This window comes from Rosa chinensis, chromosome 2 (genome assembly GCF_002994745.2).
Source record: "Rosa chinensis cultivar Old Blush chromosome 2, RchiOBHm-V2, whole genome shotgun sequence".
In the NCBI taxonomy this organism is placed as follows: domain Eukaryota; kingdom Viridiplantae; phylum Streptophyta; class Magnoliopsida; order Rosales; family Rosaceae; genus Rosa; species Rosa chinensis.
In genome coordinates, this window is record NC_037089.1 from 37773082 (window position 1) to 37917260 (window position 144179).

Consider the following 144179-nt stretch of genomic DNA (forward strand, 5'->3'; position numbering starts at 1 on the left):
TCTATAATCATTTGCAACAAACAATAGTTTCTCGCTTAATTGAAAATGTAACGATTTTGGATTGTCACAACTAGTTGTCGCCTAATGTTTTTTACTGATTGTCAAAAGTGACAAAATTACACAGTTGTTGCTTGTTCAATATGAGGCCCAATTAGTTCATCGATAAAATTATATGAGACAAACAAGAAATCTTGCATATAATTTTCTACAACCAATATATATCTGTCATGTATTAATATATGCAAGAAAAATGAAACCTCACAGTTATTTTTTGCAACAAAAAAAGTCTTTGCATATAAATTTTTGATCAAACATATAAGCCTCGCAAACGGAATATGCAATGTAAACGAAGTCTTGTATATTAGAAATTGTCACAAACAGAAAGTGTCACATTACTCACATATATCATTCTGTAACACACTTACGCGTCTCGCAAGATGTCATTTGCGAGGAACAAATTGTGTCGCATATTTTAAATGTGACAATCATTCAAGCCCCGCAGATGGAATATGCGATGTAAACGAAGCCTTGTATATTAAAAATAGTAACAAATACAAAGTCTTACATATAGTTTTTGGTAACACACTTGTGTGTCTTGCAATTTGTAATATGCGAGGAACCAATTGCGTCGCACATTAAAAAAGTGACAACTGTGTAATTTCGTCGCTTTTGACAATCAGTAAATATCATCGGCGAATGACAGGACAATTCGAATAAGAAGTAAACCAACCGAAATTTACGCTACTGTGATAGGACCTCATTGCGATGATAGGACATGCAATGATAGGACAATTCTTGAATACAAAAGCATGCAATGATAGGACAATGATAGGACAATTCTTGAATACAAAAGCATGTAATGATATGACATCAGCGTAAGTTCCGAGTAATGATATTTACTGATTGTCAAAAACGACGAAATTACACAGTTGTCACTTTTTTAAGACCATACTACAGCCAATCTGAATAAGAAGGACAATTATTGAATACAAAAGCATCCCTAAACCCTATATTGGACAATGATAGGATAATTCTTGAATACAAAACATGCAATGATAGGACAATTCTTGATAGGACAGTTCTTGAATACACGTATGCTAGTCTCCAGCGCACAACAGCAAAAAGGACAAAAGTACTCATTTAATTATACCTTCTTGGCTGAAGCTTCTCTAGTGCATGGGTAAAATATCTCTCACTAGCCTCCAAATGAAAGTCTTGACCTTGGGCAGTACTCTAGCTTGCCAAGTCTTCTTCCATAACTCTCTGTACTGATAGGAGTATTTTAATGCGACGTTTTACTTGTTTTTCCCTACATTTTCTGCGTTATTTCCTTAATAAAACCCTGTTTAGGAAAGTTTCCATTCTTTGATTGGGAAAGTTCCTATTTGTAGAAAGTTTCTATTTTTGTAGTTTCTATTTTTCATTTTTAGAAAGTTTCCCATTTTCAGTTTAGGAAAGTTGCCATTTTTCATTTTAGGAAAGTTTCTATTTTTTCTTACTAGTTTCTATTTTCAGGACCTCCGAGCTAGAAAGTGGAAATGAACTCATAAATGAAGAGAGGAGCTTGCGAACACCAAGGGGAGCAAAGATGAAGGACAATGAGCCACAGAAATGAGCAGAAATGAAGAAAAGAAGTTTTCCTGGTCCAACCTGGAAACCCTGCGGAAAGGAGGAAAGCCCACCTATGAAGTTTCCAACGTTACTATGAAAAAGAAATGGAAAAATAAAGTGTGTGACGTTGGAAGATGACATGGCATAGAAGTGACGCATGGAGGCCCAAAAACTCTCAAGACTTGTTGGATTTTCGGCTAATTGGATAAAAGCCCACAAGAGCCCATGGAACTAGGGTTTGTGACGCAAACCCTAGCCCTAAAGATGTTTTGCCGTGAATTTGCAAGAGAGAAACAAGGAAGAGGCGTCCAAAAATCAGAAATTAAAAGGAGATTTTCTAGGGAGATTTTCTAGGGCTATTTTTATGGAAAGAAAATACTTGGAGATAAACCCTAGAAACTTTGCCGTGAAAAAGGAAGAGATAAATAAGGGAGGACGTGAAAACCTTAGGGTTTTGGACGGCAAAGATACTCCCTAGAGAGTTTTAAGGAAAGAGAAAAAGGTGGAGACCAAGAAAAGCTCAAAAGAAGTCTAGATACATTCCTACATTCCCTAAAGAGTTTTGGCCGAAATTAAATGTCAAAAATCAGAAAATATCTCTATATTTCGGCAAGATTATTTAGGGAATTAATATTGGAATTTTGTGATTGGTTGCACCACCTCATAGGGCTTATGTGGCAAGAAATCATTGGAGAAAATTATGTGGAGGAAGCAAGAGATTGCCGTGAGCTTTTCTAGGGTTGTGGACGGATTGGAGACCTAGGGGCCGTCCTCTATATAATCTCCCATCTTCTCAACGTTTGAGAGTTCCTAGTTCCCACTTTTGCGTTTACACTTTGAGAAAAAAATCAGAAAACTCTCTCTAGTTTAGCCGTGTTCTTCTCCATCCTCTAGGGCAACCACGAAGTTCAAGCAAGGCCAAGGAAGAAGAGGACAAGCCGTGCACATCATCCATCACCATCCTTGAAGATTGCTTTCGAAACTCAAGAGACCATTCATCACTTCATTCATCTCATCTTCATCACGGTGTAATCCGATTCTCCTTGTAACCTTTGCTTTGTAATTTTCGTTGGTTATGCCTTAGTTGACACATATGTTTGAACAAGTATTGTTTTCTGAAATTTTATGATTAATTGTTAATTTTCAGATTCATATATTGCGATTTATGGTTGCTTTTGTGTGAGTGTTTGATTAAATTTGCATGATAGAAATCTTTTGTATGATAATCTTGAATGGTTCGAAACATTTAGGGTTTTTATGTGAATGTTGCTACGAATTTGAGAACATGAATCAACTTTTTGGTTTTGTGTTCTTGAATCAATAAGTAGTAAAGGTTTTGTACAAAAACCGAATTTAATCAAAGAAGATTGCAATTAGGTGAACTTTTTCATACTAAGTTGCACATTTGAGTTGATAGCCTTTCTAGGTGCTTATTGCGTTAAACATGTATGATTGACTAGCTTTCTAGGGCTTGAATGCATGTTTGATAGGATTAGTCTATGTGCTTTCACTTAGATTAATTTGCATTGAAAGTAAAATATGGGAAATTGTTTGCTTTGAACGTTTCACATGATCAACTCCTCGTGCATGACTATGATGAACAATGATGAACTTGAATCAATTTTAATCATGAGTTTCGACTTTGATCCTTGTTCTCACATCCCATTTGTGTTTTTATGTTTTTGCATTTTAATTGTTTTGTTAACTTAGATTTTATTTTCGAACAAGAAAACCAAAAACCAAAAATCCCCCCTTTTTCGTAAATATGTATATATTTTGTTATATCTTTGTGAATATTATACTTTGTTTTAATTTTAATTGTTTAATTTTTTGACAATGACAGGTGTACCCTCAATCCCCGGAATAGAACGATCCCTATTTACTTTATACTACTAATGACATTTCAGGGTTAAATTGGTCGCTTCCCAAAAGCGAAATCAATTTTTGGCGCCGTTGCCGGGTATTGAAAAATCATTTGTCATATTGTGAATATTTGTTTTGTTTATATGTGTGTTCGGAAAAAAAAAAATTACTTGTTAATTGTTTGTAATTCTCTTAATTGTTAGTTAATTAGTAGATTAACTACTTAGGTTGTTATTTTTATTGTTGAACACAAGTTTAATTGTAGGTTGTAAATTAAAGAAGGAATAGGTGAAGTCGTGTTTATTAATATTGGCCTAAACCCCTTATTGGTACCTAGTCCAGGTCCCTTAAGGTTGAGGGCGGCCTTTATTAACATTCATTGAACTGTCTTCACATTTAGGACCTTTTCATCCAAGTATAGCCTATGTGGGATGGTTTCTAGGAAGGGGACAACGCTCATGACAGGTTCTTGAATCCAGAAGTGCATGCAAATGGGCCTAAACCACAATGTGGGAGTAGCTCATGCCAAAATGGATTCTACCTCTCGTGGTCGCCCTCCCCTACCTGGCCATTTCAGTAGGTTGCCCAAAGGATATAGGAGGGACTTTGTGTCTAGACGACTATACTTGGGCCGCACGTCCTCTTGATTTACCGCTTGGAATTGAATTTGAAATCAATGATATATATAACAAATGAAAATATTGTGATTCACTAAGGTATATTGGATTAAACATAGTCTTGAGAAGGGTAGCTGTTTCAGTCCCATTGCACATCGAGACTCCCTGTTTCCGTACCTAAGTGTTGAAAATAATTGTAAAGAAAAGGAAATAATAAGAGCTATTTGAAATTAATTTCGTAAAAAGTGAAAAAAAAAAAAAAAAAAAAAAAAGAGAAAAGAAGAAAAAGAAAAAAAAAAATTGTGATGTTTGTTTGTTTGTTGTCTTGTTTGAAAGTTTTTGTAAAATGTGTATAATCTTGTTAAACAAAAAGAAAAGAAAAGAATTAATTATAAATGTCGTTAATTTCTTGATTGTTATAAGTGTGTAAAATCGTATGAGTAGATAAGGGCCCTTTTGTTAATATTGGCCTAAACCCTTCATTAGTGCCTTTCTGAGGTCTGATGAGGTTGAGGGCGGCTTTTATTAGCATTTGGAGAACTGTCTAACACATGAGTTCTTTCCAAGCTGAGTAAGGGGCATATAGGTGGTGTCTTAGGTTGAGACCCTGGGTGACGGGTTCAAATTGGATCTCAGAGATACTATAGACTGTGCGTAAACCACAATGTGGGAGTAGCCGATAGGGGCCTAAACCTCAATGAGGGAGTAGCCTCCGTAGTGTCACCAAAATGAGTCCTCCCTCTCACTTACCTCTTAATCTGGCCATCTAGCCTTCTGAAACAAAGGAAAGCGACTTATGTCTAGGCGACCATCCCTAGATCGTATCTCACCAATTGTGTGTTTTGTACATTCTATCCTTGTATAAACTTCTTACGTGGTTTATTTGTGAAAAGATTGTGGTTAGTTTGTAATTTATACTTCTCTTTATACTTGTATAAATCATAAATAGTAAAGTCGTGAATAGTAACTTGTGAATAGTGACTCGTAAATAGTAAAGTTGATGTATAAACCACTAATTTGTAATTAGTTTACTTTATACTTTACTAACTTCTTTAAATTCTGATGATGTTCAGGATTCCTATGAATGACCGAGCCTTTTGGACCCTCCAAAATAAAAGAAATTGAAGCAAGGCTCGCTCGTTTGAAGGGTCCTTCACTCCTTAATTTCACAAGTCCTTCTCCTTCAACATACAGAGAGTACATATTTAACGAGCAAGGGAAGAGGACCTACTGTTCTGAGGAGTCTACATCACCTACACCAAGTCCATCTCCGCCTTCACGTTCACCCTCACCTGTGGTTTCATCCAACTCTACACCACCATCCTCACCACCACCTGAAGAAGTCAAGGAAGAGAGAATGACATCTATTAGAGAACTTTCCACCGCAACTGTTGAAGGAGGACCCCCTACAGGCATAGTATACCCTGCCCCTGCAACTGGAAGACAAGCAGAGTTTGAGCTTAAGAGTGGATTGTTGCACAAGCTCCCTATTTTTCATGGCCTTAATATGGAGGATGCTAACAAGCATATCAGAGAATTTCAGTCTGTTTGTACAAACATGCAACCACAAGGAGCTGATGAAAACATTCTGAAGATGAAGGCATTTCCATTCTCCTTAGCTGACAGAGCCAAAGATTGGCTATATGAGATTCCTGCTGGACGTATTACATCATGGGAAACAATGAGGAAGGCCTTCTTGGAAAAATACTTCCCAGCTTCAAAGGTCATCACACTCAAGAAGAAGCTCAGTGGAATTGAGCAAGCCCATGATGAGTCCTATTCTGCTTACTATGAGAGGTTCAACTCCCTACTCGCACAATGCCCTCAACATCAGATGAAGGATGAGACCCTACTTACATGCTTCTACGAAGGACTCTTACCCTTGGAAAGGCAAATGCTTGATGCTGCAGCTGGAGGAGCTTTTGTGGATAAGTCACCTGCGGTTGGGAAGGAACTTATAGCAAATCGTGCCCTAAACTCCCAACAGTATGAGGGTGTGAGACAAACCACTCGTAGGGTAAATGAGGTGAGCACTAGTCCTGCCATTGCGGATCAATTGAGCAAACTCACCCTTCTTGTGAACAAGGTGGCGACTACTCAAGGCCATGGAGGACCCTCTGCTTGTGGGGTATGCTCTATGCAAGGACATCCTACGGAACAATGTCCTCAACTAAGTGAGAATGGTGGTTGGGAGTCTGTGAATGCCATAGGAGGCTATCAAGGGAACCAAGGGGGTCCCCAACGTCCAAGGTATGATCCATATTCGAATACCTATAACCCTGGATGGAGGGACCACCCCAACTTCAAGTGGACCAACAATGAAAATGGTCAGAACCCTCTTGGTGGTAGTTTCCAACGTCCTCAAGGACCTCCTTATCAAAGACCTTACATGCCTCCTCAACAAAACGTTGGGAATCCCTACTCTCACTATGATAAGACGATAGAGGCATTGACTAATTCCACTCAAGCATTGACTAATGCCACACAGACTTTGCTTCAAGGACAACAGACCCACACCAAGGACATTGCTGAGCTCAAGAAGCAAATGGGACAAGTGGTGGACTTCATGACCAAGTTTCATGAAACTGGTAAGCTTCCAAGCAACACAATTCCAAACCCAAATGGAGGCTTTGAAGGTCAAACCAACTGAGGACAAGAGGAAACCACGTCTAGGCTGAGAAGACGTTAAAACCAAGCGCTACTTGGGAGGCAACCCAAGCAAATCAGATTTGCTTTCTTTATCCTTATCTTTATTTTTCGTTTTTCATTTGTTTTAGTCGTTATTTTCGTAAATTTCATCCCTATATGCTTAAGTGTTTCATTGCATGCTTATTCTTGATTACATTGAGGACAATGCAATATTTAAGTGTGGGGGAAGGGATTTATATTTTGAGTCTTTTATTTTGAGTCATATATTGAAAAATACAAAAAAATTGAATATATTGAACAAAAATTAAAAAAAAATTTCGTTGCTTTTGTTTTTGTTTTGAGTCTTAGGATGCCCTTTCAACTGTCTAGGATGATTCTATATCTCTGAAATCATGACTAAAAGAGGATCACAAGATTGAGATGATATTTTAACATGGTATTCTTTGGTTAATTGAGATATATGAAAAATGTATGCATGTGTAGTGGATATGGATTTCGTACCTTGGTACAGAATATGAGCATGTTAAGATGAGTTTTGATTCATAAAAGCCCATGTGAGATATTTGAGCCCATGTCCCTTTTTCTTGGAGTGATAAATGAAACATATTCTTAATTTCTTGGCAATATTTTGATGATCTCATTATTCTTCATTTGATTGATTGCTTGCCATAGATTAAGTTTGATGGACTAGAGAATGCTAGAATTCACTCGGGTGCTTGTTGAGACGTTTATCAATACATGGCCCTGATTCTGGAAGGGATAGAGGCATCCTAGGAATTACCACCATTGCCATATTAAACTTGTGTCCCCAATTGTGCCCGTCGAGGGACTCCCCTAGATAAACCCTTTTGAGCCTACATTAAGCTTTTCATTCACCACCCTTAAAAACCCTTAACCATGAAGCTTAGTATAGTTACAACCCTACCCTTTGTTCTAAGAACTTAGTGGAGCTATCTTTTGAGATATACTACATGGGTTTGGTGCTAAGGATGAAGATTGAGAAGAGGTGAAAGTTCAAGTGTGAGGGTAGACTTGTCCATAGAAAAAAAAAAATATATGTGAAGCCGTGAAAAATGATAGAAAAATGAAAAAATGTGTACGGCTAAAAAGAAAGAAAAAAAAAATGTTTATGGATTTTAGTCCCCCATACCTAGTGATTTTGGAGTTTACTTTGAATTGAAGGCCCACTACAGAAAAATTTGGCCTTTGTCCATTCCACTAGAGTCAAGGGAAGTTTACAATGAAGATTGGGCCCAACATGAAGACATTAGGCCCCTTTTATGTTACTGATAGGAGCATTTTAATGTGATATTTTAATAGTTAATTCCTCACATTTTGCTTAGTTAATTCCTTAACTGAATCGATTTTTAATTCAATTTCTATTTTTAGGTACATTGGAGTAGATGAAGGTGAAATGAGCGTTAGGTCAATAATTACCTGGAAATGATGGAGAAAAATGGAAATGTACTAAAAGATCAATTTTACACATATTCCTACTCCGGCTAGGAGAAACCAAGCCAAGCAAGGAAGAATGAGCGGCCGCCTGACCAAATGAACTTCAAATGAGCTAAAACCTTCCAGATCCATTCTAGACACCCAAAGGATCATTTCTTATGAAGAGTGCCAGAGAAAAATATGAGTGGAAGGCCTTCAAACAATCAGCCCAATTTTCTACAGAAGCAAAACTGGAAAACTGGACCTGTAAGAGGTCCAGCAGCATTTCCGGCCCAACCACATGGATTGAAGCTCTGAAAATTTGTCAGGATGATCTACACTCATAGTGGAACATTTCATATGAAGAAGTCGAAGGCATATAATCAAGTCTTGTTGGAGAAATAATTGAAGGAATAAAGGGGAAGAAACTGACCTGAAAACAACTCAACACCACATATTCATGTTTCCCACCCACATGAAGAAAGCTAGATGCTTTTCTCCTTTTCCTTGGATATATTTTTTCTACAATCTCTTTAATAGATCATCATCACTTCCATGTTGCTGCACCTTCATGCTTTGCTTTCATTTCATCATTTCTCTTTCTTTTCCATATTTTACAAATCACTTTCATACTCCACTTTCATTATTTTTCTTCCACTCATCATTTCACTCTTCTTTTTCTTCCCTATATAAACACCTTCTCCTCTCATTCTAAAACACATTCCTTCATCCATTTCATCTTCTTGTCTCACCATTTCCTCTCCATTTTCCTTAGTCACCAATTCCTTCATCCATTTCATCTTCTTGTCTCACCATTTCCTCTCCATTTTCCTTAGTCACCAATTCCTTCATCCATTTCATCTTCTTTGTCTCTCCATTTCCTTTCCATTTTCATTTTCCATTCTCTAGTTCTTAGTTTTGCATTTTCAAGTAAAGAGAAGAAGAAGAAGCCGTGAGGACATGGCCTCCATCGTCCACCTTGAAGACTTGCTTCCAAGATTCAAGATTCCAACGTTCAAGCTCTCCATCTCCATCTCCCCTCACGGTGTAATTCATTCTTTTTCCTTGTAATGATCTTTTGTTTTCCTTGTTTGAATTCATATGAACTTGTTTCTAGTTAACAAATAATGTTAAGGGCAAAGTTTAAAGCCCGTTTATATGTTTTGAGATAAAGTTGTGATTTCTATATGTTGATTTTTATGTTGCTTATGTGGGTTTGTTTAATTAAATTTGCATGATAGAAAACTTTTGTATTTTAATCTTATGTGGTTGCAAACACTTAGGGTTTTGATATAATTGGTGCTAGGTTTAAGAACATGAAATCGACTTTTCGTTTTGTGTAAACTTGAATCAAAGTAGTAAAGGTTTTGTGCAAAGACCGAATTTAATTAAAGAGGATTGCAATTAGGTGGACTTTTCCATACTAAGTTGTACACTTGAGTTGATAGCCTTTCTCTATGTCTAATGCGTTGAACATGTCATGATTGACTAGCTTTCTAGGGCTTGATTGCATGTTTGATAGGATTAATCTAGGTGCTTTCGCTTAGGTTAATTAGCATTGAAAAGTAAAATATGGGAAATCATTTGCTTTCGAATGTTTCACATGATCAACTCCTCTCTCATGACATTTAAAATCAACTATAGGAATTGTAATTGGATTTCTTACATATGGATGTGGTTTTGATCTTTGTTCCTTGCGATCCACCCTTGTATATATGTTTTTACATTTTCTTTATTTTATTTATCTTAATTTTCAATTCTATAATTCCTAAACCCCCCCCCCCCCTTTATTTGTGTTTACTTGTATATATTTATTCTTTATTTTATTTTTGTAAATAATACTTTATTTTTAATTCTTTATTTGTTTTTACAATTGTATATATTTTTATTCTTTATTTTATTTTTGTAAATAACACTTTTCTTTATTTGTTTCACAATTACAAGTGTACCCTCAATCCCCGGAATAGAACGATCCCTATTTGCTTATACTACTAACGATATTTCAGGGTTAAATTATGCGCTTGCTTCAAGCTCATCAATTTTTGGCGCCGTTGCCGGGGATTGAAAAATCACTTGTTAAATTGTATCATTTATTGTATATATTTGTTGTATATAAATTGTTTGAAACTTAGTTTAAATTTTTATTTATATTATTGAACACGAATTTTAATTGTAGGTTGTAAATTGAGAGGAATAGGTGAAGTCTCTTTTGTTAATATTGGCCTAATCCCCTTATTGGTACCTAGCTCAGGTCCCTTAAGGTTGAGGGCGGCCTTTATTAACACTTGTTGAACTGTCTTCACACTTATGAACTTTCTCATCTTAGTAAGAAAGCCTATGTGAAATGGTGTCTAGGAAGGGGACAACGTTCATGACGGGTTTTTGAATCCAGAAGTGCTTGCAAATGGGCATAAACCACAATGTGGGAGTAGCTCATGCCAAAATGGATTTTTCCTCTCGTGTTCGTCCTCCCCCACCTGGCCATTTCAGTAAGGTTGCCCAAACGATTTGAAAGGGAGTTTGTGTCTAGGCGACTATACTTGGGCCGCACGTCCACTTGATTTACCACTTGGAATTTGATTCGATATCAATAATGTATATAATAAAAGAAATACTTGTGAATACTCTATACGTGTAAATTATTTTGTTGTTTCACACTTTAAAAAAATACTTTTCACATTTTATACTCACTTGTATACTTAACTTGTGTCTTATGTACAATATACTTGTTAATTATACTTGTAGTTTGTAATTAATAGTTATACTTATTTTTATTTTGTATTTCTTTGTTAATTATAGTTACTAACTTTATTTAATGTAGGTACCGTCTGGCTGCAAGACGTAAAATACAAGCGCTACTTGGGAGGCAACCCAATTCAGAATATAATCAGATTTGCTTTCTTTTTCCCTATTTCTTTTTATTTTTCAATTTTTCTCTATTGTTTTTATTTTAAGATTTGTTTTCGTAAATGTCTTCTATCTATGCTTACTTATTTCATTGCATGCTTTTAATTGATTACATTGAAGATAATGCAATATTTAAGTGTGGGGGAAGAGATTTATATAATTGTCTTTCATTTTGAGTCCTATATATATTTTTGTCTTTCATTTTGAGTCCTATATATATTTTTGTCTTTTATTTTTGAGTCCTATATATTAAAAAAATAAAAAAACTGCATTTATTCTGTCTTATTAAATTCAGCTATTTACAAAAAAAAAAAAAATTTAAAAAAAATATATATATAATAATAATAATAATAATAATAATACTAAGCCATGTCTGCATCTCTGTAGGAGTTGAGACTGAGCTCAAGGGAAATGTGAGAGCCACCGCCATAACCGCCACCTCCCTCGGAAGTAGTCTTCATGTTGCCCAAGATGTCCTCACCATGCATGGGGAATAGTGGAAGGGTTTCAATCTCCTGGTGATCTCCTCCTCGTTGTTCCATGAAAGATTGTCCTCCTGTTGTGCCAAAGGAGGCAGTACTGGTATTAGTGTTGAAGGGTGAGGAGGAATATGGGTCAACACCATAGCCGACACGTGACCCAAAGTTTAGATCAATGGATCTACCATCATCAGTAGAACTAGTGGATCCAAAATTGAGATCGAGAGATCCACCAACCGGAACGTTCCGAAATTCCTTCAACTTCTGCCTCTCACGAGCCTTGAGGTTCTGGAACCAAAAGAAGACGTTTTTGTCCTCGATCTGCCCATACTGTTTCAGATGGAGGCAGATCTCTTGAATCTGCTCTGGAGTTGGGTACTTAAAACCCTTATCATAGTAAAGGCCCTTGAGGATTCTTAGTTGAGGTGGTGTGGGAGCCCACCGGTTATTAGTCCCGGCTGCTTGGTTGTTTCCTCCATCCTCGATTTGTTGCTGGGTCTGTTGCTCCATTAATTGCAGAGTTTGTGGTTCCATGTTGATGAAGAAAAGATTTGAGTTTCGAAAGAAAGGCTGAAGGGTTGAGAGAGAAAGACTGGAACTCGGAAGAATTTTCTTTTGGAGTGAGCAGTCGCTCAGAATGCACATATTTATAGAACGAGTGAGCAGATCTCCACCGTTGGATCGACGATCTCTGAGATTAAATCTACGCGTTGGATTAAAGTCACCCGAAAACACGGAAAAGCTGTTGGCTCGTGAAGGACACGTGGGGGAACCAAACTGATCTCGAGGAGCTGTGACAGATAAGCTACAGCCGAAAGCAGGTTTAATTGCCGTGAATCAAGGAAAAGAAAGGACGCGTGGGGGAATCAAACAAATCTCGAGGATCCGTGACAGACAAGCTATAGCCGAAAGCATGCCATAAATCCAGGAAAAGAAAGGAATATTTACACGTGGGGGAGTTTCTTGGGCCGTGAACTGTCATAACTCTTCTCCTTCCCGGAGAAGCTTTGTTAAAACCGTGTGCCTGTTGAGATTTCTACCCTATTTTGTGCTTTACATATACATCCTTTTTTGTCTCCTCCAGATTTTACTAAGGTTTGTCTAAGCGTGCAGTTTCAAATTCCTTCTACTTCCTCATGGCTCGAACCAAGGTTACTCCTCGCAGGGGCGTCAATCAACGCCGTGTTCTCTCTTTGGAGGAAGAAGGTCGTCAAGCAGCCACTAGAGCTGGGCTTACTCGTCCATGGGACCATCGTCCTATTCGTGAGCGTACCCGCAGTCCCCCTCCTCTACCTCGTCGCTCTCCCAGACTGCATCCCGGAGAGTCTTCTTCCTCACCAGCTGCTCGTGCTCCTCGGCCTATGGCCACCCTGGAAAGCTTGTCGGATTCGATTGATGATTTGCGCTCCTCTCTCCGCGATGGTATTATGGTGACAGATTGGAGAGTCAATTGCATGATCGATTACATCTCTGAGATGAACTGCTCTTTGATCTGCTGTCACACTGCAATAAACAAGCTTGCTCAGGAAGTCAATAACTTGCAAAGTTATCCTCCTGGGTTTCCTCGCAAGGACGCTACTGCATCACAACATGAGGACCCGCCTCCGAAGGCTGAAACCAGCAAGAGGGCTGCCACTCGCCCGCATACCGCTCCTCCAAAGGAGTAAATGGAGGTACAAGTCTAGGCTGAAAGACTTTAAACATTAAGCGCTGCATGGGAGGCAACCCATTTCAACTGTAGCTGTGGAGGAGACATCAAACGCAGATTTGCTTTCTTGAACTCTTCCTTCTATTTTATTTTCTTGAATTTAAAGTTGTTTTAGGTTTTGTTGTGTTAACTTTCTCTTCTATGCTTGATTTATGCTTTGCATGCTTTATATTTGTTATACATTGAGGACAATGCATGAATTAAGTATGGGGGACGGATTATTGCTTTATTGTGTTTTTATTAGTTAGTAAAAAAAAAAAAAATTTATAACAAAAGAAAATGTTGTGATACACTAAGGTATATTGGATTAAACATAGTCTTGAAAAAGGGTAGCTGTTTCAGTCCCATTGCACATCGAGACTCCCTGTTCCCGTACCTAAGTGTTGAAATTAAATTAAATTGTAAAAAAAAAAAATGTTGGTTTTAGAGTGTTTTTGTGTGTTTGAGTCTTAGGATGCTCCTAACGTCTAGGATGAACATGTCTCCGAATTCATGGCTGAAGGTTTTCACAATCAAAATAGGACTTAATTGAATTCTGTGGTTAATCGACATTGTGATGCTTGTATGAAGATTTGAGATAGGATTGTAACTTGGTTCATTAAGCATGCTAGGATTAAGTCTGATTCATTTGACCCAAGTGAGCTGTTGAGCTAAAATACTTTCTTTTTGAGTGCTTACTGATAATTTCAGAATTTCATGGCCGTATTTGCAAAACCTCATCTTTCTTTGAAAATCCAATGATCATGTGCCATAGATTTTAATGGACTAGAGAGTACTAGAACTCGGCTGTTGTGACTGTCAAAACTTGTATGCCATAATATGCACTGATCCTGGATTGGATAGAAGGCATTAGGGTAACCACCATAGCCAAACAAGCATGTGTCCCCAATTGTGCCCGTCGTGGGACTCCTTAGAATGAACCCCTTTGAGCCTACGTTGAAAACCTTTATTTCATCACCCTCACTACCCTACCATGAGCTTAGTACAGGATATCTCTACCCTTGTCTTAAGGACTTAGTAGAGCATGACATAGTATGTAGGGGTGACGATGAAAGACAAGTGTGGGGTGTGGGAAATCCAAGAAAAAAAAAATGAAGAGAAAAAAAAAAAATTGCCTTGAAAAAAAAAAAAAAAAAGAAAGAAAGAAATTCGGCAAAAGAGAAGAAAAATTGATAAGAAAACTCTTGGGAAATTGTTGAAGTGTGGTTTTGGACTTTCAAATTTGTAGAAGGCTCAAAGTTGAAAATTATGCCTTTGTCCATTCCCATGTTGGTTAGAGTGAAGGTTTGGCCCAAAACAATGATATTTGGTCTACAAAAATAATGACATAAGGTGGTCCTTATATGCTCTGCTAGGTCCTTATGATTTTTTTGTATCCTTAATCTTCATTTCGAAAACCCTAGCTTAGCCCCATTATAACCTGTGTTAAGTGCTGACTTGATCCTTGAGATGGGCAGTCTTTGGTTAGTGGAGTCAGTTACGCAGTCGAGCTTATGGTTTAGGTCCATTTGTGCACTTAGTCATTTCATGAGGTCTTTAAAAATTCTTCACAAAATGTGTTTATTGATGAAATATGCAAGCTGTTTGTTGCCTTACAATTTGTTCTCTTGCATATACTTGAGTGTGAAGCTTTTAAGCATAGCCATTTCTGAGAGAAAAATCGAGAGTATGCCCTGTAAGTTTGGATTGGACTTGTTCGAAACATGCTATCATTCACTGTATAACTTAAGTTCTCCATATCTTGCTTAGTCATATGAATGTCACAGGTTTATTAACCTTGGAATTATCTTTGTGATTTTGATTAAGTGTTTAACGTGAAAGCCATGAGTTTGGAGTCTCTGAGACAACAGTTAGGAGCAATAGAGTCATTTACTTGCTTTTTGTCAAGTCTTTGTTCTGTTTTGGATTTTTTTTGTTTTGTTTTGCTAAGGGACTAGCAAAAGCTAAGTGTGGGGGAATTTGATAGGAGCATTTTAATGTGATATTTTAATAGTTAATTCCTCACATTTTGCTTAGTTAATTCCTTAACTGAATCGATTTTTAATTCAATTTCTATTTTTAGGTACATTGGAGTAGATGAAGGTGAAATGAGCGTTAGGTCAATAATTACCTGGAAATGATGGAGAAAAATGGAAATGTACTAAAAGATCAATTTTACACATATTCCTACTCCGGCTAGGAGAAACCAAGCCAAGCAAGGAAGAATGAGCGGCCGCCTGACCAAATGAACTTCAAATGAGCTAAAACCTTCCAGATCCATTCTAGACACCCAAAGGATCATTTCTTATGAAGAGTGCCAGAGAAAAATATGAGTGGAAGGCCTTCAAACAATCAGCCCAATTTTCTACAGAAGCAAAACTGGAAAACTGGACCTGTAAGAGGTCCAGCAGCATTTCCGGCCCAACCACATGGATTGAAGCTCTGAAAATTTGTCAGGATGATCTACACTCATAGTGGAACATTTCATATGAAGAAGTCGAAGGCATATAATCAAGTCTTGTTGGAGAAATAATTGAAGGAATAAAGGGGAAGAAACTGACCTGAAAACAACTCAACACCACATATTCATGTTTCCCACCCACATGAAGAAAGCTAGATGCTTTTCTCCTTTTCCTTGGATATATTTTTTCTACAATCTCTTTAATAGATCATCATCACTTCCATGTTGCTGCACCTTCATGCTTTGCTTTCATTTCATCATTTCTCTTTCTTTTCCATATTTTACAAATCACTTTCATACTCCACTTTCATTATTTTTCTTCCACTCATCATTTCACTCTTCTTTTTCTTCCCTATATAAACACCTTCTCCTCTCATTCTAAAACACATTCCTTCATCCATTTCATCTTCTTGTCTCACCATTTCCTCTCCATTTTCCTTAGTCACCAATTCCTTCATCCATTTCATCTTCTTGTCTCACCATTTCCTCTCCATTTTCCTTAGTCACCAATTCCTTCATCCATTTCATCTTCTTTGTCTCTCCATTTCCTTTCCATTTTCATTTTCCATTCTCTAGTTCTTAGTTTTGCATTTTCAAGTAAAGAGAAGAAGAAGAAGCCGTGAGGACATGGCCTCCATCGTCCACCTTGAAGACTTGCTTCCAAGATTCAAGATTCCAACGTTCAAGCTCTCCATCTCCATCTCCCCTCACGGTGTAATTCATTCTTTTTCCTTGTAATGATCTTTTGTTTTCCTTGTTTGAATTCATATGAACTTGTTTCTAGTTAACAAATAATGTTAAGGGCAAAGTTTAAAGCCCGTTTATATGTTTTGAGATAAAGTTGTGATTTCTATATGTTGATTTTTATGTTGCTTATGTGGGTTTGTTTAATTAAATTTGCATGATAGAAAACTTTTGTATTTTAATCTTATGTGGTTGCAAACACTTAGGGTTTTGATATAATTGGTGCTAGGTTTAAGAACATGAAATCGACTTTTCGTTTTGTGTAAACTTGAATCAAAGTAGTAAAGGTTTTGTGCAAAGACCGAATTTAATTAAAGAGGATTGCAATTAGGTGGACTTTTCCATACTAAGTTGTACACTTGAGTTGATAGCCTTTCTCTATGTCTAATGCGTTGAACATGTCATGATTGACTAGCTTTCTAGGGCTTGATTGCATGTTTGATAGGATTAATCTAGGTGCTTTCGCTTAGGTTAATTAGCATTGAAAAGTAAAATATGGGAAATCATTTGCTTTCGAATGTTTCACATGATCAACTCCTCTCTCATGACATTTAAAATCAACTATAGGAATTGTAATTGGATTTCTTACATATGGATGTGGTTTTGATCTTTGTTCCTTGCGATCCACCCTTGTATATATGTTTTTACATTTTCTTTATTTTATTTATCTTAATTTTCAATTCTATAATTCCTAAACCCCCCCCCTTTATTTGTGTTTACTTGTATATATTTATTCTTTATTTTATTTTTGTAAATAATACTTTATTTTTAATTCTTTATTTGTTTTTACAATTGTATATATTTTTATTCTTTATTTTATTTTTGTAAATAACACTTTTCTTTATTTGTTTCACAATTACAAGTGTACCCTCAATCCCCGGAATAGAACGATCCCTATTTGCTTATACTACTAACGATATTTCAGGGTTAAATTATGCGCTTGCTTCAAGCTCATCAGTTACCTCTAGGGAAAGTGACGTTTTTGCAATGCCTTGGTGGATTCCTTGATGTCTCTACATCTATATGTGCTCTACTAGGTTTTTAGGACACTTTGATAACTCCTTATCCTTCATTTCTTAAAACCTTGAGCCTTGGCCCCATTACAACCTTTAAGAAGACCTTCTTGATCCTTAAGATGGGACAGCCCTTGATGTGGAGATGAGTTACAAGAGTTGAACCTATGGCTTGGGTCCATCTGTGCAAGTAATTGGTATCCTTCATGAGATCTTTAAAGAAAATTATACATGTGCTTTCGTTTCTTACATTATGTGATATACTTGTTATCTTTCACATATACTTGAGTGTATAAGCTTTTAAGCATTGCCATGATCTGAGAGAAGAAAGAGTGGATATACCTTTGTGAGGATTGAATCAAACTTGTTTGAAACATGCTTAACAGAAACCATCACCATTGTTACAACCAAGTCCTACTTGTGTATGTGTAAATTATATGTTTCAATTAACTCTCGAATGCTTAAACATTGAATCTTGGTTGAGTGGTAATCTTGGTGTTGTGAAAGTAAGAGATTGCTGAGACAAATAGTTGAAGGGCAATAGAGTCATTGTTTTTGTAGAGTATTTAATTTCTGTTGAGTCTTAGTGTGATTTTGCTAAGGGACTAGCAAAAGCTAAGTGTGGGGGAATTTGATAGGAGCATTTTAATGCGACGTTTTACTTGTTTTTCCCTACATTTTCTGCGTTATTTCCTTAATAAAACCCTGTTTAGGAAAGTTTCCATTCTTTGATTGGGAAAGTTCCTATTTGTAGAAAGTTTCTATTTTTGTAGTTTCTATTTTTCATTTTTAGAAAGTTTCCCATTTTCAGTTTAGGAAAGTTGCCATTTTTCATTTTAGGAAAGTTTCTATTTTTTCTTACTAGTTTCTATTTTCAGGACCTCCGAGCTAGAAAGTGGAAATGAACTCATAAATGAAGAGAGGAGCTTGCGAACACCAAGGGGAGCAAAGATGAAGGACAATGAGCCACAGAAATGAGCAGAAATGAAGAAAAGAAGTTTTCCTGGTCCAACCTGGAAACCCTGCGGAAAGGAGGAAAGCCCACCTATGAAGTTTCCAACGTTACTATGAAAAAGAAATGGAAAAATAAAGTGTGTGACGTTGGAAGATGACATGGCATAAAAGTGACGCATGGAGGCCCAAAAACTCTCAAGACTTGTTGGATTTTGGGCTAATTGGATAAAAGCCCACAAGAGCCCATGGAACTAGGGTTTGTGACGCAAACCCTAGCCCTAAAGATGTTTTGCCGTGAATTTGCAAGAGAGAAATAAGGAAGAGGCGTCCAAAAATCAGAAATTAAAAGGAGATTTTCTAGGGAGATTTTCTAGGGCTATTTTTATGGAAAGAAAATACTTGGAGATAAACCCTAGAAGCTTTGCCGTGAAAAAGGAAGAGATAAATAAGGGAGGACGTGAAAACCTTAGGGTTTTGGACGGCAAAGATACTCCCTAGAGAGTTTTAAGGAAAGAGAAAAAGGTGGAGACCAAGAAAATCTCAAAAGAAGTCTAGATACATTCCTACATTCCCTAAAGAGTTTTGGCCGAAATTAAATGTCAAAAATCAGAAAATATCTCTATATTTCGGCAAGATTATTTAGGGAATTAATATTGGAATTTTGTGATTGGTTGCACCACCTCATAGGGCTTATGTGGCAAGAAATCATTGGAGAAAATTATGTGGAGGAAGCAAGAGATTGCCGTGAGCTTTTCTAGGGTTGTGGACGGATTGGAGACCTAGGGGCCGTCCTCTATATAATCTCCCATCTTCTCAACGTTTGAGAGTTCCTAGTTCCCACTTTTGCGTTTACACTTTGAGAAAAAAATCAGAAAACTCTCTCTAGTTTAGCCGTGTTCTTCTCCATCCTCTAGGGCAACCACGAAGTTCAAGCAAGGCCAAGGAAGAAGAGGACAAGCCGTGCACATCATCCATCACCATCCTTGAAGATTGCTTTCGAAACTCAAGAGACCATTCATCACTTCATTCATCTCATCTTCATCACGGTGTAATCCGATTCTCCTTGTAACCTTTGCTTTGTAATTTTCGTTGGTTATGCCTTAGTTGACACATATGTTTGAACAAGTATTGTTTTCTGAAATTTTATGATTAATTGTTAATTTTCAGATTCATATATTGCGATTTATGGTTGCTTTTGTGTGAGTGTTTGATTAAATTTGCATGATAGAAATCTTTTGTATGATAATCTTGAATGGTTCGAAACATTTAGGGTTTTTATGTGAATGTTGCTACGAATTTGAGAACATGAATCAACTTTTTGGTTTTGTGTTCTTGAATCAATAAGTAGTAAAGGTTTTGTACAAAAACCGAATTTAATCAAAGAAGATTGCAATTAGGTGAACTTTTTCATACTAAGTTGCACATTTGAGTTGATAGCCTTTCTAGGTGCTTATTGCGTTAAACATGTATGATTGACTAGCTTTCTAGGGCTTGAATGCATGTTTGATAGGATTAGTCTATGTGCTTTCACTTAGATTAATTTGCATTGAAAGTAAAATATGGGAAATTGTTTGCTTTGAACGTTTCACATGATCAACTCCTCGTGCATGACTATGATGAACAATGATGAACTTGAATCAATTTTAATCATGAGTTTCGACTTTGATCCTTGTTCTCACATCCCATTTGTGTTTTTATGTTTTTGCATTTTAATTGTTTTGTTAACTTAGATTTTATTTTCGAACAAGAAAACCAAAAACCAAAAATCCCCCCTTTTTCGTAAATATGTATATATTTTGTTATATCTTTGTGAATATTATACTTTGTTTTAATTTTAATTGTTTAATTGTTTGACAATGACAGGTGTACCCTCAATCCCCAGAATAGAACGATCCCTATTTACTTTATACTACTAATGACATTTCAGGGTTAAATTGGTCGCTTCCCAAAAGCGAAATCAATTTTTGCCTCCACCTAGTGTATGTGACATAGAAGCATGGGCTTGCAGGTGACCGTAATTCTAGCCACATGGTACCCAAATTTAGTTTTCTCCTCTTAGGCTGCGTTGGGTTTGCGGAAATGAAAGGAAAAGAAATCAATTCCTTGCTCTTTCCATAGGCATGAGAAATTGTAATTCCGAACAATTTTCCTTTCCAGTGTTTGGAAAGACTAGGAATGTAGTCAAAATATACATTTTAGTTTCCATTCCAGGGGTAGTGCAAAAATCATACAAACAACAAGTACAGTTGATTATATTGGTGGGGCCGCGCGGGGCGGGGGGGGGGGGGGGGGGGGGGGGGGTGGGGAACCAGTTTCCACCTCTTTTTTCTTTCCTTTTGGAATCATTTTCCCTTCCTTAGCCATCCCAAACACAGGAATTCTGCTTATGCTTGCTTTTGGTTATAGGGAACAACTAGCTTAAATGTGAGTGTCCTAAATATTTTATGATCTGGTATACCTTAGATAGTTTAGTTCAAATTTAGGTTTTTGATTGTATAGAAGTATCAAGTATGTTTTCTGAACCATTCTCAATATTTAACAGATACGAAAACGACACAACAAGTGAAATATATATATCAATCCACCAACACTGATTCAACTAAGTCGGTAGCTTGTGGCCTTGTTTGATAATTAGTGTGTCGCTTATATAATTAGGACCCAGCAACCCTAAAGAATGTGTCGCTTATATAATTAGGACCCAGCAACCCTAAAGAATATGCAGCTTGTGTGAGTTTCGTATATGATCTCCAAACTCAAGAAGCAAAGAGAAAAGTAGATAGATTTTATTTTAATCTAGAAATTTGAGCTGGAGACTAGGAATATTGACTCCTGATAGGAAAATCATGAAAATAAAAAAAGTCAGAAGCCGTCTGGTTTTCCATCAAGATACTTGGACCCAAAAACTAAAACCAATCAATGAATGAAATCTAAGCTTGTGTGTGCCGGTGAATGAAAATCGAGTTGCATTATTCATGAAGTACATCCACCTTAACTACCTCTCTTTAAGCTTGATTTTTTTTTTTGGTGTAAAGGGGCCCAAAGGCCCAGCAACAAAAACAAAGAAAAGCTAACCAGCCAAGGCTCTTTAAGCTTGATTTTTATTTCATAAAATTTGAATTAAAATACATGGAATAAAACCTTGTAACATGTTCTTCAAGTTCGTGTAAAGATTATTCAAAAAATGTTAACTTAGATAGGTGCCATAAGCAGTCCAACTTTGTTAGTTTTTAAATCTTGGTTAAAAGTTTAAAACCAACTGAGAGAGAGGACACGTGAGGCGCGTGTGCTTTTAAAATATTTGTTTTACAAGTCCCACATCGAGAAACAGTGAAGGGATGAGCCTGTTCATATAGGCTGATCTCGCAACAGAGCGTGTCCCTTCGGGGACATCCGATAAAATTGGAACGATACAGAGAAGATTAGCATGGCCCCTGCGCAAGGATGACACGCATAAATCGAGAAATGGTCCAAATTTTTTTGGGAATTTTTTGCATGTTTTTGATTCCAGGTAGTCTAGCTTTGCTTTCTGGGTCTTTGTTTTTCTTCCTTTCTGTTTGAGTTCTGGGATTTGTTGAACAATCATTGACTCAAATCATCCGGTATTTATGAACGCACATGAAAAATTGAGACATTGTCCACCACCTGTTTGATGAAATGCCTCCGAGACATTCCTTCATTGATTCCAAGTTCACCAGCTGTTTGATGGAGTATTCCTTACATCTAGTTTAGTTCTTGGGCTTGAAGAACAAAACTCAGATAACGCATCTTTGTTTCTGCCTTAACTACATCGACTTTGTTATTAGTTTATGATGGTTGATATTTTTTGACATTCTGGAATTTGTTTCTGCCCTTTTCTAGTGCTTATTACAATTTGCCAAGTTTTAGCTTATGATTGTAAGTCTGTTTTTTTGCTTTTGTCTAGTGGGGTAGCACGAATGCTTCAAAGCATGTTGACCCTGAACTCTTGTTTTCTTTGCTCATCCTTTTTAGTATTCATGTTCATTAAAATGTAAGGAGAAGTAGCTGAAGTTCACTTAGTCGACTGTTCAATCTTTTTCGATTTCTGGACACCAATATGAAGCTATTCATTCAAAAAACCGTAGATTAGGAACATTGTTGAATCCTGATTTTGATGTGCTCCATGTTTTTCTCTGTCATTTGAAAATTTTCTACAAAGAAACTTCAATTATCAGTTTCATCAAAGCTGCAAGTTAAGAACAATAGGAGATTTCATTATACCTTTTAAAAAATTTCCACAGTATCTTTGTCCCCTGCTTCCTTCCAGGCAGTCATCTTGTTGCATTTATCTTCTTTGTATTCATCATTCTAAATCAAGCTCACTCATACCTGTAAGCAGTCCTATATACTTGATTTTGAAGAAGGTAAGCCATGTAATATAAATCATAAGTGTAAGCAATCAGGATAACAGCTTGAAATCTCTTTCTGCAGGTATATTTTAGCGAGAAAGGATACTAACAGATTAATTTTGGATGACTGGATGTCAAAATGGCGTGAAGTAAGTCATGGTTTAAAACCATAGAATGTTACTTTATATGTTGTAAAAGTATGCTTTCATTTAGCATATGCTGGCAATGGTTGAATACAAAATAAGATAATGCAGTTGTTAAGGATTGGACTGTATTATATATTCCCAGGATATGATGCTGGGAGAAATAAGTTTACATAGGATTGGAGACAAAATTTTACTATCTTTGAGTTCCAATGGAATTGAAATATTCGGATGAATTGTTTTTATGAATTCATATGGAGTCGCTATTTGTCTGCTTCAGGAATTTTGTGTCTTTCAGCTCCATAGCAGCTTCAGAGTAAAAGGCTTCCCTTCAGGCAAGAGGTGAATCGATTCAGTTGACGACCAATCATAGCCTCTTCTTCATCTTGACTCAGCAGCATGTGTTCCAAAATTCTGATGCCTTTTGAATATGAAATTGGATCAAATATTCATTACATCATTCAGTCACACACTAAAGCTGGAAGTGAGATCAAGGAAGGTGTCCTCACTGCAAGGAATTGTGATGCCGCCCATGGGATGATCGTATCCAAATTCTTCTTCAGCTTGACTCAGCAAATCCATAAATGAAGGTTGGTTCAAGTATGATATTGGAATCACAAATCGCTTCTTCTGGCTCTCTCCAACATAGACTGCAAAATAGCCTTTCGGGATTTCTAAGGTCTTTGAAGCTGTCTGGTTTCCATTAGAAAGTGATCGAATTAGGCTTCTCTTGGTGTTTGAAATTCTAGGGAGCCGGAAACCCATAGTTTCTATATTCTTGAGAGGAAGAACAATGAAAAATCTTGTAAGGATGAGGAAACAAGAGTAAGCTTTGATGTTTATGAAGGAGAAGACTTGGTTCCTGATCGATTAATTTGTGTGTGTATATATAGATGATGAAAGGGTGTGTGGAAGATCATCTGCTACACAAAATGAGTGGTTAAGTTGGCACACTGATGAGAGACACCAACTTGTTTCAAATCAAGAAATCACATGGGATTGTCTTGTCCTTCACATAACTCATCCCCCAGCAGATACATATGCAACTGTCGTTCTGCTACTTCCTTCAGACTTGTAGTTCTACTCTAAGCTGGTGTGTAGGGTTTCTTTGCAGACAAGAATTGGTGGATGACCAAGCCAACCTAACATGTGGTTTTGCAGCTTCATGTATGATATCTCTGATCTCCACTTCCAACAAGCTGAGGAATTATTTCATTTTGTTTAGTCAAGCAACAAAAGTCAGTTGATGGTCAACCATGACGAGAAAACATCCCAAGTATTGATTTACAATGAGTTTCAAGCTATTTACTCAACTCTTTTTACCTGCCATTAAGAAATTTGGACAATTACAGGTACATATCCAGATATGCACACACAAATATAGAATATATATTATACATATACATAGATATATATATATATATATATTATTAATGTTGTTTCCTTGTTTGAACTGGAAATTCTCTAAATGTTGATTACTTAGGTTTCAAGAATGCAACTCAGATGACTTCCCTTATTTTTAGATGTTTATCTGTACTTTTTATACATTTTGTTACCAACCAAGTTCATAACCAACTTTCCCCAACCAGTCCTTCTGAGCTGCTCGTATTGTTTACATAGTATTCATCTTTGTAAACTGAGCCTAGTCTATGTGTGTTTCTTTGGGAGAATGTGAACTCCTTTTACTTATATCATAAACTTTGAAGATGTTAATAATCTCAACAAAAAGGAAAGACTGGGCTTCCCAGCCATGTATTAAACTCCAAAATTCCAGAAAAGACTTCAAATTAGTCAAGTAATACTGAAATTCAACTTATTATGTCTGTCTAGAAATTACTGTAGTTTTTTTTCTTTTCTTCTTTCCAACTGAGATGTGAAATTCTAGTAAAGTAGCTCAGCCAATCATTTCTGAGCTGCTAGCCTGGTATCTAAAAATTTACCAATACTCTTATCTATTACATTGCAATATATCAATGTGGATACTTGCACTTCATTAACGGAAAGAGCTTTATATGCACTTCTTTATTTATTTCCAGGTTTGGTTTTCTCTCTTTCGTTACCCTTGATCAAAACAGAAAGCTATTGTATTCTTACTTTTCTTTTCTTATTTTCTCATCTCCTACAATATTTCCCTTTACTATATTGACAGTTTCTGGCTGTATCTGCAGATATTTTAATGGTAATGTTAATATTGATGTGTCTAATCGAAGACACCATCTTCTATTAGGATGCCATTATGAAAAATCAGTTGAGCCATTATATCATCAAGTATTATTTCCTTCTCAACTTATGCTGTGATTTGGTAATTATATCGCTAGAAGAAGATAATGATATAATGAAAAATTAGACACGAAAGTTTATCAGGAATTGATTTATATTCTTTTTCATTCCCATATTTTCTAGGGAACAAGTTTTATATAGGAGTAAAAAGATGGAACTTGACTGTCATTGAGTTCAGAATTTGGAGTCTCATGAACTTTTAACTAATTTCTTAGAGAGTATATACAATGTTCACATTTGCCTGCTTCATAAGATGCGATTTGGTTCTTCAAAATTTGGAAATCTTTCTTCAGCAGCTTTAAGAATACATCAGGCCGGTTTCCCCTCCACACGAGTGATTTGATTCAGTGGATGATCAAATTATCAACCGAAGCCTCTTCTTCATCTTGACTCAGCAGCGAGTTTCAAAATGAGGATGTTTTGGATCCAAGATCCGCTTCATCAGTGTTTACTTACACACTTAAGCGGGAAGTGAGATTCATGAAGGTGTCTTCACTGCAAGGAATTGTGATACCACCCATTGGATGATGGTATCCAAATTCTTCTTCAGCTTGACTCAGCAAATCCTGAAACAAAGGTTGGTTCAAATATGATACTGGAACCACAAATCGTTTCTTCTGGCTCTCTCCAACATAGACCACAAAGTAGCCTTTTGGGATATTTGATGTCTTTGTGCTAGCAATTCGAGGCAATCGGAAACCCATGGTATCTGTATACTGAAGTGATCACAGAAGGAAGAAATGAATTCAAAGAACTTGAGAAACAGAGAAAGCTTAATTTGATGCTTGCAAGGAGAGGAGTTGACGAGTTTGCTTATGAACCTGATCATGTGTGTATATATAGAGAATGGTATGTGGAAAATCATCTGCTACATGAAATTAGTGGTTAAGAGGCATTGATATGGGCTCCAGGTAGGAACACTAGGTTGTGCGAAACCACATGGGTTTGTCTTCCTACTCAAATCACATATAAATGGTACCAACCTACATAGTTGGATATAACCATTGTTCCCTACCTCCTTTAGATATATAGCAGACAAGAAGAGGGCTACCACAGATTTCAATTGATCTACCAATCTATTTTGAAAGATAAGCCTGGGCTATGATAAGAGGTTGCAGTCATTAGCTACATTCATGAAGCATGTAAGTAGTGAAGAAGGTACATTAAATTAGTGCTCGAATGAGGGTCACTAGCTTGTGAGAAATCACGATATCACATGGGTTTGTCTTGCCATTCTCGTAAGGTAGCATCCTCCCATCAATTTCACATAACTATGCTACAGAAGAAACTCTGTCCAATATTGTAAAAACATGCCTTCCCAACACCCCATACAGAAAATACAAGAAAGCGACTAGCGGAAGTGAAATTTCTATCCATGAAAAGAGGCAGCAGGCTTTAGACATACAGTTCTGTCCAACATTGATGATTAATGCTGCTCACAAGCCATAACTAGAATTGGTGGTGCTGAATTATAGTCTTGCTATATATCTTGAATGGGAGCATGATGCCGGCCTAGCATTACGTTCTTTGTTTCTTGTACAATCTCCGATCTCTCTTGTTTCAACAACCTGAGGAAGTATTGGTTTTGTTTTGTCAGTCTAGAAAGTTCATTTTGATGGTCAAGCATGAGGAGAAAATCAGACAGGCCGGTACTGATTAGAATAATTCAGAATCAGAATTGGAGATAAGGAACATTGATTCTATAATGATTAGAATGAACTCCATCTATTAGAAAAGAATCCCCCAATAACTAATGAAAGCGAATGTTCAAATAAGTATTGCTTGCTTATCGTTTAGTTATCTGGATTTGCTGTTACCACTACCTGCTCATCTGTTGTCCTTTGACGTACCCTGGGAACTGAAGGGGAGTAAAAATTAATGGTGAATATGATTAGTCAAAAAAAGAAATTAGTTCATTCAAAATGCTTTGGGCTTGTTATCACCAAGCTTGAGCAAAAAGTTGGACCTAAGAGGAGGAATATGTATACAAAGACGAGGAATGTGAAGAATGTGTTTAAGGACAAGCAAAATTTAACTGAGAGAGAGAGAGAGAGAGAACAGAGATTCAAGTGTGTCTTTCATTTCATTCAAAGGAGGTATTTATAGGGATACATTTGAAGTAAATAATGATACAACTTGATGGCATCTTCATTTGTAGCCTCAATTTGTGGCATCTCCATTTGCAGCTCCACATTGTGGTTGTGATGATGATGATTGCCACACTTGTTCCCCATTGGCATAAAGCTTGACTCACAAGTCACTATACCTAGAATACCTATCTTATACATGACATAGACATTTTATACTATGAACAATACAACATGTTTCATATATACTACAACACTCCCCCTTGGATATTTCATGTTGATAGTATTTGTCTAAGCCGTGCGCTTCGAAATTGCCTCGTTAAAAACCTTGCCAAGTAATAAAACCCTGTGGGAAAAAACAACCTTGGTCGAAGGAGAAAAAGAGTGCAACGCGCATTGAGTGTGGAGTATGATTCTAGATACTCCCCCTGATTTAGACTCCCCCTGAAGATCATGAGAGTTCGGATAATCTTCTTAATCCGATACTCTTCACATGTTTCTCGAAAGGGGTTTTTGGTAACGACTTAGTAAATAAGTCCGCTACATTATCCTCTGATCGGATTTGATTTACTTCAATGTTTAGAAGTGTTTGCTGTTGCTGATTGTAGAAGAATTTCGGTGATATATGTTTAGTATTGTCACCCTTGATAAAACCTAATTTCATTTGCTCAATACAAGCTGCATTATCTTCGTAAATGCATGTAGGTTTATCTGTGGTAAACTTCAAACCACAAGTTCCTCGAATGTGTCTATTTATAGACCTTAGCCATATGCATTCACGCACAGCTTCATGTAGAGCAATAATCTCTGCATGATTTGAGGAAGTAGCGACAAGTGTCTGTTTTGTAGATCTCCAAGATATCGCCGTGCTTCCCATGGTAAAGACATAACCTGTTTGGGAGCGACCTTTATGAGGGTCAGAGAGATACCCTGCATCAGCAAAGCCCATCAAAACATTATTTTCATTTTGATGGAGGGGAGGAGGAGAACGTCGGTCACCATGGATGGTGTTGCCGTCGTCTGTATTACGGAAGGTGGCTTTTTGCCTCATAGGGTCTGATCCCAATCTTCCGTCTTTTATTTTCTCTCTGTAGGGATAAAACAAGCCCATATCAATCGTACCTTTTAAGTATCGAAAGATTGTCTTTATGCCAATCCAATGGCGGCGTGTTGGCGCAGAACTATGTCAAGCTAACAAGTTCACTGCGAATGAGATATCTGGTCTTGTGCATTGTGCTAAATACAATAATGCGCCTATCGCACTTAGATAGGGTACTTCAGCCTCTAATAATTCTTCGTCCTCATCCCTTGGACGAAACGGATCTTTTGTGGGCTCAAGACTTCGGCCGATCATGGGAGTACTTACAGGCTTTGCTTTATCTTCATTAAAGCGCCTTAGTAATTTTTGAGTATATGCTGACTGATGGATCATAATCCCATCACTACGGTGCTCGAGTTCTATTCCGAGGCAAAACCGTGGTTTCCCAAGATCTTTCATCTCAAACTCGGATTCCAAATATTTAGCAGTTTCCTTTAACTCATCTAGAGTTCCAATTAGGTTCATGTCATCGACATAAACTGCTACAATTGCAAATCCGGAACTTGTTCTTTTAATGAACACGCAAGGGCATATTTCATTGTTAATATATCCCTTTCCAATCAAGTAGTCACTTAGACGGTTATACCACATCCGTCCGGATTGTTTCAATCCATATAGTGAGCGTCTTAATTTTATTGAAAACGCGCTCCGTGGTTTAGAGCCACTTGATTTTGGTAATTGAAGTCCATCAGGAACCTTCATATATATCTCTGAATCTAGATCCCCATAGAGATATGCTGTAATCACATCCATAAGCTGCATGTCAAGTTTTTCGGAAACTACCAAACTGACAAGGTAGCGGAACGTTATAATGTCCATTACGGGAGAGTATGTCTCCTCGTAGTCGATTCCAGGGCGTTGTGAGAAACCTTGTGCCACAAGGCGGGCTTTATATCTCATCACCTCATTTTTCTCATTACGTTTTCTAACAAAGACCCATTTATGGCCAACAGGCTTTATATTTGGTGGTGTCAGCATTATAGATCCAAATACCTGTCTCTTTGTTAGTGAATCCAATTCAGCCTGGATCGCATTTTTCCATTTAGGCCAATCCGCTCTTCGTTGACATTCTTCAACAGAGCGAGGTTCGATATCATCATATTCTATGATTCCTTTTGCAACATGATATGCAAACGCATCATCAATTGCCATAGAATTTCTATCCATCATCTCATGTACACTATTGTAATTTATGGAGATTTCTCTATTCTCTGGAGTTGGTTCTGACATTGGAGCGTCCCCCAATGGTGTCTCTTGGACATAACCATAATCCGGAATATTCTCGTGGGATGGATTATTCATATCTATGATTAATGGATTATTTTGTGCCAAACTCGCCTTCTTTCTTGGGCGAGAATCCATCGAACCTATAGGTCTCCCGCGCTTCCTGGCAGGAGCCGTGGGCCTAGCCAATGTGTCACCCATAGAGGGAACGTTGGCGCCATTCTCATGTATTTTTGAGATGGCATTATGTCTTTTAGGGACATCAATCCTTGCAGGTACATTTGCAGCAGGTATGTGTGATCTCGTCACTTTAGCGATATCAGAAAACGCATCAGGCATCGATTCTGCTACGTTCTGAAGATCGAGAATTCTCTGCACTTCTTTTTCAGATTGTGCAGTTCGGGGATCAAGATGAGACAAAGTGGGGACAAACCACGACAATTCCTGTCCTTTTTGTTGAACATTAGTTATGTTCATGTCTCCCCCTAAAGACGGGAAGACTGTCTCATCAAAGTGACAATCCGCAAATCTAGCGGTAAATAGATCACCTGTCAAGGGTTCTATGTAGCGGATTATGGTTGGAGAGTCATAGCCAACATAAAGGCCTAATCGTCTTTGAGGACCCATTTTAGTGCGCTGTGGTGGCGCAATTGGCACATAGACTGCACACCCAAATATGCGTAAATGTGAGACATTAGGCTCATACCCAGTCACCATCTGGGATGCAGAAAAAGGTTGGGTGGCAGTGGGTCTTAGACGAATAAGCACAGCTGCATGTAATATTGCATAGCCCCAAGCAGAAATAGGGAGATTGGTGCGCATAACCAATGCCCTAGCAACCATTTGAAGTCTTTTAATGGCAGCTTCTGCGAGACCATTTTGGGTATGTACATGAGGGACAGGGTGTTCAACCTCGATCCCAATGGACATGCAATAATCATCAAAAGTTTTTGATGTAAACTCCCCAGCATTGTCAAGACGAATTGACTTAATAGGATGATCAGGGTGGTGAGCCCTTAACTTAATGATTTGTGCTAGGAGTTTAGCAAATGCAGCATTTCTTGTGGATAAGAGCACGACATGTGACCAACGTGTCGATGCATCAACCAACACCATAAAATATCTAAATGGTCCGCAAGTTGGATGGATAGGTCCACAGATATCACCTTGTATTCTTTGCAAGAATGGTATATTTTCTTTAATGTCTTTTGCATAGGATGGTCTCGATCCTACTTTTGCTAAAGAGCAAGCTTTGCAAAATGAATGATATGCTTTAGAAGTAATTCTTTGAACCTCTTTTTGGTTCGTATTCCTCTTTGTTTTAAAGAATGGATGTCCGTGTGAAGTTTTTAATATACGGATCATCATATCACGACCTGGGTGTCCCAAACGGTCGTGCCAAAGCCTGTATGTGTCGGAATCCCATAAATTTTCATTCATGACATGGTTGGATTCAATGACTCTAATAGTGGTTGCGTACAATCCACTAGAGCGACACATGAGTTTCTCTAATACTCGTGTATTTCCGTAGTTATTAGAGGTGATGTAAAGGAACTCTTGTCCATTCTCACAATGTGTTTTCACATGAAGATCATTGGCTCTTATATCTTTAAAACTTAATAGGGTTCTTCCAGCCCTTGGAGCATATAAAGCTTCGGCGACATTAATATTTGTGCCATTCGGCAATAGAAATTGAGCTGGTCCACGACCATGAATCAATTGAGATGGTCCTGCCATCGTGGTCACTGAAGATTGACTAGGCGTCATCCATAAGAATAATTGCCTATGTCGTAATATAGTATGTGTGGTGCCACTATCTAGAAGGCATTCCAATTCTCCCGGAGACATACTGAAAAAATAAAGTTCGGAATATTAACACATGTCAATGACATTGATAATGCGATACTTTATTAATAGGGAAAATAGTCAATGATTACATCAAAGTTTCCAAAGTTTATTCCAATATAAAATCAAACTTTATACAAATTGTAATTGCTCAATCCGTTTGGTAATTTCAATAAAATATGACCAGGTAAGTATAGAGATGTTGGTGGAGCGAGGCTCGCTTAAGTACCATGATCTCAATTACTTGCCTAGACATCATACTTTATTGAGTACGCCACATAAGAAAGAGTCAATACAATTGTTATTTGACTAAGGCACATTTGCCGTTTTATTGGAAAATAGAAAAGACTATTTTAATCAAAGTCTGCGGCATCCTCGTGCTCTTCATTTTCAGCTTTGAAGTCTTTTATGGTGAGAATTACATCTTCACCATCATCTTCTTCAGCAAGGTGAGCTTCTTGCTCCCTCATTTCTCTGTACGCCTTGTAGCGTGCAGCTAGTTGTGTACTTGCTTGGCATTGCTTAAACCAATGCTCGATTGATCCACACCTATGACACACGTCATTGTGGTTGACTTTCTTTATTTGAGGTGCACGTTGTGGATATTCCCTAGGCGGGTTGTTGCTGCTACTACCACGGCGTATTATGCGACCTCCACGGCCCATGGTGTTGTTATATTCTCCTCTCCCACGTGTGGATTTGCCACCACGTGTGCCCGCTCCAAAGTTACGGTTTCCTTCTTTATTGGGGCGGTTGTATGGACCCATGCGTCCGTCATGTCCCTTGTTAGGGTATACATGCCCCTTATTAGTAGGGTACCGCCCCTTGCGCCCTTTCTTGGGTGCATTATAATTCGCCTCACGAACGCTTTTGGTTCCTACGGGCCTTGAATTATAATTCTTTACAAGGATATTGTCGTGCTTCTCATCTACCGACAAAATATTGATAAGCTCATTGAACTTCGTAAGTCGTCCAGCATTATATTCGGTGCGATATTGCTTTGATAGTATAATTGCTGCGACGGGGAAGGTGGAGAGAGTCTTCTCAATTAGCTCTTCTTCTGTGAGAGGTTTTTCACAGAACTTCAGCATGGCACTTAGCCGAAGAGCTTCTGAATTGTATTCAGCAACAGACTTGAAGTCGGAGAAGCGTAAATTGTTCCATTGAACCTTCAAGTCAGGGAGGAGGGAGTCTTGGATATTATCAAAGCGCCCTTCTAGCGCTACCCATAGGTCCCTTGCATCTTTGATGGACATATACTCCAATCTGAGTGCTTTGTCCATATGGCGTCGCATCAAGATAATTGCTTGTGCATGTTTTATGGGTGTTCGTTGGAACACAAGGCCCGCGTTTGGTGCCTGGATTATGGGCAATATCCCTTTTGATGTGAGATGGTTCTCAACGTCGGTTTTCCAACTATGGTAATCCGAACCAGTTGAGTCAAGGATTTGAAAATCGAGTCTAGGTTCATTCGACATCCTTGAAATATAAGAAGAAAAAGATGTATTAGTTTCGGAGTTTAAAACTTCCACGAAATAATAAGATTTCCGAGCTATGCTACCAAGAAATCAATTTCCAAGAATATTTGGATTAGACCGAAACAATGATGTTTAATAGGGTCATAAATCGATGCTTGCGGACGCTCTTAGTCCGAATATTATGAACACTCTTAGTTCATTGACTACGAACGCTCTTAGTTCGTTTAGCGTGAATTTCTATAATTCCGCTTTTTAATTGTAAGTTCCCAAAAAGAAAAAGGAGGAGAAAAATAAATAAAAACTCAAAAGCGGGAACTTTTAGTAAAGAATACCTTGAAATAGTGTTGTCGGAAATGACCGAAAAAGTTGCCCAAAAGTCGCCGGAAAAAGCGCCGGAAAAGTGTCCGAAAAGTTGCCGGAAAAGTGTTGGAAAGTCGCCGGAAAAGTGTCGGAAAGTCGCCGGAAAAGTCGCCGGAAAAGTGTCCGGAAAGTTGCCGGAATGGCAGGTGGCTCGGCAGCTTCTCGGCAGCTGCTGTGCAGGGTCTCGGCAGCTGCTGCGCAGCGTCTCGGCAGCTGCTGCGCAGGGACTCGGCAGGAGGTGCTGCTTGCTTTTTGACGGAATAGTTCAGGTCCCAAAACAACTCCGATGAGGCTGAAATTTGGAGGTCAGATAGAAGAGACAGAGATGAACAACTTTGATGAAGGAAGGATTTTGATCTGAGATCACTATCAAGATGTTTCGGGGCGTGCAAGCAGGCTGATCTGCACAGGAACCAGCATGCTGAACAACTCCCACTTCAAATGATGTACAGGTCTCAAAAACACTCCAATAAGGCTGAAATTTGGAGGTCCAATAGAAAAGACAGAGACGAACAACTTTGATGAAGGAAGGATTTTGATCTGAGGTCCCGATCAAGATGTTTCGGGGTGTGCAAACGGACTGATCTGCACAGGAACGAGGGCAGGGGCAGCGCACGGTATGGCTAGCAAGGGCTAGGAGCTCGTGCTGATAACGTGTTTAAGGACAAGCAAAATTTAACTGAGAGAGAGAGAGAGAGAGAGAACAGAGATTCAAGTGTGTCTTTCATTTCATTCAAAGGAGGTATTTATAGGGATACATTTGAAGTAAATAATGATACAACTTGATGGCATCTTCATTTGTAGCCTCAATTTGTGGCATCTCCATTTGCAGCTCCACATTGTGGTTGTGATGATGATGATTGCCACACTTGTTCCCCATTGGCATAAAGCTTGACTCACAAGTCACTATACCTAGAATACCTATCTTATACATGACATAGACATTTTATACTATGAACAATACAACATGTTTCATATATACTACAACAGAATGGACATATTACGTCCAATCAGCAGTCCAGCTTACATGGTTCCGAATACGTCACAAGGTCTGCCATGCACGTAGGCGACTTAGGTTTGAGTGCTTGAATTGAGTGTTGGACTTCGATCATTCGAGATAAAGTGGATATAAATTAATTGTGAGCTCAGAGCACTTGTTGTTTGATGAGTTATTATAATTATTTGAACTTATGGAGTATTCTTTACATTTAGTTTAGTTCTTGTTTCGAATAACGAAAATCAGACAATCCATCTTTGCTTGTGCGTCTGAAGACTCCATAAGGAGTCTTCTTTTTGGACCAGTAATTCAACTTATGAGTTATCCATATTACACAAAAGTTGTCTTCAATACTGCTGTGGCAATCATGCTAACAGCTTAAAATCTCTGATTCTGGAGATATATTTTAGCGAGAAAGGATTTTAACTGGATGTCAAAATGGTGTGAGGTAAGTCATGGTTAGAACTATAGACAGTTGGTTTATTTGTTGTAAAACTATGCTTCGATTTAGTATATGCTGGCAATGGTTTAATACAAAATAAGACAAGACAGTTGATGAGGATTGGACTGTATTATATATTCCCAGGATGTGATCCTCGGAAAAGTTTTAAATGGGACTAAGACTAAATTTCACTATCTTTGCACTCAAAAATGGAGTTGTGATATTCGGACGAATTGTTTTTGCGAATTCATATGGAGTCGCCATTGGTCTGCTTCATAAATTTTGTTTCTTTCAGCTCTGTAGCAGCTTCAGAGTTAGAAATCCTTCCCTTCAGTAAAGAGGTGAATCAATTCAGTTTCGTCTTGTCTCTTCTTCATCTTGACTCAGCAGCATGTTCTGAAACTCTGATGCCTTTTGAATTTGAAGTTGGATCCCATTTTCATTTCATCATTCAGTCACACACTTAAGCGGGAAGTGAGATCAAGGAAGGTGTCTTCACTGCAGGGGATTGTGATACCGCCCATGGGATGATCATATCCAAATTCTTCTTCAGCTTGACTCAGCAAAACCATAAATGAAGGTTGGTTCAAGTATGATATTGGAATCAAAAATCGCTTCTTCTGGCTCTCTCCCTTCTGTCTCTCTCCAACATAGACCGCAAAGTAGCCTTTTGGGATATCTAAGGTCTTTGAAGCTGTCTTGTTCGCATTAGATGAAGATCGGGCAAGACTTCTCTTGGAGCTAACAATTACAGGCAGCCGGAAACCCATGGCTTCTATATTCCCAAGTGAATAAACAATAAAAAGAGTTGAAAGGATCTGGGAAAGATAGGAAGCTTTGATGTTTAATGAAGGAGAAGAGTTGAGTTACTGATCCTGAAGTCATATGTCTATATATAGATGATGAAAGGGTGTGTGGAAGATCTCTGCTATATGAAATGAGTGGTTAGTATTGGCACCAATGAGGGACACTAGCTTGTTTCAAATCAAGAAATCACATGGGTTTGTCCTGCCGTTCATGTAACTCATCCCCAGCATATGCATAAGCTTGCTGTTCCTTTTTAAAAACATCTTTCCCTACCTCCTTGAGTTGACAGACAATACAGGTGCCACCAGAAGTGAGGTATCTGTCTAATAAAACATATTAGATAAAGACTCATAAGAGCCTTGATTCAGACTTGCACTTCTACCCAGCACTGGTGAATAATGTTTCTTTACAGACAAGAATTGTTGGCTCACAAGCGAGCCTAGCATGTGGTTTAGCTGGTTCATGCTGAGGAAGTTTCTCATTTTGTGTAGTCAATCAAGAAAAGTCAATTGATGGTCGACCATGACAAGAAAACAGCACAGGTAATGATTTAGATATTTGAAGAGCAGTTCAAGCTATTCACTGTAATACCAGTGATGAGAAATTATGCATTCATGAATCATGGAATTTGTAGTGTCATTGCCCTGCTAGTACTTAATTTTCAAGGGAAGATTATAACTCTTTTCATGCACTCCAGAATTCAGTTTTCTATCCTTTTTACAGCAAGAAATCTTTCTATTGCATTTATCTACTATTTCTCATCGCCAATCCCCCCCCCCCCCCCCCCCGGCCCGCAGATCTTTGAGGTAGTTGTCTACAGTTTCAGTTGACCTGCCACTCTTTACACCTGAGAAACAAGATACCATTGTCTACTGTTTGTTTTCTCTCGCTCTTTTCTTCATGGAAGTGGCATCTGAGTTTTTTTTGTTTTTCAGTTTCTATATTTTTTGATATTATGCTCTTATTGAAATGGTTTTGAAACCGGTTTACTCACACAAATGAAAAATATATGCAACAATTTTGGCTCTGTTATTTTGCGGATGGTTTTGGATCCAAGATCCACTTCCTAACAGCTAAACCACAGAGATAATAGGAATAAATAGGAGTAGATAAAATGCAATTGAAAGATTTCTTGCTGTAAAATGCAACAAGTGAAAAATATATGCAACAATTTTGGCTCTGTCATTTGATCCTCTACCTTCTATTTATTCCTATTATCTCTGTGGTTCAGCTGTTCCTTAATGCCTTATTCACTGCCTCTATCTTTCATGTTGCAGATTCATCATGATTATACATGGATGTTCCTTGAAAATATAATTACTCAAGTGATTGTTGTCCTTGATGAAAATATTCTTTGCAAACTATGAATTTATGGAGTGCTGCACCTCCGACTTTGGTCAAGTACTTTAGAAAGTTTACAGACTTGCTATTGTTATTCTTGCGTTTCCCCTTAGCAAGAAATCATTTTTATTTACTTATTTATTTATTTATTATTATTTATTAGAAAGTCCTCTTTACTTGTTTACAGTTTAAATGATAGAGCTGGTCTTAGCTGAGTTAGGAATGGCAAGGTGTAGTGAGAAACTTCAATGAAATCATCAGTTCTATTTGCCAGAAGTATAGCCATGTCATATTACCATATAAGTAGGTAAACTAGGTATCCATTTAACCATCACAGTCACATGTTTGGTTTTTGATGCTGCAGAGGTAATCAGGCCAGAAGGGGCTAGAAAATAATGAAATAAATAAATAAATAAAGGAAGTTGATGAGGATTTGAAATGTATTCCCTAACTTTTCTTGATAGCAATAAAGAAGTTTACAAGGAATTGAAACACAGAATTTTAACTGTGAAGACAAAATTGGATCCTTGATATAGAGAGCTCAGATGATGTCGCCACTTGTCCGCTTCACAAATTTTGTATCTTCCTGCTCAGCTCAATGGCAACTTCAGCATTGCTGAAGTTTTCCTTGAACAGGTGTGAGTCCATTCAGTTGGATGATCAAGCATAGACTCGTCTTTATCTTGATTCAGCAGCGAGTTTCGAAATGAGAAGGTTTTGGATCCAAGATCCACTTCCTTAGTCTTCCTTCACACACTTAAGCGGGAAGTGAGATCAAGGAAGGTGTCTTGACTACAAGGAATTGTGATACCGCCCATTGGATGATGGTATCCAAATTCTTCTTCAGCTTGACTCAGCAAATCCTGAAACAAAGGTTGGTTCAAATATGATAATGGAACCACAAATCGTTTCTTCTGGTTCTTTCCAACATAGACTGCAAAGCAGCCTTTGGGGATAGCTGATGTCTTTGTGCTAGCGATTCGTGGCAATTGGAAACCCATGGTTTCTAGATAAATGATTAAAAAAGGAAGAAAAGAATTCAAAGGACTTGGGAAGCAGAGAAAGCTTAATTTGATGCTTGCAAGGAGAGGAGTTGATTTTGCTAATAAACCCGATCATGTGTGTATATATAGATGAAAAAATGGTATGTGGAAAACTATCAGCTACATGAAATGATTGGTGAAGAGGAACTGAGATGGGATCCAAGTAGGAACACTAGCTTGTGAGAAACCACATGGGTTTGTCTTCCTACTCAAAAGCACATGTAAATAGTACCAACCTGTATACTTGGACACAAACAATGTTCCCTACATCCTTTATTTGATATATAGCAGACAAGAAGAGGACTACAACAGGTTTCAATCCATCTTAAAAACAATGTTGGAAGATGAGGCTGTGCTATGATAAGAGGCTGCAATCACCTGTTACATGCTATGATAAAGTTGATATGAATCACTTGTGAGCACCAGCTGTTTGATGAAATGACCCTCAGAGTTATTCTAATGTTATGCTCTCCGTAGGCCTTAAATTCATTTCTCTCTCCTCAGCTAAGCTGCTTGAAAGATGTGTCAATTCAGTGAATGATCAATCATCTCCTCCTGACTCAGCAGTCCTCCTTACATGGTTCCGAATATGTCACAAGGTATACCAAGTACTTAAAAATGAGTATTCACAATGTAAAAAATTTTGGTCTTGAATGCTGCAGTAGCAATCAGGCTAACAACTTAAAATCTCTTTATGCAGATAAATTTTTCTGGGAAAGGATCGGCGTTATTAATTTTTGATGTCTGGACATCAAAAATGGTACTAGGCAGCTCATGGTTTAGTAAATAATGGCAAATGGTCTACTGGAAAATAAGAAAAGAAAGTTGATGAACCCTCTTGGTAAGGCTCTATGATGTCTGTGATTGGCTTCTAAATATCCCTAATGTGGCAACTGTTCCGTTCTTTTCTTAACTTCATAAAATTTAGTTGCTTGTATGGAAAATTGCCTTCTTATACCTTACTTTTTGTTTTGGATTAGCAAGTGTAGTTCTTTGGTACCCTGTAATGTATGGATACTTTTATGTGGAAATTGAAACAGCAACAGTTTGAATTGGTGTTGACTTTGATTCCAAGCAGTATCATGATAAGATGCTAACTGTTCTATATTTAGTTATTTACATTGTTTTTCTTGATATTTACATAATAAAGTGTTTTCCCCACCTTTAGCTAGGAAGTCAATTAGCTACTTTGCTGCTCTTGCCGTCCAGTTTTGAGTTGTTGGGGGTAGTATAAACAATGAACTATAACTGGAGAAGTTGAAGGAAAATAAAGGACAGTGTTTATCGATACATATATCCCTTTAATCCTACAAACTGTTTTCACAATTACTGGACAAGCTGAAGGAAAATAAAGGACAGCATTTATCGATACAAATAAAGTAGCCATTTACTCGAACAAACTGTTCCTTTCTTTCTCATTGTTTTAAAGACTCACGACTCAGTCACATCACTAGAGTGTGCTACATTATGAACATGCCACTCAGTTTGTGGTAGAAATAGGTGTCGCCTGAGTACATTATAGTGCAATTGTATACCATAGTTGGTCTGTCACGCAGATAAATGTCTCACTATCCTATTATTGCAACTGGCGAATGATGAATTTTGGTTTCACAAGGGCAGTATACAACCTTAGAAAGGATTCAGATTTGTTTTTCTCTTTTGGTTTACATATAACCTTTTTTTGTCATCTCTGGTAATAATATCCTGACACCTTATGCTGTCAAACTCTAATGGGATACAATTAGTGGTTCACTCATTTGGAAGAGGCCATTACTTCATGTAGCATTGCAAACGCAATGCTTAGGTTAGTGTTCTTCAGATTCCAGATGATCTTAGCAATCTCAAATAATTTTTATCATGTGTTGTATACCGAATATTGAAGTAGTTGGACCATGCAATTCTTACACTAGAATTGGAAATTAGATGCCTGCAATCCTGCATCATAGCATTCTCATCTTCTACAGGAAAACTTAATTAATTGGCTATAGTGGATGCCTTGTCAACCAGAATTACAGATGTTTAGGTGCTTCACTATTGCCTTCTAGTACAATTGACATCTAATTTTTTTTTTATTGAAAATTTACTTACCATCCATACTTGGTCAAGAATGAGAATGAAAAAGAACTTGAAGAAAGTAGAGCGAGCAAACCTTGCTGAAAAACAACTATGATCGAAAGCAATTATTATTCAAAACTTACTAGGTGTCAAGGTGTTAAGCTTTGAATAATGTATGTTAAAAATGTCATCTTGAGATTGGTTAACATCTGCTAACTTCTTGCGGTGACATCAAGAGCAACAAAACAGTTCCTCTAATCTTTGAATCATACTTGTGGAAATGCAAGTTTGTAATCATCAACATCAGTTATTATTTTATTTTTTGGTTCAATAGGGGAAAAAATCCCAGAACAAAGAGGAAAAAGAAAAAAGTAACCAGGGTGGTTATTGCTAATCCCCCTTGCCAGGCCTGGCAACACCTAAATTGTTATCCAGAATAGTTTCAATCACCAGAGTCAGAGGGGTACTACAAGTACATACACCCACAGCGTCACACACACTTTCCTGAGCGAGAAAATCAGCCACCACATTTCCCTCTCTATGAATGTGCCTGAGCAGCAGTATAGCAAACTGTTCCATCGACTGCTTACAGTTAAGGAGCAAGGTACCTAGAGGATGCAGCTTGACACCTTCATTTTGCAAAATGTAATCAATTTTGCAGAGTCAGACTCCACCTCAAGATGTTGGATTGTACGTTGGATATGCAGACTTAGAGCAAGTTGCAAACCATGGTAAAGGCCCCAAGCTTCAGCCTGTATAACTTCCCTAGCTAGTACCAACATTGGCCATAAAACCATTAGTCCACTCTCCTGTTTCATCTCTAATGATGCCTCCTGCACCAATTAAACCAGCAAGACTTACAGCCATCAACATTCAGCTTAAACCTTTCCCACCCCAGGCTTACTCCAACATTTCAATTTAATCGGCAAACTCTTTTGCGCTACAGGTTTACAATTTTAGTTTCACCATTCAGTTGCTTAATTCATAATGACTTCAGAAAATATTATGAGGAACATGAAAAGTAGGGTCAAAGATCCTCTTGCACCTTCATGTCCAAATATACCAGCGGCACAAGACAAAGAAAGTATTCCACTGCATATTTCTAAAAAGCACCTATGTTGCTTCAAATTAGCAATAATCCACTCCTTCTAACCCAGGGAAAAGTATTCTGCATTGTAATAGGGATGGTAACAGCATGCCAGACTTGTTGAGCATTTCTACAATAACAGCAGCGTCCTATCTTTTCCATGTGCTAAAGACAAAGACTACAGTTAGGAGAGTTTGCAATATGTATCCTTAACCTGTGAGCATTAAAACAATAATCCAAAGAAATGTCTTCAGTTTAGGAGCTGGTATTGCAAAGGACCGTATTTCCTGCCATCTAAAGTCACAATGATTTTGGCCTTGATATAATTACCAGAAGATGTACTTCCCCGTATGAGTTTGTCATTAGAATGATCCAAGGAATCAGTTGTGCATGTAATATGACTTATAACCTGGCGATCGAGGAAGATAATTTCTTAAAAGATCAACATTCCATTAATCCATTTACCGTACCATTTTGCTGAAAATCCTGAACAGAAGCACTGTCATTACTCATTAACATATATTCGCATCTATAGCAAATTGTCTCAGAGCTGCAAGGTCAGAACATTTATCATTCCAAAAATTTACTAGAGCACCATTCCAAATTCTCTGTTGCGAACCCTGTCTTAACAGTTCAGCCCCAAACACCACCCCAGAGGCCTAGACCATGTACTGGAGCACTTTTTTTTCTTTTTTCTTTTTTAATTAGAAGATAATAAAGAAGTTTAAAGTAATTGGAGATGCTTTGAATGTGATTAATCCATTGGATTATGAAGGTTAGGATCTTAGTGCAGTCAGGGTTGAAGTTAGAAAGTTGGAGGGAGACTAGTGGTAGTGTCTTGGAAGCATGTTCGGAAGAAAAAGAACCAGATTAATGCTCATGCCTTAGTTAGGAGAGCTTTAAGCTTAGTCAATCGATGTATTGCCAAGAGCTTGGTCCATCTTGGCTAATTATGTGATGTAAACTTTGATGCAAGAGCTTGAAGGGGCAGCGCTCTTATTATGAGTGTTATTACCTCAAAGCTAGTATTAATGAAGTCCATATTTAATCAAAAAAATAGTTATAATATAAAGAAGTATCATATATGAACATATCTCTATATATAAAAGTATAAATTCTGCCCCATAAACCTTGATCATTCTGCATTAATCTCCAGCTTCTGTTGGCAAGCATGGGTTGGTTCATACTTGCCGTTTGTTAACCCCTATACCCCCCATACTTCTAGGCCTACAGACAGCCTCCCAGCTAATAAGGTGGAGATCGACTCAACATCAGTTCTCTTGACGATATATGAAGATTAAATTATTCATTTCTAACATTCCTCAAGTTGATTTTTTATTTTATTTTATTTTTTTTTTAGAAAAGGAAATTTCATTGAACTAGCGATAGAAATCGCTGAAGATAAAATTATTCATTTCTAACATTCCTCAAGTTGGTAGTCATTGCCATATGTCTTTTATTTCTGTCCAAAACTCAATATAATTCTAACCAGAACAATATAAATATAAGAGAGCTCATGAACTTCTTTTGCTTGAATTCCCAAAAGAAACGTACAGCATGCAACAAGAAGAAAATTGTTAGGCACAACTTGATTCCATCATAACTCAGAAACTACAATAGTCAAAGCTATTGTACTCAGAACTTTAACAGATAACAAAAGACTGATAATAAATCTTGGTTTTAAAATGTTTCCGCTACTGAATACTTCTGCACTCCACAAAATACTGTGAGACTGAAAATCGTATAGTCCTATATATATTTTCTGTGGGATTATATATTACATGTGCCCCTTAGTGCCTTCGCCCTTGATTTCAAAGTCCTTTCCATCCAAAATCATCAGAACTTCACAATTCTCCACAATGAGTTTAACAGTCCGTTAGAGAGATCTTGTAAGGTATAATATTGGTAGGAATGTTCATGAGCTTAATCCAAGGTTCATCGATCCCATATTTATTCATTACCCATATCGTTATTGGCATAGATTTGATTGTACTGACAATTTTGATAGTTCCAATTCCGACTAACTAATCATTACTCAAGTACAAAATATGGCATAATTTCTCAAATTTTTCCTCTGCCAAATCAAAAGAAACGATTCTAGTTGAGATGTACCATTGGCTATCAAATCAAGAAAAGAAAGAAACGTGCAGCAAGAGTTCGCATGCACGGAAAGAAAAATAGAAACCGTCTATGATTTGGAAATCCAATTGGTCCACGTAATATATGAAGGAAACCCTACTTTCAAGGAGGTTCCTTAGCCTCCAAGTCATCAGTTTCTATAAATTGGACCATCTGAATTATGAAACCTTCTCATATTTTCTAAGTAGATCTGAAGCCCTAGTCATTGCTTTCTATAAATTGATCCATCGAAACCCTAGCTACTCGCATCTTCTTTGAAGCAAAACTCATCTAAAGCCCTAGCCATAACTTTCTATAAACAAACTCATCAATACCCTAATCCAGAAACAATTCTATCCATCAAAACCTAGCTATTCATCTTCTTTCCATAAACAATTCTTTCCAAAAGCAAGAAAAGCAAGAAAAACATGCAGCAAGAGTTTCTAATGGAGGAGAGCAGAGGCAATCAACTTCCTGGCCAGAGGTTCTGCCCCATGGACGATGAACTAGTTCTCTTTTACCTCAAGCCGATGTGGAGCGGACAGAACGTGCCCGGCAGAAACCGCGTGGTGTTCGACTGCGACCTCTACGGTCAGCAAGAACCTTGGGAGATATGGGAGACCTTCAAGGCCAGAAGACCACACGACTTGAGGCTCAATAAGGACATTTACTTCTTCACCCAACACAAGAAGATAAGTTCCACAGACAAGCGCGTACGCCGGAATGTTGGAAGTGGCACCTGGAAGGGGGACGACTCCGGCAAGCCAGTACGATATGTTGATTCTGGTTGTATTGTTGGCTTGAAGAAAAGATATACTTACAAGAATGAAGACTCGGTGCACAACGGCTGTTGGATCTTGTACGAGTTCTACCTTGATCGATCACTCAGAGACAAGAAACAAAAGGTGAAAGACTGTGTTCTTTGTCGACTACGAAAGAATGGTGAACCCAAAACCAAGATTGAAAAGAAGAGAAAGCAACGTGAAGAGGAACAGTTTCTTGAAAACAATTATGCCTGTGATGATGGAGAAAACTCGAATAGGGAGCAAGAAGTGTTGCTTGAGCCGCAAGCGAAGCGACAACGAACCGTGCCATCCATTGATAATGCACCACCAACAATGCCATCAGAAGATGATGCTGCATTTGCAGCTGAACTAGAAGAGTCATTGGAATGCTCTGAAGATGATAATGCACCCTCATCAGAAGCTGAAGCAGTTGGCCTTCAAGGTGAGGAGAATGGTGGACTCCAAAAATTAGCATCCGAGGGGCAATCATCAGGGCCTTCATTTGTAGACTATTATGGAATATTTAATCCGCTGCCGGAGGAAGATTTTCTCTGGGAGGAAATGGTAGAAGAAATGGGTATGGTAGAGAAGGAAGAACCGGTTCTTAATGGTGTAAGTAGTAATATAGATGTGGCTGAAGATAACGCGGTAAACAGCACCCTTCTTTATGCTCCCACATCATCCATGTCAATGGCCTCTGATGGTTGCACTGATATGCCATATTTGTCGGAAAATTGTTGCATTGATCCATCTGGAAGCAATAATGTTTGTGGTGGATCGATTGGCTTCCAGGATGATGCGTACTGGCTTGAGTCTTTGGTAGAGGTCCCAACTGATGAGCAACAGAAGACAGCTGATTGTTCAGATTGGTTGGAGTCAGTGATCAATTTTAGTCCTGAGGAGAACAACTTCCTTTGGAGTGAAATGCAATGGTGTTCGTAGCTGGTATTGGCATGAAAAGCTCGCTGTACGTTAAGATTAATTGACAACAATGTCAGTCAATTTTGTTTTAATTTTTTGTGTATATCAACGTGTGGTACTCTTTTCTTTGTCCGGCATTTTGTCCCAATTGGGTTTTACCTGGAAAAGGTTTTAACGAGGCCACATATATTTTATGTTCTCTCACTTTTGTAAGAAAGTCTTAAATTAATAAAATCTTCAGACTTTCATGAAATATGAATAAAGAGTCTACATTTCATATTCAACTAAATGGATAAAACCTTGATTAGACTCCAAATCGTATTACTTGCAATTGGTTAAATTTGTGAACGGTGCAATATTATTTTCGAGGAAATGTTTTGTTCGATCCCTTGATGTGACCGCAAGAAGTTAGCAGATGGCATGGTAACTAATCTCAAGATTTATGCAGCCTTAAAAAGATTATTCAAAACTTACATCACCTTGTATTTGTATTAGACTACTTTTGATGAAGGACTACCAACTTCTAACCCCTCAACTATTAAAGGAAACAAAAAAAAGAATCTAATACACGCGTATGTCACTGTAACCTTGCTGCACTGAACCTTTTGAATACTTTTGTTTTGGGTAAAAGGAAGATAGATAATCTGATATGTTTTGTCATTTAATAACTGTAATGTATTCATTGATCGGCCCCAAAAGTAAACTGTAATGCACAAATGATTGACTTTAGTGCATGTATGTTTGTACTTCTGGCACATAATCCCTCTTGTTTACATCTCAGGTGAGTATGTCAAGAAAACTAGTACTTCTCCTCATTCTGGTTATTGTACCTTGTTGCTTGTAAAGAACTGATAGAAGTTATTAAACTTCCACAAACGATATCTTTATTTATTCCTTAATTGATTGGGTGCCAACATTTTCCTATATAAGTATCGTAAAACAACTTCGTAATTTTTCAGAGTTGATTTTTACTTCTTAATTAGTGAGTGTTTGACACTGTTGAGGTTAAAATACCCACCTAGCTATATTAGTCCAGAGGGTATATCTTTCATGCTAGCTTGGATGTTTTATTAACAGGTGCAGTAGACGAAGCAACTCATGTTACCTATCTAGCTAGAAAGAGTTTGACTTTTGAAGCATATTCTACTGAAAAAAGAAATCAATTCATTATTTATATATGTTTCCAGACAAGATGTAAAAATACTTATTTATATACGTACTGTAAAATAACCATATACATGCTCACAACATATGCACACAATCATAAAAGGGATTAAGGCTTACCTTCAGCAATCACTGGCATGGATTCCATCTTATGCAGCAAACACGAACACTGAATATGGTCTTCTGTTACTTACCAACTTGCTTCTCAATGGACAGAACAATATGCAAAACGTCGGTAGTAATCAGGGACCAATTCATCTGTATATATAGGAGACTTAACCCTCAAGAAGCTTCCCATTAAAGCTATCCATATCGGTTTAGGTTTCCTAGTTAGATTCCTAATGTAACACTTCATTGTAGTCTTTCTTGCAGACTAAGAATATGATTACTTACCTTAATGAATAGATACACTGCTTCATTAAGTTACAAGTATTGATTTACTGTTTGTATCCATGTTAAACTAGGATTGATATTAAGCTAATCATCAATTACTTTATGATGATATGTGTTATGTCCATATTTGATCTTACAATCTCCCCCTTGGACTCACACATATCATGCTCGATGATTTGCACCAGAAAACATCAAAACCTACTTAACTTACTGAAGTGCGCGCCAGATAACAAACTCAAATCGAAAATCCATTCCAACATGGTCAGATCACAGTTACTTATGCAGAGCAAGAAACAGTATACATTTTAACAAAAATGCAGAGTTTCAAAACCACAAACATAAGCTCCTGCAATCCACATATGTCAAACCAGAAGTGATACAATATATGTTAATGTGTATCAACAAGTAAACATATATTAGGTCCTACTTTATGTTTCTAAAACCAGAAACTCAAGCAATTTTTCTGAACACTGATGGCTTAAAATTATTGCTTGAACCTCAACATCATGCTATACATGATTTAAGCCATCTGATAGCAAGTATGATATTCAAAACAAGATGATAATTTCCAAAACAAAACAATAAAGCTGCAGCAAAATCATAACTGGAAATACCTCAAAATTTTATTGATAATCAAAACTGTCATTACAAATAAGTTGTGATAAACAAAAGTAAAAAATATCACAACTGAAAATACAAGAACTCAAGAACCTTAAAATTTTAAATTGCTCCAATAGGACTAACTCTCTACTGTACCTAAGCATCTAGATTAGCTAAAACTCCAATGCTTGTTGTATGCTTCTGGAATGCTGCTACTGACAAGGCCTTGGTGAAGGGATCTGCTAGCTGTGAATTTGTGTCAATACTCAAAACAACTATTTCACCATGCTTTACTCTTTCTCTAACACTGTAATACTTTAGATCAATGTGTTTAGAATTATTTGACCTTTTACTGTTTTTGCTAAAGAAAACTGCAGCCTCATTGTCACAATAAATTACAAGTGTTCCAGCTACAATGTGACTCAATACTTTGGTCTGCATGAGAAAATTTCGAATCCAAAGTCCTTCACACACAGTTTCATATACTGCAATAAATTCAGCTTGCATAGTAGAAGTTGAAACAAGTGTTTGTTTCATGGTTTTCCAAGCAATAGCACCTCCTGCAAGCATGAACACATATCCACAAGTCGACTTCTTGGAGTCTGGATAATTCCCTGCAAAATCTGAGTCTGAAAATCCAATGAGTTTCAGATCCTCCACTTGCCTATAAACTAGCATGTGGCTTTTAGTTCTCTGCAGGTATCTCAACACTTTCTTCCCAGCTACCCAATGTTCATGGCCTGGATTAGATTGGAATCTTGACAAAATCCCTACTGCAAAAGACAAGTCTGGCCTAGTGCAGACTTGTGCATACATGAGACTTCCTACAAGTCTGGCATAAGGCTTTGACTCCATATTTTCCTTTTCAACATCACTATTGGGACTTTGCTTCTTGGTTAACTTATCTCCTTTGGACATGGGAACTTCTCCAGCTGCACACTTCTCCATACCAAACCTCTTTAAAACTTTGGTAATATAATTGTGTTGAGACAAACCAAGTAGTCTCTGTGCCCTATCTCTTTTAATCTCAATACCTAGTACATAGGATGCTTCTCCTAAGTCTTTCATGTCAAAATTCATTGACAGAAAACTCTTAGTATCTTTAAGCAATTTAATGTTACTGCTAGCCAAAAGAATATCATCCACATAGAGTACCAGAAAAATAAAATTGTTCCCAACTGTCTTCAAATAAACACACTCATCAACAAGATTTTCTGTAAATCCAAAAGTAGAAATCACAGAATCAAATTTCTTGTACCACTGTCTAGAAGCTTGTTTAAGGCCATAAATTGATTTTCTTAACTTACACACTAAGTTTTCACTTCCAGCTCGCACAAAACCTTCTGGCTGCCTCATATAAATCACTTCATCTAGTTCACCATTCAAGAAAGCTGTTTTAACATCCATCTGGTGCAGCTCCATATCAAAATGAGCCACTAAAGCCATGATTATCCTAAACGAGTCTTTTGTAGAAACTGGAGAAAAAGTCTCAGTAAAGTCAATGCCCTCCTTCTGTGTAAAACCCTTGGCAACTAATCTTGCTTTATGTCTCTCTACATTGCCATTTGCATCTCTTTTGGTTTTGAAAACCCATTTACAACCTATAGGCTTCTGGTTTGGGTCAGGTTCAACTAATTCCCAAACTGCATTTTGGCTCATGGAATCAATTTCTGCTTCCATTGCTAGCTGCCATTGATGAGATTCACTACTTTCAATGGCCTGATTAAATGTAGTTGGATCATTGTCCTCTGCACAGTCCATTTCAATTTCTGCTTCTTGTAGATAAACAATGTAGTCACTCTCTTCCCCCCATAAGTTGGTTTTCTTGGTCTCTGTGATCTTCTAGGTTGAGCTACTGGAGGATTTTGAGGTTCAGTTACTTGACCAGTTACGTGGTCAGTGACATGGGCAGTGACTTGGGCAGTGACTCGATCAGGTACAGTTACATGGTCAGTGACTCGGTCAGTGACATGGTCAGAGACTTGACCAGGTACAGTTACTTGGGCAGTTACTCGGTCAGTGACATGGTCAGAGACTTGACCAGGTACAGTCACTTGGGTAGTTACATGGTCAGTGACTCGGTCAGTGACATGGTCAGAGACTCGGTCAGTGACATGGTCAGAGACTCGGTCAGTGACATGGTCAGAGACATGGGCAGTGACTTGGGCAGTGACTTGATCAGGTACAGTTACATGGTCAGTGACTCGGTCAGTTACGTGACCAGTGACATGATCAGTTACATCTTGTTCTAAAGGCAATGCTACACTTAAATTCTCATCCGACACAATTTCCTCAAAATCTGAGGTTAAATCCTCAAGGTTTGTATTGTGAACTTTTTCACTTAGAAACTTTACTTGATGTGTTTCAAAAATTCTAGGTGAATGATGAGCAGAATATAATTTATAGCCTTTAGATTTATCTGGATAACCTATAAAATAGCAACTAACAGTTTTGGGGTCAAGTTTATTCAAGCTTGGATTATAAATCCTAGCTTCTGCACGACATCCCCAAACATGACAGTGATGAAGACTAGGTTTCCTGCCACACCAAAGCTCAAAAGCAGTATTTTCTATGGCTTTGCTAGGTGTTCTGTTGCAAATATAATTTGCAGTTTTTAAAGCCTCACCCCACAGAAATTTAGGCAAGCCAGTTGTACACATCATGCATCTAACCATGTTCAAAAGAGTCCTATTCTTTCTCTCTGCAACACCATTCTGTTGTGGATTATAGGGTGTTGTGTATTGAGCTTTAATTCCATTGTCTTGCAAAAACAAGGCAAATGGACCCTTTTGTTGGCCGGATTCAGTGTACTTTCCATAGAACTCTCCCCCTCTATCTGACCTTACTGTTTTGATTTTCTTTTCTAGTTGATTTTCTACCTCAGACTTAAAGATTTGAAAGGCTTTCAATGCTTGTGCCTTTTCTGAAAGTAGATAAATATAACTGTATCTAGAAAAGTCATCAATGAATGTGATAAAATACACATTCCCACAGATAGTTTGATGCCTAAATGGTCCACATATATCAGTGTGTATGAGTTCTAATAAATTTTGGCTTCTATATGCAGTTTTCTTTCTTGTGTTGGTTATTTTTCCCTTAAAACATTCCACACAATCTGTTAGATCAGAAAAATCAAGTTCATTTAGGATTTTGTTTTTCACCAATATTTTCAGTCTCTCTTTTGAAACATGGCCGAGTCTTCTATGCCATAAAAATGCAGACTTTTCATTTAGTTTGGTTCTTTTAACACCTGTTAAAGTGCTAGTACTGTTTGTGTTATCTTCAACAAGTAAAATTTCTTGTTGAGCCATTGAACAACTTAACTGTAAATAATCATTCGAGATAACACCAGAACCAATTTGAACAGAATTTTTAGAAATAAGAATTCCATTACTATCAATAATAAGTCTACAACCAGATTTTACTAAAAGAGAAACTGAAACCAAATTCCTTCTCATGGAAGGTACATAAAAAACATTATCCAAAACTAACAATTTTCCTAATCCTAGATCGAGCTTTAAGGTTCCAATAGCCTTGACTGCCACTTTCATGCCATTGCCTACACACAGGTTCACTTCATCACTTTTTGGGATTCTGCTCCTTATGAATCCCTGCAAAGAATTAGTAATATGAATAGGTGAGCCTGAATCTATCCACCAAGACTGTGGTTCAATATTTATAAGATTAATTTCTAAAGAAAAAACTGTATTAGAAAAAATCTTACCCTTTTTGGCTAACCAATTTTTATAGCCAGTGCAGTCCTTTTTCATGTGTCCTACTCTTTTGCAAAAGTAGCACTTGAACCTAAATGGCCTGTTTTCCTTGGCCACTGCAGCTGTTGAACTCTTAGTTATGGCTTTGGTAGGCTTGAGCTTATTCTGGGGCTTTTTCTTCTTAGGCTTCTCTATGAGATTTATGGCTGTAGCAGGTTCTTTTTCTTCCTTGATCCTAGCTTCCTCATCAACACAGATGGATATAAGTTCATCTAAAGTCCAGTTTCCCTTTTGAGAGTTGTAACTGGTCCTAAGATGACTAAAACTGTTAGGCAAAGAATGAAGTGCATAATGCACTACCTGCTCATCCCTAACCCCCATCAAGAGCTCCCTGAGTCTGCCATTTATATTGATCATCTTCATAATATGTTCTCTAACTCCCCCTGAACCCATGTACTTCAAATCATGAAACTCCTTGGTTAGTCTAGCTGCTTCTGCCTTTTCACTTTCTTTAAACTTAGCACCAATGAGTTCCAGAAAATCAGATGCTAGCTCAGGCTCTTCTATACTTCCCCTGACAGTCTTGGACATAGAGGTACGAATGAGATTCTTAGCCATTCTATTGGATCTATGCCACTTCTTGTAAAGGTCTGTTTCTTTCTTGGTGCTCTTTTCATTCAACTCTATAGGCTTATCCTCAGTAAAGCAATAGTCTATATTCTCATGCATTCCCATATAGTTCTCTACAGAATCTAGCCAAGCTCTATAGTTGGTTCCAGTTAACATCAAGACACTGTTCAAGTTCATGTAGGAGTTACCTAAGGAGCAAAACAAAAAATTCATGTGAGTTCTTAATTTGTAAAGAAAATAATATTAAGTTTTCAGCGTTTTATTTAGCTTTAAGCAACCAAAACAAGAACATACAGAAAACCTAAACAATCCATACTTGCATTCATATCAGTCCATAACCAAAAACAATGTTAAGCAACACTTTTGAGCAGAAGCATAACATCCTGGAGTTCTTTATCAATATACCATATTCAATGAAAATAAGTTATCCAAAGAAATTTATCCACATCTTTAGACAGAAGAAAAATTTCTAAGTATCCGTATTTATTTTCATCAAGCATGCATATTGCTGTTTTGTATTCTAAAACTATACTTGACCACTTCTTTGGAAGATAAAACTGAAGCATAGTTTTAAAACACAAAACACAATTTCAGTTTTGTCACACGATCAGGTACTTGATTAGTTACCTGACCAGTTACATGGTCAGTGACCTGGCCAGTTACATGGTCAGTGACCTGGCCAGTTACATGGTCAGTGACCTGGCCAGTTACATGGTCAGTGACCTGACCAGTTACATGGTCAGTTACCTGATCATTGTTTTCTGCCAACATCAATGAAGAATGCTTTGTGCATCATAATCACTTATGCCAACAGAAAACCACAAAACCCATGAGCTTTTAACTTTATATTCTACCCAGATTCATCCTTGTAAGAAAATTAAGCTCTCGTATCTGTCAATTTTAATAATGTGTAAACAAAATCTGGGAGATTTTTGTTCTTCATGCAATTTTACACAATCACAGATACAATACAATATCATCAATCAATTCAACATGCATATTCAAGCATAACCAAAATTGATTTGATTCCAAGAAACCACAGAACAATCAAGAAATTGTAAATTTCATCCGGTCACCATCTACTCTAACCTAACGCACGCCGGGAATGCTACTAGGGTTCTTGAGCACAATCAAAAACACAATTATCATGCTATGAATCGAAATCAATTTCACAGAAAAACCTGTTTTTGCTTTTTCCCCAATTTGCTGCTAAAAATCACAGCGGAAGCGTGAACTTGATATTTAACCAGATGCAGCAATTGACTTAAGTAACTTACCTTGATCAGTTACATGACCAGTTACATGGTCAGTTACCTGATCAGTGACTTGGTCCGTAAAGCAAAAACCCTTTTTTTTTTTTTTTTTTTTTTTTTTGTGTTTGTTTTGCAAAACCCTAAAACGATCTTGATACTTGTGAGCCTATGCTCTGATACCAATTGTAAAATAACCATATACATGCTCACAACATATGCACACAATCATAAAAGGGATTAAGGCTTACCTTCAGCAATCACTGGCATGGATTCCATCTTATGCAGCAAACACGAACACTGAATATGGTCTTCTGTTACTTACCAACTTGCTTCTCAATGGACAGAACAATATGCAAAACGTCGGTAGTAATCAGGGACCAATTCATCTGTATATATAGGAGACTTAACCCTCAAGAAGCTTCCCATTAAAGCTATCCATATCGGTTTAGGTTTCCTAGTTAGATTCCTAATGTAACACTTCATTGTAGTCTTTCTTGCAGACTAAGAATATGATTACTTACCTTAATGAATAGATACACTGCTTCATTAAGTTACAAGTATTGATTTACTGTTTGTATCCATGTTAAACTAGGATTGATATTAAGCTAATCATCAATTACTTTATGATGATATGTGTTATGTCCATATTTGATCTTACACGTACAATTTGCATTCACTTTCATGAGGCTTTCCAGGGAAGGCTAATTGTGTGTTTTGACTTGGACTTTAGAGTTTCTAATATACAAAGAGGCAGTTAGTCAAGTGAAATTATCCCAGCAATTGGTCACCTTTTGTATTCATTTGGAAACAAGTTGTCAAGTGAATCCAAATATTGTAAGTACAAATATGTGTTGATCAACTTGTTCCGAGTCATCATTTATTTAGGTGATGAGATGAGAGAGATCACTTTCATCTTACATCTTTTGTGTTGATCAAATTAACCCTTAAATTAATTTCATTACGTCAGATTTAGATATTACATGTTGTCTGAAGCATCGCAGTCATGCTATTCTTTATAGGCAATTGCAGAGAGGAAATGATCTGGTGGATGAGTTGATCACCAAGGGAAAGACCGTGAACCTTACAAGCTCCACAAAACTGGACTTATGAAAATTGTTTAATTTTGTGGGAAGATTCCTTCACATCATCTAACTGCATGGAGCAATGATTCGGAAATTTCTACAATCTCACTGCTTTGCATGCATAAGGACATGAAAAGTCAATTGCTGTTACTTCTTCCACTTAATTGGTTACATACACAGAAAGGTATAGACTTTTTCAATTCGCCTATATAATCAGACTTTTTGAACTCAAAAGTATCAGTTGAAGGAGAAAGGGAAATCAAAGAGAGTAAAGATACAAAATATAATGGCGGAGAGTGCAGTAAAGTTTCTACTTGACAAGCTTGCACCTCTTTTCGAAAATGAGTTGCAACTTTTGAGGGGGGTTAGGGAAGAAATTTTGCATCTAAGAGGAGAACTGGAGCGCATGACGGCTTTCCTGAGGGTTGCTGATGCATATGAAGAGAGTGATGCGGAGCTCAAAGTATGGGTTAAACAACTAAGAGACATTGCTCACGAAAGTGAAGATGTTCTTGATGAATTTACCCTTCTGCAAGCACATGATCATGGGGAGGGATTATATGGTTCAATCCATAAGCTTTCTTGCTGCATCAAGAATACAAAAGCTCGATATCGAATTGCTTCGGAGTTACGAGCCATAAACTCCAGGATCAAAAAAATCTCTGAGGTTCATAAGCGACTCCGCCACAAATTCAATATGGCTGAACAAGGCTCAAGCTCCAAAAGTGCAGGTTACCTGTTGGAGGACCATCGAGGTGATGCTTTACTTCTAGAGAAAACTGATATAGTGGGCATAGACGAGCCTATTAAGCAGATGGTTGGGAGGCTGTTCAATGGTGGTTGTGGACGTGAGGTAGTTTCTGCGGCAGGAATGGGAGGAATGGGGAAAACTACCCTGGCGAAGCAAGTCTATGATGCAGCAGAAGTGAAGAAACATTTCAAATTACGTGCTTGGATCACTTTTACTCAGTCTTTCAGGCTAGCGGAACTTCTCAAAGACATCGTTCAACAGCTCCACCAAGCAATCCGAAGTCCAGTTCCACAAGAAATCAATAGCATGAATACCAACCAGCTGAAAACAATAATTAAAGACTTCCTACAGAAGAGGAGGTATCTCATTGTCTTGGATGATGTGTGGCACTTATATGGATGGGATGCCTTGAAGTATGCACTGCCTAATTATATTTACGGCAGCAGAGTGATACTAACTACTCGAAATGCATATATAGCCTCCACAACAAGCACGGAATCTGGAGGTGAAGTCTATACTTTGAAGCCCTTACCCTTAGTGGAGTCATGGGAACTCCTGTGCAAGAAGACATTCCAAGGGAATTCCTGCCCTCCTCATTTAGAGAAAATCTGTAACTATGTTCTGAGAAAGTGTGAGGGGCTACCCCTTGCTATTGTGGCAATTAGTGGAGTTCTGGCTGCTAAGGATAAGCGCAGAATTGATGAGTGGGAAATGGTTGGCCACAGTCTCGGGGCTGAAATTGAGGGTAATGACAAACTGCAGGACTTGAAGAAAGTACTTTCACTCAGTTTCAATGATTTACCATACAATCTAAAATCGTGCTTCTTGTACCTGAGCATCTTTCCAGAGGACCATCTAATTAAGCATATGAGGCTTATTCGATTATGGATGGCAGAGGGCTTCATTGAAGAAAAACAAGGAAAGACATTGGAAGAGGTTGCAGAGGATTACCTCAATGAACTATTGAATAGGAGCATGATTCAAGCAGCAGAGACAACAGCTGATGGAAGGGTCACAAAATTTCGTATCCATGATCTCTTCCGCGAAATTATCACCTCCAAGACAAGAAGTCAGAACTTTGCCACAATAGCCAAAGAGCAGAATGTAACATTGCCAGAAAAAATCCGTCGCCTGTCAATACATAACACACTGCAATATGTTCAGACAAACAGGTGTGCTTCTCAACTACGTTCTCTTTTTATGTTCACAGTTGCTGAGAAGCCATCACTACAAAGACTATTCCCAGCCGGCTTTGCGCTGCTTAATGTGTTAGATTTGCAAAGTACACCTTTAAATGTTTTCCCAGTTGAACTTGTGAATCTTTACTTTTTAAAGTATCAGAGCTTGAGAGATACCAGGGTAAAAACCATTCCAAGATTTATAGTGTTAGAGAGACTAAATCTTCTCCTGAAATCAAGTCATCTAATTCTTCTCCATTGATTTGTTCATAGGCTGTTTTGATACTGAGCTATAATTGCTTATCAGTTTTTATTCTAGCTGTAAATATAGTTTATTGCCTGCATTGTAACAGCAGCTTGCTACTGCTATATATGTGTACAATTGTAAACATCAACTTAATGAAAATCACTTTCTACATGGTATCAGTAGTTTAGGTTCTTACGTGATCCTTCTCCTTTGTCATCTCGATCCTATGGCTGCCCTCACCCCTTCCTCTGCTCCCTCTCCCAACACCTCCAACTTCATCAAACTCACCGAAACCAACTATTTGGTTTGGCTTTTTCAACTCAAACCGTTCCTCAATGGCAATAATCTCTGGGGCTATATTGATGGCTCCAAATCTGCACCTGCACCCACCATCATGTCCACTCCCTCTGACACTCAACAAGCCACTCCAATTCCCAACCCTGAATATAAAAAATGGTTTCAACAGGATCAGCTGATTGTCAGTATCCTCACTACAACGTTAACTGAAAATATTGCCCAACTCACCATTGGTTTCGAAACTGCCAAAGACATATGGGATTGTCTTGCTCGCCATTTCTCTCAGCGCTCTGTGGCTAGCGCTGCCAATCTTAAATTGCAGCTACTTGATCTTCACAAAGGAACCCAATCCGTTGATGATTATCTTCGCCATGCCAAATCTATTGCTGATTCCTTGTCCTCCATCAACAAACCTGTTCCGGATGAAGACTTGGTACTTGCAACCCTCCATGGCCTTGGTCCTGACTATCTCATGCTTCGTACTGCTCTCACGCAGAAATCTCCTCTCCCTGACTTTACAGAGCTGCGTGCCCGGATTCTTTCCTTTGATGCTTCTCAATCTCGCCCCTCTGATTCCACTCCGGTCACTGCTCTCTATCATCAAAGCCAAGTTTCTTCCCGTCGTGACAATCGCTCCCACACTGGCAGAAATTTTCCCAGAAACGGTCGCTCCAACAGTGGGAGCTCCTACCGTGGTCGTCCATCTCAGATTGCGGCTTCCTTTCCTGCGCAACAGATGCCCGTGCCCTCTCTAGGGCCATTTACATCTCCTGCTTGGGCTGTGCGCCCCTCTCCACCTAATGGGCTTCTCGGCCCAGCTCCAACGTGGTGTCCCAATGGCCATACCAACCAACATGGGCTGCATCAATGTCCCCATCGATTTCCTGGGCCATCTACTACTGCACCTTTTGCAGGAGCCCATTTTGCTACTGATCCCAATTGGTATCCGGATACGGGTGCTACTCACCACATGACCGCTATGCCTCTCAATCACTCTCAACCATATGGTGGCCCTCATAATGTGTATATGGGTAATGGGGATTCGATGCCCATTTCTCATACTGGTACCCTTCCTTTTTCCTTAGGATCTTCTCAATTCTCTTTATCTGACGTCTTCCTTATTCCCTCCATTGGTAAAAATCTGTTGTCAGTTGCTCGTTTCACAAAAGACAATCGTGTATTTTTCCTTTTCGCTCCTGATTTTTATCAAATCTATTGCTTACTTACTGGTCGTCTCTTGTTTCAGGGCCCCTGTAAAGATGGTCTCTATCCATTAGATCTGTCCAGTGTGTCTCCTACTCCCTATGCTCTTACATCCACTCACTCCACCATCTGGCACAACCGTTTGGGCCACCCTTCGTCGAATGTTTTCGCCCGTATAGGGTCTTCTATTGGTTCTAAATTATCTTTTCGGTCATTTTGTAAAGATTGTGCGTTAAGCAAATCTCATCAGTTTCCTTTTCAATCTAATAATGCAACTGCAACTACTCTATTTCACATAATTCATAGTGATGTTTGGTCTTCTTCTACTTCTTCTGTCAGTGGTTTTAAGTATTATGTACTCTTTACTGATGAATTTTCTCGGTATACTTGGATTTATCCCGTGCGTCGCAAAAATGAGGTTCTTACTCATTTTCAAACCTTTGTTGCTATGATCCAAAATCTGTTCCACCATTCCATCAAATTTCTACAAAGCGATAATGGTACCGAATATGTCAGTTATGCTTTCTCTAACTATTGTAACTCCTTGGGAATCCAACAAAGGTTTTCTTGTCCTCATACTCCACAACAAAATGGCCTTGCCGAGCGTAAACACCTCCACATTGCCACCATGGCTCGTGCTCTTCTTCTTACTTCGGGTACTCCACATAATCTTTGGGTTGAGGCTGTCTTAACATCGGTTTATCTTATTAATCTTCTTCCTACACCTGTCCTTGATTGGGATACACCTCATCGTCGTCTCTATGGTACTCCGCCTTCTTATTCTTCTCTTTGGGTCTTTGGTTATTCATGTTTCCCTCATCTTGGTCCTTATGTCGTAGTCTTGAGTGTGTTTTCTTAGGCTACAGCCCTAAACATAAAGGCTATCGGTGTCTGGATCCGACATCTGATCGTGTCTACGTCTCTAGGCATGTTTTATTTGATGAAACCAGTTTTCCTTACAGAAAATTGCAGGACCCATCAGTTCAAGTGTCAAAGGCTTTGGAGTTAACTCAATTAATCGGCCCTGTTCTCATCCACGATGCCCACTTGCCCAGCGGCCCAAACGCTCGGCCAACCTCGTCTGTTCAACGTCAATCCTCGACTTCACTTGCGTCAGACTTGGTCGCGCCCCCTCCATCTAATCCTCCGTTATCTCCACCGGTAATCACATATCACCGCCGACCCAGGCCTCCCTCCGCTGTTCCTGCTCCGTCGCTGCCTCCCTCCGCTGTTCCTGCTGCTCATGGCATCACCGGTCCTCCCATCAACACCACCACTACATCGTCGGCCACTGTTGCTCCTGATCGGCTTCCCACCGACGGCCCTGCTCTCCGGTCCAGTTCTCCCCCTCCGGCTACCAATCCTCCTCCGAGACACCAAATGGTCACGCGCCTCCAAGATGGTACTCAAAAACCCAGAATCCCAAGTGATGGCACAGTGCGGTATCCCATTCCTCGAGCTCTCCTCACCATGGTTGACTCAGTTGAACCTACTTGTTACTCTCAAGCTTCAAAGAAGGCTGAATGGCATGCTGCTATGGTTGACGAAATCAATGCTTTGATGAAGAACAACACTTGGTCTTTGGTTCCCTCTTCTCTCACACAGAACATTGTTGGCTGCAAATGGGTTTTCAAAGTCAAGCGGAAGCCGGATGGCTCCGTCGAACGCTTCAAAGCTCGTCTTGTGGCCAAAGGTTTTCACCAATAGCAAGGTATTGATTTCCATGAAACCTTCAGTCCTGTTATCAAACCTGCTACAATACGTACTGTTATTAGTCTTGCTGTGTCTCGTGGTTGGTCTCTTCGTCAATTAGATGTCAAGAATGCTTTTCTCCATGGTTTTCTTACGGAGGATGTCTACATGACTCAACCTCCTGGTTTCATTGATCAGTCTCACCCCACTCATGTCTGTAAACTCAACAAATCCCTCTATGGCCTTAAGCAGGCTCCTTGGGCGTGGTTTCAGAGAATGACATCTTTTCTGTTGTCTATTGGGTTTACCCAAAGTTTGGCAGACTCATCCTTATTCATTTTTGCTCATGGTCCGCACACTATTTATTTTTTGTTGTATGTGGATGACATTGTGGTCACGAGTAGCCATGATCGCCTTCTTCAAAGCTTCATTGATGCTCTTTCCCGTGGTTTTGACATTAAAGATTTAGGGCCACTCCACTACTTTCTTGGTCTGCAGGTTCACACCTCCTCTCATGGCCTTCACCTTAATCAAGTCAAATATGCTCATGATCTCCTTTCTAAACATGATATGTTGCTTACCAAGCCCATGAGTACCCCTATGTCTGCCAAGGATTCTCTCACTGCCACTGATGGTGCGTTACTTGATAATCCCACTGAATTCCGGACACTCGTCGGTGCTTTACAATACCTCACGATTACACGTCCGGATATTGCTTTTGCGGTCAACTCGGTTTCTCAGTTTATGAGTCAACCTCGTCTTCCTCATCTTGTTGCAGTGAAGCGCATTCTTCGCTATGTCAAAGGCACACTTGGTCATGGTTTATCCTTTGCTCCTCAACATCAGCCAGTGCACCTCTTCGCCTACTCTGATGCGGATTGGGCGGGCTGTCCCGACTCCCGCCGGTCCACGTCAGGTTATCTTGTGTATCTTGGTTCGAATTTGATCACTTGGTGCTCCAAGAAGCAGCCCACGATTGCCCGCTCGAGTGCCGAGTCGGAATATCGTTCCCTTGCTCATGCCTGTGCTGAAACTACTTGGTAGGGTTATCTGCTCTATGAACTTGGCGCTCGCATTCAGTTTCCCATCTTATTGCATTGTGATAATCTTAGTGCTACCTACATGGCGTCCAATCCTGTATTCCATGCTCGAACTAAGCATATCGAGCTTGATTATCATTATGTCCGTGAAAAAGTTGCTCTTGGTAGTCATCGGGTCTGCTTCATTCCCTCTGTTGATCAGCCAGCTGATCTACTCACTAAACCACTTCACAAGTCACGTCATCTTCTCCTTTCAAGCAAACTTGTTCATCCGGAGCCGCCAAGTTTGAGGGGGGGTGTTAGAGAGACTAAATCTTCTCCTGAAATCAAGTCATCTAATTCTTCTCCATTGATTTGTTCATAGGCTGTTTTGATACTGAGCTATAATTGCTTATCAGTTTTTATTCTAGCTGTAAATATAGTTTATTGCCTGCATTGTAACAGCAGCTTACTACTGCTATATATGTGTACAATTGTAAACATCAACTTAATGAAAATCACTTTCTACATATAGGGAAGCTTCAGAACCTGGAAACTTTGGATCTTAAGCATTCTTAAGTTACTGAACTCCCGGTTGAAATTCTTAAACTCCAACATCTGCCCTATCTCTTGGTATATCGTTATGAGTTTGTTCCTTACAAAGATTTTCACTCAACATATGGTTTTAAGGTCCTTGCAAAAATAAGAGCTTTGAAATCCCTTCAAAAGCTATGTTTCATTGAGGTGAACCAAGGTGGCAGCGCATTATTGAGAGAGCTGGGGAAACTAGTTCAGTTGAGAAGGTTAGGCATTGTTAAGATGAGGAAAAAAGATGGCAAGGCTCTTTCTTCATCCATTGAAAAGTTGTCCAAACTTTATGCATTGTCCATAACTTCAGTGGAAGAAGACGAGATCATTGATTTGCAGCACCTGCGTTCTCCTCCTCTATTGCTTCAGCATTTGTACTTGCGAGGCAGACTGGAAGCATTACCTCACTGGATACCTTCTCTCCATAGCCTGGTCAAGTTGTATTTGAAATGGAGCAGGTTAAGGGATGATCCACTTGGATTCCTTCAGTATTTGCCCAATCTAGTACATCTTGAGTTGTGTCAGGTTTTTGAAGGAGACACACTATGTTTTGGAGCCGGCGGATTTAAGAAGCTCAAGCATTTATGCCTCGATAAATCTAATGAACTTCGATGCATAGAGATGGAGGTGGGAACAATGCCTTGTATTGAAAATCTAATCATCCGGCGCTGTAAATCACTGGAGAAAGTCCCATCAGGCATTGAACATCTCATCAAACTAAAGTTGCTTAAGTTTTTTGATATGCCAGAAAAACTAATCAAGACTCTACTTCCACATGAGCATGGCAATGATTATTGGAAAGTTGCGCATGTCCCAGAAGTTTATGTCACCTACTTGAGAGAGTTTGGGTGGGAAGTATTCTCATTAGAGGGCTTGAGTGAGACACAAATCTCTTCTCAACCCAGTTCTGTCATGAAGAGCATTGGAACCGGTTGGAAGTAATAATTCAGCTTGACCTGAAAGTCATGATGTTAGTAATTATGTTTAATAGTGCAAGTAGTAATGTAATGTTTTATGAAAAGACCCTTGTAATTAATTTGACAGATCGAGCTAGTTTGTACATTTTATACCCTGTAATTATTAGTGATGAAGGTTATTCATGTATGAAGCAGTGTTGGCAATTTGTTCTCGTCAGATAAAGCCAATGCCTTGTGCTCTCTGACTTGCACATTTCAAGTTTCTAGAGGTAAGAAGAGATATGAGGTTATACTCGAGAGGAGAGACTTCACTGTTACTTTTTTATTGGAAATAATACATAGCAAATTAATTAGTCGTGAGTGCGCTTTTAAGACTTATATTATCAACCATTATATTTGGTTTTACTTTAGTTAATAATCGACTCTTGTCTGTATCTCCCAAGCCCTAGCAGCCAGAGAGGGATCTACGCATCGATCGAGTTGTCATCCGACGGCGGACAACGGAAGCACGGGCTCTACCTCGTTGTTGTTGTGTTGCTGTCATACAGGTGTTATTTTCTTTTTCTCTGGTCTTTAGGATCGATTGGCTTAGAGGAACAGCGGTGGTCGACATCGATATCTGGTTCAAAGCTCCTAAGAGGCAGGAGCGGTCATGGGTATCAATGCAAGATACGGTGACTGGCGGCGTGGACTAAGTCAGGTTCTGTGTTAGCGTGAGTCGTGGCTTAATGTTAGGAATGTTGAAGGATGTCGACATAGTGTGCCTCTACAAACTAGGGTTTGAGATTGTAATAGGAAAGTATTATAGGTATTCAATTGTATTCGGATTCTCTTACCTTTTGTATACCTTGTAACTCCCTATATAAGGGCTCCTATTATCAATAATAAACACACAATTCTATTCTCCTACAACACGTTATCAGCACGAGTTCTAACCCTAGCCGGAAAAAAAAGAAAAAACCCTAAAAACCCTAAACATCAAAATCTGCCGCAACCTCCCTACCACAGCTTTCCTGCCGAGCCTGCAACCCTCCCCTGCAGCCTCCTGCTGCATCTTCCTGCAACCTGCTGCACACCACGCTGCTGCTCCATGCACACCTGCGCATCAGTCCACGCACCAGCCCGCACGCACCTGCTAGCCCACCAGCCCCTGCTGCCGAACCTTGCTACTGCCGCACCTTTTTCCGCGCAGCCCATCAGCCTCGCAGACCTGCAGCCCAGTAGCCCAGCAGCCGTAGCCAGCTTGCCTAGCCACACTGCTAGCTGCAGCCCCTGCAGCGGAAAAAAAAAACTCAGAAAATAGAGGGAAGAAGAAGAAGACGCAAAGAAAGAAAGAAGAAGAAGACCGAAGGAAAAGGAAGAAAAAAGAAAGAAAAAAAGAGGAAGAAAAGAAAAGGGGACCCGGCTGGCCCAAGAAAAAAAAGGGGAGTATGGGTTCATATAACCGCCCTAATCAGGAAAGAAACCGCAAGTTTGGAGAGGATACACGTGGTGGCAATGCCACAAGTGGGAGAGGGGGTCGTGGCAACCCTATCCGTGGTAATGGATCCATAGCTCGTGGTGGTGGCGCCATGGGTCGTGGTGGAGGCGCCAATCCTCCTAGGGAACGCCCACAACTTGCACCTCAATTGAAGGGAGGCAACCACAATGATATGTGTCATCGATGTGGATCTAGTGAGCATTGGTTCAAGCAATGGAAGGCAAGCGAGCAACTAGCTTTAAGATACAGGGCATACAAGGACCTGAGGGAGCAAGAAGTATACCTTGCAAAAGAAGAAGAAGAAAATGGTGGAGACGTTAATCTCACCATGGAGGACTTCAAAGCTGAAGATGAAGTGCACAAGGATGCTGCAGACTTTGATTAGAAATAGTCCTCTTTATTTTTCAAGAATCATGTAATAGTCAATAAATGACAATTGTATTAGCTCTTTCTTATGTGGCGTACCCAATAAAATATGATGTCTAGGAAAGTCATTGAGATAATTGGTACTTAAGCGAGCCTCGCTCCACCAACCTCTCTCTCCACTTTCCTGGTCCTATTTGATTGGAGTTGTCAAACGAATAGAGTGAATACAATGTGTCTCAGTTTGATTTTCTTTATTTTGGATTAGACCTTTTTGGACCATTTGATGTAATCATTGGTTACATTTATTAATAAAGTATTGTATTATTCAATGTCATGGACATGTTTTTAATTTCGAACTTTATTATTTCTCAGTATGTTTCCTGGAGAGTTGGAATGCCTTGTTGATAGTGGCACCACACATACTATATTGCGACATAGGCAAACTATTTCTATGCATGACGCCTAGTCGATCTTTTGTGACTACGATGGCTGGACCATCACAATTGATTCATGGTCGAGGACCAGCTCAATTTATGTTGCCAAATGGCACAAGTATTAATGTCACCGAAGCTCTATATGCTCCTAGGGCTGGAAAGACCCTATTAAGTTTTAAAGATATAAGAGCCAATGGTTTTCTTGTGGAAACACATTGTGAGAATGGACCAGAGTTCCTTTGCATCACCTCTAATGACTACGGACATAAATGAGTATTGGAGAAACTTATGTGTCGCTCTAGTGGGTTGTATGCAACCACTATTCGAGTCATTGAATCCAACCATATCATGAGAGATGACTTATGGGATTCTGACACATATAGGCTTTGGCACGATCGTCTGGGACACTCAGGTCGTGATATGATGATCTGTATACTAAAGACTTCACATGGACATCCATTTTTCAAAACGAAAAGAAGTCAAAACAAAGATTCGGTCCAAGGTAGGGCCAGAACCGCCTACCCCCTGCGGCCCAACATTGGTATTGACACTACTAATGTCTCCTTGGTTCCTTTCTCTACTTCTAAAGTCAATTGTGACTTCGTGGCTCAACCGGATTCTTCCATGGTTGCAAAGCCTGCTCTTTAGCAAAATTAGGATCGAGACCATCCTATGCAAAGGACACTAAACAAAATATTCCATTCTTGCAACGAATCTAAGGTGATATTTGTGGACCTATCCAACCAACTTGCGGACCATTTAGATATTTTATGGTGTTGGTTGATGCATCGACACGTTGGTCACATGTCATGCTTTTGTCCACCAAAAATGCTGCATTTACTAAACTCCTAGCACAAATCATTAAGTTAAGGGCTCATGTTGGAGACATCATTGAGTATGAAAGTGTGTGCAAATTTGTGTATGATGTTCCTTACTTCCAAGTGTAGAAGGTCAAGTTTTAGTAAGGGAAAGTGTAGAGTATCGTACCCAAGGGATTGAGGGAAACTCCACCCTAGCTAGATTACCGCAAGAAAGCCTAGAAAAATTATGCAATCTACCTTTTTACAAAGTCACAACCTTAGCCCTTTGGAAGCTAAAGATCATGAGGATGGTATTAACAATTATGGTAGTGAACGGCTTGATTGATTTTAATTTTTATGCGAACAAATTAAAAGTACACAAAAATAAAGTATGCAAATAAAAATAAAGATTTTGATATAAGAGAGAAATAGAGGCTTAGGCATCACACCTAGCCTTACTCATGCACACAATGTGACCCAAATTTAATGTAACAACATGTTTTGATAAATTCCCCCTTAGTGCTTTGATGAAGCTACCAAGAAACCAACTAGTCATGCAATTTAACAATCTCTTCCAAAGCAAAGCTAAATTACACAACCTTTATACCATTCAAATCTTCCGGATTATAAATGGCCTATGGTGCCATGAGCCTAAATTCTTCCGGAACCTAAACTCACAACATCATGCTTTAATTTCAAGGTAAGAAATTCAAGCAACTTAGTTCTTCCCTTACGAATAAGCTAAGCCACCACCTATTTAGCTACATAAGCTCACGGAATCAAGAGTTTATCAAGTTCATGTTTCCGATTCATTAACTTCCTAAAGCATGCTTCTAGGTGATAAATCTATGAACATACTTAGGACACATTAAAGTATAGTAGCCAAAAGATTCAAAACATGCATAAACATCAAAGAGCATAAAGATTACATTGTTTTGTGCACAAGTTTGGCTAAGGCTATGCCCTAGCCCCAAATTAAACTACTCACAACTCATATTTACACAACTACAAGCCATGAACATCATAAATAACAAATAAAAGAGAGCAAAGAGTGGAGAACAAGTCATATACCCACGGGTTTGACTCTTTTTGGAGCCAAACCAAAAGCACAAGATGGCTCCCTTGTCTCCTAGATGCTATATGAGAAGAGAAATGCTTCAAAGTATAGGGATTTCGGTTTCTAGAACCCAAATCACTATACAAATCCACAAAATCTCAAGAACAAAGTAAGAACAAGGCTTGAATGTGTGAGAAACAAGAGAAGTGATTGATCAAAGTGTGTAGAAACTTCGGTTTTGGTGAAACCCAAGTGGCTACACACCTCTCTCTTACACAAAATCAAAGAACTATGAACTAGCTATGAAAAGCTAGAGAGAAACTATGTTAGAACTAGAGAAAAGAGAGATTTTGATGTTGCAAAGTGATGGAGTAAAAGGGTGAACGGTTTTGGGGAGAGAGAATGGGCTATTTAAAGGCCAAGGCAATTCAAATCAAGGGTGGAGATCAAAAGGAATCAATGGTGAGATGTGATTGACAAATGTGTAAGCACAAAATGTGGATCTAGTTTTTGACTCCACATAGAAATGACCTAGAAAGCCCATAGATATTTTGGTGGAGAAGAAAAATTAAGGGTAGAAGGGTAATTGTGTGAGGGAACAAGGTAATAAATAGGAGACAAAGGTGTAAGGTGTAAGAATGAGATCATTTGTCATCTTGCAAATTTTGAATTTCAAAATAACCTAGACCTAAAGTCTTTCCACCCAAAGTCTCTAACCCTAGTCAGCTCTTCCTTGTCCTCCACAACTGTTCTTGGTCGGCCAACTTGGCCGGAAATGTCCGGAATCCGTCGTTGACCACCGTTGACCCATTTTTTCTCCGTTTGTGCACTTTCGTCTCCTTTCTTCCTTCAATTGAATCTCCACCGAGAGTTCGGAATTGGCCTTTGACTTCTTCATACAAAATGTTCCTCCATGAGTGTAGATCATCCAGGTAAAATTTCAGAGCTTAGTTCGCCGTGGTTTGGCCGGAAATGCTGCCGGAATCCGTACAGGTCCGGTTTTGCAGTTTTTGTCTTTTAGTCAGAAAATTGTGCCGATCTTTTGAAGGCTTTCCACTCCGAACTAGATCTTGAACTCTTCATAAGAAATGATTCTTAGGATGTCTAGAATGGATCTGGAAAGTTTCAACTCATTTGAAGTTCATTTGGTCAGTCTGTCACTTCTCCTTCTTTGCCTAGCTCGGTTTCTCCTAGCCGAAGTAGGAAAATGTGGTAAAGTTGACTTTTTAGTGCATTTCCAAGCTTCTCCATCATTTCCTAGCATGACAAGGAAAACATAATAAATATATATAAATAAACACAAAGGTTAAGCAAAAGTGCAAGATTAGGAGAATAATTAGTAGGTAATTATGGACCTAACAGCTCACCACCCTGATCATCTCATTAAGTCAATTCGTCTTGACAATGCTGGAGAGTTTACATCAAAAACTTTTGATGAATATTGCATGTCCATTGGGATTGAGGTTGAACACCCTGTTCCTCACATTCACACCCAAAATGGTCTCGCAGAAGCCACCATTAAAAGACTTCAAATGGTTGCTAGAGCATTGGTTATGCGCACCAATCTCCCTATTTCTGCTTGGGGCTATGCCATGTTGCATGCAGCTGTGCTTATTCGTCTGAGGCCTACTGCCACTCAACCCTTTTCTGCATCCCAGATGGTTACTGGGTATGAGCCTAATGTCTCACACTTACGCATATTTGAGTGTGCAGTTTATGTGCCAATTGAGCCGCCACAGCGCACCAAAATGGGTCCTCAAAGACGATTGGGCATTTATGTTGGATATGACTCTCCAACCATTATCCGCTATTTGGAACCCTTGACAGGCGATCAATTTACAGCAAGATTTGCGGATTGTCACTTTGATGAGACAGTCTTCCCGTCATTAGGGGGAGATAAGAACAATAATGTTCAACAGGAACGACGGGAATTGTCGTGGTCTGTCCCCACTTTGTCTCATCTTGATCCCCGAACCGCATAGTCCAAAATTGAAGTGCAAAGAATTCTCGATCTTCAGAACGTAGCAGACTCTATGCCTGACGCGTTTTCTGATATCGCTAAAGTGACAAGATCACATATACCTGCTGCAAACGTGCCTGCAAGGATTGATGTCCCTAAAAATAGTGGACATGGCGCCACCTCTAAGGGTATTGAGCATGGCACTGCCACCACTAATGGTGATGGCACTGTGGCTCAGGCCGGGCTCCCAGCAAGGAAACGTGGGAGGTCCAAAGGTTCGATAGATTCTCGCCCGAGAAAGAAAGTGAGTTTGGCACAAAGAGATCTATTAATCATCGACATAAATAACCCGTCTCATGAAGATATTCCTGATTATGGTTATGTCCAAGAGACATCATTAGGGGATGCTCCAATGTCAGAACCAATTCCAGAGAATAGAGAGATCTCCATGAATTACACTAGTGTACATGAGACGTTGAGTCGAGACTCTATTATCCTTGATGACGTGTTTGCATATTCTATCGCTCAAGGAATTATAGAATATGATGATATCGAACCTCGCTCCGTTGAAGAATGTCAACGAAGAGCAGACTGGCCTAAATGGAAAAATGCTATCCAGGTTGAATTGGATTCACTAACAAAGAGACAGGTATTTGGGCCTATAACACTGACACCCCCAAGTATAAAGCCTGTTGGCCATAAATGGGTCTTTGTTAGAAAGCGTAATGAGAAAAATGAGGTTGTTAGATACAAAGCCCGCCTTGTGGCGCAAGGTTTCTCACAACGCCGTGGAATCGACTACGAGGAGACATACTCTCCCGTAATGGACGTTATAACGTTCCGCTACCTTGTCAGTTTGGTAGTTTCCGAAAAACTTAACATGCAGCTTATGGATGTGGTTACAGCATATCTCTATGGGGATCTAGATTCAGAGATATATATGAAGGTTCCAGATGGACTTCAATTACCCAAATCAAGTGGCTTTAAACCACGGAGCGCATTTTCAATAAGATTGAGACGCTCACTATATGGGTTGAAACAATTCGGACAGATGTGGTATAACCTTCTAAGTGACTACTTAATTGGGAAGGGATATGTCAATGATGAAATATGCCCATGCGTGTTTATAAAGAGGAAAAGTTTCGGATTTGCAATTATAGCAGTTTATGTCGATGACATGAACCTAATTGGAACTCAGATGAGTTAAAGGAAACTTCTAAGTACTTGAAATCTGAATTTGAGATGAAAGATCTTGGGAAGACACTGTTTTGTCTCGGATTGGAAATCGAGCACCGTAGTGATGGGATTATAATCCACCAGTCAGCGTATACTCAAAAATTATTAAGGCGCTTTAATGAAGATAAAGCAAAGCCTGTGAGTACTCCTTTGATCGGTCGTAGTCTTGAGCCTGAAAAAGATTCGTTTTGTCCAAGGGATGAGGACGAAAACTTATTAGAGGCTGAAGTGTCCTATCTAAGTGCAATAGGCACATTGTTGTACTTAGCTCAATGCACAAGACCGGACATCTCATTCGCAGTGAACTTGTTAGCTCGACATAGTTTTGCGCCAACACGCCGCCATTAGATTGGCATAAAGACAATCTTTAGATACCTGAGAGGTACGATTGATATGGGCTTGTTTTATCCCTACAGAGAGAAGAGAAATAACTGAAGTGTGAGATCGGACTCCACAAGGCAAAACGCCACCTTCCGTGCTCCTTCTCCCCTCCATCAAAATAACAACGATGTCTTGATGGGTTTTGCTGATGTAGGGTATCTCTCTGACCCTCACAAAGGTCGCTCCCAAACGGGTTATGTCTTTACCACGGGAAGCACTGCGATATCTTGGAGGTCTACAAAGCAGACCCTTGTTGCTACTTCCTCAAATCATGCAGAGATTATTGCTCTACATGAAGCCGTGCGAGAATGCATATGGCTAAGGTCTGTAGTTAGACACATACGAGGAACTTGTGGTTTGAAGTCTACCACAGATGAACCTACATGCATTTATGAAGATAATGCAGCTTGTATTGAGCAAATGAAATTAGGTTTCATCAAGGGCGATAACACCAAGCATATATCGCCAAAGTTCTTTTACAATCAGCAACAACAGGCACTTCTAAATATTGAAGTGAGCCAGATCTGATCAGAAGATAATGTAATAGACTTATTTACTAAGTCGTTACATAAATCCACCTTCGAGAAACATGTGAAGAGCATCGGATTGAGAAAGTTATCCGAACTCCCATGATTGTAGCAATCAGGGGGAGATATTGACATCAGGGGGAGGCATGATGTCTACATGTTCGATCTTGAATAGTGAAGGACGTGTTGTACTCTTTTTCTCCTTCAACCAGGGTTATTTTTGTCCCACAAGGTTTTTGTTACTTGGCAAGGTTTTTAACGAGGCAACAATCAAATCGTCACCACCAAGTTTGAACGGCACAAGGGGGAGTGTTGAAGGATGTCGACATAGTGTGCCTCTACAAACTAGGATTTAAGATTGTAATAGGAAAGTATTATAGGTATTCAATTGTATTCGGATTCTCTTACCTTTTGTATACATTGTAACTCTCTATATAAAGGCTCCTATTATCAATAATATACACACAATTCTATTCTCCTACAACAAGGAATATAATATATTGTAATTGTAACGCCCCAAACTGCACCTCATCAGCTTGAGCATGTCACAGTGCCGCGTGTCTCTAAGACATAAACTGAATGTTCAGTTTACATCCTAAAAACCCGCAATGCATTTTAGTTAAATCACTTTTCGTAAATCACGTAGCGGAAACGTCGAAATACTTTTTGAGGTGAAAACTTTGATAAATTTTAAATACACATCCCTAATCACTTAATACACATCCCTATTATTTTATATTTCAAATTGGATTTTGTAGGTCGGTTAAATGACCAAAACAGACATCTATGCATTAGAAAGAAAGAAAAAAATAGTCATATTTTACTTATATAGAATAATTTATGTATAAAACAACAAGTTTCTATACATAACCTCCTAATTTAGTACAAGAATAAAGTTAGAAACTATCTAATTTAATTTTTTCTTAAATAAATTGTAATTAAATGAGGTTAGAACATCTTTAGTAGACTCTTTATTTTAGCTCTTTAGCTATTTTGGAGAGCATGCATGTTTAGCTTTTTATCTATTTTAACAGCTGCACCAGACTCCTAAGTGGCTCTCTATTATAACTTTTAGCTATCTCGCTCATAAATATAGAGAGCGAGATGAGACTCTCTATAATTTAAAACATTCCTTTTAAGTTATTTTATGTAATTTATAAATACATTTAAACTCTTTAATTATCATTTAAAAAATAATATAAATTCAAAATTAGCTAAAATAGAGAGCATTGATACAGACGTATTTCTAAAGTTGCTAGCCAAAATGACTTTCTAGCTATTTTAGCTAAAATTTAACTAAAAAATGGCACCTTCCATAAACAATCCATGAAACAACAAATTGTACGTTGAAACCGTCGGCATTATACCCTTGTTCACCATCTCATCTCTATAACCGAAAGCCTTGTCCAGGTCACCCTTATTGCAATAACCATCAATCAGGGTGTTATAAGTAACAGCACTCGGAAGCAGCCCAATTTCCAGCATTTTATCAAAAAGACCAGACGCTTCATCAAGCCTTCTCTCCTTACACATCCCACTAATAAGCAATCCATACGTGTAAGAATCCCGCTGAACTCCTCTCCCTTTCATAGCACCAAAAATCATCTGAGCCCCTCCAACTCTGCCTCTCAAACAAAACCCATGAATGATAGTATTATAAGTAACAACAGTAGGCTGGCTTAATCCCCAAAATCTCATAAACCCAAGAAACTCCTTTGCCTTGTTCAACTTGCCTTCTTTGCACAACACATTAATCATGATGTTAAAAGTACAAACACTGGACTTGATCTTCAACCCAAACATGTCAGCATACAAAACCCAAGCCCTCTCGGTTCGATTCAATTTCGAAAACAAACTCAACAATTCATTACAAGGCTCAGTCTTAGGCATAATATTTCCACTCGTCATCAAGTTAAAGCACTCAAAAGCCTCATCGGCACTCTTCAATTCACAGCAAGAACTTACCAGCAAGTCCAAAACGACACCGCTTTGCCCAATCGGGCACGAGCCAGCGAGTCGAAAACGTCTCAGATAGGAGCAATGCCGCTGCCGAGGCATTGGGTTTGGATTTCGAGGAGGGTAAAGTCGATGTGGGATGTGAATTGATGGACAAGGTGAGGGATTTGGTGGAGATTGAAGTGAGAAGTTTGGATGGAGTTGAGGAGAGAGTGGTGGGTGACGGGTGGAGAGTCAGAGTCTGGTTCGATGAGTGAAGAAATAGATTGGGTTGTGAGGAAAATGGGTGTGAGATTTTGGGGTTTAAGGGTCTGAGGGTTTTGGAGTTTGTAAGATTTTGTGAACGGGAGAGTAGAGTAATGAGGATTTGATTGAGGAGATGTGTACGGAAGGGGGTTTATGCATAGAGGTGATTTTTTTATTTTTTTTTATATTTAGAATACAAAAGTAAGACATCATTTAATTTTAATTTATGATGTGAATACAGCATTGTCTATCGATCTTTCAAACATTTAGAATTAAAACTAAATTTGAGAAAAAAAGTTACAAGAAGAAATTGTGATCGCCGATTTTTCATATCATTCGTTGCCAAGTCTTTTTTTGCATTACATTGGAAGAAAATCGAATCTCCACTCTAACGAACTCCTATTCTAGCTTAATTCTAAGCTAATGAAGTACAAATGTCCCAACCAGTTTCACCACCAACCAACAATGTGAGTTAAGTTCAGACAATCATGGAACATGTTAGCTTTACTTTATTGATGACAGTTTCAAGAGATGAATTATTCATATTCAAGAGATGAATTGAAGTCAAATATCTATACTATGTTCACCCATTAGCTTAGCCTTCTTATACTTCAGGGTCATCACTACTCTTTCCACCAGTGTTCTCCTCCAGGATTTCTATTGACTGCTAATCCACAATGATGAAAAAGTTCAGCAATTCCATTTTACATTGAGATCTAAAAACATTTGCAGAAAGTCACTAAAGTGACATCTTTTTTATATTAGCATCATTACATGTATTCAGTAAAAAATATGTCACACAATAATGTTAAGCTCAATAATGATTATAAGATTGCCCTCAATGTATCTCAAATCAATTCATTTTCATGTTGAATACAAAATTTCTCACTCCCTACTTGCACGCCTAATATTGAGTTAAAATCTAACAAAACTTTGGACGAATCCTTCCACCACTTGGCCACCTCCATACAAGGCCATCTGCAATACACAAAGCATTCACAGAATCAGCAGTGTGCTTGTAGGTATACCAAAATTTGAACTTGCAGGAAATCTAATGAGTAGTGCACCAATGACCTAATTTATAAGTTTCCCCCGAGAAATAATGACTTCCAGTTTAGTCCCATTCTACATCAGCTTAAATTTTCCCATCAAACTCGATGCTGCAGCACAACTTAAAAGGGAAAAGAAGAAAGAAATGACTATTTGTAGTGCTGAAAATGCTTTAACAAATTATAATAATTTTTACCCAAACAACATTCTAAATCATTTTAGTTCTGATGAAGGACTTGGGGAAATGAAATACTGTTATAAAAGAATTCCCTTCCCAGAATGCAAATCAACTATACTATCTAGCAAACCATCACATATATCGGTTAAAATTTATATCAAGTCCTACTGGCATCTCTAAATTATAACTACTAAAGCAATTAATGCTAGAAGAAAGACTGCACAAAAGCATTACTTAAGTGTGTAATAATTAAGACAAAACACTGATAGTATGACAGAGGTTAGACACATACAATGACAGAAAACAATTTCCATAAACAGGATCAAAGCACAGCTTGGAGGAGTCGGAGCTCATTTTCTGCTGTTTCAACAACACATCTTAGTGATAGTGAAGTTGCCATTCAAATATCCACAATTAATTCCACCCACAATTTCATATCTCAGATTTTGCAAAGTCTGGAGGAGGATGGGCTTGAAATACTGAATGCTTCTTCCTTTGAGTCCTCTAGCAGGAGGGTCTTCTATAATTTACATCTCCAGGTACTCTAGTTTTTGTTTTTCTACTCTCATTTATTTGCTTATACAAACTATTAAGTAATCCAGCGTTTACATTTTTCATATTTACATTGTCTTCATGTAGATATGTTCTAGAGGTTGGAATGTGAGAATTTAAGTAAGAAGCTCATGTCCTTCAGGACACATACCACATTGGTGCTTCGTCTATTCACATTGAAGTGAAAAAAGCACTTATGCAGAGAGAAGTTCATCCTCTACAATACCAACCATTAGCCCTGGCATGAATTCAGGGAGAGAATTATGACTTATTAAGCTATATGATGCAGTTAATTCACTGCCTAGACACCAGGATCAACAAACTCTAAGGTTTAGGGCTTTAACACACAGGTTTTGTAGGGTAGAAAGTGAAAACTAAGAACTAGGATTCCCTCCCAGGTCACTCACACATAAGGCTTCACACCAACACTCCAATCTCGTGAAAACTCAGAAACACTCTGAAATTTTTATTCATCAAGACATATATGACCACTTGGCACTAACACTTACTTATATTTGATCAGATAACTCATATTAACTAGCATTAAAGACTCATTCATAGCTAGGGCTGTTACACTTCACAAAACTGAAGCATAAAAGACCTAATAAAGGAATTTAAACTCATAAACTGAAACAATAAAGAAACTTTGGAACTCCCAAACTGAAACTGAAAAGACCCTGGCCTAGAGACTTCTAGCATGAAAACAATTAATCAAACCATATGGAAAGGGAATGACTAGCTGCTCTCTTTTTCCATTTCTTTCGCTCATATGGTTGGGGGCCGTTGGCAGATGATACACTCAAAGCAAGCGTATAATTTAACCCTGAAAATGTCATTAGTAGTATAAGCAAGTAGGGATCGTTCTATTCTGGGGATTGAGGGTACACCTGTCATTGTAAAAACAAATTAATAAAAGTAAAAAGTATTATTTACAAAAATAAAACAAAGAAAGAAATATATACAAGTAAACACAATTAGGGGATTTTAGAATTATAAATTAACAATTAAATAAATAAAATAAAGAAAATGTAAGAACATATATACAAGGGTGGAACGCAAGGAACAAAGATCAAAACCACAATCATATGCAAGAAATCCAATCACAATTCTTATAGTTGATTTTCTATGTCATGAGAAAGAAGTTGACCATGTGAAACGTTAGAAAGCAAACGATTTCCCATTTGTTACTTTCCTTGAATAATTAATCTAAGTGAAAGCACCTAAATCAATCCTATTGAACATGCAATCATAGTCTAGAAAGCTAGCAAATCAAGAACACATTCAAAGCATGAAGTATGGAGAAAGGATGTCAACCAAAGTGCACAACCTAGTTATGAATATGTTCACCTATTTGCAATCCTCCTTAATTGATTTCGACTTTTTTCCAAAGTCTTTACTACTTAAATTAGCTACAATTACATGCATATATCCTAAGTTCGCCACCAAAGAACATAAACATATAAAAGTTTTCTATAATCCAAAATCAATCAAGCAATCTCACATAAGCAACATATAAATCAACATATAGAAAATCACAATTTTATTTCAAAACATAAAAATAGGCTTTAAATTTTGCCCTTACCATCATGTTAACTAGAATTCATAACTCTACGAATCAAACAAAGGAAAACAAAAGAAAGTATGAAATACACCGTGAAAAATGGATGACAAGCCTTGAGACGAAGAACTTGAAGATCCTTGAAAGCAAGCAACCTTCTAGGGACTACCCAAGGGTGGATGGCGGATAGGATCTTGATATATTGCATGACTTCTTCTCCTCCTTGGTTGAGACGCAGAGCTTCTGAAGACTAGAGAATGGAGAGAAAGAGAGCTTTTATGTTTGGAATTATTTTCTGAATGAAGAGGTGTGTTGTGGTGGTGGTGTGTAGAATTGTCTAGAGAGGAGGCTATTTATAGAGGAAGGCAAGGCTTCATGAATTTAATTTCCAAATAATTTTCTGGTTGCACCACACAGCTTCGACCAATCAAGTAGCGCCACGTCAGCTCTGTTGTGTCATCCAACCAATCAAAAAGCTCCAAAATCAATCCCTAATATTTTGTTGCTGATTTTCCCATGATTTAATCTGATTTTATTCACCATTTTCGGCCAAATATCTAGGCATGAACCTAAACAATGTATCCGGACTCATTTTGGACTTTTTCTCCCTTAAATCTCTCCATGGCTTTATCCTTAACATCCTCCCCTTGATTTTCTCTTGATTTTCACATTAAAATTGCAGATTTTATTCTCTAATTTCAGCCAACATATCTTGAGGGAATTGAGGAATGAATCTGGACTTATTTTGAATCTTTTCTTCCTTAAAATTCTCCCTTGATATTCTCCACGTAATCTCCTTGATTTTCCATGCAAAAATCAGATTTAATCTCCCAAAATATCTCCCACGTCATCATGTTATCTCCTAATGCCTTCAGGTTTCCTAGCCTCATCAGGATTCCTGCGTTGACTGGGATTCCTAGTCGGACCAGGAAAACTCCATTTCTTCATTTCAGCTCCATTTATTCCAATGTACCTAGAAAATAGAAACTAAATTAAAAATGATTAAATAAAGGAAATAACTAAGAAAAATATGAGGAAATAATTATTAAAACATCGCATTAAAATGCTCCTATCAGCAGAACTCGGACATGGTGCATCGGGTTCCGACCCGTTTCCGATATGTGAGTATGGTGATTGGATTTTTGCCTTTGGTTTGGGCTGATAGCATGTCTTTGTATCGTAGTGAGGCAGGAGGTTAACCTGACCACCCTGGAGCGGAAGCGTGTGGAGAGGGTGATGGGTGCGTTTCCCAGGGGAGCGAGGGGGTTCTATCGCCTGTGTAGGCTCCCGATATACGAGAGGTTTCAGTTGGGGAGGTGTCTGGATGAGGGGTTCTAGTGCCACCTTCTAGTGCCAAATGTTCAGCTGTCTCGCAAGGGGTCTGATCCAGCTAAACACGAGGTATATCAGTCTGCTACTATCACTCTCGGTCTCGCTTATCTGCAAAACAGATGAAGGTCAGAGGGAAGAGCGGGTGTGCCGACCTTCAACGCTTCGATGCCTAAGTCAGTATCGTATAAGATAATGATAATAGAAAGTGATAGTAAAATAGTTACCTCTTTGGATTGTTGGAGATGACCTTAATGTAGCAAATTTGTGGGAGCTTGGTTCCGTTTCTTTCGGTGTGGGACATTCGAGGTTCTCGATATCGCCCCGAGGGATATCGGGACCCTCTGCTGGGAGTTTACCTCGCTTGTATATTGGCGATACGAGTCTTGTGCTTCTGATACTTGTGCCTAGGAGGTATGTGCATACCAACACGAACAAAGCTACCTTATCATCTTAGAGTTATTTATTTAAATGTGACTATTGTTCATAATAGTGGCATTCCTGAGTGAATGACTACGTGTGTGTGTGTATATATTTACATAAAATATATATCTCTCCTTGTGGATTTGTTGTACGATGAAAATAATATGCATGATTATGTTAACATTTTTTTTTTTTTGAGATGTGACTTTTCAAAAAATAATATATTTTTGAAATGATGATTCCTATTGTTTTGAAAAGTATTGAGATTGGTGTAACTTGGGTCCAGTGTGACTCACTTAATGAATTAGTCTTGTCATACACGGTAAGTGAGATTGGAGGAATCTTCTACTAGATTTGTGTAACATTTTGGGTCCAGTGTGACTCGCTTAATGTTTTCATCTTTGTCATGGATGGTGACCGAGATTAGGTCACAGACGGTGACTGGGATTGGGTCACAGATGGTGACCGCAATTGGTGTAACATCTTAAGTCTAGCGCGATTTCTTTAAATGTTTTGATCTTTGGAGATCGCGGTTTGAAGACCAGATAGGTCTGAAAATCAAATGGGGGTAATAGTTGATGTTACCGGAAACTGATGAGTACGTGTTTTAAAGGAGAGTCTTGAGAGTGGTCTTTCTTTTACTATCCATGAGGGACTTTGACTTTCATATTTGAATTGTTGAGTTTTCAATCAATATGATTTGTTTGTCATGGAGTGACATGTGTTCCCTTTTGAGAAAATGATGTTGAGTTTTGGAAAAGAAAACACTGTGTGAGTTCCTTCCTCAAGTTGATTTGGGTGGATTTATCGCGATTTATGTGAGTTGCTTCCTCAAGTTGATTTGAGTGGATTTCTCGTGGATTGTGTAATTCGCCTTCGGGAATGAAAATGATTCAAACAGTATTTGAACTGGTTTTGTTATGAACTATGATCGTGAAATTGAATGCTGATGCGATGTCTGAGAATATAGATTTTGTTTCGAGTGGACTTGTTGATGCATGCTATCAAATGATGCGAAATTGATAGTTTTTTTTTTTTGAACACGGGGGGTGTCAGTCCATTGAAGTAAAGTAGGAAACATTACAAGAGATGACTCACCAGGACTCTGGGCAACGACAAAAAGAGTCATGAATGAAAAATCTAAGACAAACCTTGTTACGTCCCGAACCTAGAATTAACGGTTTACTCACTATTTAGATGGTAAATGTCGATTACTATCAATTTTTACTTTTCATCGATACTTTAGTGGCCCTAAAAGGTTGACTTTTGTTCGGGGCCGTTTATGAGAAAATTTCCTTCATGAAAGTTGTAGAGGACTTTAAACCGAGCGCGTGTATATGTGGTGCGTAAAAATTGGACTTAGTATGTGAAAGTTATGGCCGAAAAATGTAAAAGTTATTGTTCATGATAATTAATATATATATATATATATATATATATATGGAAGTTACTGTTGGTAGATTTCCATTTTCGGAAATTCTACCTAGCTAGCCGGTAACTCTCTCTTCTTCTTCCCCGACTTTTCCTCCCCTTCGGCCCCGATTTTCTTCCTTCGATTTCTTCCCCCTCCGGCCGACCCACGACGAAATCCGGGCATCCCCGAGCTCGTCTCCCCCCCCCCCCTTGTTGCTTATGTGGTGGTGTTTTGTAGAGATTTGGCCGGAGGAGCTCGATTTTGAGCTAGGAAGGTTACTGTAGCAATTCCCGATTTTTGCCGATTTCCGGCGATTCCGGCCATCTCCGGTCACCAAACCGGCGTCGAAGGCTCGGTTTTTGACGGAGATCATTTCCCCTAAGGTCTTGCATTCCAATTTACCGTGTAGAGGCCGAATCGACAATTTCAATCCCTAGGGTTCTTGAGTTTTCTGGGTTATCTTCACCGGCTGGATTCGACTATTTCCAGGTAAAATTTGGATGTGTTGTAGTTGAGAAAATTGATCAGTGTGTTGAGTTGTTGCTGTACATGGAATTTGGCAGCCGGTTGTGGAGGTTGGTACCGGCGCGTGCGTGCCACGCGCCGCCACTGTTGGTGGCGCGTGAGATGGTGTTTGGCCGGTCTTTAACTTCTATTGTTGAGCTAATTAACCAATTATACATTTAGTTTCATAATTGCAGCTTTGGGATAGAATTGGAGAAGAGTGAGTATGGATTTTGATGTTTGTTCAAGGATGGAAATTGTTAATTGAATTATGAGGAATCCATCCATCGGATTTCCTTGATTCTGCCCGGAAGCCCATACATTAAGGGAATGACATTAGTGAAGAAGATTGGGAGATTTTGGGCATATAAAGACAATGTTAGGGTTTGATTTTATTTATCACAATTTAGTTTTCCATCGAGTAATTATGGGTTTACGAACGTTATATTGTACAGGACGTGAGGAGGATTCCCTCGAGGAGGGTTCGGATCGACGGCAGGCTTAGCTGTACACTGTGAGTGGACTTTTGTTTTCAAATAAGTGATGCATGCATTTATTTATTAAAGTATGCTCTACTTAATTATCATATTACATTTCGAGCATATAATATAATTTCAGAGATTGATTTCGCTTTATCTTATATAATTGCTTTCGATAGTGATTTGTTTCCGAAGTTGGTTATGATTTATACTATTTATATTATATTTATATTCGTCGATTTGAGATTTTATTTTCGAAAAGAGTTTTCGATTGAGTAAATCTTCATATTTATTTATCGACTTTCGATTTTGGCATTGGGAATGCCTTATTGATAATCTAATTATTCTTTTAGCGTGTGGAACACGCTGTTGATTTATACGACTTTTTACGAGAATTTCCGGGTACGGTTGGGAATCGTACCCGTGTTTTCTTTATTTGTGGGACATGGGGAGCCTTATAGATTTATTGGATTTGAATGGTTTTTACCCACCATACCTAGGTCGCTATATTTTATTGCTAGCTAACCTATTAGTACTCCTCCCTACTTACTATGTGTTCGTGGGTGAGTAAGAGCAGAGCATGGGATGCTCCAGAGTGTGGGACACTCCGACTCGAGCCTAGGAGGCTCCCTTCTTTCGTATGGTGAAATTTCTTCCCCATATTTTATCGTTGCTTGACTAGCGGGGCTAGTCTGATTTTCTTTATAGCCAGCAGGGCTGGTCTTGTCTTCTCGAGGAACGATATTTCGATTTTACAATATATTTGTTTTTCGAATCTTGTGACTAGCGTGGCTAGTCAGTTTACCATTTTGAGATTCTTAGATTTAAAGCTAAATGTGTTTTCTAATTGTTGCATGCATCGGTTTTTAAGTGAATAAATGCGGGAAAGTATAAACTCTTCTTCCGTTATGCTTATTTATTTTGTCCACTCACGCTAACGTTTTTATGTACTTTCCCCTGGGCCCTTTGGTTTCAATTGCCCAGATCGCAGCGTTGCTGACCGGCTTAGGAGTTGAGGCTAGCACCAACTTTGCCATCTATCCTCAGTAGGTTATTTATTAACCTACCTTATGTATCATATTTCAAGTGTGTTCTATAGATTGCTCTGAGTACCTTAAAAGGTTGGATTTATACATTTGTATAATTATGAGTGTATGGGAGTTGTATAATATTGGAGGAAGTTGAAAGATTTGATTTGCTGGGTTGTAATTTATATAAGTGGTTATGTTTGTGTAATACGGTGTTTATACTTGGAAATTTGCGGTTTGTTGCTAGGAAGCAGGGGGGCTTCAAGCATTGAAATTATTATACTTAGAAGTGTTTTCAGCAGGTTTAGGATTGTCCACTTTTAGGGGAAGATCTGTCGAATTTTCCAGAAAAGTGGGCCCCGCAGGTCTATCTTGGAGTTAGGAGGGTAATTCCGGGGTGGGTCCTGACAAACCTAGACTAATCAAACATAATGAATCCATGAGATGAAGCTCAAGTGCTGTAGAAACATAGTTCGACACTACTAGGATGGTCCCCGACCAAAGACAAAAGACCATCCCAATTTAATCATGTTCCCTGCGATGTCCCCTATTCGAGGGCACCCATGGGAGTGCATTCCTCAGACTCAGGACCTTTGCCAGAAGAAATGTGAACCTCCCTACCAGTAAGGGTTGGTGTTCCTGCAGCCAAACCCGAGCTGCCTTCACAAGAGGAAGGATATTCCACTGCCTTAAAACTCCTCTTCCTCCGAGGTTTTGGATCCTCAGAAATCAGCTTCTTAGGTTTCAGATGTAATACCATGGAAATTCATTATTAATTTATGATGATTTTCTGAAATTTATTAAGTTGATTTTTGGGATGATTTCATGGTTCGAGGGTGGAGTGAAATTATTTTCCGGGCGATTAATTATTCGTGCATAGTTTAGGGGGGGGTTGCGAAATCGACTTTTTGTACATATGGAATTTGAGGAAACTTCCTTCATGAAAGTTGTAGAGCTCATCGATACGAGTTCGGTCATATGCAGAATGCAAGAATCGGAGTACGTATGAAGAAGTTATCGTGTTTGGAAAAATTTTCATTTCGGGTATAAATACCTAACTATTTTTGGAAATTTCCAAAAGTGTCAGTTTCCATTTTTGGCAGCCGACCCTAACTTCTCCGGCCATTTTCTCACAGCTCCGGCCATCGTTTGAGGTGAAACCAAGCCCAGATAGACTCACCTCCTTCCTTTAAGTCGACTGGTGGTCACTGTTTACCCTCTCGTGGAGGCTATGCGGCGGTGGAGCTCGAAACCGATCCGAGCCCGAAAACGAACAAGCTGCGATTTCTCCCAGCTCCGGCCACCAAAACTCGAGGTTCTTCGCTTGTTGAACTCGCCTCAACTTTCTGAACAAGCACCAAGAAGGAACGGACCTGAAGCGATCGATTTCACGTTGAACGGAGCCTTATCGGAAAACTGGAGAAATTCCGGCCAAACCGGACTATTTTAGGTAATTTCGACCACTTCCACTCATTTTCTGACTTCGTGCTAGTTATGAAAGTTTCTCAGATCGATGAAACGAAGAGGAGTAGCCTGGCCCCGACGCTGTTGGCTGGTCGGCGGCGGCTCTGCCTCTAACTCGGGCGCCCTTTTCCGGCCACTTTCGATGACCCCAAGGGCAGTTTCTGCCCATTTTTATGTTCTACATGATGATATGATCATTTCAATTTATAGCATGTAAATTTCGGAGATCATATGATTAAGTTATGAATTTTTACATTTCGATCGATTTCGATCGTTCGATTTGTGATATGTGAAGATCAGACCGTCTGATGGACTTGTAGTTTTATTATGTTGATCGTATGACTGTCCCGATGACTTTGTGTGGTCACAGGTGAAGATCCGACCATTGGATCTTTGTATAATTGTGAAATGGTGATTTGGAAGGCGATTCGTGAGAATCCGACCGTCGGATTTTCATATAAATTTGTGGAGATGTTAGTAAAGGCGATTCAAGAAGATCCGACCGTTGGATCTTCGTGATAATTTAGGAGGATGATCCTAATGGCGATCTGTGAGGATCCGACCGTTGGATCATTGTTTAATTTCGATCCGACCGTTAGATCATCATTTATTATGTTCTGAGTTGTTGGCTAAATTCAAGTCACATTTGATTAGGTGTTTGCCGGTTTGATTTGGCGGAGGATTTGTGATTCATATTTCGAGCTGTTAAGAAGACGCAGCAGGATTAGAGGTGAGTAAATCTCACATAGTTCATTTACGAACGGAATTTCTTTAATTACATTTAGTTGTTATGTTTGAAAAAAATGATTCTAAGAAAATGAGTTTTTAAGTATATAAAAATGAATTTCTCGGTTTTTACTACGTGTGAACTATAGTTGGTATTAGTAGTCATTCATGTGTGGGTGAATACGTGTATATATATATATATATATATATATATATATATATATATATACGTGGAATATATTTATTGGATGATATGGCATTGGGTGAAGTATTGATTTGATTGATTGATTTATCATTTCGAGCATTCCTCTTGAAGATATAAATTATCATATATTGTTGAGTTGATGTTGATAAAGAGTAATTGAGTAAAGTGTGATCCTTTCATTTATTGTCCATGAGAGACTTGGATGATTATTGATTGTGGTGTAGATTTGTATGACTTGATTGATTTATGATTTGGGGAATTTATTAAGCATGTGGGATTCGATTTTGATGATGGCTTGGAGGCGAGAGCATATTATTTGGAAATGGTTTTGCTATTTGTTGAGGTTGTGGGAGAGGAGGAAACAAAATTATGTGATGATCTGTGTGAGTACATGTGTAGTGACTAGTGTGAGGGTATGGGATCGGATGCCATAATCCTAGGTGGATGACGAGCTACGATTGGGTAAGTGTGATCGGATGCCGTAATCCTGGGTGGATGACGGGCTATGATTGAATAAGTAAGTCGGACGCCATAACCCTAGGCGGGTGACGAGCTACGATTGAGGAGAGTATTGGACGCCATAACCCTAGGCGGTGACGGGCTACAATTGAACGAGTTATTTTGTGAGATTGTGTATTCAGAATCGAAGGGTGAATTCTTGGTTTTAGCGTGAGTGTTTGATTTATTTATATATGTATATATTTTCTTTTGCATTTCTATCGTGAGATTTCTTTATCTACTTTATTCTTCATTTCAATTGTTTGATTTTAATATAATCTCCTGAACTAAACTATATGCAGGGATTACTATGATTTCTTTTGTTTGATTTTAATGTGATCTCCTGAACTAAGTTTCTATGCAGGGATTACTGATTTTGTTTAATTCTTATTGTGTGTACGGTTGTGGGTTGTGATCCGTAGCGATCGTGAAATGAGTGGAGATGTCATAATTTTGGCAAACGCTTTATGTTGAAGGGAATGAGCGTGATTTCGTGGTTGTGCCGTTGAGGCAAAGGAATTGTGATCAGATAGATTGTGGGGACGTAAAATGTTTAAAATATTGGGAGTTATTTGTATAGTTGGAGATTGTGGGAAGTGAGATAAAATGAATTGAGAGACAGAGCATGTGGGTTTTAGTTGGGTTGAAATTATTAAGCATGATAAAGATTTATTTGAACTTGATGCTTTTGTTGTGATGATTGCTTATTGATTTTGTTAGACTGAGATAGTGAAAGCATGTTTTTGTGGAATTAAATGTTAATGCTTTAATTGTCTCACGAATTGAGGAATTATAAGCATGAGTGACGTGAGTCACTTTAATTTAGTTTACTCATACGAGGTGAAAAGCTTACCGGGTTTGTTTTGTTCATTCCCAGTGCACTATTTCTATGGTGTAGGGGTTTTTGTGCAGGTTAGATTATTGATTAATCGTCATCGAAGCTGAGGTGATGTTGCTACTGTAGCTTGGACGTAGTATGGTGCTTTGGTTTTAGTTTTCCGTTGTGTACTGAGTTGTGGTAGATGTGTTTACTTATTGAATTGTCATTCAGTTTAATTTGTAAGCTCAGCTGTTTAGTTACTTATTATAAATGAAAAAAAATTTATGTGTTTCCTTGTGTGTTTTCGCGTTTCGGATTTGAATTACTGTATTCAAAATTCGGGGCGTGACATCAGACCCACGGGTTTCCGATTATTCTTGCGTCCAAGAAGACGTCCCAATTTAACCTTCTTTGCCGGGGAAACTAAGATAACCTTGTTCTTGCTCTTTAGGGCCAATTCAGGTTCAAATCCAAGATCAACGGCCTCCACTTGAGGTACCTCCTTAACTGTCTTCTTACGTTTAGAATATTGCATGAGGGCCGTAGAGGTCGTTCTCTTCTTCCCACTGAGAGATGGGACAACTACAGCAGCTTGCATGGGCGCATTAGCCCCCTGAACCGGAGATGGGATTTTGGCCAATTGGGCCGCTATAGCTGACGCCGAGAAACCCTAGAGTGAACCTGAGGTCGACTTAGCCACGGAAGTAAAGAGATTAGGTGTTATGGACTGAGCCAAAACCTTCGCAAGACTCGGAGCAGCAGACCCAACCAAACATAACACATGCAAAATTGATAGTTGATGCTGTGATATATGATTATTTACTGTTAGGTTGAGATGACTTAAGCATGTGTTATGTTTTTGGTTGTTGAGTTTACTCAAACAAGCTTGCACAAGCTTACCGGATTTGTTGTTGCAACCCGGTGAATTATTCCATAGTGTAATGGTTTATCCTGTAGGTTAGGGTGAGCGTGGTTGAAGCAGTAGAACTTCCTTGCCATTGCAATGGTAGGTATATCACCTAGCAGTGTTATGCACTTGTTAGTCTTCCGATGTGTAATGAGTGTAGTGTGTGCATTTACTTATTGAATTGATGTTTCAGTTTAATTTGTAAACTTCATATAATGTACTATATGAATTTAAAGAACGAGTCTGTATTCATATTGTGGGTTCATGACATCATTGGTTGCCTTTGTTAAAGGAAAATTTTCACATCTATTTAGTATTGATGTTCGAACCATCATGCCTGGAACATTTGTATTTGTATTTGATTTAATTTTATTATTTTTATGATTGAAATTCGGGCGTGATAATCTATGTCAAGCATTTATGCACCTCATGCTATGATTGAATGGAATCTAATGTACATGAAACAAAGAGAAAAGAAGCAGCCAAGAATCTTTTCTTTGAAGAAACTGCATGCCGCAACAAACAACTTTAATTTTTACAAAAACTTGGAGAAGGAGGATTTGGAAATGTTTACGAGGGTAGCTTTAGGATGGATCACAAGTAATCATCAATACTTTTAGTTTCTTCTTTTAATTCCAATGCCAGAATTTTGCTGATCATGAAATATTATTCGTTACAAACTTACAATGAACAAAGAACATTGATGAATAAAAATCTACTCATAAAGGAAACGTTACTATCCTTTGATCATTAAGTTGGATGTCTGAATTCTAATTCATGTTTGTTTGCTTCTACATTATTGAACTTTTCGTATTGTGTAGAATGAATTTATGAGCAATTTTGTCGAGTTTAGAAGGTTTTGTTGTAAAAAGATTCGAACTTTGGTTGTTAGACAAAAATAGACTATAGGACTATTTTTAGTATTTTGTTCAGATTAATAGATTGGGTGATGAAAGATTTGGACTTTGTTTGTGTAGGGGTGTATCAATTTTTTTTTTACTCTCTGCATTCCTTATGACTTTTGTTTCCAATACTCACAATAGTAGATGTGCTTAATATATTTTCAATACTTAATGCTACCTGATATTGCTGAGAACTTGAGATGGGATGGTTTTTTTATTTATTTTTTTTTTATAGAAATAGACAACTTCATTAAACTTATCCATGGTCAGAAGGCATGTACATTACATGTTGTTTCAGACCAACTGTTCTAGATGGCACAAACCGCCAAACAAATGACAAGTGACCCTCATTGTAAAATACGCACACTTACTAAAGTGCCTAACCAAATGAGTAAAACCCAAAACTATCTAAGTTCTTTCCTTAGCAACTCTACTCGCATGGAGACCTAAATTGGTGTACGACTAGAGGAGCTAACTTACATAGCACCAGACTCTAAATCAAAAGGTAGGCATAGAAGCAGGAATCCTAGAGTTTCCCCTTGCCCTTAGCTTTAGGGCCAACCTCCTGAGGAGTGGTAGCAGAAGGATAGGTGAGACGCAAAGGGTCAATCCCACCTTCTTTTGAGACCGGGAACCCTTGTTCTTGCTTCCAAGCGATCTGCCCAACCTCTTCTTCACTGTCACTAGTGCGATATCATCCCCAGCTTCAGCTAAACCAAGAGCTTCCGTATGGAGTGTGAGAAGCTTACCACCCATAATGGTTTTGAATTTCTTAGGAGAAGGGACAGTTGCCTCTTGTCGACCTCTTTTCTTATAGGTCAAGGCTTGCTTCTACCTAGCTTGCATGGCAGGAGTAGTAGTAAGATCTTGTGAACCCGTTTCAGAAGGTTCCACCGAGGACAGCCCAATGGTCTTTTCCTGCAGCACAACCTCTGGATCCATACCTTCCATCTCTGACGTGGTGTGCACGGTATCCTGAGGAGCAACAATTCCAAAAGTTGAACTCTACCTCTAGTCAATGAATAACTAGCTTCTTCTTTTTCAGTAAGGAAGAAGAAGGCATCGGTAGGTCTCGAGTAGTCTGAGCAGAGAAGGAGAAGGCGCCGCCAGAGGTAGAGGGGCCACCACCAAACTTCAAAACCCTAGGAGCAGAAATAGCCGCATTGCGCTCCACACATTTAGCCCCAGAATGTGTAATCAATCCACATTGAGGACATCTCCCTTTGAGATGTTCAATTTGGAACTGCAGAATAGGCTCTATGCCTGGGGCCAGAAAAACACTTCGCTCAAGAATATCCGGTTTGGAGATGTCATGAGAGAACAAAATTCAAATGATACCTTTTCGAAACTCTCTCTTATTGTTATTTCCCGAACCTAAATTTATGTGTTAACTAGTCATTTGGACGGTAAACGACAATTACTTTCACTTTTTACTCTTTTCGATACTTTTAGTGGCCGTAAAAGTTGACTTTTTTGTTTGGGTCAAACGGTATCCTATGGGCCATCCGGACAACTCCAACTACCGCCACCGTCGAGACTCCTTTTTGTATGATGTTTGGCATTGTTATTTCCCGAACCTAAATTTATGTGTTAACTAGTCATTTGGACGGTAAACGACAATTACTTTCACTTTTTACTCTTTTCGATACTTTTAGTGGCCGTAAAAGTTGACTTTTTTGTTTGGGTCAAACGGTATCCTATGGGCCATCCGGACAACTCCAACTACCGCCACCGCCGAGACTCCTTTTTGTATGATGTTCGGCACAGAGGCTGTCCTACCTATTGAAGTAGCTCAACCTACCGCTAGGGTCGAAGGCTACTGCCCAGAGACCAACAGCGACGGCGTCAACTTGGACAGGGACCTCCTAGAAGAAAAAAAGACACAAGGCCCATTTGCACAACTTGCAAAACAAACAACGGGTATCGCATTTCTACAACACGAGAGTCAAGGCCCGGAACCTCCAACTGGGGGACTGGGTAATGAAGGAAGTCATTCCGCCACCAACAAAACTCCGCCCAACTTGGGAAGGCCCATACAAAATTGTGGAAGTAGTTAGCCCAGGCACCTTCTATTTAATGGACAAGGACGGCATCACATCGACCCACCCTTGGAATACCAAACACCTTCGGTATTACTACAAATAGTCAGACCGCTACCCGCGAGCATCTTGACTTAGCTAAATTTTTGTTCAATATTTAGCTAAGGGAAGCTACCTAACGGGTACTACCCCACTTTTGTACACTGATCAGTCAGCTATCAATGAAACGAGGAATTATTCAAACCATTGTCACCAAGTCTAGCACTGAGGGCAACTGGCAACGCCAGCAATCGTCAGCGGACCTCGTCCGCTACGTGGTGCACTTGGACCAATCTTAATTCCTTTAATGTTTCATTAATGGACAAAAGAAAAATATAACTCAAAAGTACTAGCACTATAAACACATCATAGCAAGCCAATTTAAAACTTTATTTCATTTCGCAACGTTCATTACAAACTGTTATGCCTCAGCGGCTACAAAAAAAAGGGGGTAAGAAAATTTAGAGCGATCCCAGCTGGCTTCGAGGGTTGCCTTCGGCATCTTCTGCTTCAGCAGGCGGCGGCACGATTGTTCTACTCGCTTGATCGGACCCTCGCGCTGACGGGCTAGGAGTCTCTATGGTACCATCCGCCCGGGTGTGCGCCGCCAGGAATCCAGCACGCGACACATCCGACGGGGTGGGATGGGGAGTCTGCTGGGACCCTTCCGTCGGATGTGCGCCACTTTCTCCACTGCCTGAGCGGGCACCTCCCGCGGGGGCAGGCACGACTTCTGTCTCCGGTGGGGTACTCTTGGCCGGCGGCGCATCAGGCTGTGACGCTTTGGCTAAGTCGATGGCGCCCTTCCGCTTCAGCATTTCTATGTTTGCTAGGGCCCCAGCCTTCGCCGACTCGGTCAGCGCCTTCTTAAACTCCGCCGACTGCTTGAATGCTTCAACAGAGGCGGCCGCAGCGGTACTCCCTTCAGCCCTCAGGCGGGTAACTTCACCCTCCAGCCGTTTCACCTCAGTCATTCTGGCGGCAGACTCCCGCTGCACAATAATGAGTTTTTTGTCCTTGGCGGCTATCCGCTCCTGCAGCAGGGCGATGTCCTGCTCCAACTTGGAGACTCGTTCGTTCCTCTCCAAGTCCCGCTCGATGGCCACGTTGAGCTTACCGCGGACATCGGCATAGTCAACTTCCGCCTTGGCCAGCCGCCGCTCTACCTCCGCCAGTCTCTCCTTCGCCTCCGCCAACTCCCTCTGGAGACCTTGGATTTCCTCCCTGAGCTCCCCCTCGACCAAGGGCTGCTTTGACGCCGCCACGAACATGTCGTGCAGTCCCGCTGATATTTGACCAAACGCCGAGCTGAAGGGCGATTGGTCAATTGCCGTAGGGCACGAGATACCCGCTAGGCCGCCGAACCCTAGCCGTTCGCATAGATGGAAGAGGAACTCCCGCTCACCATCTGTCATAAACGCCGCATACTCGGCAAATGAGTCCAGCTCACTAACGGCGGGCGCCTCTCCCTCCACCGCAACAGTTTTCGACGGAGCTTGTCGGGCATTCTTCTGTCGGCGGGCCCCGATCACCTCCACGTCCTCCCCCTCTTCCTCGGCAGGAGAGTCACCCTGCCGACGTTTCCTCTCCAACGCCCTTTGGTTCCCGGCGGTGCCTCGTCACCCTCACCGGCGGCTCCTTCCTTGGCACAATGACGGTTTCCGCCAGTTGCACCACCTTCTCCTTTTGGGGGTCACGCCTGTGGGCAGGCATCCGCTCCTTCTGCTGCCCAGCTGCAGCGCTTCCCTTCTCCCCGCCGGCCACTTGGGTCCCCGCCTGCACTACCGGCAGACCATCCTCACCAAGATGGGAGAGGTGCGGCATTGGCAGCACCACCGGAACCTCTGACTGGCTCAGAGCCAATGTCTCGGGGTTCACCAGCGTCTGCTGGGCCGCCAGCCCCTCGGCGTACATGCTCTCCAGAAAGTTATCTATCTCCGCGCGGTCCATTGCTTTTTCAAAGGCGACGCGACTCGATTTGTTACCCGGCGGGGTTTCTAAAAAAAAAACAACCAGTCAGTCCAGATCACAAAAAAAAAAAAAAACGTTCTGGCGGAGATTTCTCACCAATAGAGCGAGTTAGCCGCTGTTCGACCAGTAACTCCCAATCGGTCAGAAGTCGGAAGTCCAGCAAATTGCGGTTCCGCCAGCAACCTCTGATCCTCGCTACGCGACACTCCTCTTCGCGCGTTAGCGTGTACCGCAGTCCCGCTGCACAAAAACAATAATCGTTAGTAAGAATACAAGTCTGCAAATACGTGAACCCGCCAACTACGTTAAGCGGAAACCGGTTACCAACCTCGGATGGGTTGGAACTCCGACTTAATCCTAAATGTCGGCCCTTCCTCGTTCGACCTGGCATGATACTCCCAACCCTCTGTGGCGACGCAGAAGGTCCCCCACCAGTAGGACATTGAGTCCCTTAGATTCTTGATCAGCTTGGGCGCTCCCTGCCGGCGGCTCAAGTTCACTTTCCCTCTGCAACCTCGGCGCTTCACGTACACCAGCTCGTAGAAGTGAAGCACTTCCGCCACAGTAGGCCCCTCGCACCCGGACAACCGCCACAGTGAGTTCATTGCCAACATCAACCGCCACATGTTGGGGCAAATCTGACCGAAGGCAAGGCCAAATTCACACACCAGGATTTGGAGATTTGGCACCAGCGGGAGTGTCACTCCTTGGCGGAATATCGCCTCATGAACGGCAACAAATCCCACTGGGAGAATCGACACCTTCTCATCCGCTGTCGGCGGGCGCAGCTTCACCGAGCCCTGCAACCGGAACGTCTGCTTCATTCGGGTGACAGCGGCGGCGTTCATCCGCCCTCCTGCCTCGTCGACGGCGGTGCCGTCCGAGAGGAACCACGCCGACTCAGCATTCTGCCCCGCTGCTTCTTCTTCCCCAGCGGAGCCGCTGGCAGCACTATTGCTCGCCAAACGCTCATCGCGCCTAGCTTTGGCGGCAGCGGCCTCACCCGCCCTAGAGCTCTCTGGACGCGAACCACGACCCATAGCTACTTCCCAGGGGATGGTCTGTAGCGGCTCAACTTCTAGCGGTTCTGGCAGTGAGGTTCCTGCATGGGCAGACGGACGCAACGAATCAATAAAAATCCTATCCGCCGCGCTGAACGACACGTCAGACCCGGAATCCTCACTGCTTGAAATCTCTATGACGTTAGCCATCCCAAACCCTAAAACCCACACCAGTTAGCACAAACACAGATCTAGCCTATTCTTACATCAGTTATAACCAAGAGCATCAAGAACAAAACCCAGAAAATGCCAAAATAGGAACAAACACACTCAACCCAGATTCGACCATCTAACAAATCCCTAAACACTAACTCCTTGCCAAACACCATAACCCAACCCCCACCCCAAAATATCATTCTACACCTCAGAACACGCCAAAGAAAAACAGGAATCATCCCAGAAAGGCAAAAAACAGCAAAACCCAGAAAATAGCATATCCAATGAAACAGGAAAAAGGGAATCCAAATACCAACCTCGGTGGTGAAGCCTACGATACGATGGTGAACAGTAATCTTAGGGGGGTGCGATCGTCGCTTCTCCGGGAACGGTATCTCAAAGCTCCGGCAACCTCTTTCTTCAGTCTCGGACAAGCAGAGCGAGAAGAGCACGACTGTGAGTTTGAAGCTTTTACCAAAGTGTCAAATCTCGCTGGGTTTCCCCCCTTTTTATGTCAACATCAGTGCGCTCTCCGCCGTCCGCTACAAAACGACATCACACGACAGCCGTACACGTGTCACAGACCTCCACTTACTACCCGGATTAACCGAGGCGTTGCTTCGGTTACGAAATCCATAATTACTGTCATTTATGGAGAGAAGACGGCCAGGTTTAGGGGACAAGCCTCCGCACGCTAACCCCCTGCAGGTTGGACACGTGTCAACCACCACCAGACGAAGCGTCTAGCGGAAGTAACCACTGAGATGACTTCACCAATCCTCCAAGTGACGAAGTCTCCGCTGAGCGAAACCCCGCCAGCGGAACTTCTCCCTTGGCACCTTCCAAGTGACGAAGTCTCCGCTGAGCGAAACCCCGCCAGCGGAACTTCTCCCTTGGCACCTTCCAAGTGACGAAGTCTCCGCTGAGCGAAACCCCGCCAGTGGAAACTCTCCATTGGCACCCTCCAAGTGACAAAGTCTCCGCTTAGCGAAACCCCGCCAGCGGAACTTCTCCCTTGGCACCTTCCAAGTGACGAAGTCTCCGCTGAGCGAAACCCCGCCAGCAGAACCTCTCCCTCGCTATCCTGCAAGCGGGGGTTTCTTCCGCTATACACCTCTGGCGGAACCCCCTTTTCATCTTGCAAACTGCGTGCTTTGTTCAACGCAATATAGTTCAGCAAAATACCTCCAGGCACGTCTACCGGACGCTGCTTCCTGCTGCATCCAGCGGGGGGATATCCGCCAAACGGCGAATCCCGAGGCCACGCCTCACTCTGACAACGACCGCCACGTGGCGTTACCGTCAGAATGTCCCTACGGGACACGGGGACTAGTCAACAGTCTACGACGGCCCTGATCAGGCACGTTGACCCCCGTCATTTGGGTGCTAAACATTGGGCTCGCTACCCAACACCCTCTGCTCCGTGCAACTCCCCCTCAACAAACAATTTGTCGACCATCAGGAGGTCTATCTTCGCCGGGGAGTGGGGGACTCCCTGGGGGGCCCAGCAGGGGCCCACCCGAAAGGGTATAAAGTATTTGCTCAGTAAAACCAACGGTTGACAACGCACTTACGCTAATTATGCTCTTGCAAGTCTAGCGGAGGAAAACGCTTCAAACCGCCGAACAACTCCCCAACCAAGATTGCCCTCCTTGACTGGGGACTTGGGGACTTGTACATACATGTACATTTGCAAGCATAATTAGCTATAATGGGCCATGCTCATTGTACCGCCAAAGGTACTAATTCCAGCCAAAGGAATGACATGCAGACACACCGCCAGACTGGCTACAACCTCGGCGTCGGACTACCTCCAAATCGCCTCCGACGCGCCGCCACGAGCCGCGCCAAGATGGAATCAGAAGCTTCTGAAACTGGGAACTGAAGCATGTCAGTCCCACATCGAAAACTAAGAGAAGATCAACCTCTTCCTCACCTATAAAAGGTTCTCTCCTCTCTCCTCATTAATGACGCATTCAATACTTACCTACTGTTACTTTGTCAACATAAATACATTGACTAACTTAGGCATCGGAGAGTTGAAGACCGCCTGGCGCGGTCTCCCTCTGACGCCCATTGTATTTTACTTGACAGGTATCAGGGGCTTCGAGAACAACACAAACACCGATCCGCCCACCGGATCAGCGTTAGCTAAGGTCCAGCTACCGCCGGACTTTTAGACATTAACAGCATGCAATTATTTTTCTGAAATGATGATTGATTGATTTATTTGTTTATCATTTTATTTATCGAGCATAATACTTTGCTTTGGAATATAATTTTGGTATTGTTTTCCATATGAATTTCGGATATGAATTTTTATACTCGGATTTGGACTTATGAATTGTTTTCGGGAATATGAATTGATTTTTTGGAGATTAATTATGATTTATCTCGATTATGATTTGGGAAATGGATTCGTGATATTATTTTTGGATATTGAGCTTTCGATGTTTATCTCTGATATATGATTATTATTTGAAATTATGATTTATATGATTTTCGACGAATTATTTTCCAAAGTGATTTCCAGAATTTAATATTATATTTTTATTCGTTGATTTTGAGATTCTGAAATATTATCGGAGATGGGATTTTCAAAGGAATTATAGTTATCGATTATTCTCGCCTATTTGTTATGAATTTAAGAATATTTTGGAGTGCGGAGCCACGTCATTGGAATATATTGATTTTTCTCGTGAGATATTGGGGAAACTTTATGGATTTATGGATTTACTGGTTTTCGATTATTTTCTTCACCATATTGGGGTCGTTCTATAGTGTCTCCTCCTCACATACTTTGTGTTTGTGAGTGGCAGTCGAGGTGATTTATTCTCCTCCTCACGTGAGTGGTAGTCGAGGTTATTAGTTCTCCTCCTCACACAATCTATGTGTGAGTGGCAGTCGAGGGTAGAGCCTAAGGGGCTCCTTTACTTGTATGGTGATATTTCTTCACCATATCCTATTATTACTTGACTAGCGGGGCTAGTCCGATTTCTCTTAACAAGCGGGGCAGATATGTTTTCACGAGATTTTGAGTTTAAAGAAATATGTTTTATAAACGTTGCATGCATCGAGGTTTTATAAATTTAAATAAGTGGGAGAGTATTCAAGTTTGCTTCATTTAAATGATCTTGATTATTTATTTTTGTCCACTCACACAAAAGTGTTTTTCAATTACTTTCCCCTGGGCTGTTCGGTTTCAAATGCCCAGTTTGCAGGCTAGATTAGTTGAGGTCGGGAGTACATGGAGTTGAGGCATAGCCAACAGCACAGCTTCCGCGTATCCATTTTATCCATGTTTTCCTTGTTTACTTTTTATATTAGAATTGCTTTGATAACCTGTGGGATGAATGCTATTAGGTTGAGATTTGTACTTGTGAAATGGGAGATGTTGAGATTTGGGGAGCATGGTGGCTCTAGGAGAATAAGGATGGATGGTTTAGAAGTGTAAATGTCTTTCTACAGGTTTTGAGTAGTCAATTTTTAGGAGAATTTCCGCCAAATTTTAGTAGAATTTCTTCTAAGGTGGGCCCTGTAGGGCCACTTCGGATTTCAGGGTGAAATCCGGGGCAGGTCATGTCACTTATCGCTATCCAGATAACCACCCAGCAGGTTTCCAATGAGGATGAAATTGTCAGGTTCCTCGTAGAGAGGAGGGATGTCAGCAACCCTAACCCACATCCTAACATGCTTCAGAGGGACTTCAGCGATGGGAAGAACACCATCATACTCCTCCAGACATATTGGGGCTTTGTCAAAGCACCACACACCGCCCCAAAGCACCTTGTTCTGATCCCGGACTGAATCAAGGAGAAGAGGAATAGGTTGCCAGTCTTATCTTGAATCCTGAAATCCTTCTCCACCATCCACGTCTGGAAGAGATGCAATTTGAAAGTATTAGAGTCAATAGGTATACAGGTGAGAGGTTTCCCCAGAAGAAAAGATTGAGAAGATCGACGAACAGAACCTCCTCCAATATTCTCCAGATCCGGGGCGTTACCCCCTTCAGCAAGAGCCAGAGAGGCCGCAAAACTGGCAGTGACGGTGTCGATTGAAGCCATTGAGGAAGCGAAGAAGTGAAGGCGGCAAAAGTTGCCGACTAGATAGCTAGGGTTTAGGGAGAGAGCCGCTAGGGTTTAGGGAGAGAGCCGCTAGGTTTCGAGAGAAAATCTCGCTAGGTTTGCTTCTTTCTTGAGATGGGATGGTTATTTGGGAGAAACTTTTAGATAAGGATTAAGAGAAGATCATTGTCGAAGAAAAATCTGAGCCCTTGGCGTAGTTGGTATTCATTAAATAATATGATTTTGTTTAGGTAATCATTAAGTAACTGCCATTTTGAGTAACTGCCATTTTGGTGTAGTGATGATCCTAGCAACACCTTTTTTGGTGTAGTGATTAAGACCATTTAGCCATCATGAAATCTTTCCACTTTATCTTTATCTCAATGATTGTAGCTATAAATCACATTTCCCCTTTGTTCTCAACTAAAAAACTATCGCTAATCTGCCTTTACATTTAGGAACCATTTTTTACTCTTTTATGTCTCTGTTAGTTTAATTTTTGTGATGACTTACTATTAATCCTATTGTGCTATGATTTACAATGACAACCAGTTCTAGCCAATCTTAGCAACGGACAACCAAGGACAGCTCCAAGGAGCTAATGTAAAAATTGTTGAATCAGAATAGAAATGTAATACATTTTTGTTAAGACATTGGTTAGAATAGCAATTTTTTGAAAAAATGTAAATGGACAAACATGGTTAGTACACTAGATTTTACTTACAGTTTCGATTTCTAAAATATATAAATATACACACAACTGGCTCTCGAAATAAAACCAAACCCGCAGCATCGCGTGGGAGAGGTTGCTAGTATACATGAAAAGGGGAGGAAAATCACTTCAAGTGTGTTTTATTTTTTATTTTTTTGGGTAAACATAATGAAAAGAAGGTAAAAGATAAAAAAAAGTGGAAACGCACAGTATTGATCTGGAGTTCCCACCCACGTCTTTGCCTCGATTGTCTACTAAGAAATTGGCAAAATCAAAGTCATAAAAAATGGGAAGGAGATGTAGGATTTGGTGGCCGAAGCAGCTCTCATTCCCCAAATCAGACTCCAATTTCTTGCTTGGCTGGTTCGTTTCCTCCTCCTCCTCTTCTTCTTCTTCTCTCGACGTCGTCATAGCTTTCGCCTGCACCCAACTCGCGTTTTCCGATCCCACAAAAAGCCTCCAGGTAAGAAACCATGATCCGCCTTCACTCAAGCACTGGTTTTGGTTTGTATTCATTTTTTTTTCATTTCTTCGTGGATTTGGAAATCGTTACAGTAAATTTCAACACTGTTTTCAGGGAATTCTTCACGAAACAAATGGAAAGATGCCCGTATTGCTTCAGGATAGGTCAAAGTTGTGTGTTGTGGGTCAGTTTGCTTCAGTTGGAACTGAACAAGATGATCATTATCAGTCATCTTCTTGTGGATGCCACAAGCTCAGTGGGTCGTTAGAACAATGCAGGCAATCTTTTGTGGGAAACAGCTTTTGGATCCACATGTTACGTGAGGATCAACAACAATTTGGGAAAGGCATTACTTGGATTCCTAGAATGCAGCACATTCATTGGAATGGGGAGATAGTGTCTCGATGTCATGTCCACGTATGTAAGTCATAGAATGTTTTGGTGGTTTTGCCTTGGTTTAATCCTGTTTTTTGCTGTTTGAATTAGAGGACTTGTGTTGGTGAATAATACGCTGTCTTTTTTGTGATCAAATTTAGCTGATATTCTATGAGACTCCCACCTATGGAGCTCACCATTTCTCATTACGGCTTTGGAATTCTTTGGACCAAGCCAAGGCTCCTTTGAGAAAGCCCAAGTGGGTTCATGAACTCAACCAAAAGCAGCCACTTCTTGATTTGGTAATGGAGTCTGCCAAGCATCTTTGTGATTCGGACCTATCTAGTTGGGTAACTGTATTAACATTTTTTTTTTTTTTTTACTTTCTTTAAATTCAGGATACAGTCATTCTGGCAATTAATAGCGCCTCTGCCGCTGACAATTCTTTCAAAAGATGCTTGGGTGCCAAGAAATCTTTTGTTCGCTTTTCCATTGTTTACATGTAATTCTCTTGGCACATTTTGCCTTCCCACATTCTTTACGTTTTATGCCCTGCTCTGCTCTCTAGTACTTAAATGGCTTAATTGGTGCCTTTTCAGGTTTCTTGGCTTCATATGGAAGCTATTTTCTGTGCTTGTAGCTTCATTATCGACTTTATTCTACGTCATTCTTCAGTTTCTGTATACGGTTCTGAATTATGCATCAGACTCTTGGACATACATTATATTAGTCAAGGTATTCAGCAGTGCAAGGATAAATATGAGAATCCGTTTTTCTCAGATGTTGTATTGGCCAATCTTTCTTCAAGATAATTGCATGAGGTAATAAGAAGATTGATTCTGAATTCTAGGAAGGTTTCGATTGATGTTTTAAATGCCATTTCAAATTGCATTCCTTTTGATAAGTTCTATGCAGAATTCAAATGTTTGATTAAATTTAGATGGAAATGTATGTTGAATAAAGAGTACTTATCATTACTAAGTTGCGTGTCATTTAGGATGCTATTTTTTTTTTGTTTTTTGTTTTTAAACATAAAATTTAGGATCCAAGCATGTTTTAAAATGCAATACCATTTTGGTGTATCATTAATTTTCACATAAAAATTTCTGCATTTCTATAGTGTGAAGGTTTTCTGATCCATGTTGTTGCAGGCTTAAGAGTTGGTTTGCTTGTTTACCATGATTGACATTCACCTCACCCCTTCCATTTTCTACCTTAAATTTAAGCTTTTTCATCCAATAGATATTCACTGATGAATCTACCTCAGCTTGGGTGTTCTCAAGTCTGGCTTATGTTCTCCTTGTTTCTTTAGCTATATCTTTATTTTTGGACTAGGTTTATGTCTTTCCTGAATAAACTGCAATTCTATATTTGCAAGGTCTCAATCAAGTGTAGAATATGCAGAGAAAGCCGCATTGCTTAAGCATTCCATGTGGTCAAGTTTAGCTGTCGATGTTCTTTTGGGAAACTTGATTGGTTTGGCACTGTTGTATCATGCAGAATCTGTTTGCATATTGGTTCTCAAATTTTCCAGTGACGTTACCAATGAGTTGTTGCGCTCTGGTTGTGTGTGGTTGATGGGAGTCCCTGCAGGTTTCAAGTTAAACACGGAATTAGCAGGAGTTCTTGGGATGATTTCTCTAACTGCTATCCAGATTTGGTCTACCATTTGGATCTTTTTGGGTTTTCACTTCCTTTATGTCATTAGAGGACTTGCCATATCCGGGATCATTTTTGGGTTGACTATACCTGCTGCTTTGATCATAGACTTGATTGCACTAGTAACATTACATGTGTCTACTCTTCATTGGTTGATATCTCTTTTGTATTCAACTCAGATACAGGCATTAGCAGCTTTGTGGCGCCTTTTCAGGTAATACTTTATGGCATTCTTTCAGGGTTTTCATATTATTTCAGTGCAACTCAAAGTGCAGTAAACCATACTTTGGTCCTCAAAAATGAACTTATACAACTTATTTATACTTTTGTAGATGTGATAGTGTGATTTCTCTAAATTTACAACTATGATATCCCTTACAGCATGTGCTTATTCAGCGCCTGTTGGTTGGACTGTGAGGTCTTCCACAGTTTTGCCAGTATCTGGCTGTCCTTGATTGCTGTCATAGTGGAGCCTTCCTTATGTGTTTGACTGTAACTTTTGCTTTCCCCAGCTAGTCCTTGGGACTTTGTGCTTTATTATGAGATTCTATAGTTATCTAGTTTCGGGGCTCTCACCAGAGGCAGCCTATATATCTGCCTATCTGGTCATCCAAATAAGAAGGCCCAAAACAAAAGGGGGGATAAAAGTCTTAGATAATGGAAACAAAATACAGTGTCCCTTCCAATTGTGAGATATTTAGGTCATGTACTTGTGTAGCATTTACGATCATAATGCAGTTTCAGTCAGTCCCCTCGGGCCTCGGCTGTGTTATTTTTATTACACTGACCGTTCACTACTTAATATCATCTTTTAGCTGTCCATAATTTCATGTCCCTGTAGCCATTAGTGTGAACTGAAGTCAAAACCGCATGCACTTGTCAATTTGAGGAAAATCAACCAGAGGGAAATTTTGTCTCACTAGACTACTAAAGGTCTGCTAAAGGGTGAGGGCAAAGGAATGCAAAACTAGTGAAGGTCGGTCTGTAGGGAGGAAAGAAGTCGAAATTACTCCCCTAAATATCGCTGATTGTACCAAATGATTAATGTGGGAGCCAAATTCAAATTATATTCAGTAACTTCATTCAATTACTATAAGCATCATATTAACAGTTTGTCTTTGTTTAATAATGCAAATCACAGTTAGGTTATTATGTCTTTTTGATTTTGTTTTTATCATAATGTTGAATGTCTTAAGCGTCATCATTTCTGTCTCTTAGAAATCCTAAGTGCATTAGTTTGAGGGATTTTAATGATTCTTGCATCCTATGTGAATTGTCTTTTGATTCATGGGCTATTTTCAAGCTTTGAAAGATAAGTTGATAGTGAAAAAGTTCTTTAGATTTTCTGCTTGTGTGCGAAGCATGCAAGGTTCCAAGTCCCCTTTGGGGTGATGCCAAAGGAACATTGTGAACCTGGAATTTTTCTAATTTCTCCCTAGGAGAGATTCCTAGAACTCTAGCATTGTGTAGCTGGTAGTTTCTATCCCTTTCTATATTTTATTCATTCTACTTTTAGGATGATAACATAACTGGCTGATCTAATTATGGTTTAGAAAGCTTTTGTTTGATATCAGAGCTCATATATGAATGAAACTAAGTGCTCCCTGGTCGGCATATGCTGTGGGTAGGAAGTTTGGCCTTTAAAACACTTGGGGGATCCCATTGGGTGCCAATATTAAGGCCTGCCTCATCTTATATTATAGCATAGAGAGTTAAGAAGATACTAGAAGGTTGGAAGAAGGCAAATTTATTGGGCCGGGGAGGGAGGAGATTGAATTTAATTTTAGCAGTTCTTGGTAGCCTACCCGCATATTGTTCTCGGAGCAGTTCTCCATTCAGAATCCCAGTTAGTATGGTGAAAAGGTTAGAGGGGTTGATGAGAGTAAGATTCTGGTCTGCTCTTTTGGTTTCCGAGAAGAAAATGTATGTACTTGAGTTCTAAGCAGCATGCGCATTTACTATCTCACTATTTTGTACTACTATCTGTGGCAAAATGAATTGAAAGCTTGATGAAGACTTTCTGTTGGAGGCAATGGTGGGAGAAAAAGAGATAACTCAGTTAGTTGGGAAATTGGTGTCACAATTGAAGGAAAAAGGGGATTATGTGTTGGAGTTTTGGTAAGAGAAACGAAGCTTGACCAGGAAAATGGCTAGGGAGATTTCATCAGGAGAGTGAGGCTCTTTGGTTTGCTGTCATTAGAAGTAAATATGGGTTGCACAAAAGAGGCTGGTATTCCAATGTTGTGACTAGATGTTCAAGTCGGTTTCCTTGGAAAGATCTTTGGAGGAATTCCTTCTTTGCTTCCTACTGTTGGTTTGAGTGGGAAATGGAGACAGTAATCTTTTGGGAAGAGTTGGGTGGGAGAAACTGCTTTTGTAATCAATTTTCTCGTTTATACAGATTATCTCGTTTTCATGATATTCTTATGGCAAGCATGTGTGCAGATGCTTGTTCTATAATAAATAAATAATAGACAAATCTTCTTTCTGTTTTGCACCTCTCGTGCAATTTGGAAGGCAGTATCTTCCAAGGTATGGGTGTTAGCTCATGGAAACATGGGTACTTGTGAATTCTGACATGGTTCAGAGGGCAACCCTTATTGGTGCGTCTCTCAGACGTGTTAATGAGATGCTGAAAGGTTCAGATCACCTGCTGCTCCATTGTCCTGTTGCTGCATCCTTGTGGAGAAGATTGTTTAGGGAGACCAAAGTGAGATGAGAAATTCTATTGAGTCCTGTGTTGTGTTATTCAGCTATAGGTTTAAGTTCTTTGGTGGATGAAATAGGGGTCTGGTGTGCTGTGTTGGCAATCTTTTGGTTGGTGTGGATGGAGAGTGATAGCTGGATTTGGAAGGGAGAAAAGGATGAGGAGGTGGATCCTTTGTCGAATATAAAGTCTGTTTTTGGGCCTCCCTTTGGGCATCGGTATCTTCTGAGTATAGGAAATACTTCTTTTATCTAATCTGTCGTAACAGGTTTTCTGTAGTGTTTTGGTCTGCTTTTCATTTGTTTCAGACAGCTCACACCTGTAGAATTTTCCAGTTTTTACAGAGGAGGCTTCTTGTCCCTTTTTTATTACTTTTTATCCTTGTGTTTTGTAAAAGTTTGTTCTTTAAGGAAAAAAAAAAATTTGCAGTCGCTTTAGTTATATCATTTCTTGATTTCTAATGCAGAATGATCTCCTTGTAAGAGTGATGCATAATTTGTGGATATGCTAATTTCTTGTGTTACTTTTTCCTTTTGCATTACCATATAACTAAAGGATTTATGGGTGTGACTTCCTGTCATAAAAGATAGCGGCAGCTTTTCTATCTATTGTCTGTGTTATTATATGTATGTATATGCAATACATGTACTCTTGTGCTAAACATGCTTTCTTTTTATGTTATTAAAAAAGCTAATAAGGTTTGATTGATGTGAATTGCTATTTTCCTAAAATGAGCCCCTTTTCTTGTGATCCTGGCTACATTTCATCACCCTCTTATAGAGATGGTATATACAGTTACCTAAAGTGTAAATTTAATTTCTGATTATATATAGTTGAGGAAGTGACCAATAATATGTCCTTTATAAGTGATTGGGTTTGGTTGTTTCATAACAACTAGTTGCTCATGAAATTGCTGAATTTTTCCAGGGGTCGAAAGTGGAATCCTCTTCGTCAGAGATTGGATAGTTATGACTACACTGTCAAGCAGCACATAGTTGGATCTCTTCTGTTCACACCACTCTTGCTTCTATTGCCCACGACTTCTGTTTTCTATATCTTCTTTACCATTATGAACACAACCATCAGCTTAATCTGTATACTGATTGAAGTCACTATATCAGTTATTCATGCTACTCCATATATCAAAGTTTTCCTGTGGTTGGTCAGGCCAAGAAGATTCCCTTCTGGGATATGGTTTGAAATCAAATCTGTTTGGAGTCAGGGCCTTGATTCTTGTCGGGATATGGATTCACCGGTAGCTAATATGCAGAGTAAAATAGACAGAACCGAAGAAAAACCTTCTGTTGTGGTTTCGTTTCTTCATAGCAACTTCTTGACTGTAGGTGAGCTACATTCTTTTATTTATAGAATAGAGAGATATGCCTGCATACAAGTCTAAAAGCTTCACATGTCAACTACTCTGGCCTTATTAATAATCCACAAATGAGGTATTTCTTTTTTCTTTACAGGAAACTGAACAATTGTAGAAAAAAGATAATGATGAGAAATCATTTGATATATTTAAAAAGTTCTATTAGGAGTCATGACCGTGTAAAGTTATTCTAACTTTGGTTGTCTGATACTTTGATAATTTTAAGTGTCGAGTGCCTCCTTTTACCTCGTTGTATTAACCTCTGATTGAATGGTTTCCATTCCATCTTACTCCTAGTGCAAGATTTAATGTTAAGTCTCTGTTAACAGCTCTAAGATATGTCGTATAAATGTATCTAAACATCTGCTTATACACTACATGTATGCCCACTGTTGAATTATATGAAAAGGAACTGTAGGTCTCCAGGTACTGATAATACATGGTTTTCTTTGTCCTAACTGTATTGATGGGATGTATTTGTTTCAGGACAAATAATTTTGCCTCACTACACTAAGGTTCTTTCTGGGAAACCTCGAACCTTGGTCGCTACGGCGGCATATGGAGTTCTCACTGGTAGAAGGTGAGCTGAGACTGTTTGCTTAAACTGTTCTTTCCTCAGTTCTTTCAGGTTTATTTAATTCTTAAACTGCATGTATGTTTTCAGGATTCCATCAACAATTGGAACTGATCTCCCAACATTTCCGTGGATGATAATTCCCTGCAAAGAGTTTTGGCGCCTCTGCTACGATTCAATTCTCGAATGCTACAGAACGTGACTAATGGCTTTTTCAAGTTCTTTAACCTAACTTGCAATTTTTCTCTTACTTAACTTGCCCATTGTCCATGCTCAAGACCTTTCAGGCTGTACACCTGATTCAATTTTTTGAAGGCGCTATTCACCTGATTCATTTTTGAAGGCTTGTAGGATGAGTTTCATGCAAAGAGTTATAGAAGTTCTTTTTGTGCTTGTTAAATTTAGTTTTATCTGGTATATAGAAAATGCCTGCTTGGGCATTTCAATGATTATTTGGATAAACGTAGATGACAATTAGAATCAGGACATGTTCCATTTATAATGACGGACGGAGTCGGCCACAGGGCTACAGAAACACACTGAAAGCATTCGTGCATCAACTTCACTATCGGATTACATGAAAATTATTATTTGGGTGTGCTTCCAGTTGACCAGAACTGATGGATTTTTCCGACTCTTTTCTAAACAAACCAGCTAGTTGCTATCTGCTGCTTACTTTTCAACCTACTTACGGATATCTTGTGATCTGCTGCCTAGCCTCTCGGCTCAGGGTTCAGAATCCTGTATACAACTCATTGTTGATCTGCAATAAACAGAGTTGACCAGCTGGCCTTAGACAAATTACGATTCAATATTTTTACGTTCTTTCTTTCCTCGTTATCCATAACTTTATGTTGTTATCTGAAAGCTAGCTGCCTTTTTATTGTTATAGAGAAGGCATGTCCATGCCAACCTTATACTTGGATGTCGGGTCCTTCCTTGGTTGAAATCTAACCTTGTAGTAGCAGACTGAGAAAGGATTAGAGCAGACTTGTTTCACGGTCTGAAAGTCCTGATAGTGGGATTTCAGGTAATAGGAGTGGAGTAGAACAATTAAAGGCACTGCTTAGTTGCTTACTAGCCACTTGGCTTTGTAACCCTGTTGCGAGTTCTTGTAGCCTTACAAAGCAACGTCTGCAAAGCAATAGCACAAATGAATTGGAACAAGACTAACATAAGGGATGAAATATTAAAATTTACAAGGATTACAAATCTTTTTATTTTTAAGTCTTAAAAAAAGGAAAAAGAGTATAAGGAATATATATCATTTATATCCGGTGACTCCATTGCTTCTGGATCCCCGTTCATTTGCTGCGTTTTTTCATGGTTAGTACACACCTACTTTTCCAGCATACTGCTACAACTTTCCAGGGATGATAATCCCCTACAAAGTTGTATGATTCAATTCTTGCCTGCTACAGAACTTGATGCTATAAAGACTATCATAACCAATCACAAGCACAGATCAAACCATGACTGTTAATATCTGAGCAAGGTACTGAATACCATGAAGATGATCCATTCAAGGCCACAGCAATCCATTACAAACACTCATCCCGATGAATTTGCTAGTAGATGGTCTCTGAGATAATTCCTGCCAAGTATATCTAATTATCTATAGTGAACATAATTTTGAGGGATATATCAGAAACTAGTTTTATGCTGAAATAAAACATACTCTTCAATAAGCTCATTTATCCATAAAATTTCTATTTCAGGATCTGAGACTATTAGACTAAGAATAAATGAAAAATTGCAAACTACAGAATTCACCGTATAGCACAATCCTAGTCAATCTTCTATTTTTTTTTTTTTTCTTTCTGAACCTTCATATCCTCACCACTGATATGACTTTTAAGAAGTAAAAAAAGATTGAAATGGAAAAGATTTGAAACTTGTCTACTGATAATCTAGCTAGGCATTGTAGCTTATTCATTCCAGATCCCCCATATGGACTACAAGACTTAACCAAGCATGGAGGTCTTACCTACAGCTGATTTTATTGTAAAGCCATCAAATTCTGGTTCATTACGGTAATGAAGCCTTATTTAGATCCCCATATCAAATACTGCTGTGTGCACTAAATTTAGCCTTATTTGGAGAAAAAACAAATGCCAGGAAGTAGGGAGCTAAAAAAAGATGAGAACGGAAATGGAAAAGATTAGCGGATGAAACAGAGATGAACAAGCCCTTACTCTGCTAAGACTCTGAACGAAAGTTCTCAGGTCTACTAGAGAATTTTGGAGAATCAGTTTGTGCACCACTCTTCTGTCTATAATTCTTCAGTTATGTATTCAAAAACTTAGAATCATCTACAAATCCCATATAGTTATAAGCTACTGTTCAGATGACGCATAAAAGGTCTCGTGAAGGCAATTATAGGATAAACTTTATCACTTCTATAATCAGGTGGGAGCAAAATAGACATAGTACCCATAACCGATATGACTGAAGGAGTATTAATATCTTATTGATATATTTATACATATACAGAAAAAGAACATTATCTAGTGATTGAAACTTGTACATCATGGAATAGGGATACAAAAAAAATGAAAAACGAAGATTCAACATGATACCTCTAATTAAAAAATTAATCTGATTAATGTCATACCTTTCGTTCAATTAAGAAGGCTATGGTCATAATGTCATACAAGGAAATCACCATCTGCCCAAAAAGAAATTAACAACAGAACACGCAATAAGCAAACATTAGAGACATAAAAATAGACTACTAAGACTTAACAATGTAAAGTTTCAATTTATAGCATCACAGACCTGTAAGTCTGTAACTCACTTGCTATTGCTTGAAGTCCTTTTTAAAACCAATGAGGGCATATACCATAAATGCCATATCTTCGTAGAAACCATACACTTGATAGATTCCTAATTAGATTTCCATATGTTAATGGAATAATTTTTAAAAAATATTCAGTCTCTTGGTAGCACTTGTGACCTTCTCTGTGCAACATGTAGCAAAATACAGCTAACCAAAGAAAACAAACAAATGTTCCAGCAAGTCGACAATGCCTCCGGTGAAATAACAAATCAATTGATCCCAATTCATATAAACCCTTGCATCATCCTACTTAACCACCCCAGTACTTCATAAATCTCCTCAATGTGATGGTGCGAATTACCTCCAGAAACAAACCCATGAATCACTCCATTGGCCTCAATGCAGCTCCACCCTGGCTTCTTCTTTAGGTCATTCTCCTTCATTACTTTCCTTATCTCTTCTACTTCATCCCAATGTCCAACACTGGCTTCTGTATTACTCAACAGAGTAAAATATCCAACATTACCAGGTTCTAATTCCAAGAGCCTCTGGGCTGCATATTGCCCAAGTGCTCTGTTGCTGTAAATTTTAGATCCTGAAAGAAGAGCACCCCAAATCCTACTATCTGGAAAAGCCAACATTTTCAAAATGACAACCAAGGCCTCTTTGAGCTTTCCAGATCTGCCCAAGAGATCAACAACACAAGTGTAATGATCTATATCAGGTTCAATTCCAAACCTCCATTTCATGTAATAAAAAGCTTCACAGCCTTCAGTCACAAGACCAGAGTGGCTATAAGCAGATAACAAGCTTAAGAAGGTGACACTATTTGGCTTTATTCCTTCTCTTGTCATTAGATCAAAGAGTTTTGCGGCTTCAAAACCAAGCCCATGGCTCCCATAACCCTCAATCATTGATGTCCATGCCACCACATCTTTGAAAACCATTCTATTAAAACACACTCTAGATGTAGATATGCTACCACATCTTATGTACATGTTTAAGATGGAGGTTTCAAGATGAGTAAGGCCTTCCTCAGTTCCGCAAAATGATTTCCTTATTATGTAGCCATGAACTGCTTTTCCCAACTTCAGAGCACCTAAATTTGCAAATGCATCAATAAGGTTTCTTAGTATCTCTGCCCCGGATCAAGACCTGCAGCTTGCATTTGTCTAAATACTCCAACCGCTTCAGTGAAATACCCATTATGAATGAGTCCTAACATCATTGCACCGCAAGTAATGCAGTTTCTATCAGGGAGTTCTCTAAACAATTTATCCGAGCTTTCCAATTTTCCACATTTGGCATAAAAGTCCAACAAAGATGTCTGCAAAACATCATCATGAAGACCACTTTTTACTGCTAAACCATGCAAGCTTTCACCTTGGGATAGAATCCCATGTTTGGTCAATGCTGATAGAACTATAGTTAATGTCTCAATACTTGGTGCTACTCCACCCTGCATCTCATTGAACAGATCTCTTACTTTCACAAAATCCCCTCTCGAAGTATAAGATGAAATACAAATATTCCAGGAAACAACATCCCTCCTATCAAGTTCCCTGAAAAAGTCTTCGACTTCTTCAATGGTACCTAATTTAGCATACATTCTCAAGATTGAGTTCTGAATAGCTCCATTACTTAGCAAACCATTCTTAATCACATATCCATGAACTTGCCTCCCGTATATTGAAGTTTGAAAACCACAACACGCTTGCAACATGACCAACATTGTCACCGAATTCGGTTCCAGTTCCATCCTCATTTCACTGAACAAACTAAACCCAGAGGCAACATTTCCTTCAGAAACATACCCGGAAATCATTGAAGTCCAAGAAACTAAATCTGTGTCAGGCATTTCATCAAACAACTTACGGGCGTAACTGAGATTGCCGCATTTCACATACACCTCAATCATAGTATTGCCAAAATACACATCCAGTCCAAAACCCATTTGAATTGCCACAGAATGAACCATTCCTGCATATCTAACATCACCCCCAACCAATAAGACCGCCTTGTTAACAATTGGAAATGTAAAACAATCATGTGAAACACCCAACTCGCGCATCTTTCTGTACAACAACAGAGCCGAATCAAGACGACCCGATTCAATGTGGGTCCTTATGATTAGATTCCACAGCATGGTATTTGGTTCTTGTAGGGAACTGAAAACCGAAACAGCGCTGCCAAGGTCATTGAACCGAGCATACAAAGAAACCAACTTTGAAAAAAGATTGAGGGGCTTGAACCCAGTTGAGACTAGAATACGAGCATGCATGTGTTTCAGGGTGTGAAGGTCCTGGCATAAATGCAGCACCGAACTTGAAGAAGAAGAAGAGGGTGCGAGGATGGAATAGCGGGATTTCAGGTGATGGGTGTGAAGTAAAAGAGGAATCTTTGAGGAGAGAGAGGAGAGGTGGAAATGGTGGAAGACATTGGAATGGGATAAAATTTTGAAACGCTTCAGAATTCTGGATGAAAACCAAAAGCTTGTTAGCTCAGAGCCTTCGTGCCCAAACTCGAGAGCCTTCCCAGATGTCTTCGTGCATGATATATAGTTCCAAACTGTGCTTATTAGTTCCGCAAATGCTTCATAAAAAAGAAATGAAAAATTGCCCAAACAGTGTACGACATTTTTCCCATTCTAAACTTTCGTACCTCACATTCTAAAACCATCAGATTGGTATCTGAGGTTTGTACTCCAACCTAATTTTGGTATCTAGAGTCGTTAGCTTCGTTACTGAATCTTCCATGTGGCAATTTTTAATGGTATTTTCATCTCTTTATGTCTTAATCGATTTATTTTCCTTCTAGGATCCAAATTTGATCTGGGCATCCACAAATGTATTATGAGCACCCATATTTCCCCCTTCTCTGAAGCACTGTAGCCAACCCACCCCAATTTCTGTGAAGCGCTGCAACCAAATCCCATATCCAGAGGTCGAGATTGTGATCAACGAGCTCGATTCCGATAAGAATTAGATATTAATTCTGGTGCGTCTGCGGGGAGGTACGGCGAAGGGTGAACAAGGATGGTGGGTGGGGCTGCGTGTCTCTCTATTGGAAGTCATGAACTTTGGTGGCAGATCGGAGGTGGGTGACGCCTCAACAATCTAATTTTGCCCTTGCTAAGAACACGAATGCGATTCTACCCAGATTGGATTGGGAGAGTTGCAATTCAGCTCCCAAGTCCTTCATTGATTAACAGGGGCATGCTTATTCTTGGAGCATTTTGCGGAATGCTTTGAGAAGAAAGAAATTGATTAAAAATGAAAAACAACTTAAGGAGTTGTAAGCAGCTGGGTCATTACGGGTGCCCATATCAAATCTGGGCCCTAAGACTCCCATCTCAAATTTTGGGCCCAATTGAAAATTTCGATGAAGCTCAATGCTACGAGTGTCCAAATCAAAATACACAAACTCTGGTTTCGTAAAAGAGTAATGCTAGAGATCCCAAATTCATATACCAAAATTCATTACCAAATGATGTGGCAAGCACCATCTCATCAATAACATTATGAAATTTCAATGACATAGATTTGTATGTTTAATTAAAAACACAAATTGTGGGAAAAGAAAATTATTTACCAATCCTAATCTTTTTTTTTTGATCGGGCAAATCCTAATCTTTTTTAATTATTTTTTTATTTACTTGTTAAGAAAAAGCAATAATATGTCATCAGAGCATATCGAGTACTGGAGCAGCTTTCTCCCTAATGACTCCTTTGGAACTTGGAAGCCTCTCTCATGTGTTCTCTCTTGCTTGGGAAGGTTTTGATCTTCAAAAGACTCATGCTTCCATGAAAACAACAAATGAAGTTGCAAAATTAATGACAGGAGATTGAAAGTTCTCCTTGTTCTTATTTTCAAATCCTAATTTTCTGAAGAGAGACAAAGATAAAACACCAATCATCGATTAATTTGCTATATATGTTCCATACAAAGTAGAAACCCAAACATGAAAAATTTCCAATTCTCAATCCTTCATTTGGCCTTCATATAAATATACTATAATTAACTGTTTTGTTATGATATTTTGATCTGGGCATTGAGGTTGCTGAAAGCAAGAATGAGCATCTATTTATTTTCTAATTTTTGTTTAATTGTGATTTTTGTTTAATATTAATTTTAATATCTATTTTTATTTCTAAATAGCCAATAAAGAATCATGTCAGCATAATTTCCAAAAAAAAGTGATGATATGGTGTATGCCACGTTAGTTGGTAAACAATTTTGGGATCTTTAGCATTATTCTTCGTAAAATAATTGCTTCGAAACCAAAAAAAAAAAACTTTTGGTACAAAACCAAGAAACCTCAAATCTCCAGTTTGTGAACTATAATGGTTTGATCCCTTTATAGATATGTAGGCAATCTAGCGACCCACTAGATGCAACCACAACTTCAAATTGAATCCCTGACTCCCCAGTCAAATTCAGCAAATCCGAATCTCCAACTCTACTAGTCAAATTCACCCAAACACCTGAAAAATCAAATCATTTCCAAACTACCCAAACAAATTCAAGGGCTCTAAACCCTTACAAATTTCTCAAACACAAATCCAAAAATAAATGGGTCATCTACCCATTTAAATCCCAAAATCCTGGAACTACATATGGTTTGATCCCGCAAGGGTATGTAGGTAATCTAGAATTAAATAACCTAGATGCAACCGCATCCTAAACACTATTCAATTCTAGTGGCAGGGTGAAACTCAGTGTCACTGGATATATTATCTAGTGGCAACATGATGGGAAAGCTGTGTGTATGGAAATTATGCTATGCTGTAATCGAGTTGCAGATCGAATTATCTTTTCGTTGTGTCACCGCTGTGTCAAAGCAAATAAAGTCGCCAGTAGAGCGCTCTTTGCTAGTTGGTGTCTAGTTGAATACAGTTGTTTAGTAGAGACTCATGATAGTATTTCAGGATGTTCTCTAGATGCGTATTGTAATCAGGGGTTTTGGCTCAATGCCCCCCCCCTTGTATTTGACAGTTTCATTAATCAAGGCTTGAGGGCAGCCGCACCGCCCTTTATTCAAAAAAAAAAAAAATTAAAAAAATCCAAACACTCCTATGAGTCATTCACTCATTAGAACTCTTGAACTACGAGTGACTTGATCCCTTCTCGGCTACATAGGCAACCCATTCCAACATTCAGGTGCAGCCGCAATAATAAGCAAACACACATTGGTTTCTTTATAAATGGAATCAAAGGGTGTTCCCTTGTAACAAGGGATTGTAATTAAGATATACATTCTGTCTTGAATGGGTCGAACCCAAAATAATTAAAATTCTATTATGTTAATGAATACGAGTGAAATTATTTTAGGTGACATTTTTGTCACGCCCCGAGTTTCGAATAAAGAAATTCAAATCTGAAAATCGAAAACTTAACAAGTACAAGAAAACACATAGAAAAATTTTCAATTAAATTAAGCAAATACACAAATCGAACTCACAACTGTCAATACCGACTCATTCTCTAGAGTCACATATCACATCACCAAGTGTTAACAAATTAAACTAAATAACAATTCAATAAGTAAACCGGCTCACCAACTCTTTACACAGCGAAAGACTAAAACAAAATACACTTCTACGTCCAAGCTACAACAACTGTAAAACTTCAGCTTTGACGACTGTAACTCTGACTTGCACAATAATCCCTACACCATGGAATAGTGCACCGGGTTGAAACAACAAACCCGGTAAGCTTTTGCAAGCTCGTATGAGTAAACTCAATTAAAATGACTCACGTCACGCATGTTTATAATTTCTCAACTCGTGAGATAAATTAAAGCAACAATATTTAATGTTTTAGCCTTGTCACAAACGGTGAGCAAGATTGGGAAATCTTTAAGTAGATTTATGGAACATTTTGGGTCCAGTGCTACTCGCTTAATGTTTTGATCTTTGTCACAGGTGGTGAACGAGATCGGATCACGGATGGTGACGGAGATTGGGTCATAGATGGTGACTAGGATTAGGTCACAGATGGTGATCATAATCGGTATAACATTTTAAGTGCAGCGCGACTTCTATAAATGTTTTGATCTATGGAGATCAAGGTTTGAAGACCAGATTGGTCTGAAAAATCAAATGTCATAGATGGTGACCAAGGCATGTTATCGGGAACCAAGCCTATGGCCTGGTGATTGGTTACGATAAGTTAGAGCTCTAGTCTGTCTACCGAAGATACTTCGTGGGGGTAACTGCAGGTTACCAGAGACTCCTGAGTACGTGTTTCAAAAGAGAGTCTTGAGTTTATTGTCCATGAGGGACTTTGACTTTCATATTTGAATTATTGAGATTTCAATTAATATGATTTGTCACGGAGTGACACGTGCTTTCTTTTGAGAAAATGATGTTGAGTTTTGGAAAAGAAAACAATGTGTGAGTTACTTCCTCAAGTTGATTTGAGTGGATTTATCGCGATTTGTGTGAGTTGCTTCCTAGATTGCTTTGATTACCTATTGGGATAATTGTTATAATTTAGGAGTTATATTTATGTTCTTCGGATTATGTTAACTTTCAAACTTTTAGTGAACTGAGGAAGAGATGGATTAGTTTTTACTTGGATGTGGAGTTGTTGTGAACTTGTGATTTGGGGAGTAGGATGGCTCCAGGAGATTAAGGGTGTTTTCTTAAGAAGTGTAAATATATTTTATACAGGTTTTGGGTAGTCCATTTTTAAGGGTGACTCTGTCGAATTTTTGGTAGAGTTATTCTTAAGGTAGGCCCCACAGGGTCACCTTGGATACCTTACCACGTAAAACCTTCCATGAAAGAAGAGAGATACGAGGAGTCATATATTTAGACTGTATAAGCTTACCTCAATTTGTCTAAGGAAGATGTGGACAAAGAAAGTGAAAAGCCTCCTTTGCAGTTAACTTACCTAATGTGGAAGGAACCCAAATCAACTTAATGGCATATTTGGGGATAAAGCAATAGGAACTTTACTAATTAAATCACAGAGGTCTGGAAAATGAAATTGAAGCAAGGAAGGAAAATTCCAAGCTCCATTATGAACATAATCAGCCACCAACTCATCCATGAGAGTAGCCAAGCCTGCATTATTATTCCCCAAAAAATCAAGAAGTGGCTTACCCAAGAAATTATCTCGCCAAAATAACACTGATCTCCCACAACCAAGGAGCCACCTAGAATTTTCTTGAACCTGAGCCCAAAATCTTCTCACACCTGGCCAAATAGAAGAACTTGCATACGAACGACGCAAGACCCCATTACACCAAAAGTGAGCTCGGAGAGCTACCAACTGAAGAAGAAGAGAACACCTCCTAGCTTCGCTTGAGAAGAAGAAATCGATTTTGGTGAGTAAGTTGCTTTAAGCCTAGCCTACCTTCCTCAAAAGATGAACAATAATTTATCCAAGCTTCCAAAAGGACACCTCGCTTATCAATGGAACCAGACCATAGATAATTCCTGCACTATACCTCCAAACACCGTAGTTGTGAAATAGGCCATTCATAAACTTGAAAGCTGTACACAAGCATGCTATTAAAACAGACTTAAGCAATTGAAGCCTGCCAGCCATGGAAAGATTGGTATTCAAACTATTTGCATTAGTTTTTATTATATTTCTTTCAGTCTCCATTTTTTATTTAATAAAAGTAATTCCAAGCAATATTTCTATTCAGTAACCTATTTGGTATTAATTTTGGGTGGTTTCTTACTTTCTTATACATGTCTCTTAATAAAGTATATGTGATGCCCCAGAAATTCGTATTTATTTTTTGATGAATTTTCGGAATCTAAATTATGATTATTAGACGGTTTCGTGGCTCGTGGATGGAGCGGAAGTGTTTCAGACTAATTTTTATCCGGAAAGTATGACTTTAGGGGGGGGGGGGCGCAAAGGTTGACTTTTTATTTGTTCGAATTCTCCAAAAACTTCCTTCACGAAAATTGTAAAGCGCGTCGATACGAGTTCGTAGACATGCGGAATGTGTCAATCAGAGTTTGTATGAGAAAGTTATGGCTTTCAGAAAAGTTTCCGTTTTAGTATAAATAGAGAAATTCTGAAATTCTTTTCATAAATGCATATTTCCATTTCCGGAAATATTTCTTCCTCTCTCTTCTCTCTCTCGACTGCGCCTTTAGAATCAAAGTTATCCGGCTGACCCGACCCGAATAAGGTATTCCGACCACGTCGGAACTCCATTTTCTGGCGTCCTCTACCGGTGAAACTCTCCAGATCAGTTCGCCACCTTGCTCCGGTCCTCCCTCTGGTGTCCTCTAGCGGTGATCCTCCTCCACGGCGGCACTGCAAGCTGCAACGATTGAAGTTTTCGGACCCGGTCTGAAATCCTTGCTCTGGCGACGACACAGCTTCAAGCTTCCTTTTTTGGGTTCATGGGAGCCTTCTGGTTTGATCTATGGTGTTTGTTTGGATCGATTTACGTGGAAATCAGTTCAACTCAGATTGAGCAAAAATTCAAAACTTGTGAGGTAGTTTTCGACCCTTTATGCTTGTTTTCTGACTTCGAGCTAGTTATGAAAATTCACAAGCATGCTTAGATGAATAGCTTTGATGTTGGAAGTTTTATGAAATATTGAGTTTTGGCCGGCGGCGGTGCGCCACCGCCTGTGGTGGCTTTCTGAAGGAGTTCTGGCCATGTAAGGGACTGTTTCTGGTATTATATATATTCTACTCGTCGATACGAGCGTTTCGATATATAATACGCAATTTTTGGAGTTCGTATGAAATTGTTATGATTTTTACGGTTTCATACCGGTCGATTTATTCGATCCGTGAGGATTTGAGCATTCGATCGACTTGTGGTTTTGGCATATTGATCGTGGAAGTATTCCGGAGACTTTGGGAGGTCTCGGATGTGGTTTCGCCTCGATTGGCGCCACTTTGAGGATTTTTATTCAAAACGGGGGTTTCAGACTTAAATCGATTGTGAATTGTTACTAAGTTGAAACCGTATGTGATTAGTTACTTGACGAAGTATTCTTGGACGGTTGTTTTGTGGTTTGGCTGCTTTGTTCTGTATTGAAGATGCAACGGGAATTTCGAGGTGAGTAATCTCACAAGATTCATTAATGAACGAAATATCTTATTGGTTTTGAGAGTTATTTAGTTAGCTGCAAACTATAGTTGGTATTAGTAGCATTCCTGAGTGAATGTCTACGTGTGTGTGTGTGTGTGTGTAGGTGAAATTGTGTGATAAAACAATAATTATGGGTGCATTCATTTTATTGTTTTGGGTATGACTTTTCGTGAAATAATATTTTGTGAAAGGGTTGATTTCTATTGTTTTGAAAAGTGTTGTGTATTGTGGAACTTTTTAGTTCGCGGGTAGTTTATTTAAATGTGGGTCTTGTACCGGGAGTAATTGATAGGCATCAATTACGGGGAATCTTTTATTTTAAATTCGTGTAACATTTTGGGTCCAGTGCGACTCCTTTAATGTTTTGGTATTTATACCGTGGATCCAAAGGTTTACGAGTTGAGGATCGTGGATCACGAAATGTAATCGTGGGTGGGAAAATCGGGAATTCACACCTTTGGCCGGGTTAGTGAATACGATCAGTTAGAGCCCTAGTCTATCCGCCGTGCTTGGTTTCTTGATTGAAAAGTGTGAGTTTATCTCGTGATTCGTGTGAATTTATCCCGTGATTTGTGTGAGTTATTTCTTGATTGAAACGTGTGAGTTTATCTCATGATTCGTGTGGGTTTATCCCGTGATTTGTGTGAGTTGTTTCTTGATTGAAACATGTGAGTTTATCTCGTGATTCGCGTGGGTTTATTTTGTGTTTTGCGTGAGTTATTTGAGTTACTCATACGAGCTTGCAAAAGCTTACCGGGTTTGTTGTGTGGCAACCCGGTGCACTATTCAAATGGTGTAGGGGTTAATCCTGCAGGTCAGGGTAATCGTGGTTGAAAACTGAGGTAGCGAGCTAGAAGCTTTAAGGTAGGAAGCCAATTTTGTGACTTTACCGTTATTAAGACTTCCGCTTGTAGTGAGCTCTGAGGAGCATTTACGTTTTATTTTGTTGTTGACAATTTAATTCGTAAGCTTGTGTAATATATAACTATGTGGAGCGAGTATACATTAACCTTGTGGGTTCAGGGCATCAGTATGTATTTGGTTTAAAGGGGAAAAAAGTTTCCAGGTATTTGTATTGATGACTGAACGATCACGCATGTATAATTATGAGATTATATATCGATTTTTATTTGTATTAAAAATCAGGGGTGTGACAGTATATGAGACATATACTTTAGGTTAATATTAGAGGTGGCAAACAGGCCTAGTCGTGCTTTGTGCCGTGCTTGGGTCAGCCCATTTATTATCGTGCCGGGCTCGTGCCGGTCCATTTACTTAAACATTAAGCCCGGTCCGGCCCATGGCTCTAGTCTATATCGTGCCGGGCCGGGTCAATTAACGGGCCCTACTCACTATAAAGCACGATTGTAAAATCTTAATTTGAACAATTAAAAATTAATTTTATTTAACTATTTAGAAAATTAAAATAAATTAAGTTCTACAACGTTTTTCTTAATCTTAGATTTTAAAGACTAGTTTTCTAATAATTTTTTATATTCCACTATAAGAAAGAAAGAAAGAAAAAATAACTCAAAATATATTGTTTTAGTATATTATTGTGAGATTAATCTTCATTAATATAATGAAGATTTAGTATCATATTATTCTTTCCTTCATTCTATATGCTATAGATCCCAAAATTGTGTACCAAAATTGTTTACCAACTGAAGTGGCATACACCATATCATCACTTTCTTTTGGAAATTATGCTGACATGATTCTTTATTGGCTATTTAGAAATAAAAATTGATATTAAAATTAATATTAAACAAAAATCACAATTAAACAAAAATTAGAAAATGAATAGATGCTCATTCTTGCTTTCAGCAACCTCAATGCCCAGCTCGAAATATCAGAACAAAACAGTTAATTATAGTATATTTATATGAAGGCCAAATGAAGGATTGAGAATTGGAAATTTTTCATGTTTGGGTTTCTACTTTGTATGGAACATATATAGCAAATTAATCGATGATTGGTGTTTTATCTTTGTCTCTCTTTAGAAAATTAGGTTCTAAAAATAAGAACAAGGAGAACTTTCAATCTCCTGTCATTAATTTTGCAACTTCATTTGTTGTTTTCATGGAAGCATGAGTCTTTTGAAGATTAAAACCTTCCCAAGCAAGAGAGAACACATGAGAGAGGCTTCCAAGTTCCAAATGAGTCATTAGGGAGAAAGCTGCTCCAGTACTCAATACGCTCTGATGGCATATTATTGCTTTTTCTTAACAAGTAAATAAAAAATAATTAAAAAAGATTAGGATTTGCCCGATCAAAAAAAAAAAAAAAGATTAGGATTGGTAAATAATTTTCTTTTTCCACAATTTGTGTTTTTAATTAAACAGACAAATCCATGTCATTGAAATTTCATAATGATATTGATGAGATGGTGCTTGCCACATCATTTGGTAATGAATTTTGGTATGAATTTGGGATCTCTAGCATTACTCTAGTTGTTGTATTATTATGAGATTAGTCTTTATTAATAAACATATATTTAATATTTAGAAAAAATACTTATGACAAAACAAGGATATAATGTTTTGTTTTACTATTTTGACAACATAAAACAAATAACATTGGTGGAATTGTCATGAGATTTTAAATAAAGAGGTCTCATATTCAAATCTCATCATTGTAGTTTTTTAATATTTTTAAAAACAAAATGAAATTCTGTGTTTGTAACGGGCCGACCCATAATATATCCTGCTCGGGCCGTGTTGGGACGGGCCGGGCCAATGGGCCAATATTCCTAAGCCCAACCCAATCCGTTATTCTAACATGTTCAGGTTGTGCCGGATCACTAACGGGCTTGGGCCGTGCCGGGCCGCTTTTGATCGTGTCAGGCCCGTGCTGTGCTCTATTACAAATCTTAATATTGTCAATTTTTCAACACAGTTTTTTGACGTTGCGCTAAATTCTCTATTTCACTTCAATCAAAGAGAAAAAATTCCATCCCACCCCAGTCTCGAATCTTGATCTGCCACTATTGATAACTCAATATTTTCAATAGTTTACTCCTTTCACAACACCCATTCTTTGGTTTGACAATTTCATTCCTATGGTGTCATGATCAACATTGTGTCACAGATTTGTAAACAATGTTTTGTTGAATATTCCAAGTATGAATTCACACACCCATTTGCTTATATTTTTAACATTTCAAAATACTAAATTAGTTACAGGTAGATGTGCTCCCAATTTGGGCTAAAATATAAAGTCAGCGTCGAAATGTGCTGGAGTGCTGACCGGGCAGCACGAGGCGGTCAAATTATTTTGATCGAGTCGATCTGTTTCGAAGCTAGTAATTAAAGTTCCCATTGTTTTTTTTTTTTTTTCTGATAAATGCCCCTTTATTCGTCTTCCTTTTGTTCTTGTTCCTCATCTTAGTCTAGCACCTCCTCCTTCCTTCTGCTAAGTTGCCAGCGATTTCCACCAATACCACCTTCATCGATCTCCTTCAGCCCGTAAAGCGGAACTTGAAAAAGTTCCAGTAGCCACTTCCCCCAAGACAAGACCCAAACTAGTGTCTTCATTGTCTAACTTGATATGGATGTGCCTTCGTCATCTTCTCCCGAAACCCAAACAGTTCCTTCGTCATCATCTAGTTCACCCTCTAACTGGGAACATGATGTCTTCCTCAGTTTTAGGGGCGAGGACACTCGCAATAGTTTTACAGACCATTTACACTATGCTATGAACCAGAGAGGAATCGACACATTTCGAGATACCGAAAAGCTTGAGAGGGGGAAATCCATTTCACCAGAACTTCTGAAAGCAATAGAAGAGTCCAAGTTTGCAGTTACCGTTCTTTCAACCAACTATGCTACTTCAACTTGGTGTCTGGATGAACTTGCACATATTCTTGAATGCAAGAAACTGAGGGGACTGGTAGTTCTTCCGGTTTTTTATCATGTAGAACCATCTGAGATAAGGAAGCAAACTGGAAACTACGGCAAGGCTTTTGCTAAGCATGAGATACATTTCCAGGACAAGATGAGAAAGGTGGACAAGTGGAGGAAAGCTTTAGAGGATATAGCTGGTCTCTCCGGATGGCATGTGACAGAGGATAGGTAATTCTATCTAGTTGTTCAATTCGAAGAAATTTTTTTACGATATTTTTTCATCATCTCTTACTTAAACTTGATGATCAAACTCTGACCATTTCTAATAAGCACTAATCATCAATATATGTTGAAACAATGAAGATGTCGATTTTACTTTCGGTTTTGAGGTAGAGATTAGAGAGTACGTTCATTTTGGCTGCAGGAATGATTTCTTATTGTCAATTTGTACCTTTTGGTTATGCCGGTGTCACATTCTCTAGTACTGCTTTTGGTCTCAGTTGCTTTTCTTTATCATTTCTATACTAGCATGAGTAGAATCTTATGTGAAAAAAATAAAAATTAGTGGGAATGTTTTTCGGTTGTGAGATAGTTTCTTCAGTTGTCAGTTTTTCTTTATTAAATCTTCTGTTGTTTTAGATTTGACCAGAATTATTTGATTGAGCTGGATTCTGTTAATATATTTGAGGGATATAAATGTGAACTTTTCTACGTTATGGTTAAAAGATCCGTCTTCTCTTTGTTTTGTCATCGTTATATATGCAGGAGAGAATCAGAAGTTATTCAAGAAGTAGTTAATCAGATTCTAAATGTACTGAACAAAATGTTATCCGTTCCTGAAAGAGAGTTAATCGGAATGGATGCCCGTATAATAGAAATAGAGTCTCGCTTGGATCTAGAGTCAAATGATGTTCTTACCGTAGGGATTTGGGGGATGGGGGGAATCGGTAAGACAACTCTTGCTAAGGAAGTATTCAAAAAGATCCGTAACCAATTTCATCCTAGCGGCTTTGTTTCCCAAGTTAGATTGCAATCTGAAGTTGAGTTGCAGCGACGTCTCTGTGAATCCTTTTTGGGGGATGGCAATATAAATATCGACACCAGTGAAAAAGGGATCAAGTTATTGAAGAAGGCACTGTATAAGAAAAAGGTGCTTATTGTTCTGGATGATGTTGATAAATTCAAACAAATAGAATGTCTAGCACCTGGAGGCCCGCTTGGAGAGAATATTTGGGGTGGAGGGAGTCGACTGATTATAACAACTAGAGATAGGAGCCCATTGAGAAACTTTAATGTACAAGAAAATAAAATATATGAGGTTGAAAAACTGAGAGATGAGGAAGCTTTTCAGCTGTTATGTCAGAAAGCCTTCAAGAAAGACAATCCCCCAGAAGAGTTTGTAGCGTTGTCCAAGAGTTTTCTGCAATATGCTAGTGGCCTTCCTTTAGCTCATGAAGTTCTAGGGTCATACTTGTCTAGACTAAAGGTAGATGAATGGTCAGAGATATTGCATAGACTAGACGATGATCAGGATAAAGACATTTTCAGTGTGCTTCAAATAAGCTTCGATGGATTACAGGATACGGATAGGAAAATATTTTTGGACATTGCATGTTTCTTCAATGGCGAGGATCATGTCCGTGTAAAGAATATATTGAAAGGTTGTGGCTTTTCTTCCAGAATAGGTATAAGCAACCTCATTGACAAGTCTCTGATTAAAATTGAAAGAAATAAACTGTGGATGCATGATTTACTACGGTGCTTGGGTTGGCATATTGTTCGTGGAGAATCTTCTTTTCCTGGTCAACGTAGCAGGTTGTGGCTCAATGACAATGTACACAAGTACGAAGGCAGAGGGTCATGGCTTTTTGAGGATGCTCGTAGCGTGCTCATGGACAATACGGTAAGAGCTAGCTAGTTAATACTGCATGTAATGCACTCACCCATGCACATAATATCTGTGTGTGTGGTGTGTGTACACTTATGTATGTAACAGGTACCCGTTCCCCTGGTCAGCTGTATGTAACAGGTACACTTACAATCGGACGGTACGTTGACAGATAAGTGACGAAATAATCCCTGGTCAGCTGCTGACCAGGGGAACAGGACTGGTATATAACATACATTATGTACTGTTCTTAAGCATGTGCTATCAATGCTTATAGGATAAATCTTAAATGTATCTTACAAATTATAATTGAATCTTACATGGAAGTGTTTTGTATAGGGGACAACTACTGTTGAAGGCTTATTCTTAAGCTTGCCTGAAAAAGAAGAAATGCCATTGGAAGATGACCCGTTCTTAACTATGGGCAACCTACGATTGCTGAAGATTTGTAATGTAAATTTTCTGGATGTGCACTTCAGATATGTCTCTAAGAATTTACGACTTTTGGAATGGCACGAATGCCCTCTAGTATCTCTGCCATCTAGTTTTAAATCAGACAAGCTGGTTGAATTAAAGATGCCTAACAGCCGCATTGAACAACTATGGAATGAAACGGTATTTTTCTTGCATGGGATTTGTCATGAAGTTCGGTTATCCTAGTTTGCTTAGTTAAATGTTTTCTCATTGCTCTCATTTTTCTTTTCTTATTTCATAACAGCTTTCTCTGAAAATGCTTATACTCATGGATCTTTCTGACTGCAAGTATTTAACCAAGACCCTGGACTTCAGTAAGGTCCCAAAGCTTGAGAAATTGATCCTTAAAGGTTGTATAGAGTTATTGGAGGTTCACCCTACTATTGGGGATCTCCAACATTTGGTTTTATTGAACTTGAAAGGTTGTGAAAGTCTAGAGAACCTTCCTCAATCCATCAGGTTGAGATCTCTTCGAACTTTTATTCTTTCGGGATGTTCAAAACTCAGACACTTTCCAGAGATTGTGGGGAACATGGATACTTTATCAGAACTTTATTTAGATGGCACGGCTATACGGGAGCTGCCTGTATCAATCCAGCATTTGGAAGGCCTCATTTTACTTAATCTAAGTGGGTGCAGGAACCTTCTCAGTGTTCCAAGCATCCTTTCTAGTAGTTTGACATCACTGAAATTTCTCTATCTGTCACTATGCTCACGTATGGACAGACTGCCGGATAACATAGGCTGCTTGGAACACTTGGAGGAGCTTGATGCGTGTAATATTGCTATAAGAAAAGTGCCCGATTCCATTTTTCTCCTCAAGAATCTTAAATTATTGTGTTTCCATGGCTGTGCTGGATCCACAGGTTTAGAGTTGCCAAGCAAGTTCTCAGGTTTAAGATCTTTGACAACACTAAACCTAGGTGGATGTAATCTCGCAGAAGGAGCAATCCCCAATGACATTGGTGATTTATTCTCACTGCAGAGTCTGGATTTAAGTGAGAACAACTTTTTCACCATACCTGAAAGCATCTCTCAGCTTTCTGAGCTTACAGAAATTTCTCTGTTTAAGTGTAGCAAACTATGGACGTTGCCAAAAGATCTTCCGTCAAGTCTAAGAAATTTAAATGTACGAGGTTGTCCTATGCTGACAAGTTCTTCATCTAGTTGGAGGAGATATCCGCCTCAAAAGGGTTTGAGTATCATAAACTGTCGAAAACCAGAGGAGGATGAAATCTTTCCCGAACTCTATAAGGTTCCATTCTCTCTCTTAATCACACCGATGTTAAAAAGAAAAATCTTTTACTCTAAGTATAGCTGTATATATATGCTTTTCTTGAATCATATTGTCATCAAGTTCAACAGTGCTTTTCTTTCAGGTATTTATCTAATTACTCTCTTTTATACGCACATGCAGTTTCGTTTGGGAAATCTGGAAGAACTCGATCTTTCCAACTGCCAACACTTGAAGAAGATCCCTGACTTGAATGGGGTTCCAAATCTTAAGAAATTGAACCTTGAAGGTTGTGAAAAATTATCAGAGGTTCACCCAACCATTGGGTGTCTCCAACATTTGGTGTTTCTGAATTTGAAAGGATGTGTAAATCTAGAGAGCCTTCCCAGTTCCATCAGCTTGAAGTCTCTAAACATGTTTGTTCTTTCGGGATGTTCAAAGCTGAAAGAGTTTCCAAACATTAAGGGAGAAATGAACAATTTGTCACAACTGCATTTAGATGGGACGGCGTTAAGGCATCTGCGAATTCCGATGATGCATTTGAAAGGCCCAATTTTGATAAATCTGTCAGGCTGCAGGAACCTTTTGACTGTTCCAATCCTATTCAGTCTAAAATCTCTCAATCTATCACGGTGCTCAACTATATTCAAATTGCCACCGAGCCTGGCATACATGGAACATTTGGAGGAGCTTGATGCCTCTGAAACTGCTATAACAGGATTACCCCAGTCCATTTTACTCTTGAAGAAACTTAAAGTGTTATCTTTCTGTGGATGCAAAGGTTTGCAATTGCCTAAATGGTTCTCGGATTTAAGCTCTTTGACGTCATTAAATCTACGGAGGTGTAGTCTAGCAGAAGAAGTCCTTGATAGCCTCTACAGCTTATCTGCTCTGCAGATTTTGGATTTGAGTGAAAACAATCTTTCGATCATACCCAGTGGAATTGGTCGCTTATCCTCTTTGAAGCTATTGAATTTGAGTGAGAACAATTTTGACAATATACCAAATGAAATCGGTCACTTATCCTCTTTGCAGGTCTTAGATTTGAGTGAAAACAGCTTCATGAGTATACCTGATGAGAGCATCTCTCATCTTTCTGAGCTTACAGAACTACGCTTGTTTAGATGTAGGAAGCTACAGTCCTTGCCGAATAATCTTCCCTTCAATCTAAAACATGTCCATGCACGAGAATGTCCTATGTTGAAGAATAATGCAGATACTTTGACAATATGGGCATCTGGAAAGGGGTTCTGTTTCATAAATTGCAGACAATCTGACCAGGATGATGGTCAGCCAAATCACCTCCCAGTTCCAGTTCCCAAAGACCGTATTGAACTACTCTTTCCTTCATACATTGAGGTCTCTCTCTCTCTCTCTCTCTCTCTCTCTCTCTCTCTCATACAGAAAGTTACTTAAATTTTTTCTTTTCTTTTGTTACAGGACCGAGTGTATGGCAAAAAACCATTTGAAATTCGTTTTCCACATTCGTGGAGTACAGGACTGAGTGCCGGAATTCCAAATTCGTGGAGTCGTTGGAGAAATGGCCCTTCCGTGACAATCCCACTCTCTGATGGTAACAGTACGTGGATGGGACTTGCTCTTTTTGTTGTTTTTGATATCCTTGAGCAAGACATTTTCAACAAGAGCTGGGAATTGGAGGAGACAGTCTGTGATTTTCACACCGACGTTGGGGCGGTTGGGCATGATACTTCCCTAGTTTTTCAAAACTTCATAGACTTCAGGACTGGGTCATATGGTCTTAGTTGCTATGAACCACGTGGTGGGCAATTTAGTGGGTTGTTCGATAAACCAAGTTCACGACTTCGAGCTTCAGTTTCAACAAAGAGACCAAATTTAAAAGTTAGAGGTTGTGGGATACATCTAATATCAGAGGAATATGCTGCAGAGTTTGTTAAAAGTATAGCAACTCAGACTACTAATTCAATTGAGAGTCATCTTGATTCCAATTTTGATCGACATTGCGAGGACATATTAGATGAGGAAACAACTGGTGTCCTGATAGAACAGGGATCTACTAATTCAACTTTCAATGAAGATAGCTGCAGCAAAGTTAACTCTAAGATCAAAATCAGAGGAGAGCTGTCGATACTCTATGAGGTCTCTCTCTCTCTCTCTCTCTCTCTCTCTCCCCCCCCCCCCCCCCCCCCCCCCCCCCCACATACGTCTATACCTCTACTAGGGTCACTAATTCAGTTCACCAAATAACGTGACTATTTTTTTGCTTTAACAGGGAAGCAAGGGACGTCAGAAGAGTTTCCACTTTTGCTTTCCTGCTTCAGTAATTTCAACCCTGCCTTGGTTCTTCCATCACCATGCAGGGGATGTAACATTGTGTTACATCACTAAAAACTTACTTGATGATCAGAGATGGGTGGGATTAGAACTATATGTTCAATTTTCTCGGTGTACATCTACTTCGACATCTGGCAATAGTAGTTTTTTCTTTTATGTTGATTTATGCTCTCATGATCATGGAAGTATGGTAATGCACGGATCACTCAAGATAAAGAGTTGTGTTGGGACCTCAGATCAACTTGTTGTATTACATGTACCACGTGTTCATTTTCAACAACAGTTGAATCAATGTCAGGGTATCAGCGCATTGTTCAGAACCATTAATGAAGAAATGGAGGTCCAAGTGTGTGGAAGCCGTTTAGCATTTGAGCATGATTTGGAAGACTTGACCCATTCATTAACTGCTGCTGCCAGCACGTTGGGGCAACATGCCCTCACTCAACTATGTTCCCAGGCCCAACCTGTTGATCGGCGCAATGCAGAGGAAGCAGAAATGCCCTTCAATTGCTGTTCCTGGTTTAGAAGGTTGAACTAATTCCTAATTTGCTGCAGAGAAAAGTTTTATTTTCTAATGCATCAATTAATTCTCCAAGTAAAACTCTTATAAATCTTTTGCAGAAGTACTGCACTTGTACTACCAGAACAAGCTCCTTCTTCTTCAATTGTGCGGCTGCGAAATCACAGATGCTATCTCCAGCAACAGCAAGGTTTTGGGGAGTCTGACCTTACCCAATTGGTCCACTCCAGATCAGTAACATTACTCCACTCGAAAAGCCTTTTGGAAAACAGGGATAGAAACCATGAAAACGTTGCCGAAGAAGATAAATCGTTGGTGTTGGCTCGTCATCATGTACATATAATGGCTGAGACTCAACTTCAGGGAAGATATGGTTCACCACGGTGGAAGAGATGCCTGAAGTTGTTGCTTCGACAGTCCAAGGTGGCTACTCTCAGTCTTTGTGGACACGCAATTTCAGCTTTCAAGAATTTTGATCCTTTCTCCCCATACAATATTATTTGTTTCTCTGACAAGGAAATTCCAGTGTGGTTCAAACATGAGATGTCGTATCAGATGTCTTCTAGGTCTAGGGTGGGAATCAAACTACCTCCAAGATTGCACGAGGATGAGAACTGGAGAGGACTTGCTATATGTGTTGCCTTTGAAGTTCATGACCAGCGTCCAACTACCTCCCCGGTCAAACTTCTCTGTCACTTGAGAGCCAAGGACAACTATTGCTTGAATCATATCCCTATGTGTTGCATCAATGAAGAGAAACTCAAGTCGCTGCATCTTGGTAGATTCATTTGGCTAACCTACATTCCCCGTCTTTTGCTAACGGAGTTCAGTGTGATTAGTGATGTAGAGGCCAGAATTTATGTTAGTTGCAGAGGCTTGACAGTAGAGAAGAGTGGTATACGTCTCTTGTACAGGCAAGAAGAGGGGGAGTTTGAGAACACAATAACCGAGTGCTGGACATCTTTCTTTGATAATCTGTCTTTCATCCGTCAACTAGTAGAATCAGATGATCAAAATATTCAACCAAGGATAAGACATGAACTTCCGATGCTTGAAGGTCATATCAAGGTCTTCCTCTCGCTCTCTGCCTCCTTATCACACACACACACACACATGTTTTTTCTTATCGAATCTATTACATCTATTTAACACTGTCGTAGTTACATAAATATGCATTCTATTTTTATTTTGTACGTAGGTTTTTGAACCGGATTTAATATATAATGCAATCCCCCCGTCTAATGAAATTCCGGAGTGGTTCGGGCACCGCATTGAGGACCCCTGGGATCCCAGCTGTGGCTGGCAATTCCAGTTACCACCACCTTTGAGTGACACAATAGGATTAGCTCTCTTTGTGTCATATCGTATTAGCAGAAATTATTTGCAGGAAAGTGTTTTGTACCCCTTTATTATAACATTGAAAACTGCGAAGAATGGTTTGTCCTCTCTCCATCGGTATCAAATGAGCAATGAAGAATATGAGTTCCTAAAGCGCTGTTGTACTGTGCATCGTGAATTTTTCTGGCTCTCCTACATACCACGACGCTGGTTTCTACATCAACTAAATGATGAGTCTGACCTCATAGTTTTTTCTGGTCGGAACTGCTGGACGCCGGACATGGTCTATCTCCGTTTTGTGTATGCGGATGAGGTGGAAGAGTTTAAGCAGCTCTGTTTCAATCTTCATCGACCCCCTGTCCAACAGTAAAACAATTAGGTTCACGGAATATGGGTTGTATTTCTTGTACCATACCTTCAATTAATTTATCAAGACATTTGTTTAGCAGAGATGGACGTTTTCACTTCGAAAGACCCTCCGAGTATCCAAATTTTCACCGTGGGCCTCGTGCATATGCAATTTAGACCGTAAGGCGGTCAAGATAGAATTGTGTCTATTAACCAATTAAATATTATTTAGTATCTGAATTTTAATTTAAAAAACACTTCAGTCATTCCCTTCTAATTTTATATGTTTAATTTTTATATTCTCAATTTTGGATAAATAGGTCCATTCTGTACTGTCCATCCAAAAGCAAATGGGTACCCAAAAATTGTTGTGCTCCCCCCATCTTGGTTTTCAGATTCTTTTGGTTGATGTTGTCCTCTCAGCCAAGTGCAGAAGAAGCAGCAATGGAGGCCATTAATTGAGTAGAGAGAATACATATCCATTTTCTCTTTACTCTGCGTTGAGCTGATGATAACAATGGAGGCCATTAATCCACCATCAATGATAAATCTGGTGACATGAGTCAAATAAAACAAGGTTGAGAGAATGAATTTTCTGATATTTTATTCATCTCACAGTAGAGGTATATAAAGATGATTACAGGAATACAATTTACTTGCGTCACTATTCTCAACCACACATAGAATAGGTAAGTACTAACTATGATATAATTACAATATATTACATCTCTAATGTTACGCCATGACTCACAGCAACACTCCCCCGCAAGTTGGTACATACACATCAACCATGCCCAACTTGCTTAGTGAGTCATAAAACGTCTTCCTGGAAGCTCTTTTGGTAAGTATATCTGCAGGTTGCTCTTCAGTAGGAACAAAAGGAAAGCTAATAATTTTGGCATCTAGCTTCTCATTTATAAAGTGACAATCAACCTCCACATGCTTAGTACGATCATGTTGTACTAGATTTTGTGATATATCAATAGCTGCCTTGTTGTCACAATACAACTGCATAGTACTTTTGAGTTTGAAACCCAGGTCACGTAACAAATTTCTCAGCCACAGCAATTCACACACTCGGTGAACCATACCTTTATACTCGGCCTTAGCACTAGGTCGTGCCACAACTTTCTGTTTCTTACTATTCCATGTAACCAAATTACCTCCCACGAAGGTAAAGTAACCTGATGTCGACCTCCAATCTGTAATATTTCTAGCCCAATCTGCATCTGTGAAGTCACAAACCTCAAGAATGTTGTTGTGTTTAGAAAACAGCACTCTCCTTCCTAGAGCTAACTTCAAGTACTTCAAAATTGGCATAATAGCATCCAAGTGACTCTCACTCGGGTTATGCATGAACTGACTCACCACACTCACCACATATGCAACATCTGGTCTAGTATGAGCCAAATAAATCAAGCGCCCAACCAACCTCTAATAGCAAGCTCGATCAGTAGGTACCTGATCTGGATACTCAGCTAAACAATGGTTCTGCTCAATAGGAGTATCAATAGGTCTACAATCCAACAAACTTGTCCCTGTCAGTAAGTCAAGAACGTACTTCCTCTGGCACAGGTAGATCCCTTCTCTCCCCCTAGCTACCTCTATTCCTAGGAAGTACTTAAGTTCACCCAACTTCTTCATCTCAAACTTAGAGGCTAGCTATCTTTGCAGTCTATCCATCTCAACAGTATCATTGCCAGTGATTACCATATCATCCATATAAATAATTAGAGCGGTTACCCTCCCTTATTGATGCTTGAGGAAAAAGGTATGGTCTAAGTTGCTCTGTCTGTAACCAACCTTCCGCATGAACTGTGAAAATCTTCCAAACCAAGCATGAGGTGACTGTTTGAGACCATACGGATTTTCTCAATGTGCATACAAAATCACTAGGAGAAGCAACTACATACCCAGGTAGAAGGCTCATGTACACCTCTTCGGCTAACTCTCTATGGAGAAAAGCATTATTGACATCAAACTGTCGGAGTGGCCAGTTTAAACTAGCAGCAAGGGAGAGCAGAACCCGAATAATGTTCATCTTGGCAACATGAGCAAACGTTTCATCGTAGTCTATACCATATGTTTGAGTAAACCCTTTTGCTACAAGGCGTGCTTTGTACCGATTCACTGATCCATCTGCATTATGCTTCACGATAAACACCCAACGACAACCTACAGCTTTCTTGCCTTGTGGTGGAGATACAAGTTGCCAAGTATTGTTCTTTTGTAATGCCTCTATCTCTTCCTCTATTGCCTTCCTCCACTTTAGATCCCCCAACGCATCCTGCACTTTGTTAGGTACTGATACAGCAGATATTTGATTCACAAATTATTCATATGACTTAGACAACCTCCTAGTGGACATATAATTGGCTATTGGGTATTTTGATTTGGCAGTAAGAGTAGGTTCATATCTTTTGGATGATTAACCTCAAGTAGCCCTGTTGGGTAACACATATTGCTCAACATTAGACTCACTACTGCTAGTATCAGTGGGTGGACATACCTCAGATGGTGATCTTCAGTACCAAGAAGCTGTAGGTCTAGGGTAGGAGCGATGGCAGGAGGGGCAGTTGTGTCTTTAGTTTTACTTTCAGTGATCGAAACTGGTGCCTGGATATCTGGAGGTGACTGACGCGCTCAAAGCAAGCGCGCAATTTAACCCTGAAATGTCGTTAGTAGTATAAGTAAGTAGGGATCGTTCTATCCGGGGATTGAGGGTACACCTGTAATTGTGAAACAAATAAAGAAAAATATTATTTACAAAAATAAAATAAAGAATATAAATATATACAATTGTATAAACAAATAAAGAATTAAAATAATAAAGTATTATTTACAAAAATAAAATAAAGAATAGAAATATATACAAGTAACAAAATAAAAGGGGGGGGGTTTAAGAATTATAAAATTGAAAATTAAGATAAATAAAATAAAGGAAATGTAAAAACATATATACATGGGTGGATCGCAAGGAACAAAGATCAAAATCAATTCCATGTAATCAAATTCGATTCAAACCCTATAATTGTTCTTCAAAGTCATGAGAGAGGAGTTGATCATGTGAAACATTCGAAAGCAAATGATTTCCCATATTTTACTTTTCAATGCTAATTAACCTAAGCGAAAGCACCTAGATTAATCCTATCAAACATGCAATCAAGCCCTAGAAAGCTAGTCAATCATGACATGTTCAACGCATTAGACATAGAGAAAGGCTATCAACTCAAGTGTACAACTTAGTTATGGAAAAGTCCACCTAATTGCAATCCTCTTCAATTAAATTCGATTCTTGTCCAGAACCTTTACTACTTTTGATTCAAGTTACACAAAACGAAAAGTCGATTTCATGTTCTTAAACCTAGCACCAATTACATGCAAATCCTATAAGTGTCGACCCAAATAAGATAAACATATAAAAGTTTTCTATCAAGCAAATTTAATCGAACAAACTCACATAAGCGACTTAGAATCACAATTATAGAATTCGAAAACTTTATTTAAACATAGAAATTGGGCTTAAACTTTGCCCTAAACATTATTGTTAACTAGAATTCATAGTTTTACAAAATCAAACAAAGAAAACAAGAGAAAGGATATAATACACCTTGAAAGATGAATGATAAAGCCTTGAGACGAAAAACTTGAAGATCCTTGAAAGCAAGCAATCTTCTAGGGACGACACAAGGGTGGATGGCGGTTGGGAAATTGATGTATTGCATGGCTTCTCTTTCTCTTGGCTTGAAAATGAAGAACAAGAAAACTAGAGAATGGAAAAGAAATATGGAGAGGAAATGGAGAGACAAGGAGATGGAATGGATGAAGGAATGTGTGACTAAGGAAAATGGAGAGGAAATGGTGAGACAAGAAGATGAAATGGATGAAGGAATGTGTGTGGGAAAATGGAAAGGAAATGGAGAGACAAAGAAGATGGAATGGATGAAGGAATATGAGGGAAAATGGAAAGGAAATGGAGAGACAAAGAAGATGGAATGGATGAAGGAATGTGTGATTGAGAGTGAGAGGAGAAGGTGTTTAAATAGGGAGGAAAAAGAAGAGTGAAATGATGAGATGAAGAAAAATAATGAAAGTGGAGTATGAGAGTGGTTTGTAAAATATGTAAAAGATGAGGTAATGATGAAAGCAAAGCATGAAGGTGAAGAAATGTGGAAGTGATGATGATCTTTTAGAGTAGAAAAAATGTATCCAAGGAAAAAGAAATGCTTTCTTCATGTGGGTGGGAAACATGAATATGTGGTGTTGAGCTGTTTTCAAGTCAGTTTCTGCCCCTTTATTCCTTCAATTATTTCTCCAACAAGACTTCATTATATGCCTTCGACTTCTTCATATGAAATTATACACCATGAGTGTAGATTACTGTGGTAAAATTTCAGAATTTCTTGCCATGTGGTTGGGCCGGAAATGCTGCTGGACCTCTTACAGGTCCAGTTTTTCGGTTTTGCTTCTGTAGAGAATTGGGCTGATTGTTTGAAGGCCTTCCACTCATATTTTTCTCTGGCACTCTTCATAAGAAATGATCCTTTGGGTGTCTAGAATGGATCTGGAAGGTTTCAGCTCATTTGAAGTTCATTTGGTCAGGCGGCCGCTCCTTCTTCTTTGCTTGGCTTGGTTTCTCCTAGCCGGAGTAGGAATATGTGTAAAATTGATCTTTTAGTACATTTCCATTTTTTCTCCATCATTTCCAGGTAATTATGGACCTAACGCTCATTTCACCTTCATTTACTCCAATGTACCTAAAAATAGAAATTGAATTAAAAATCGATTCAGTTAAGGAATTAACTAAGCAAAATGTGAGGAATTAACTATTAAAATATCACATTAAAATGCTCCTATCAAATTCCCCCACACTTAGCTTTTGCTGGTCCCTTAGCAAAACAAAACAAAACAAATCCAAAACAGAACAAAGACTTGACAAAAAGCAAGTAAATGACTCTATTGCTCCTAACTGTTGTCTCAGAGACTCTAAACTCATGGCTTTCACGTTAAACACTTAATCAAAATCACAAAGATAATTCCATGGTGAATAAACCTGTGACATTCATATGACTAAGCAAGATATGGAGAACTTAAGTTATACAGTGAATGATAGCATGTTTCGAACAAGTCCAATCCAAACTCACAGGGCATACTCTCGATTTTTCTCTCAGAAATGGCTATGCTTAAAAGCTTCACACTCAAGTATATGCAAGAGAACAAATTGTAAGGCAACAAACAGCTTGCATATTTCATCAATAAACACATTTTGTGAAGAATTTTTAAAGACCTCATGAAATGACTGAGTGCACAAATGGACCTAAACCATAAGCTCGACTGTGTAACTGACTCCACTAACCAAAGACTGCCCATCTCAAGGATCAAGTCAGCACTTAAAACAGGTTGTAATGGGGCTAAGCTAGGGTTTTCGAAATGAAGATTAAGGATACAAAAAAAATCCTAAGGACCTAGCAGAGCATATAAGGACCACCTTATGTCATTATTTTTGTAGACCAAATATCATTGTTTTGGGCCAAACCTTCACTCTAACCAACATGGGAATGGACAAAGGCATAATTTTCAACTTTGAGCCTTCTGCAAATTTGCAAGTCCAAAACCACACTTCAACATTTTCCCAAGAGTTTTCTTTTCAATTTTTCTTCTCTTTTGCCGCTTTTCTTTCTTTTTTTTTTTTTTTTTTTTTTTCAAGGCAATTTTTTTTTTTTCTTGGATTTTCCCCACCCCACACTTGTCTTTCATCGTCACCCCTACATACTATGTCATGCTCTACTAAGTCCTTAAGACAAGGGTAGAGATATCTTGTACTAAGCTCATGGTAGGGTAGTGAGGGTGATGAAACAAAGGTTTTCAACGTAGGCTCAAAGGGGTTCATTCTAAGGAGTCCCACGACGGGCACAATTGGGGACACATGCTTATTTGGCTTTGGTGGTTACCCTAATGCCTTCTATCCTATCCAGGATCAGTGCATATTATGGCATACAAGTTTTGACAGTCACAACAGCCGAGTTCTAGTACTCTCTAGTCCATTAAAATCTATGGCACATGATCATTGGATTTTCAAAGAAAGATGAGGTTTTGCAAATACAGCCACGAAATTCTAGAATTATCAGTATGCACTCAAAAAGAAAGTATTTTAGCTCAACAGCTCACTTGGGTCAAATGAATCAGACTTAATCCTAGCATGCTTAATGAACCAAGTTACAATCCTATCTCAAATCTTCATACAAGCATCACAATGTCGATTAACCACAGAATTCAATTAAGTCCTATTTTGATTGTAAAAACCTTCAGCCATGAATTCGGAGACATGTTCATCCTAGACGGTAGGAGCATCCTAAGACTCAAACAAACAAAAACACTCCAAAACCAACAAATTTTTTTTTTTTTTAAATTAATTTAATTTCAACACTTAGGTACGGGGACAGGGAGTCTCGATGTGCAATGGGACTGAAACAGCTACCCTTTTTCAAGACTATGTTTAATCCAATATACCTTAGTGTATCACAACATCAACTAAAAACACAATAAAAACACAATCCAACATCAACTATTTTTCAATTTTTTTTTTTTTTTATATACTAACTACTAAAAACACAATAAAGCAATAATCCTTCCCCCATACTTAATTCATGCATTGTCCTCAATGTATAAACAAATATAAATCATGCAAAGCATAAATCAAGCATAGAAGAGAAAGTTAACACAACGAAACTTAAAACAACTTAAAATTCATGAAAATAAAATAGAAGGAAGAGTTCAAGAAAGCAAATCTGCGTTTGAAGTCTCCTCCACAGATACGGTTGAAATGGGTTGCCTCCCATGCAGCGCTTAATGTTTAAAGTCTCTCAGCCTAGACTTGTACCTCCATTTACTCCTTTGGAGGAGCGGTATGCGGGCGAGTGGCAGCCCTCTTGCTGGTTTCAGCTTCCTGAGGAGGGTTCTCATGGTGTGATGCAGTAGTGTCCTTGCGAGGAAACCCAGGAGGATAACTCTGCAAGTTATTGACTTCCTGAGCAAGCTTGTTTATTGCAGTGTGACAGCGGATCAAAGAGCAGTTCATCTCAGAGATGTAATCGATCATGCAATTGACTCTCCAATCTGTCACCATAATACCATCGCGGAGAGAGGAACGCAATTCATCAATCGAATCCGACAAGCTTTCCAGGGTGGCCATAGGTCGAGGAGCACGAGAAGCTGGTGAGGAAGAAGACTCTCCGGGATGCAGTCTGGGAGAGCGACGAGGCAGAGGAGGGGGACTGCGGGTACGCTCACGGATAGGACGATGGTCCCATGGACGAGTAAGCCCAGCTCTAGTGGCCGCTTGACGACCTTCTTCTTCCAAAGAGAGAACACGGCGTTGATTGACGCCCCTGCGAGGAGTGACCTTGGTTCGAGCCATGAGGAAGTAGAAGGAATTGAAACTGCAAGCTTAGACAAACCTTAGTAAAATCTGGAGGAGACAAAAAAGGATGTATATGTAAAGCACAAAATAGGGTAGAAATCTCAACAGGCACACGGTTTTAACAAAGCTTCTCCGGGAAGGAGAAGAGTTATGATAGTTCACGGCCCAAGAAACTCCCCCACGTGTAAATATTCCTTTCTTTTCCTGGATTTATGGCATGCTTTCGGCTATAGCTTGTCTGTCACGGATCCTCGAGATTCGTTTGGTTCCCCCACGTGTCCTTTCTTTTCCTGGATTTATGGCATGCTTTCGGCTATAACTTGTCTGTCACAGCTCCTCGTGTCCTCCACGCGTCAACAGCTTTTCCATGTTTTCGGGTGACTTTAATCCAACGCGTAGATTTAATTTCAGAGATCGTCCATCCAACGGTGGAGATATGCTCACTCGTTCTATAAATAGGTGCATTCTGAGCGACTGTTCACTCCAAAAGAAAATTCTTCCGAGTTCCAGCCTTTCTCTCTCAACCCTTCAGCCTTTCTTTCGAAACTCAAATCCTTTCTTCATCAACATGGAACCACGAACTCTGCAACTAATGGAGTTACAAACCCAGCAACAAATGGAATTACAAGCCCAGCAACCAACCGAGGAGGGAGGAAGCATCCAAGCAGCCGGGAGTAGTAACCGGTGGGCTCCCACACCGCCTCAACTAAGAATCCTCAAGGGCCTTTACTATGATAAGGGTTTTAAGTACCCAACTCCAGAGCAGATTCAAGAGATCTGCCTTCATCTGAAACAGTATGGGCAGATCGAGGACAAAAACGTCTTCTTTTGGTTCCAGAACCTCAAGGCTCGTGAGAGGCAGAAGTTGAAGGAATTTCAGAACGTTCCGGTTGGTGGATCTCTCGATCTCAATTTTGGATCCACTAGTTCTACTGATGATGGTAGATCCATTGATCTAAACTTTGGGTCACGTGTCGGCTATGGTGTTGACCCATATTCCTCCTCACCCTTCAACACTAATACCAGTACTGCCTCCTTTGGCACAACAGGAGGACAATCTTTCATGGAACAACGAGGAGGAGATCACCAGGAGATTGAAACCCTTCCACTATTCCCCATGCATGGTGAGGACATCTTGGGCAACACGAAGACTACTTCCGAGGGAGGTGGCGGTTATGACGGTGGCTCTCACATTTTCCTTGAGCTCAGCCTCAACTCCTACGGAGATGCAGACATGGCTTAGTATTATTATTATTATTATTATTATTATATAATTTTTTTTTTTTTTTTGTAAATAGCTGAATTTAATAAGACTGAATGAATGCAAATTTTTTTTTTTTTTTTTTTTTATATAAAGGACTCAAAAATAAAAGACAAATATATATATAGGACTCAAAATGAAAGACAAAAATATAAATCTCTTCCCCCACACTTAAATATTGCATTATCCTCAATGTAATCAATTAAAAGCATGCAATGAAATAAGTAAGCATAGATAGAAGACATTTACGAAAACAAATCCTAAAATAAAAACTAAAGAGAAAAAATGAAAAATAAAAAGAAATAGGGAAAGAGAAAGCAAATCTGATTATATTCTGAATTGGGTTGCCTCCCAAGTAGCGCTTGTATTTTACGTCTTGCAGCCAGACGGTACCTACATTAAATAAAGTTAGTAACTATAATTAACAAAGAAATACAAAATAAAAACAAGTATAACTATTAATTACAAACTACAAGTATAATTAACAAGTATATTGTACATAAGACACAAGTTAAGTACACAAGTGAGTATAAAACGTGAAAAGTATTTTTACAAGTTTAAAGTGTAAAACAACAAAATAATTTACACGTATAGAGTATTCACAAGTATTTCTTTTATTATAAACATTATTGATATCGAATCAAATTCCAAGCGGTAAATCAAGTGAACGTGCGGCCCAAGTATAGTCGCCTAGACACAAACTCTCTTTCAAATCTTTTGGGCAACCTTACTGAAATGGCCAGGTGGGGGAGGACGAACACGAGAGGAAAAATCCATTTTGGCATGAGCTACTCCCACATTGTGGTTTATGCCCATTTGCAAGCACTTCTGGATTCAAAAACCCGTCATGAACGTTGTCCCCTTCCTAGACACCATTTCACATAGGCTTTCTTACTAAGATGAGAAAGGTCATAAGTGTGAAGACAGTTCAACAAGTGTTAATAAAGGCCGCCCTCAACCTTAAGGGACCTGAGCTAGGTACCAGTAAGGGGTTTAGGCCAATATTAACAAAAGAGACTTCACCTATTCCTCTCAATTTACAACCTACAATTAAAATTCGTGTTCAATAATATAAATAATATTTAAACTAAGTTTTAAACAATTTATATACAACAAATATATACAATAAATGACACAATTTAACAAGTGATTTTTCAATCCCCGGCAACGGCGCCAAAAATTGATGCGCCTTTGGGAAGCGCATAATTTAACCCTGAAATGTCGTTAGTAGTATAAGTAAGTAGGGATCGTTCTATCCGGGGATTGAGGGTACACCTGTAATTGTGAAACAAATAAAGAAAAATATTATTTACAAAAATAAAATAAAGAATATAAATATATACAATTGTATAAACAAATAAAGAATTAAAATAATAAAGTATTATTTACAAAAATAAAATAAAGAATAGAAATATATACAAGTAACAAAATAAAAGGGGGGGGGTTTAAGAATTATAAAATTGAAAATTAAGATAAATAAAATAAAGGAAATGTAAAAACATATATACATGGGTGGATCGCAAGGAACAAAGATCAAAATCAATTCCATGTAATCAAATTCGATTCAAACCCTATAATTGTTCTTCAAAGTCATGAGAGAGGAGTTGATCATGTGAAACATTCGAAAGCAAATGATTTCCCATATTTTACTTTTCAATGCTAATTAACCTAAGCGAAAGCACCTAGATTAATCCTATCAAACATGCAATCAAGCCCTAGAAAGCTAGTCAATCATGACATGTTCAACGCATTAGACATAGAGAAAGGCTATCAACTCAAGTGTACAACTTAGTTATGGAAAAGTCCACCTAATTGCAATCCTCTTCAATTAAATTCGATTCTTGTCCAGAACCTTTACTACTTTTGATTCAAGTTACACAAAACGAAAAGTCGATTTCATGTTCTTAAACCTAGCACCAATTACATGCAAATCCTATAAGTGTCGACCCAAATAAGATAAACATATAAAAGTTTTCTATCAAGCAAATTTAATCGAACAAACTCACATAAGCGACTTAGAATCACAATTATAGAATTCGAAAACTTTATTTAAACATAGAAATTGGGCTTAAACTTTGCCCTAAACATTATTGTTAACTAGAATTCATAGTTTTACAAAATCAAACAAAGAAAACAAGAGAAAGGATATAATACACCTTGAAAGATGAATGATAAAGCCTTGAGACGAAAAACTTGAAGATCCTTGAAAGCAAGCAATCTTCTAGGGACGACACAAGGGTGGATGGCGGTTGGGAAATTGATGTATTGCATGGCTTCTCTTTCTCTTGGCTTGAAAATGAAGAACAAGAAAACTAGAGAATGGAAAAGAAATATGGAGAGGAAATGGAGAGACAAGGAGATGGAATGGATGAAGGAATGTGTGACTAAGGAAAATGGAGAGGAAATGGTGAGACAAGAAGATGAAATGGATGAAGGAATGTGTGTGGGAAAATGGAAAGGAAATGGAGAGACAAAGAAGATGGAATGGATGAAGGAATATGAGGGAAAATGGAAAGGAAATGGAGAGACAAAGAAGATGGAATGGATGAAGGAATGTGTGATTGAGAGTGAGAGGAGAAGGTGTTTAAATAGGGAGGAAAAAGAAGAGTGAAATGATGAGATGAAGAAAAATAATGAAAGTGGAGTATGAGAGTGGTTTGTAAAATATGTAAAAGATGAGGTAATGATGAAAGCAAAGCATGAAGGTGAAGAAATGTGGAAGTGATGATGATCTTTTAGAGTAGAAAAAATGTATCCAAGGAAAAAGAAATGCTTTCTTCATGTGGGTGGGAAACATGAATATGTGGTGTTGAGCTGTTTTCAAGTCAGTTTCTGCCCCTTTATTCCTTCAATTATTTCTCCAACAAGACTTCATTATATGCCTTCGACTTCTTCATATGAAATTATACACCATGAGTGTAGATTACTGTGGTAAAATTTCAGAATTTCTTGCCATGTGGTTGGGCCGGAAATGCTGCTGGACCTCTTACAGGTCCAGTTTTTCGGTTTTGCTTCTGTAGAGAATTGGGCTGATTGTTTGAAGGCCTTCCACTCATATTTTTCTCTGGCACTCTTCATAAGAAATGATCCTTTGGGTGTCTAGAATGGATCTGGAAGGTTTCAGCTCATTTGAAGTTCATTTGGTCAGGCGGCCGCTCCTTCTTCTTTGCTTGGCTTGGTTTCTCCTAGCCGGAGTAGGAATATGTGTAAAATTGATCTTTTAGTACATTTCCATTTTTTCTCCATCATTTCCAGGTAATTATGGACCTAACGCTCATTTCACCTTCATTTACTCCAATGTACCTAAAAATAGAAATTGAATTAAAAATCGATTCAGTTAAGGAATTAACTAAGCAAAATGTGAGGAATTAACTATTAAAATATCACATTAAAATGCTCCTATCAGTGACGGGTTGATGGACTCAACCGGATCCATCAAAATACCTTCTGCCTGCGTGACTTCTTCCCCTCCCTCTAATTCCTCTCCCTCTCCATGATACAGTTCTTCAAAATAGAATTCTCCCCCTGAAGAGTTGTATCGTAAGAGGAAAAATAGCTCATGTCCTCAAAGAAAGTAACATCCTATTGGGGTGGATTTGTACAGAGGCTGATAGGATTACTTGATTGGCTTGATCTCCTCTATTTACCCCTCTGAGTTCAGGAACTGGGCCCAAAGCTTCAAGAAGCTTTGTAGCATCCTCCCTTAAGCTCCCTTGCAGTAATGTTGGCCTGCTGTGATGGCATGGTTCTTGCGATATGTAGGCAGAAACTTCATAGAGCTTTGACAAATGAACAAAAGCACATGAAAAGGCTTGCAAGAAGGCATGTGGCATGGGAGCTAAAAATATATGAGTTGCAGATTATGAGAGATTCGCTGCGGTGAGAGGTTTGCTACGGTGTCATCTATTGCAGTGAAGAAGGAATGGATTTTTGGGGATGACTTATGGGTATCCTGATCATATAGAGCTTGAAAATGGTTTTGGATTGGAGGTTGGGAATGCTTGGCTTGTTGCTTGAGGTTTACTTGTGGGGTGTGTTGCTTGGAGCTTGTATGATCTGTTGCTTGGAGATTGTGTCATGTCCCCTTGCAGCAACTAGAAGCTTTAATTTATAGGATGGAGGAGGTGAGGCCAAGATACAAGTTCATGGGAGAAAGCTATTGGACTTGAAAGATAACTACAATGTTAAAGCCAAATCTAGAGAACAAGGCAATAACCAAATGACTTAGAGGAGGTGTATGTGTACTATTTTGCGTGAACTATGGAATTGGAGCAACAGACTTCTAGGAAGAGCTGCTGTGGTTAATTTCTAAGTTGAATTGATAAAGGAGAGCTGAGAAGAGCTGCTATATCTCATTGGGAAGAGCTACACACTACCTTGGAATAGCTTGTAGCAAGCTAGAACTAAGAACAAATAAAAGAAGAGATTTGATTAAGGCTTTGCATTTGGCGTAGAAGAAGATGAGTTACTGCGGGGTAAAAGCATAAATTGTCGGCTGTAAAAGCCATTGATTTTATGGGTAGGGCATATGACTATGTTTAGGCTAATGGGTTATTCTCTCTTCTTTGCATGCCCATGTAAGGATTTAGATTGTCGGGCCTGGATTTTGGTCCCAAGTCCAAAATCGCCAACAACCGAAAATCGAGAATGGGCCTCATGTACTTCCGTAACCTTCCAGACCACACCCAATCTTGTAAGCCCCAAAAGCATGATTGTGGGTTGGGTCCACGTGCGTGGCATGACACTTAGTAAGGTAGAACCGAAAGTGAATTACAAGATCGAGATTTCTTTCTAGCATAATGGGCGTTAAGCTATTAAAGCCCATAATTTGCAGTTTTGCGTATTAATGTCATCTATATTTTTGTATTGGGCCTCGAATATCTATTGAGCATGAATATTGATTTTTTGGGTATCAACACATCCATAGTGACATAGTACTTTCTGGTAGGTGGATGATAGCACTTGTACCCTTTCTGATAACCTTCGTAGCCAACAAACACACACTTAAGTGCTTGGGCATCCAACTTAGACCTCTGATTTTTAGGAATATGGACAAAAGCAACACAACCAAAGAGACGAGCTGGAAGATTATGAAATGAAGGTAAGGAGACATGAGATGCAAGAACCTCAAATGGAATTTTTCCCTGAAGAACACTAGATGGAAGACGATTGATAAGATGGGAGGAAGCGTGTACAACATCGCCCCAAAGATACTTAGGCATATGAGCACTAAAGAGAAGGCCACGAGCCATATCAAGTAAATGACAGTTTTTCCTTTTGGACACTCCATTTTGTTCTAGTGTTTGTGGACATATAGTTTGGTGAACAATCCTATGGGTTTTAAAAAACTCTTGGAAAACATGATTAACATATTCTCCCCCATTGTCAGAACGAAGAACTTTAATGGTGCTATGGTATTGTGTTTGAACAAGAGTATGGAAAGTTTGGAATGTGGGAAAGACTTCATCTTTGGTCTTAAGAAGAGCAACCCATGACAATTTTGTACAATCATCAATAAACAACACAAAATAGCACGTACCTGATACCGTGGGCTCTTTAGAAGGTCCCCAAACATCATAATGAATCAACTCAAAAGGAATAACACTTTTATTAGAAAAACTAGGAGAATAAGTAGCACGATGACTTCTTGCCAAAATACATGTCTCACAATGTAAAATAGACTCATTCACACCAATAAACAGAGTAGGCATGGTTTTTCTCATAAGACTAAAAGATGGATGTCACAACAAAATTTCACTTTAGCTTATCAGAATTCAAAGTCAAAGTGGCACGGGACTGTGCTCCTAGTTTCTCCCCTGCGTATGTCTAATCCAGATGGAACAACCTGCCCCTCAGATACCCCCGATCAATGACCTCCCTGGTGAGAAGATCTTGAAAAATCACATACATAGGATAAAAGGTTACGGAGCATTTAGACTCAGTATTCAACTGTGGAACAGATATCAAGTAATGAGACAAGTTAGGTACATATAACACATTAACACATTACGAAGTTCTAAGGTGGGAGTAATATGAACTAACCCTGACCCTAACACAGGAAAAGCCTCACCCTTGGCATTGGTGACATAGGACACTGGTGGGGAAGACAATTTAGTAAAATACGATTGATCATAAGTCATATGATCAGAGGCACCAGAATCAATAATCCATGTATCAGAACCAACAAAGTTAGAAACCTTTAAAGTCATACCAATCTTACCACGACCAGCTATAGAGGCTGTAGGAGTAGCCTCACTTGCCGTATGGTGATCCTGTCCAGCCACGCCATAGAAGTCTGGTTCTTGGACCAACTGAACCAAAGCTGCCTTCGCCTTAGGACGATAACCCTTCTTTTTAGGGTACCCATTCAGTTGTCAACAAGTCTCTCGAACATGTCCAAGGTCATTGCAATAAGAGCATTGAGGACAAAGGCAGTTGGTGACGCCTTGAGGGTAACCTTGCTGATGAAGTGGGACTGAACTTTACTTGATATGCTCAAAGTGAGTTCTCAAAATTAACCCTGTTGACAATTGTTAGTATATAGCAAGTAGGGATCGTTCTATCTAGGGATTGAGGGTGCTCATGTCATTTAAATGTCGGGAGAATTCCACAAATGGTCACTCAACTATGACTCATTCGACACTTTGGTCACTGAAGTTATAAATAGGGAAAATTTCAGTTTAGTACCTTGTGGTTTGGGTCTAACATCATGTTAGTCCCTGCGGTTTCAATTTGATCAGCAACACCCCTGCACTCTCAATTTCAATCAACCGTGTCCAAATTTTACTGTTCCGTCAATATTAGCCGTTAACTGGGCTCAGTTAAAGGGCTAAATTTGTCATTTCACACAATTTTCCTTAAAAAAAAAAAAACAAACAAACAAACATAAATTTTTTTTTCCTCTGATTAAACCACCCCTCTCTCTCTTCCTCTCCCCCGTTCCTCCATCTCCACCCACCTCCTCTACCTAAACAGTCTCACAATGACCTCAAACCCAAATCAGCTATGGAAGAAACCATAACCCGAATAGTCACAAAGCTCGAAGACCCCCGCTACCTCGAAAACCCCACCAATACCCAATCCCAACCCATCTTCGATTCCACTCTCTTCAACGCCAATGACTCCGATCTCATGGACTGCTTCCCCGACGAGATCGCCGCCAAGTCCCTCTCCTCCCCAATCTGGTCCGCCCCATCGGTGCCGCCATGGATTCCAGCCCAACCCTCTTCTGAATTCTTCTCCTTCTCAAAATTCCGATGCGGTACTCTCCTTTTCTGTAAGAGTCAATACTTTCATCGTCCTCCTCTAATCCTGATGAAGACAAGCACAACATGTTGCTGATCTGAATTGGGTTTTGAGGATTGTGAGCTAATGTGTATTGGGTGCTTTGAATTTGAAACCCCAATTGAAAAAGGATCAATGTGTAGCTAGTTTAGAGAAGAATTAAGAGTTGGGTATGAGTTAAAATTGGATTTGAAGCTGAATCCGGTATGAGGTAAAATTGGAATTGGATTGTTAGTACGATTTGGGGATCAATGGAGCTTTGAGTTCTGGGAACAATTGCCCAATTTAATTTCGGTATGATTAGCCATACTTACTTGAGTTTCAATTTTGGTTTTGGTGTTCTTTATGTTATCCAATTACTGGTTTGAATTTTCCTATTCATCCTATAAATTGCGAGTTATATTTGCTTCACAGCCAATCATTCAGAATTTGGATTCAAATTCTTTGGTTAGGTGTTTCTTTCTTTCCCCATTTTTGGTATCCGATCACTTTCTGGGCTCCATTGCAGAATGCTTTTTAGTCATTTGCTGGTAGATTTCTCATAGTCATTTTTTTTTATCAATAATTTCTCATATTCATTGAGATAGAGAGAGCAGCTACTATTTTGATCATATGTCTGTTAAGTGTTAAATGTTGCTGGGATTGATCGAAAAATAAGGGATATGATGAGACTGAAAAGTAGAGGAGGTGGGTGGAGCTGGAGGAATGGGGGAGAGGAGGAGAGAGAGGGGTCATTTAATCGGAGGAAAAAAAAAAAAAAAAAATTTTTTTTTTTTTGTAGGAAAATTGTGTGAAATGACAAATTTAGCCCTTTAAGTGGGCCCAGTTAACGGCTAATATTGACGGAATAGTAAAATTTGGACACGGTTGATTGAAATTGAGAGTGCAGGGGTATTGCTGATCAAATTGAAACCGCAGGGACTAACATGATATTATACCCAAACCACAGGGTACTAAACTGAAATTTCACCTTATAAATATATCACTTTGGTCACTCAACTATTACACTTTCAATCACTTAAGTCACCCAAAAAGTATTTTTTATAAATTTTTTTAATGAAAAAAATTAACTAAGTGACTTAACTGATTGACAATGTAA

The 144179-nt window shown here is 39.1% G+C and overlaps 8 protein-coding genes, 1 long non-coding RNA gene, 1 other non-coding gene and 1 pseudogene across 10 annotated transcripts; 6 read left to right on the forward strand and 5 right to left on the reverse strand.

The window, feature by feature from the left end:
- The first annotated feature begins 21697 nt into the window (after nt 1-21697).
- On the forward strand, nt 21698-24246 carry LOC121051601. Its single transcript, XR_005806184.1, has 2 exons — nt 21698-22935; nt 23210-24246. It is a non-coding gene; the product is annotated as an uncharacterized LOC121051601 (long non-coding RNA).
- Nucleotides 21794-21896, forward strand: LOC112191117. Its single transcript, XR_002932838.1, has one exon. It is a non-coding gene; the product is annotated as a U6 spliceosomal RNA (small nuclear RNA).
- A 1235-nt stretch (nt 24247-25481) lies between the features above and the next one.
- On the reverse strand, nt 25482-27072 carry LOC112186845 (indole-3-acetic acid-induced protein ARG7-like). The gene has a single exon (XM_024325384.2). The coding sequence runs from the start codon at nt 25911-25913 to the stop codon at nt 25662-25664; it is 252 nt and encodes an 83-aa protein (XP_024181152.1). The 5' UTR covers nt 25914-27072; the 3' UTR covers nt 25482-25661.
- A 4671-nt stretch (nt 27073-31743) lies between these two features.
- LOC112186841 lies at nt 31744-34265 on the reverse strand. The gene is made up of 2 exons (XM_024325380.2): nt 33275-34265; nt 31744-32943 (listed from the first exon to the last, which is right to left on the reverse strand). Exon 2 carries the CDS (start codon nt 32940-32942, stop codon nt 31818-31820), a length of 1125 nt encoding a protein of 374 aa, XP_024181148.1. The 5' UTR covers nt 32943; nt 33275-34265; the 3' UTR covers nt 31744-31817.
- A 923-nt stretch (nt 34266-35188) lies between these two features.
- Nucleotides 35189-36601, reverse strand: LOC112186843 (auxin-induced protein 15A-like). Its single transcript, XM_024325382.2, has one exon. The coding sequence runs from the start codon at nt 35509-35511 to the stop codon at nt 35197-35199; it is 315 nt and encodes a 104-aa protein (XP_024181150.1). The 5' UTR covers nt 35512-36601; the 3' UTR covers nt 35189-35196.
- Nucleotides 36602-43620: 7019 nt separating this feature from the next.
- LOC112184257 (NAC domain-containing protein 2-like) lies at nt 43621-44919 on the forward strand. The gene has a single exon (XM_024322524.1). It carries the CDS (start codon nt 43621-43623, stop codon nt 44917-44919), a length of 1299 nt encoding a protein of 432 aa, XP_024178292.1.
- A 9100-nt stretch (nt 44920-54019) lies between these two features.
- LOC112186846 (disease resistance protein RPM1-like) lies at nt 54020-55757 on the forward strand. Its single transcript, XM_040513396.1, has 2 exons — nt 54020-55588; nt 55695-55757. Exons 1-2 carry the CDS (start codon nt 54020-54022, stop codon nt 55755-55757), a joined length of 1632 nt encoding a protein of 543 aa, XP_040369330.1.
- A 7003-nt stretch (nt 55758-62760) lies between these two features.
- LOC112184258 (pentatricopeptide repeat-containing protein At2g15630, mitochondrial) lies at nt 62761-71774 on the reverse strand. The gene is made up of 2 exons (XM_024322525.2): nt 71234-71774; nt 62761-62897 (listed from the first exon to the last, which is right to left on the reverse strand). Exons 1-2 carry the CDS (start codon nt 71772-71774, stop codon nt 62761-62763), a joined length of 678 nt encoding a protein of 225 aa, XP_024178293.2.
- Nucleotides 71775-96352: 24578 nt separating this feature from the next.
- Nucleotides 96353-103701, forward strand: LOC112190522 (N-acetylglucosaminyl-phosphatidylinositol biosynthetic protein gpi1). Its single transcript, XM_024329957.2, has 9 exons — nt 96353-96610; nt 96725-97027; nt 97147-97287; nt 97384-97487; nt 97585-97806; nt 98364-98858; nt 102279-102694; nt 103210-103303; nt 103388-103701. Exons 1-9 carry the CDS (start codon nt 96434-96436, stop codon nt 103497-103499), a joined length of 2064 nt encoding a protein of 687 aa, XP_024185725.1. The 5' UTR covers nt 96353-96433; the 3' UTR covers nt 103500-103701.
- A 266-nt stretch (nt 103702-103967) lies between these two features.
- LOC112184259 lies at nt 103968-110665 on the reverse strand (annotated as a pseudogene).
- Nucleotides 110666-118506: 7841 nt separating this feature from the next.
- LOC112184260 lies at nt 118507-127384 on the forward strand. The gene is made up of 9 exons (XM_024322526.2): nt 118507-119228; nt 119766-120903; nt 121228-121503; nt 121607-122617; nt 122780-123955; nt 124037-124714; nt 124848-125437; nt 125531-126497; nt 126628-127384. Exons 1-9 carry the CDS (start codon nt 118705-118707, stop codon nt 127135-127137), a joined length of 6870 nt encoding a protein of 2289 aa, XP_024178294.1. The 5' UTR covers nt 118507-118704; the 3' UTR covers nt 127138-127384.
- Nucleotides 127385-144179: the final 16795 nt, after the last annotated feature.

Excerpts from the sequence above, each read along its gene's own strand:
- LOC112186845 (XM_024325384.2), bottom strand. The coding sequence starts at position 25,913 with ATGGGTTTCCGATTGCCTCGAATTGCTAGCACAAAGACATCAAATATC.
- LOC112186841 (XM_024325380.2), bottom strand. The coding sequence starts at position 32,942 with ATGTCGAATGAACCTAGACTCGATTTTCAAATCCTTGACTCAACTGGT.
- LOC112186843 (XM_024325382.2), bottom strand. The coding sequence starts at position 35,511 with ATGGGTTTCCGGCTGCCTGTAATTGTTAGCTCCAAGAGAAGTCTTGCC.
- LOC112184257 (XM_024322524.1), top strand. The coding sequence starts at position 43,621 with ATGCAGCAAGAGTTTCTAATGGAGGAGAGCAGAGGCAATCAACTTCCT.
- LOC112186846 (XM_040513396.1), top strand. The coding sequence starts at position 54,020 with ATGGCGGAGAGTGCAGTAAAGTTTCTACTTGACAAGCTTGCACCTCTT. Across the intron at positions 55,589-55,694 it reads CAATAGCCAAAGAGCAGAAT|TTGCTGAGAAGCCATCACTA; the intron begins GTAACATTGCCA and ends TTATGTTCACAG.
- LOC112184258 (XM_024322525.2), bottom strand. The coding sequence starts at position 71,774 with ATGACGAGTGGAAATATTATGCCTAAGACTGAGCCTTGTAATGAATTG. Across the intron at positions 62,898-71,233 it reads AGATGAGATGGTGAACAAGG|GGGCTGCAGCTAGCAGTGTG; the intron begins GTATAATGCCGA and ends TTTCCGCTGCAG.
- LOC112190522 (XM_024329957.2), top strand. The coding sequence starts at position 96,434 with ATGGGAAGGAGATGTAGGATTTGGTGGCCGAAGCAGCTCTCATTCCCC. Across the intron at positions 97,288-97,383 it reads AGCAGCCACTTCTTGATTTG|GATACAGTCATTCTGGCAAT; the intron begins GTAATGGAGTCT and ends CTTTAAATTCAG. Across the intron at positions 97,488-97,584 it reads CGCTTTTCCATTGTTTACAT|GTTTCTTGGCTTCATATGGA; the intron begins GTAATTCTCTTG and ends GTGCCTTTTCAG.
- LOC112184260 (XM_024322526.2), top strand. The coding sequence starts at position 118,705 with ATGGATGTGCCTTCGTCATCTTCTCCCGAAACCCAAACAGTTCCTTCG. Across the intron at positions 121,504-121,606 it reads AACAACTATGGAATGAAACG|CTTTCTCTGAAAATGCTTAT; the intron begins GTATTTTTCTTG and ends ATTTCATAACAG. Across the intron at positions 126,498-126,627 it reads TGCTTGAAGGTCATATCAAG|GTTTTTGAACCGGATTTAAT; the intron begins GTCTTCCTCTCG and ends TTTTGTACGTAG.